The following is a 126,359-nucleotide window of genomic DNA, read 5'->3' on the forward strand; positions in this document are numbered from 1 at the left end:
AATAATAATAAAATTAAATTGAAAAAAACTTAAATTATGGTTTTGTATGTTAAACAGCCATGGACTAAAAAATTCCAAATAAGTGCAGAGTTTGGCAGTGATGTCACTGTCACACCACTAGTACTACCTTTCCTTTTCGTTACGCTTTTCCTATTAACGGTTCCGCATCTACCCAAGTTTTCCCCGCCAAAAATTCAATTCCACGCAACACACCCCCTACACCCGCGCGCACACGAATATTTCCCTTTCCTGCTTTATATTTCTGCTTAACTGCATTCTGTTCCTCTACAGTTTCAATTCTCTTCTTCTCTTTCTCAATCTGAAACTCAAAATGCAGAGACCGGATATTTCATATGATTCTCTTCTCGCCTCCTCCGCCGGCGATAAATCAGCGGCGGCGTCGCTGCTATTCTCTTTCTCCAATCCGTTCCTTCCCCCGACGTCGCCGACCTACGTGAACTCCGACGCCTCCTTCTACTCCTCGCTCTTCCAGAATCACTCCTCGAGCACTACCTCCGACACCGCCTCCTTCGACGGCTGCGACGACGCCGATCGCCGCCTCCAGGACGCCAGCTGCGTCGTCGAGTATCAGCAGCTCTACAACCGGTACACGCTCTGTCTCGCTCAGCTCCACGACTCGATCGAGGAGGCCGACGCGCTCCGCCGAGACAACGAGTCTCTCCGCCTCTCCAATGCGGATCTGACGCACCGCATTGCCTTGCTATTCTCGCGCGATCGCCTCGTATCCGATTTCAACCGCCTGAACGCCGCTTCTCCCTCGGCCGCCGCTCATCTGAGCCTGACTCAGCCTCTCGCTGAACTCAATCGTGTCGAGCGGAGGAGTATTGAGAGAGTCACGCTTCCGAAGAGCATTTCTGTTCGCACTAGCGGTTACCTGAAGATGACTCGACCTGGTCGAGACACAACTAGCGACAAAGTAGTGAGTCAACCCACTCCTGAATTGGTGAGTCGCTCATCAACTTTAATTAATCTTAACTTTTTGATTAGTCGCAATAAATGGCACAGTATATTCAATAGCGTAAAATCGATCGTCTCATATTGGATTTGGATTATCTTAAACCTGGCACATTTTGTGTATACGTTCAATCAATGATTGGTAAGTGTGGATTGGAAGCGAAATTGGTACAAATCACTGCTCTATATGTACATTTTCTATGTTGATATTTGTTGAACATTTTCTTCGCATGTATGCAAAAATCAATAAACGCACAGGTTAATTTAATGTATAACGATGTTCATTGTTTTGAATGAAATAGACTCGTAAGCTGAATCTGATCTAATGCCGAAATCAAAAAATTTCAGCTGTTTTGTGATGTCCTACGGTGTTATTTAACTTTAAATCGGATTGAAGTCATGGTATTTAATTGTGAATGAAAAATAGATTGAAATTGATTAAGGCTCGGAAATTAAGTTAACTCTATCACTATGTGTTGGTGATGTTGTGATTAGCGTGAGCAGCAGAGAGTGTATGTGGGTGGGTCCACAGCAGAAAATGTGGAGGAGCTGGATGTGTACAACCAAGGAATGACGAAAACGGAGCTTTGCAACAAGTGGCAGGAGACGGGTGCCTGTCCGTACGGAAAGAACTGCCAATTCGCGCATGGGATCAACGAGCTGAGACCCGTGATAAGGCACCCGCGCTACAAGACCGAGGTCTGTCGCATGGTGCTTGCCGGAGACGTCTGCCCCTACGGCCACCGCTGCCACTTCCGCCACTCTCTCACCGAGGAGGAGCGCCTCATGGTGGCACCTCCCCGTTGATCAAGGATACGTGGATTGAGATTTTCATGGACGAATGGTGAGAGTTGTCAATAAGTTCTTTATTCTTTTAAATGTTTGTTTTTTGGTTGGTATAGTAGATGTATAGTAGTTGATCGATCGCTTGAAGGAGACATTCTCTGCAAAATGAATGTTGAGTAAAAATTGATAAAGTAGGTGTGGAAGACAGATGATATTGGGCAGTTGTTGATATAAAAGATAGAGAAATTGCATAAATGGTTGTTTTGTTGGCGCAATGTATACCTGGTGTGTGATGGTGATTGCGGCATTATGACACTAGGCTCGTGTATCTGTCGGGGGATTTTGTTATTTAACTCAAAATATTTTTATTCATGACGTACAAGATACACAATTATGCATTGCCCTACACATTGGAGCAGACATTCTATTCTTGGTATATATGGCTTAAATATTGTACAGATTTTAAATGTTTCACTGTTCCGATTTGCTATTATTTCAAGATACTGAAATGTTTATCAATATCTATAACTTAAGTGATTTATCTTTATCATGAAGGATATCATTGTATTAAAAATACTGGATTTAATGGATGTTCAACTGGTGCAAATGTGATAAAATGTGTACTCAATCAAGTTCGAGTTTAATGTAATACTCTCTCCGTCCCCTATTAATTGTTCATTTTCTTTTATTACCATAAATGGTAAATAGGCTCCACATTCCACTAACTCATTTCACTCACATTTTATTATAAAACAAATATATAAAAGTAGGCTCCACACTCCACTAACTTTTCCAATCCACTTTTCTTTACATTTATTAAAATCTGTGTTGAAATCAAAGTGGACAATTATTGGGGAATGAGTATGATCTTTAAAATTTAATGTGGCAAAAACCAATAATTAAAAAATAAAAAGAAATGGGATTGTTGCGTGAAAATTGAAAATGGAGGCAACTATTCCTGTCAAAAAATCCGCCCACACATATATTTTCCAAAGCGTCGCCGGTTTAAAACTTTAAAATGAAAAACATTAGGTTTTTATTTTATTTAAATTTTTTGGGTGCTCTGGTGTTTTGGATTTTAATACTAAATTATTTTTGAAATAGTGAAGGTATCTATACTTTTAAGTTTTAAGTAATGAATAAAAAGTTCTATGTAGGTAAAAATTAAGTTGCATGAACCACAATGTTTAAGGCCCATTTATCGAAAGGCCCTCCGGAAATTGTTTACTAATACTATAGCATTACCAGCTAGCCATAGTGGGCTTCATCTATAAATTTGAAAACTGGATGCGTAAAATTTGTGTATTGATGCTTCTTCCATTTCATTTACCGCAATAGGGTATGTATAGAAACATTTCTGAGTTCTTTTTTGTGAACACCTACTGATTTCATATAATTAATTTTAATTTTTATACTTAAAATAGTCTAATTTCCTAATATATCTAACATATAAAGATCCAAATGCTTAATACACCATTTTGAAAGCATATACAAGTACATACATTGGGGATGTTTGAGTTCGCAAGATTGTATCCATAAATTAAATATGTAGTGTGTTTGGTTCATGAGATTCAATACCATAATTCAATCCTAGATGGATAATGGGATAATTAGTCATAGACTAAAATAATCTCACAACTCTATATCTTAGTACTAATTTATTTAGAAAACCGAACACCACCATTATGCATTGATCGGATGGGAGATTGAATTTTACGTGTTTCGTTTTAGGGAGTCAATATCTCCATTATAAGGGGATTCCTATCAAACATAATAAAAAAGACATGAAATGTGAAATTTGTGATCAACTGGATTTTGAAATTGATTTAAACAAATAATTATTCGATTTCGTTAATTATACTTTCTATTCCAAATGTTATATGAAATATTTCATGACCACTTTCGACGATTTCGTGGGATAATTGTTCTTTTTTCTTGTTAATTGTTAATTGTTAATGGTGATAAGTTTTTTTGTTAGATAGGCTAACATTTATTTTCAATTGTATTCCTTTAATTTTTAATATTTACAGAACTTATATATATACTGGGATTTATCATTACAAATAAAACTACAATTATTTAGCAATATTTTGATAGAACGAGGTTGAAAAATCAAATTCAAAAAGGAAAAGGCAGAAAGGAAGATAGAAAAAAACACGACAATTTTTGTAGCAGGTGAAAGAAAAAACAGATGGATCAAATATGGAAGTGAGTGAAAAAAATTGAATATACTAGTGGTATATTTTTCGTCTTTTAAGGAATGGTTATTTAGGATAGTTTTAAGCATTTATAAAAAACTGTAATTCGTATATTGTGAATTGATAATAAAGCATGAACAAGAATACAAGACGCAAGTAACTGTAAACCACATTAATAACTCTATCAGAATCACTTTTATGATGTGTTGTCAATTTTAAATATTCTTACATATAAAATAATGAAAGTTGTCATCTATACTAAATAACTATATGTTCTTATACATTTAACTAATGTTAATATTTATGGGTCGTTTGGTAGCTGTGTTATTGTGTGTTTGGTAGTTATGTTACCAAACTTAATAGCTTGTGTTTTATATCCGGTCCGCACAAAGCCCACTGAAAATCCTATGTTTCACTCATATTTGTAACTACCCAAAATCTTATGCTCTTTATCATGGAAGCCTAGTTAAATTTAACAAAATACAATTTTACCCATCAAAATTTCTAACCCTAAACCAAAATATGTGTTGGTTTTACTTATGTTGTTTTATTGAAAGACGTCATTTTCCTATTAAATCATGTTATGATTTTTGTTGATGTCAATTTGTTGTTCTCACTTTATTTTCATTGTATTATATTCTAATTATAATTACGTAATACTTGAAGGCAATTGCTTTTTTTTAAACAAAAATATACGATTTTGTTCAATCCACAAACGCTTTAAACTTCAAAAAATTTGAACGTACAAAATTTGGCACTTGATAAAATATTTTCATATAGAATTTGTCCAAAATAATCAGTGCTTATTCATAAAATTAGACCAAAATAATCCATGCTTACAAAAATAGAATACCAAAATAAAATATATTTTTTTTATTTGGTAGAATAAATATATGTTTTTTTATAAGTAAGGAGTTTAGCCTGAAAATATGCTAATTTTTGTAAGGAGGATAGTTTAGTAATTAACTTAAATTAATGAGGATAATTTTGGCAATCATAATTTTAATCATTGCTTGTGACTTATTGTACCAAACACTACAATAAGATAACTCACAATTATCTTAATCTACCAAACACCCAATATATGTAAATTAACTTTTTATATAAAATATATATACATATATTTGTTGGGTAGTGATAAAATACAAACTTATGTATTGTACAAATTCCAAACTATGATGTTGACTATTAAAAATATCAACAGATGGCAAAATAATTGCAACAAAAAATGTTAATACAGTGTCAACACAATATCAACCATTGACATTGTGTTGATATTTTCTGTTGTTATTATTTTATTATCTGTTGACATTTTTCTAATGGTCCAAATTATAATTTGGAGGTTGTAGACATTTGATTACATTCGGATATTTGCTATAATATTCTCGTGTGATAAGTAGTCGAATTGGTCTGACCGATTAACCAATAAATTGATAATTTCGGCGGTTAATTTATTGATTCAGTTTTAAAATATTGATTTAGAGTTTTAGAGTGTTCATGCATGTATCATCATTCATGATTAGTCATATATGTACACAAATGCGACTACACACTTATCGAATTTTAATGACAATCACATCACATTTGCTTCGAATACATATATGCAATAACGAATGACAAATAATTCAAAAAAGTTGTAGACATCAAATGACAAATCCTATTTCATATCTATAGATAAACTTAAAAGTGTGGTGTTAAATTTTATTCCATTCCTTAGATAATGTATGGGGAAAAGGTGGGATATTCTACTCAATAGAATTCATGTCAAAGCAAAGATGACATGGGCATCAATTTATGCACAAGCACAATTCCCAATCTGGACCATTTTCAACTCCAGATATACTAAACAAACCAAAAAAGGCAAATATGAATATAATTTTAATGCTAGTTCATTCTCAAAATTAAGAATATAATTTTAACAAAATATAGTTCATTTTTTTATTCTCGGACAAAAATGATCATGGTGAATACAAACAATCATTTTCCGTTGTTACTGTGCTATATTAAATCGTTATTATCATTGACAATCTAATAATGATAAAAGGACATTGTATCACTAATAATATAGACAACATCATTTTATTTTTCCCAATCATAAAACCTAGCTTCTCGTCATTTTGAAATTAAAGTCGTAGGATACATCTTATTTCTAAATTGTTGACGACATATCTTTTGTAAATTGTTGATGGTAACTGATTTGTAAGTTGATATGGTTTTAATTCCATTGTTCATGCTACTGAATGACACTAGCTTAGCCTATGTCTAATTAACTGAATGAAAGACACCTTTTTATTATGAGGTCTTTTGTATTTATATATATATATATATATATATATATATATATATATATGGGAGTGTTATTCTCCTATTCATCCCTTAGATCCTTTATTCTTCTTAATATGAGCCGTTAGATCTCATTCATCAACGGTCCAGATGATCTGCATTATTACACTATAATGGTGCATTATTAGTCGGTGTGCATTATTCAACTGAAAATCTGCATTATTACACTATAATGGTGCATTATTAGTCGGTGTGCATTATTCAACGGAAAATCTGCATTATTAAATGACACGTTGCACTAATCTAACCGTCGGATGACAAAATCGTGGGGCCGAGATTGAGAAGGAAAAAGGAGAAAATATGTAAAAAAGGAAATGAATACATCCCTATATATATATATTATCTTTTAAATTGCATTTGCATGGCGTTTTTACGATTTATTGCAGCAGAATCATGATTTGTGGACGCATGTGCAAAGATTATATTGCAATAGAGACACATACATGTGCTTGTTATACTCTACCTGAAACACATATGTTTGTAATACTAATACTTATACCTAAGTTACAAAAATAGTGATTTTTGTTGGAAACATATACACCTTCAGGAAAAATCACAAAATTTAAATTTTTTGTTGGAAAAAGTTTATATATGTAGTTTAAAAAAGGTTTTGGGACAAAAGTATCCAAAATTGGTGTATTTATAGGCAAATAATAGAACCCAATCGTGACAAGATTATAGAACTGTGAAATTGAGCTATACCTATACATATTATTTGTCATCAAGTAAATAAATATTGAATTACTTCATGTTAAAAAACCATTAGAAGTAGCTAAAATACGATTATTCAAGAATTAAAGATATTTGTATCATCATACACATGTGAATGAATTGAAGTTATACACTTTATTCTGCAAAATGTTTGAATGTGGTAAGATGAAGATGGATAGAGAATGGAATCAATAAATTGAAAATGAATGTATGGGGTGAAGACATGTGGAAGATGAGTCCCCAAATTGAAGCATCTCTCATTCTTACTTGATAAGGAATATGTACGCTTCTCCCCCCATCACCAAATATTTCTACACTTTTTTTCATTTGCTTCTACTTTTCAACTATAAACACTTATTATTTGCTTAAATTAATAGACTCTGAACGTCCATATGAATGTATCTTTCTATTTTTTTAAAATTTATTCATAACATGCATGGAGCTCTATAAATTGAAAAATATTATTATGCATGATATAAGTAGGTAAGTGATGCAGCCCGAGTTGGTAACGTAGGCGTTTGACGCCAAACTTGCCGAAACTAAAAAATGTCAGAATGGCTGAAATTCGCACACTGCTTGCGAAATATGCTGGGGATTCAAAGACATGCTCACCATGATGTACAATAGAATTTGGCCATCGAACATCGTTTATAGGTGAAAAAGACAATTTATTTCCGGATTTATTTTTAATTTTCTAGTTTTTGTTTTATTTCCTTTTGAGTTCCTAGGATTTTCTAGCGGCTTATAAATAGTGAGTATCTTTGTTTTGAACGCAGATTTTGATTAATTAAAATAGTTTCATTTTAAAGAAAATAGGTTTTCTCTTATTATTTACCAATACATGTCATTCTGCATTAGCAAGTTACGAAAAATTGAAGTGGTGGAATATGTGATGTGGTCTAACATAAAACAAATAAAGGTTCCAGCTCCATCGACATAATGAAGTTGATTCCAAATATACATACTTGAAAGTTTTTATTCTTATTCTTACTGCCCCAAATTTCAAGTATTTTTTATTATATTTCCCGCGCGCCCCACATTCAAAATATTCTTCTCAAATCATCTACGAATTTCATATAACACAAATGAAGGTTTATTCTCCCTTTGCATGAGCTTCATTGATCCTTTCACATCTTCACATACGTAAGCAAAGCTACAATTTTGCACTATAAATACAGGTGCTTCTCCAACATTCTAAATCGTACTACAAACTTGTTTCACTCCCAAATTTCTTCTTCTTCTTCTCTACTTTCATCCTTTCTTCATGCTATTATATACGGTCCAATTTAACAGCTTTACTTATTTATCCCCATTTGATCTTTGAAATATATAAATTATTTGTATAGAATTCATAAATCTGCTATATGTACTATTTTGTGTGTGTAAACATAGGGTGAGGTAGCATAGGTGATGTGTTGACAGAAGAGAGAGAGCACAGATGATGAGAATACAAATAGGTGTATCTCAATCTTTGTGCTCTCTTTTCTTCTGTCATCACATTCTTGCTCTTTACTCTATTATCTCGATTACTTTCTATCAATTATATATACAATCGATGTTTTTTTTTTGCGTGCATGTGTCTGAGAGAGAAGAGATGACTTGTTGACAGAAGATAGAGAGCATAAATGAGGGGATGCATAATGGATGCATCATGCCTTTCGTTTGTGCTCTCTATTCTTCTGTCAGCACCCTCTTCCTCCATCCCAAATTTTATCTTTTTATACTATTGGACTTCAATTTCTAGTGATAAATATGTAGCTAAATGTAGAAAAAAGATGGTCTCCTTTTTGTATATTCTTCTCTATTTCCTCCATGTGTGTTTTTGCATGTTGACACATAGTAATTCCACTCTTAATATTATTATGTACTGCCTAACATACAAAACATATTTGATTACATTATTGGTATTTGTCGTCATTGCTTTTATATGTTAGCTTCTAATTCTATTTATGTATGTGTTTGAGAGAGAGAGACTAAGTGTTGTTGACAGAAGATAGAGAGCACAGATGAGGGGATGCATAATAGATGTATCTCTTTTCGTTTGTGCTCTCTATTCTCCTGTCATATACCTTCTTGTTCCTCTCACCGATCCCTAATTACTGTTTATTTCTGAAACAAATGATATCGGTTCTTCTTGATAAAGGGCTCGGTTTTAGATGAATATACATTTGCATTGCAGGTAACTAATTTCTTCACATGTGTGCGGTCAATGATCTTTGGTATTCATTAAATTGATTCACCGACTTTGCAAAGGTGAAATCCCATTGGCAAAGAAAAAAAAAGCATGCAAAATGGCCTCAAACGCGTCGCATGTCGTGGTTGCGATTTGCGGTCTTTTATATTAGGGATGAGTATGACCTAAGTGAACTAAATATATTCATATAATACCTAAGTATCAAGGCAAAAAAAAATCAATTGTATTGATCAAATGTGACGATGAATTATTGTGACGTGGTTATTTTAAAATGTGGGTGTGGCAAAGTATAGCTGGAATTGAACAAGCTTTTAGATTTCAGATTCAAACAGTAGACACTTCGACTTGACTTACTTGTCAAAGTCAATATATGATAATTGAACATATTTCTTAACTGACTGTTGTTCCTGTCTGTGTGGATGCAACATTAATATTTTACTTCTTACAATTTTCACAACATGCAGATTAGAAATTGAGGTGGTCTAACTTTGTGTGTGAAAAAGTTCATTGGGGAAAACCTGATGATATCATGTGAACAATCAAGCAAGATAAAAGAAATTTAAGTTAATTTCTCTCTTTTCTAGATTAAAATGGAAATATTTTCTTCAAATTATATTTATGTATTCCCTTTTGTGTGTATGATTATAAAGAAGTGGATCGTGGATTTACGATAAAAATCATCGTCCTCTAGGAATCATCAAATCCAAACATGACGCACATAATAACCGCATCACAGTAAAAATCTTAATTTACACGATTTAAATATGATTTTCACTAATCTAAAGGATATATGTAGACTTAAATTTTTTTAGAATTAATTTAAACAATAGTATTATTTTAATGGTATCTCGAACTCAACCCAAAACTATCAACCTATCAGGTACCTAATGGTTCAATCTGATAAGAACGGGAACACAGTAAAGTTTGACCTAAATCTACTAATTTCGTATTATTCGTGTCGAAAATTATCCGCCTATATAAAATATAGAGGGTATATGTTTAGTCCAAAATTAATACCTTCTATTTTATTTTATTCCATTCACCAATTAGTTTGTTTTTATTCTTGATAATATGGTATTATATCACTTTCTTTTTAATACAAATATGATTGGAAATTAATTACCTTCGATTTATTTTTCTTCCATAAATTTATTTCTAAATTTTTTAATGTATGTTGTTTTGGTATTTATATGCTTTCCTAATTAATTCGAATAAATATATGGAATTATAGTTATTAACCATTATTAATTAGTTTGGATATTTTATTTTGTTTTTATAATTAGGATTTTCTTTTAGTTTATTTCTTTCTAAATTAATTCCTTTTAAGTTTTATTTCCTTATATCTTAAAATTAGTCTATATATCAGGGTTTCTTTATTTTCTTTAAATTAGACCTTTTATCTGTAATATTTTGTCTCTTTTGAGTTATTTCTTGAATTTTTAATTTATCGAGATATGACTTATCAGACGAACTTTTACACTTGTTTGTGTCGTTAATTATTTTATCCACAACTTATTAAATTGTTCATTCATCTATTTGTGGCGTTATCCATCCATCCATTTTAAGTCTTCAATCGCATTCTTGGATTGTTTTCTCGTTGTTCAGAAAACAAAAGACGAGAATCGTATCACTTTCACAATTTAATATACTAATATTTTAATTATATTTATCTTGTATTTTACTACATGCAGTATTTATTGATAGTGAACGGATATATACTACTCCTATAATACTATAAAGATTGTCATGAATATTAATAAATGACAGGATAAATTACTGTTATAGCATTGTTAACTCAGTGGATGCGTGGCGAATTGAAATTTTTGTAATTTACTACCATTAAACACAGCCATCAAAAATGAAAATTTTAAGACAATGACGAAAAAAAAATTTACTAGGAAGAAAGAACCGGAGAAGGAAGAGAGTGGTGCTCACAAAAAAAAACCGGAGAAGGAGATTCATTAACATTTGCCCTCCCTTTTACCACAAGATTCTTTGACCATCACCTCCTTCCTCTCCTCCTCCCTCTTCCTCCCTTCTTCCTCATCTCGCTGGATTTCATCTCAATTCATCATTCAACAACCTTTTCCCCCTTCTATTGTATCCATATATCTTCACCTCTCCCCATTCGGTTTCCTCATGATTCACCCGATCTCCCTCCAATCCTTCGATTTCCGAGCAAGAATAGGAAATCTGTAGCTCCGTCGAAATGGGTATCTGCCATTCCACCCCCAAGGAAAGCGCCTCCAGCAGCGCCGCCGCCGCCAAGCCCGCCGCAGAAGCCCACCACGAAAAAGGCAACGCCCCCTGGCCCGTCGCCAAGCTGCGCCCCCACTTCGCGTCGAAGAAGCAGGAGGGGTCCCACCACAAACCCAAGGATAATAATCAGAGGAATAAGCAACAGAAACAGAAGCAGAAGCAATCTCAGCACAATGCGAAGCACAACCCGAGAAGGCAGAATTTGTCGATTCCTTGTGGGAAAAGAACCGAGTTTGGGTACGAGAAGGATTTTAATGAGAGGTATACGATTGGGAAATTGCTGGGGCATGGCCAATTTGGCTATACTTATGTTGCGGTTGATAACCGCAATGGAGATCGTGTTGCTGTCAAGAGAATTGAGAAGAACAAGGTGAAATTTTTGTTGATGCTCAATTGTATTTGTGGTAATGCTTTTGATCAAAATGTGATGGTTTAGTTTTTGCCTGTTGTGATAGTTGGATTAGGTTTTTGACAATGTGCAGTTTTTCAATTGATAATTATGGATTGTCAAGCAATGTACTTGTTTAAATGCGTCTTTAGATATATTTTTCGGCTGTAAAGATCACATCTTTAGAAGACCTTTAAGCTAAGGCCAGGAACTCTCTAAACATGCTTCAAGAACATGGTACTTTTATTTATACGAATGGATAACTCGGTATGTAAAGCTGATCTCGAAATAAAACTGTAGAGTTTAGCTTTTTGTTGGACTTATTGCTTTTGTTAGGATTTGATATTAGTTAATAGTTTGCTTATGTTTATCATGTCAGATGGTTCTTCCAATTGCTGTTGAGGATGTCAAGAGAGAAGTCGAGATATTGAAAGCATTAGACGGTCACGAGAACGTGGTTCAGTTCCATAATGCTTTCGACGATGATTCATATGTATATATAGTGATGGAGTAAGTTTCCGTAGCTTGTTTGTTACTATAACTGTTTTCCTGCTTCAATTTGTTATCACTATATTAATCTGAATTAGTTTTTATTTTTTTGCGGTTGCATATTCAGGTTATGTGAGGGTGGAGAGTTACTAGACCGTATATTATCTAAGTAAGCGCACCGCACCCAAGCTCTAAATTGTTGTTATATGAGTTTATTGAAGTTCTTGGCAAAGCATTATTCTAAGACTCAACCCCGATTCTCTTTAACAGAAAAGATAACCGTTATGCAGAGAAAGATGCAGCAATTGTTGTAAGGCAGATGCTGAAAGTTGCCGCGGAATGCCACTTACATGGTTTGGTACACCGTGATTTGAAGCCCGAGGTATTTGGAAATAGCTTAAGATTGTAACGTACTATGTTGCTTTATTTTCTGATCCGTGCTTCTCCTCAGAACTTCTTGTTTAAGTCGACAAATGAGGATTCATCATTGAAAGCAACAGATTTCGGACTTTCAGACTTCATAAAACCAGGTTAGCAGATTTTATCCTCTGTTTTTTAAACTTCCCTACTTTCTGTTATTGTTTGTTGAATACTTTTACATGCACGAACATGGATGTTTATCTTGTGCCATTCATTCAAATCTCTCATTGTGTTGTAATTTATCTATTTAATTGTTAATGTAGGAAAGAAGTTCCACGACATTGTTGGGAGTGCATATTATGTTGCTCCAGAGGTATTGAAGCGTAGGTCAGGCCCAGAATCAGATGTATGGAGCATTGGTGTAATTACTTACATTTTGCTTTGTGGCCGTCGGCCCTTCTGGGATAAAACTGAGGATGGCATATTTAAGGAGGTTGGATTCCCGTTATCTACATTAAAATAATATACTAAGATTTTCAGTTTCTCACAGCAAAGATTTTCCAATAATTAATTGTAGTATTTGAGTTAAGATGTTTCTTTGTTTGGCTACTCGTAGCATGTCTAGAGATGATTGTGTTATTTAACCTGATGATACATGTGTTTATTGCTTCCTTCGGCATTGGTTTGAACACATGTTTATTTAATGTTTATAGGTTCTCAGAAACAAGCCTGATTTTCGGCGGAAACCATGGCCAAGTATAAGCGATGCTGCTAAAGATTTTGTGAGGAAGTTGCTCGTGAAAGATCCACATGCAAGACTTACTGCAGCCCAAGCTCTATGTATGTATTACTGATTCTTGAGCAAGAAATAAATACTTAATAATGGGATTAGTAGACTCATTCTTCAAACTTGTGTAGCTCATCCATGGGTACGAGAAGGAGGTGAAGCTTCAGATATTCCACTAGACATATCCGTTCTAGCCAACATGCGCCGCTTCGTGACATACAGCAGATTGAAGCAGTTTGCACTTAGGGTAAAAAAAGGAAATTCTACCGATCTTGTGTTTTATCAATCTATCATATCGCTCAAAGTAAACGCCCTTCTGATTAATTTAATACTCCAGGCACTGGCTGGCACAATTGACAAGGAAGAGCTGGCTGATCTACAAGATCAGTTCGATGCAATTGATGTGGATAAAAACGGATCCATCAGTCTCGAGGAAATGCGACAGGTAGGTTTTGACCTCACTGATACTCCGAGGATTTCAAGTACTTCGTTTGATGTTCATTTGTGTGTGTTTATATCATGTGGGATAGGCCTTGGCGAAGGATCTCCCTTGGAAGTTGAAAGAATCGCGCGTACTTGAAATCCTTCAAGCGGTATGTTTAGTCATTTGGCTTGCTTTGTGGCAGTGTTGTGAGTTGGTAGTGATGAATGAATGGCATGTGTTGGATGTGAGCAGATTGATAGTAACACTGATGGACTAGTAGACTTCTCGGAGTTTGTTGCTGCGACCGTTCACGTGAATCAGTTGGAGGAACACAACTCAGAGAAATGGCAGATGAGGTCCAAGGCTGCTTTTGAAAAATTCGACGTTGACAAAGATGGATATATAACACCGGAGGAAATCAAGATGGTTAGTTGATGTTGAAATCAATAAAGTTATGCTATACATTTGTGATTGGGGAGAAATGCTGATCCGTTGCTATGTTTGTCAACAGCACACGGGGCTAAGGGGTTCGATGGACATGCTTCTAGAAGAAGCGGATATCGACAAAGATGGGAAGATCAGCTTGTCAGAATTCCGCAGGCTGTTGAGAACTGCGAGTATGAGCTCGACCAGTGTCACTCCAAGAGGTAATCAGCACCGGAAAAAGATGTATTGACGAACATGGTTTCGGCTTCTGTAACTAAGTTGCAGCATTGTCCTTCTCAACCGTAGTTAATACCAACAGGTGGTTTCTTGCTGTAAATTGTTTGTTGCTGCTGTTGGAGTTGGACCATCTTTCTTACATGTATGTATATACGTATCTATCAATTGGTTATACTTTATTAAATGAAATTCATTTAATTTCTTGTATGCTTTTTTGACATAATTATTTGCTTTTTCTTTTTTTTTTTCTTTCTTTTGGGTTGGTTTAGGGCTGGCTAAATATACTGAAATACTAAAATACTGCACTTATCGTATCGAAAAAATACCGGAAATACCAAATTTGCGGTATACCGAAAGTTGCGGTTCGGTATGATACCTTACCGATAGATTTCGGTAGGTAAAGGTATAGATTTTCCTATAGCGAGGTATACCGCATTTACGATATTTGCCAAAAATTCGAGTCCAAACACACACTCACGCTGAGATGCAAATCAAGTCCACGGTATAGATTTGATTGTGGTGTAGTTTTAATTAATCTTTTGGACATTACTTAAATAGGTGAAATTTTATTTTAAATATTTAGCTACATAGAATTTTTTTGGTATGAAACACAGGTATAACGGTATGCCGGCCATACCTTATTTTTGTATACCGTACTCGGTATGTCATACCTTATTTCGGTATAACGTAAAAGTACGATATATCGCAATATTGTACGGTAATGGTATCGAAAATAATCATAAGGTATAGGTATGACATTTTCTCGTACCGCAATTTACGGTACGATATGCAGTATGACATTCTCGGTGCGGTATACCGTACCGTGTCACCCCTAGGTTGGTTTAAGTATTTATGTCCGCATCATTGTATTTTTAACGGTGGTGTGCGATCCCGTTCTGGGGGGACGTCAGAGGAAGCATAGCGGGACGTACGTCCCCATATCAAGCTTAAGGGGTGGCGTCCCACCAAGTGCCCTATGCCTCCCCGCCAATCACATTGTTCTTTAAGGCCCTGCTCGCGGTGTCATTTTCAACCCCGTTTTAACTTTTAGATAAAAAAAAAGTTGATTTTTAATTGTTAAAAATTAGATTTTATATACTCCTATAAAAGTCTATTTTTGAAAATAAAATGATTTTAATATTTTGCAATGAGTTATATTAAAAGTAGGGTGAGAATTAGTGAAAGTGATATAGTATAAATTTATATTTGTGCTTAAAGCATCCTCAAGGGAGTAAGGAAAATATAAATATACTATAATCATCTATTTACCTTCTTAAAATAGGAAATATACATTTCTAAAAAATAATACAAAGTACTAAATTTTAAAGGAAAATGTATATAAAAAAGGGTAAATTATTTTCTAAAATAAAAAAAATAGTACAAGGTGTATTCCAAAATTAGTGTTTAAGTAATTTTATTTTATTTTATTATTTTGTAGTTATTTATTTTTATCAAAATCACCATTAAAGTGTCGAATCATTTGTCAAATAAGATGGGAGAACAGACAATAATTGCATCTAGGAATCCATTAAACTAGCCCCATCGCCTATCGAATTTTGGTCATCCCTACTTGCGTTAGGCCATCCACAACGCTGTCTCTATACCGTCTCTTAAACCGTCTCTTAACTACTATTTGAGCACTATTTGAGGGCCCCACTGTCCTTTTTTCCTCCATCTCTTAACTAAGAGACGGAGGCTGCAACGCTCCGTCTCTTAACCGTCTCTATACCGTCTCTTAATTACTATTCATTCAATTTAATTTATAATTTTTTTAAAACCCAATTCAATTTAAACAAACACACTTTATTAAAATTAAAACAATATTACAACTTAACATTAAAAAAGCGAAGACATAATTAAAATTCTAAAAAAATAAAATGACATAATTTAATATTCTCCGCCAAAGTTTTCCCAAATGTGCTCAATTAGATCCTCTTGGAGTTGGGTGTGGGCGCTAGAGTCGCGTGTCCTTGCCCGAAAATTCGCTATGTGGAGAAATAGCGGTTTCCGCATGCGGAAACGGCGACGGAAATAGGTATCTCCCCAAATCGGGTTATCGCAGAAGTAGTCGCGTACTAACCGTGCGGCGGCTTCCTCCCGGTTCCGATTGATGTACTTCCGGGAGCGTCGTGGGGGTGGTGCGGCTTCCTCCGCCTCTCGTCGTCGATCTTCTTCGAGTGATTGTTCCATTAATTGGCGCATTTGCTCAAAAGGATCCATTTGTTTGAGTTGATTGAAGATGGAAATTGGAGTGATAGAGAGGATTTGAGAGGAATAGATGTGTGTTTGTGTTTGAAATGAGTATGGAATAGAATTATTTATAGAGTAAAAAAATTAAAAATTTAAAAAATGAAAATAAATATTTAACGGTAATATTACCGTTTGAAAAAAAAAAAATTTTTTTTTTATTAAAAATCGATTTTTTTTAAAAAAAAAATGAATTATTGCGTCATCAGTGACGACGCCCACTCGCGGGCCAGCGAGTGGGCGTCACGCACGCATGGGGACGTGCCACGTGTCTCGGGCGCGTGGCGAGACAGCTCGTCTCGTGTCTCTCCGAGACGAGCTACGCGACGAGCCGGTCGCGAGCTGGAGACGAGATGGCCGCTGCAATGCGTCTCGCGGGGGTCTCGTCTCTCCGAGACGAGACGCGAGCCCGGCGCGAGACGCGTTGTGGATGGTCTTACGAGCTTATTGAGTGCTGCTAACTACACTAAAATTTTACCAGATTAAAATTTTCAACACTTATCCTCAATAGAGAATTATTCAGATCATCCCACATATTTCAAGCTACAACACTAACATCTTAACTTTCACAGTGTCAATGTTAATTGGGCAGATATTCAATATTGAATCACTACTAATTTTCAATCATGGCTCCCTAATTCCCTTTATTTACTGGCCATTTTGCTTTCATTAGTTTACAGAGTATGCATCGTAATGAAATAAATTAAAAGAAAAGAACAACTAAATTATACTCGTAAAATTTTGTTGTGTTTAGCATTTGCGCAAGTTTTGGAGGAGGGAGTGACCCACGATGTAGAGTTGAGTCAAATTTATATTTATTCATATTTTAATTGTTCTATAACGCAGCTAAGATTTCCAGGGGTCCCACCATAATTTTTGTAACACGCTTCTAACTACAAAATAATACTATTAGAATTTGACAAAACAAATGTAAAAGTGTTGAAAATGTTTGTGAATCTTGGCCTCCGCGTTAGGCTCGTGTGACGTGTCTACATATATTCACATTGTATTTTCAACTCATACTCTTCTCTACATAAATCGTAAACCTAACTAGTTAAAACGATATTATAAAATTTTCAAATATTCGCGTTACAAATTTCGTAATCCATTAATTTCCATTTCACCGCTCACATTAATAAACTTTTTAACGGTCTATTCTCTTTCTTTTAACTTATCATAAAAATTTATGCAGTGTGGTTTCATGATCATCCAGAAATATTTATAGGCCTTCATTGCTTGTATTATTGTTTTAATTACAATAATAATGAAAATCGTCACATTTTAGGAATGAATTGCCACTACGAAATAAACACCAAAAGGAGACAGAATAGAGTGTCCTGCATTCTTCAATTTCTCCATGTTGTCACTGTCACCATTCAAACACTTTCAACTCAAATTTTGTTCACACTATGTTAATATTACATCCCATGATCTTCGCTCATAAATATGTGAAACGTCACAGGAGAAGTAATAAAAAAATTAGTAGTACTAATATAATGTTAAGTATTTGAGATGTAAAACAATGTAATGAATCATCAAATTAAGTCATAAATTAATTTATCAAATAAAAAAAACAAGAGGAGGAAGAAAAACGCAATTCAAGTAATTGTAATTTGTAACAAAGACTAATTCCAGTAAAACAAGTTGAGATATTCGGTTTTTATAATTATATAATCCCAAAATGGACTCAACATATCATTTGATTCCCATTAAAAGTGACTGGTCATTCTCCTCCTAATTTATACAAGTAAAAGATGCGACCCAATCTATAGTCAAATCGATCTACCTATTTTCATAAAGAAAACCATAGCTTTTTTTATTGAATTTTTGGAAATATATTAGTAATATATAAAAATCATTTTTTATTTCGGTATCCAGTCAGTCAGTCAGTCAGTCAGCCGGGTCATTGACGAATTCCGGTCCAACTTTCCCATTCAAATTATTCAAATATCTTACTATAATAATCTATATATATATAGAGAGAGAGATATGTTTCCTCGTACCATAATTTACCTGTGTTGAGTCGTTGACACTTTCTAATCTATTCACAAACGCAACACACATTGAAAAAGCTGAGGCGCGTTTGGACTCGGTCTCCTCTCTCAACACACATAAATAAACTCATCACACACGCTCTTCACAAAATCACACAACCAAACAATACCTAACACCATGCTCAAATCATGGAGAAGGCGCTGCCGCCGCAACTCCGGCGCCACGCCGCCGGAGCTCACCATCCCCAACCATTTCCTCTGCCCGATCTCTCTCCACCTCATGAAAGATCCGGTCACATTGTCCACCGGCACCACCTACGACCGCCACAGCATCGAAACCTGGATCGAATCCGGCAACAAAACCTGCCCCGTCACGAATCAAATCCTCAGAGACCTCGAACCAATCCCCAACCACGCCATCCGAAAAATCATCCAGGAATGGTGCGTCGAAAACCGCTCCCGCGGCGTCGATCGGATCCCCACCCCGCGCATCCCGATCACCTCCGCCGAGGTCTCCGAGATGCTATCGAGAATCTCCGACGCCAGCGACGAAAGCAGATGCCGCGAATTCGTCGCGAAAATCAAACAATCGGCGAAGGAAAGCGATAGAAACAAACGATGCTTCGTCGCTAATGGATCCACTAAAATCCTCTCCGCCGCATTTGCAGCGTTTTCGAATTCAGATGAATCCGGCGATGTGTTAGCAGAAATTTTATCGGCGATGATCACCTTAACGCCGGTTCTGGATGAGGAAACGAGCCGCAACCTTTCTTCTGAGCATTCGCTGCGGAAATTGTTGTGGTTTATGAGATTAGGCAGTTTGTCTACGCGGAGAAATGCAGTGTTAACACTGAGATCGATTCTGTCGTTTGAAATTGCTGTCAACATCGAAGGCGTGGTAGAGGCGTTGATCAGGCTGGTCAAAGAGCCGATTTGCTCGACCACGACGAAGGCGTCTCTACTTTCAATTTACTATCTGCTCAAATCAATCGAATATTCTAACGCGATTGCGGTGACTCTGATGGAGATGGGGATGGTGGAGAAGCTTCTCGAAATGGCGGTGGACTCGGATAAAAGCGTTACCGAGAAGGCGCTGGGCGTTTTGGACGGGATGTGCGGCCACGGGGAGGTGAGAGAGAGGGCGAGGGAGAATGCGCTGATGATACCGCTATTGGTGAAGAAGGTGCTGCGAGTTTCGGAGATGGCGACGGAGTTTTCGGTTTCGATTCTGTTGAAGATTGTGAGGGAGGAGGAGAGTGTGGTGGAGGCGCTTCAAGCGGGGGCGTTTCAGAAGCTGTTGCTGGTGTTGCAGATTGGGAGTGATGAGGGGACCAAGGAGAAGGTCACAGAGTTGTTGAAGGTGTTGAATGGGTATAGGAGTAGGATTGAGTGTGTTGAGTCTTCGGATTTCAAGCATCTCAAAAGGCCGTTTTAAATTACGTACAAATTCATTCATTCTATTTATATTGTTACTTCATATTTTTATGATTCATAATCAAAGATTAAATATACACACATGAATAATATAGATTACAGGGTATTCATATGTGATTTATTTTAATATAAGTTTCAAGGGAGAAATGTGTATTGCTTAATGATGGTACATACTAATATCTTATAGCATCTTCAAGTAAGAAAGGTAAAGTAAGAAGATATATTTCTCATTTACCTTCTTTAAAAGGTAATTATACATCTTAAAAAGAGAAAAAATTTCGTGCTCTGGGCATACCATGATTTAAATTACTACCTCCGTCCCTGAAAATTTGTCCCATTTTTCCATTTTCGTCTGTCCCCCAAAATTTGTCTCATTTCACTTTTTACCATTTTTTGTAGTGGACCACATATTCCACTAACTCATTCCTACTCACATTTTATTATAAAATTAACATATAAAAGTAGGACTCACAATCCATTAACTTTTTCAACTCACTTTCCATTATATTTCTTAAAACTCGTGTCGGGTCAAAGTGGGACAAATTTTTGGGGACGGAGGTAGTATTTTCTTTTATTAAAATTATCCCAAAACTTGAAATTTACGTAACTCACTCGATTTAAATGATTTTTTCGCAAAAAATATATCAATTTAAAGGTAATTTTATAAGGATTCTAACGAGATCTCAATTGCATATGCTCCGACGACATCCGAATGCTGGAATTTTGGCCATGTTTGGTTGTCAGGATTCTGTTTGAGAAAGTAATCTAATTCCTTAAATTATAAATTCCTGTGTTTGTTTTGATTTTTTAATCAAACTAAGAAAGTAATAAGAATCCGAGAACAAGGAAAGTTAGTACAACTTTCAAGGATTCTGAATCCTAACTTTTCTTAGGTATTCATTTTCTCAGTTTTATGATTCTTACCTATTTAATGCAATATAGTATATTTATTATTATTATTATTATTATTATTATTATTATTATTATTAACAATGTTTTCGAAATAATTTAAAATTATAAATCATACCCATTTCAGTATAATAAATAACTATAATTAAAATTATCATAATTATAACTATATTATTATAATTTTTATATATAATTGTTATTATTATTATAATTAATAATTTATTAAACAATTAAAATATGATTATATAATATAAATCATATAATATTATTATTATTATTATTATTTTATAAATTAATAATTAATCAATAAAGCTATAGGGAACTTTTGAATTATAAAATTTATTCAATTATAATATTTTAAATATAATAATAATAATATAATTAATTATGATTATTATATATTATGATGAATAATTCAAATTTAAACTATATATCATAATAATAAATATAATTATTATTTGTAATTAATAATTTATTAAAAATTTATATTATTATTTTTTTATAAATAAAAGAATAATTAGTATATTTTTAGTTTGATATTTAAATCAAATATAAAATTTAAAATTTTGATATTTCAAAACACAGGTAAGTAAAGTTATTAAGAATCATATTCCTGGGATTCATTTTCCTAGGAATCATTTTCCTTGCCAACTTTACTTTCCCGTCAACCAAACATGGCCTTGATGATTTTTATTTCAGTTTTCGTGTATGTTGATAAGTAGATTTTTATCAACAAATACATCAAAAAATCTCAATATAATGCATGTAAAATCTCAATATAATGCATGTAAAATCTCAACATAATGCATGTAAAATCTCAATAAAATTGTTTTGATATTTTTGTGTACTTGTGTGGAAATACTCATTTCATTGTGTTAATATTTGTAATAAACTATGTTGATATAAAAAAATACGAAAATTATGATATGATAATAGAATAACGATCTTACCCTTTTATTTTTTTCTACTATTTATTGAAATTCGTAAGATTTAATCTCATCCACTCGTTTTGAAATCTAATGGTGGAAATTTGGTCTTGATTTTGAATTATGATGCTATAAGCAATAGATATAAACACATTAATTACGCTATATTTAATGTACTTATATCTTTCACATTAAATAAAGATTGTGGAGAGAAATTTACATAAGTAATAGTCTTACGAGTATGCATAGTGGAAAGTATTTTTTATTGCTAGCATTGCATTTAGGAGTATTATTTAATGGCATTTTTTTTCTTATTAATGCTAGAACCGTGCACAATTATATATATGTAGAAACATCTCATTCGCCTACTTAGAGTATACACTTATAAATTTATTGTTCAAAACTTCAAGTGTTTTTTGTAATTTGTAAATAGCTTTGTTATAGTCTCGTTGAGATTTACAAGCATATTTAAATTTATTGTTTAATACTTCAAGTCTTTTGTAATTGTTATAAGTTATAAGTTGTAACTTGTAGTCTCGTTGAAATTTATATCAATAAAATTACAATTTTCATCCTTATTGTTTGAATTTTATGTAAGCATATTTTATAGTCAAATAAACACAAAAAAAAGATAAAAAAAAAAAAGAACCACCGAACTGGCCCGGAATCACCGGTTTTCGTCTTAGTCAGCTAATTGTCTAATTGGTACAGGAGGGGCTGTGGGATTTATCAAGTACTCTCTGCCTATGTTTCCCATTCAAAGGGAAACATTTGTTTACGGCACAAATTTTCATGCAATGTCGTTTAGTGTTTGGGACGAGACAAAGGGTTATGTTTTTCTTGAACAATTGAAACACTTCAACTGTTTGGTCTAAAGCTAAATATAGTATGTAATTGTTGTTGTCTTCTTCTAAATATATTTAAATGAACTGTCATTATCTTTATGTCATCTTGTTGAGTACTTTTTTTGCTGCTGCAGCATAACAATGACTAGGAAGGAAATGAAGCTTATTGTGACACCTGAAGACTAACATGATCGGATGACTTAGCTAGTATTGAAACATTACTAAACTTGCAATACAACTTCTTTTCTATATTAAGTCACTTACTTTGGTTTCCAGACTATAGTGTAATGAAAGCAGGTTTTGTATATGTGCTCTCGCACGCCAACTGTTCGACATATTGCTTTTAATAACCAAACTAAAACTTTGGGAGGAAAATAACTCTCTCAATGACCGTTCGTTGCTTAACAGAGGGGTGCATATAGAGGGTTCCAATGTTCAACGTTTATTACAATGATGATGTCGTATTATCGCATATTTCAGTTTGAATTGTCAATTAAAATTTTTTAATAGTTATGGTTTCATCTATTGTTTTAAAATTAATTATGTCATTTTGTGGTGCATATTTGTCTATTTTAAATTTACATCACAAAAGTTGCCAAATCGAAATAACTGAATCAACTTAATCAAACCAAATCGAATAAAGAATGTTAACTGGACTGAATAAATTGAGTTGTTGGTTGACCATTTCAAAATTTAATTGTAGTTCAAATTGAATCAATCGTTACCAAATAGAGTGATTATCACATGTTTTCTTTCTTTGCACAAGCACGCACCATAAATGAAGCAAGGTATACATCCATCATCAAAGGTAGAATATACCATGAGACCAACATTGACCCAACCTTGGCAAAGAAATAGCAAACCAAATGTCCCTTCATCAAAGGCCAATTTTTGAAATATTCTTGTATTTTACCCCTTCTCAAATTCCCAAATTTCCCTAATACAATTTTGGCCCCTTCCATTTATATTCTTGGCGACGACCCCGCCGACAATCCAGTTACTATATATTATATTTGATGGACTAACATCTCGGGGGCAACTTAGGCCCATGACTAAGCTAGGTCAGACCAGGCCCGCGGCATTGGACCATATTCAATACATGCTTATTGTTGTCGTGTGCAAGGAAATGAATGTGATTTATGTTTTTAGTGATGTGGTTTGTTTTCTTTAGAAGTAGCTATTCATCTATTTTAGGGTAGGGCTTCACTCCATTGCACGATTCACCAAAATCCAACTGATCTATTATGCTTTTTAATCCTATAGTGACGCGACAACTTGTTTAATCATTGTATTTTTTGTGTGTAATTGTTATACATATGATTTTATGAAGTAGGTATCATTTTTTAGAATTGGGAGACTTGGAACACGCTTCCATGGAATTGAGTTACTTACGTGTGTTGTCTCACTCTAATTAACACATTTTTTGAAGAAGGTGCTGCGAGTTTCGGAGATTGCGACGGATTTTTCGGTTTCGATTCTGTTGAAGATTGTGAGGGAGAAGGAAAGTGTGGTGGAGGCGCTTCAAGCGAGGGCGTTTCAGAAGCTACTGGTGGTGTTGCAGATTAGGAGCGATGAGGTGACTAAGGAGAAGGTCACGGAATTGTTGAAGGTGTTGAAAGGGTATAGGAGTAAGATTGTGTGTGTTGAGTATTCGGATTTCAAGCATCTCAGAAGGCCATTTTAAATTACGTACAAATTTATTCATTCTATTTATATTGTTACTTCATATTTTTATGAAATCTGATCAAAGATTAAACATACACACACATTTATAATACAGATTACAGAGTATGCATATGATACAGATTACATAGTATGCATATGTGATTTATTTAATATGAGCTTAAGGAGAAATGTGTAACGCATAGGGATGCATGGTTAAATATTTAAACTAGAACAATTAGTTCGGTTTAAAAATCAAACGGTTGGTTTCGAATTTGGAACTGTAACTGCCTTTCAAGGGATGAATCGAATTGGTTCTAGGATTTTTGGAAGAGTAATCAACCGCTAACTGTCGTTTTTGGCCCAAAATCAAAATAATTAAACGGACAGACTGAGAAAATCATGGAAATCGTTGAAAAAAAGACAAAAAATACTCAAATCTATTAGTTTTGAACCAGAATCGGTGGTTGCCATTCAAAACTGAAACTGAAAATTTACTTATTAGTCCGGTTACGATTTCACTTTCATTGAGATCGTAACCGTCGATCCAAAACGAAATGAACGTTCATTGAATTGAACATCCCTATTAATGTCTTTACTACTCAAAGTTACCACTTAATATTTTTTTCAGCCACTTATTAGATCAATAATTCCAGTATTTGATGTTTCACTCGGATTTCATTATCAATTCTTTTGTAGTGTATTGTTTATAATTTTATATCTACAATTTCAGTCTCTAGTGCTTCATTTTAACTTTGGGGTTACTAGTATTTTGTAAGATTCAATACTGATCTAACTAATTTTTATGATTTGTTTTAACATTTAATATATACTCAGTATTTTAAATAATTATGGACTGTTAGTTTTTTAGTAGGTTGTTATTCAAAAATTTTGGTGTAAATTTTTTTAAACTTCAATTTTATATTATAAATAAATATTCATTTTCCTCGTAAAAAATAATTTTAAACATTGTTAAATTCATACTAGTAACTTGTGATGCATAAAATATAGGACATGTGATCCGACTAGATTATTGACCGATCATTGCATGAATGTTTCGTAAATGGGACTAAACCGGTCAATTCAACATTATTAATAGCAATTAGACCTCCATATGGTTTGATTCGATCAAACTATTAGCAGTTCCATTCAACGATCTTATAGAAATTTGACTATTCTTTTCCCCCCTCCAATAATCATTTTTTTTTATCTAATAAAAGTGACAATTAATTTAAAAATATATATTCCTTAATATGATGCAATAAATTATTGATAATTACAAGGCCAACTAAAAAAATGGAGTACAAAATTTAAATGAATTTTTTAAAAAATATATATAGTATGAGAAAATTCTAACCATACATGGAGTAGGAGTAAATGAAATAGATCCTGTGTATGGGTGGGTATATACACATGAATAATAGACTGAAAAAGCCCAAATCCAAAATCGACTGTTGGAATGTGGATACAAATGAGCACAATTTTAAATAAGAAGAATCTCAACTGTATATTGTGTTGAAGGAGTTGGTTAAAACGGTTATCGAATACGGGTTAGGATTGTGTTATTGTGTAAGAGCCATGCAGCTCTTGGATATGTACAACAATGTTTTATATCAATGTAATCAAATGCAAACTCTAAATATTGTACAAACTCTAAACTATGATCTAAACCATTGAAAAATGTCAACAGATTATAAAATAATAGCAACAGAAAATATCAACACAGTGTCAACGGTTGACATTGTGTTGATATTGTATTGACATCAAAATCTTGAAATTTTACACTATGTTGACATTATGTTGACGTTGTGTTGACACTGTGTTGAAAAGTTTGGAGTTTGTACAATATATGAGTTTGCATTTTATCAGTACCCATGTTTTATAATTTTAAATAATAGTGAGGAAAATATAATTTGAATTTTGGTACATATCCCCCATGTCACTTTATATTTTTACAATTTCAATACAAACAATAAGTTACATGTTGCAAATAAATGTAGAACGATTTGAATATTATTTCAGGATGGACGAGAGGAAATTTGGAATGGAAAATTAATAAACAGTAAATGTTAATTTAGGATAATATATTAAAAATGATAAAAGTAAATAACAGTGATAAGTAGGCGACGATAATGCTTATTTGCCTCAAAAAGAGTATATCATTATTCACTCTCTTTCCACGTCGTTGCGATGTAAAGATTCATGGTATCCTTTCCAAATTCCTTTCACAAAATGCTTAGGAAACTGTATGTAGACTATCCACATTCAATTTATACTGTTTTATTTATTCAAAATAAATTCCCTTAAAGCCAACCACCGCATTATTCATCTAAAATTGGATATGCAAATCTGATTTTGCATTCTTAAATAGTTATGGGCTTATGCTATGCTCATAAGTTTTCATTATTAAATACTTCACCCATATAAAAGTAGTATACATAGTACATTTTATTTTTGACTCGCATTATTTTAATTCGGTTATTACATATATCTATTAAATTTTCAAATTACTAGTAAGAAAACACCTTTATTTCTGGAAGGTTCAGATTGGTCATATTTGTCCATACTTTAAATTTTGTTTATACGTAATTAATCTCAGAACCGCATAAATTATAAAGTTGGAATTAGTAGCATAAGTATAAACTGTGGGTTGGGTTGGGACAGGTGGCAAATTTTATGAGGGAGATTTGGACTAATCTAAAATAATATAACAACAGTATTAATTTGTTGTGGCTAATGCTCCAAACTTTAGTTTATGCGGAAAAAGTGAACCTTGCTTTAAGGCAACAACCCTATATGTTCGTAGAAGGAGCACAAGTTTTTGAACGCTTACATGTTTGATTATTTGTGATTGCTTTTTCATGCTACGTGTAAGATTTAAGGAGCCAATTTGGTCCGTTTCTGTCTACATGTTGTGCCATTTTCAAACATCATACATACAATGGTGGATCCAGGTGAGATTGGTGGTTGATAGACCGAACTGTCAATCCATGAGAGCCAAAAAAACTCTATAAATTTGGCTTTTAGAGTCGATAATTCTAGGTTCACTTTTATTCTTTATGTGTCATACATAGCCTACTATTGTTATCCATTATATGCAATAATTTTTATGAACTATTGCATGTAACTATACTTTAGTCAAAGTACAACGAGTGTTGCTTTGTACAGGAGCGGTAGTGGAGGTGTTTCTTTTTCGCACGTGATTTAAGAAAAATTGTGTTAAGCGGGGTAAATGAAGAACAAAGTAGAAAATGAAAAAGGTAGAGAGCTGAAGAGATAATAAAATAAGTGAGAAGAAATTCGTTGACTTTTACTAAAAAGGAAAATGACTCAACTACTATGGAACGTACCAAAATGTCAAAATGAATCTAGTACTATGAAACGGAGGGATTACATATTACTACTACATTAGAAAAAGGTATAGAAAAGGACGACTCATGATTTTTGTAAGGGTATCCACAGTGGCAATAGCCCAGCAATAGCCCAGCCATAGCCCAGCCACAAACTCCTCCTGCCACATCATCAATACTAAAAATACTCCTGCCACATCAGAAATAGCCCAGCCATAGTCCAGCCATATCATAAATAGCCCAGCCACATCAATAGCCACATCACTAAATAACACAATATACGGAATTTAATTTACGAGACATATACGGGAAACATTAATAATACTATTTTACTTTAAAAAAATACAAAAAATTAAAAAAGTACAATAAATTTTAAAAAGTACTAAAATTTTAAAAAAGTACATTAATAATAAAAATTACATTAAAAAAAGTACATTACTTAAAAAAATCACTCGGTGGCTCCCTCGATTCCGTCGTCGCCGTCGCCGTCGCCACCGCCTCCGCCGCCTCCGTCGCCACTGTCACTGCCGCCTCCGCTGCCACCGCCGCTGCCGCCTCCACGCAAATCGTCATTCATGCTCTCGAGCAATGTGAAGAGAAATCTCTTCTCCTGGGGGTCCGTAGCCTCTCGCCATTCGGCTAACGTCTTCACCATCATCTGGCGCGTTTGTTGACGCGCGAAGTACTTGAGATCCTCTGTAGACTGGCGGTCAAAGGGGGATGCCGACTGGACCTCCTGGGAACCCCCGGCGGCCCCCCTCGCCGCCCGTTGCGCCCGCTTTTGCCCAACGGGGCGAGGTCGGCGGCCGAACGAACGAGGGGTGGGGAGCACCTGGTCCCTCTCGGGGAGGTCGTGGGAACCACCGCTGCTGCCGCTGAAATCCCCGGTATAGTTCAATCGTTGCCGTTTCGGCCAGCCAGCATCGACACCTACTCGGAATTTCTCAGAGTCGTTCAGCACAAGATAGCAGTTCCAGTAGGTGAAGTCCTTATACAACCCGGGCTGGGGGAAGGCTTTCTCTGCTATCCTCCTGCAGTCGTCCTCCGTTTGGCCACTACTCTGCATGCGGAGGGCGTTGGCGTACAAACCCGAAAATCGGGAGACGGCAGCCCTGATTCGATTCCACGCCTTCCGGCAATCCTCCCCGTTGTGTGGCCTCCCCTCCGGGCAAAATCGCTGGTAGGCTGCTGCTACCTTGCCCCACATGTTGACGATCCTCTGGTTATTAGAAACAAGAGGATCGTCGCAAACACTCACCCACGCCCTTGACAGGGCAACGTTCTCCTCCTCCGTCCACCTTCTCCGTGCCGTGGGGTCATCCCCACCCGGCTGCGACGACTCCCCGACCTTCTTTCCCTTGCCCTTCTTCTTTGGGGCGCCACTACCCTGCACTGCTCCCCCCGTTTGAACGAGAGTTTCCGGAACTCCGAGACTATCAAACCCCAAATCCGCCAACGAAAATTCATCAAAACCGCTCGGCGTGAACTGCGCATCCGTTGGGGTCGATGTGTGCGACGAAGCAGTGCTGAAATCAAAACTGAAGGGATAGACGTTCCCCCGCGTCACCTGCGTCGCCGGTACTCCCCCCGGCGTCCCCTGCGTCGCCGATCCACCCCCGGGCATCATCTGCATATTGGGTGCCCACCCCGGCATCATCTGCATATTGGGTCCCCAACCCGGCATCGCCGGGAACCCCCCCGGCGGACTCCCTCCGGTCGGCATCCCGGATAGCATCTGCTGCCACGGGTACATGTTGTAGTACCCGGGCATCTGATTCCATCCGCCTCCAACATTAATTGGGGGAGTTTGAGAACCACTCGTCCCTGAACTAGGCTCGTTGTTTAGATCCATTTCTCGGTGTTGATCTTGTATAGAAATTTAGATAGAGAGAGTATTCGTTAATACAAGTGGTGCGAATGAAAATGAAGTGCAAATCGCGTATATATAGTGTCGGGAAAATTTAAAATAAAAATAAAAAAAACCGCTGGGCGATGCGCTGGGCGATCCCGACGCTGCAATGGCGCCGAGCGGATCGCCCAGCGCATCGCCCAGCGCTAGGCGATTTTTAATTCCGAAAAACCGCTCGGCGGTTTTCGGAGGCTGCAATGGTTCGCCTAGCGACCGCCTAGCGCCGGCGCTCGGCTAGGCGGTGCGCTAGGCGCCATTGTGGATAGCCTAAGAAAAACTTTTGATGGAAATCGATACATGAAAGTTGAAACTCATGTTATAGAAAAGAACAGTAGTACATGAAAATTGAAAGAGATGAAAATTAAAAAGGGCTGAAATGGGCTAGAAAAAATTATCACTTATGAGTTATGAACATAGTCAATTAGGAAATAGACATTACAATTGGATTAATGGTTTTAACCACTGCAAACAGTTGGGCCCACATAAGCTACAGGCTACGGCTAAACTTCATTTGGGCCACCATATTATACCTGTGTTTTATTCTTTTTTCCTTTTCCAAATATTCGTATTCAAATAAATCACCATCATAAACAAGACAAATACCATACATTTACAAAGCCCGTAGTACCCATGTTGTTACCTCCAACATCACTGTATAAAAAAATATCTGCCCCCTCCCTCTCTCTCATAATTGACGTTACACTTTCTTTTTTAGTTTGTCTTACATTAGTTTGTCTTACAAAAGCTATCACATTTCATTTTTTTAAAAACAGTCACTCTCACATTAATATAAATATATTATTTTCTTTCTCTACCTAACACGAAATACTACCTCTTCTAAAATTTTGTGTCATTCTCCAACTATGCTATCTATTAAGGGACGAGGGAGTATAAAATAAAAACAAATGAAAAGTAGAATAAGGATGGAAAAATGAGTAACTTCTCCATAAAATTTTACTAGCAACATTAGTCCACTCTCACTAAATATAAATGATGTTTCAACTTTCAAGAATATAGTATAACCTTTTGAGTTGATTTTGTCTATTATTTTACCCAATGTGAAGAAGGGATTTTTATAACCAATAAGTAGGGTCACCCCACCACCCTGCCCCAGTCTTTCACCTATATAAACTGACTAACTTATGTTGCCACCATTAACAATTGAAGTAGATCCCCTAATCCCAACTGATTTCTCATTTTTTCTTCACCTCCTTACCAAAAACTAGCACACCCTACTATTTGAATATCACACTTTCATTGTCTTGTCAATTTCAATTATAGTTTTCTTCAACACAAAATGGCCAGACCACTTCATTTTTCTCTCATCATTCTCATTCTCACATTCACATTCACAATCACAGGTACATATTTGATTCTTAATTTTGTTAATTTTGATGTTGATAACGTTCTAATTGTCTAGTATATTTGACTATAAATGCAGCTCCGATTGCATTATCGGCGACATTCACATTAGTCAATCAATGCACCTACACAGTCTGGCCGGGAATTCTCTCCGGCGCCGGAACTCAACCGCTCTCCACCACCGGATTCTCCCTCAGCTCCGGCGACTCCTTCCCCTTGTCCGTCCCGGCCTCGTGGTCGGGCCGCATTTGGGGAAGGACACTCTGTTCTCAGGATCCGGCCACCGGAAAATTCGCCTGCACCACCGCCGACTGCGGCTCCGGCACCGTGGAGTGCTCCGGCGCCGGGGCGGTGCCGCCCGCCACGCTGGCCGAGTTCACACTCAACGGCGCAGGCGGCCTCGACTTCTACGACGTCAGCCTGGTGGACGGGTACAACCTGCCAATGCTCGTGGTCCCGCAGAGCGGAGGGAACTGCTCGAGCACGGGGTGCGTGGGCGACCTCAACGAGTCGTGCCCGTCTGAGCTGAAGGTGGTTGGCGGCGCCAGCGGAGGGGAATGTGTGGCCTGCAGGAGTGCGTGTGAGGCGTTCGGTGATCCCAAGTATTGCTGCTCAGGTGGGTACAACACGCCCGAAACCTGTGGGCCGACCCAGTATTCGCAGGTGTTTAAGAACGCCTGTCCCCGCGCTTACAGCTATGCTTATGACGATAAAACTAGTACTTTTACGTGTGCTTCTGCCGATTATATTATCACTTTCTGCCCAACTCCTTCCCACAGGTATGGTTTTTTCGGCTATTTACCCTTTATTTGTGTATTTATTTAATACTATCATACTACTTGACACAAATATAAACTTACTCAGCAACTTGTCAAAGTTTATTACTAATAAATCTACATACATAGTTTGTGGGGAAATGCAACTATTAAGTGAGAAATTGCATTGATCTCATCCACATAAGAAAAGTGGCTTTTGAGTGTCACTTTTTGTGCAAATGTTTTGCAACACAAACATTGCCACATGGATTAAAAATGGATACTAACGTAAAGTGACGAATTTGTTGGATGGGTAACATGTGCTATTGTTTATTATAGTACACTACTTAATAGCTAATTAGTATATTAATTAGTTTTTGCATAAATGAACATGGATGGTTCCATGTTTTTGTCGACCCCTACTTAGAAATTCTTCACTTTTGAAAAGTAGTGAACAAAATGTTGGTATCTAAGTTGTGACCATGTGCAATTTCCCAATTACAAGCTCTTTTCATGCCTTCACAATTTTGGGCGGTTATGAATATGTCTCATATGTTGTCATGTGATTTTATATGCTAGTATATTCTTCTAGTAGTTTAATTGGTGTCAAATATAATAGGATACAATCATAATCATTGAAATGGTATTTGCATTTATACTTGTGTGGATGATCTAAGGTAGTATTAAAAATTCAAATGCGAAATAGGGCAGGTAGCTATGATCGGAACTGGGTTTTAACCAAATGTATAATTTTTTATTTGTCTTAAATAAATATTCTTGAAAATAGCGGCACCGTCCAAGATCGTTTGCTTGCGTGTCTTTTCTGCGAATTGATTTTAATAAAGGACCAATTAACCTAATTATATTGTTGGATGATGATTTTTTTACTAATAAATAACGAAATTATTGATGGTGAATTTGCAGCAAGAAAGCAAGTGGAGAGGCAATAGGAGGATTAGGAAACGTTTCATTGGTTTCAAGCAGAGCTCATTTAAGCACGCAAATTTCTTGCAGAATGTTGATTTTTGTGGTGGCTATTTTTCAATTACATTTATGGAGGTGGCAACATTGATTTTGTATTAAATATCGACTCCAATATTCAACATACACCAAAAAATTTAAATTTTTGTAGGAATTGTTTGTGAGTGAGAATTGAGATTGTGTTGCAAATTGGTTGAAGAATCAAGGAAAAAGAGAAGACTGTTTTAAAGAGGTTGAATTGTTCTATGTTGGAAACTTGAGATGTATGCAACTGCCGTTTATTTGCCTGATTTCCATATAACAGATTAATTAATTTGAAACATAGAAATCGTCCGATAAAAAATACTACGCCTAATTAATTTGATTTGCTTTCGTGTATACTTATTAATTAATAGAATTGTTTAAATTTTCCATTACGTGGGTCTTACAATTTGTATCCCTGATTACCTTTCACGCTACAATGACGAAGAATTGTGAGATTTGATAAATAAAAATAAATAAATGGAACACCAATCCATTAATTATTCTATTGTGATGCCACAGTTTAATTTTTATTTCATTTATTTGTCTTAATTCATAAAACTAGGCAATGGAAGGGTCCAAGGAAGGAAATAGAAAACTCAATACCAGAAATATAGTGGCAATGATTAATGTACAGTGGTTTTAAATGGTTTTAATTAATTTTTTTAGTTATTTCGAAGAAGAAAAAAAGAATTATTCTATCCTCTTCCTCGTGAATTATGATACATATGCATATATGAGAATTGTAAATATTGATGAGAAATAATAATATGTATTCAGCTCTTGGATCACGAAAATATAGGATAATGTATCTCTTCTAAATTAATCAATCATCTGAAATTAAATCTCGTCGGGAATAGATATTTTATTGTTTTTTTTCTGTTTAAAACTTGATAATCAATATTTATTGCGAAAAAATGAATTCTCAATAAATCCCAAACCCATATAAATCTGTTCAAAGGCTGTTGGTGAGAGTCTAGCCGCGAGACTTTATTCACATTAATGGATTTCTATAATACTTTGGATTTTATAATACCTTCATCTATCAGATGAAGGCATTAATTATTCAACTTAGACAGTTGTAATTATGATCATTTGAAAGAAACTATAATGCTATTTAATTTTAACGATTCTGTCTCCGTAAAGCTATTATTAAACTATACTACTAATAAAGGGGCATATTTCATACATTTAACAGTAGTTTAGGCCAACCTATCTGCTTACGCCTTCATCTAATTCAAAACCCATAATAGTCCAAACCTAAACACATTAACGTCACTCATTTTTCGAAATATTATACCTCCAAAAATTAATTAATTTATCCAAAAATTTTAAAATTAAATTAGAATATTATAACTTCAGATTAAATTTCATAAAATTACAATTATAACATCATTCTCATTCTATTACTCTTTGCCCGATACTTTACTTTTTGCCTGATTGACTTTCGGCCACTCCATAAACATGAGTAACGTGTTTGCTAGTATTTGAGATTTGGTTAAGTTTATCATACATTATTTCTTTCAAACAAATTTCAACCATTATTCTATAAAAAAAATCAAACATTTACTAATATTGGTAAATAATAACCTTTCAACCTGATATAAACACACGGTCAATTTACTGTTTTAATTGTCACATGATGTTAAGTAGAAAATTAAATAAATAGACTAATAAATAATAATAATAATAATAATAATTATTATTATTATTATTATTATTATTATAATAATAATAATAATAATAATAATAATAATAATAATAATAATAATAATAATAATAATAATAATAAGAAGAAGAAGAAGAAGAAGAAGAATTATAATATACCTTTTAGCAAAAATGATAATATAAAATGAAGCATCATAATCTGCAAGTGGTCATCTTTCTTGTCTAAAATCCATACATGGTTGAAAATAGGCTATGCAGATAATTTTGATTAATGACATCCACTGAATAAATGAGTTGATGACGTACGTGACCAAGAGAGGGGTCCAAATCCAATCTACAAACCATCAAATGAAAAGAGAAAGTTGTAAAATTAATTGTATTAATTAATAGGTGAAAGATAGTGAAAGTGCAAGTGCAAGTGCAAGTGCAAGAGTTAATTAAATAGTTAAGAATTAGTAATATAATTGTACCCTTGAGGTATTTCAATCTTGTTTTAATTCCCCTAGCTCTTCATCTTAAGAAATTGAAGAATATAAACAAAATATTAATGATTTCATTTATTTAAATGTTAAAATATGTGTCTTTCACATTGATATTATTATATTATATGGGAGTAGATAGGATTGCTTGATCATTTTTACATCTAAACACCTATTGGTGAGTTGATATGCCTCTTTCTCGACATATAGAATTAGCTGGTTTAATCTGGTTTTTTACAAATGATGTCATACATTAGTGTCTCTTTCATGTCCATCTTTCACGTCAACACAAATATATGCAAATACACATTTTAAATAATTTAAGTAACCTGATTTTCCATTACACCCAATGGGTGTTTCATCTTTTTTAATAATGCCCTATGCAAAGTCTTAGCTCCAGTGCAATTTGAAGATTCATTTACCAAGATTTATTGCATACAAATCATTCTAAACAAATTATACAAAAATTTAGGGAAAAGGTAACCATATAAAAGTTAAACTCTAAAGATTAATAAAATTTTATTCACGCTCGATTTAATGGAAATGAAAATTTCGTCGGAAAGTTTTTAAGTTTCAAAATGTAAGAATATAATTGAAATTAGCTTAAAATCTTTTGTAGCATAAAATAACATCAGTTTGGGTATAATTTCATAGAGAGATGAGATTTCGAAGCCCAGTAGTTGGATTTGAAATGGGCTGACTAGATACTAATGAAGGCAACTATTTTTTTAATTTATAGAGGTTGGTTGGCCCCAATTTAATTTCGCCCAAAAATACAGAAAATGTAGTAGTACCTTTTAAATTTAATAGTACTACATAAATTGTACTACTTGCAATTGTCATTTTTATTATAGGCATGAGTTTTAAGAAAGATAAAGAAAAGTTGGTTAAAAAAGTTAATGGAAGAGACCCACTTTTTTATATTGATTTTATAATAAAATGGGAGTGAAGTGAGTTAGTAGAATATGAGACCTACTTACCATTTATGGTAAAATAAAGTGTGACAATTATTATAGGATAGACCGAAATGGAAAAGAGTGACAATTATCAGCCATAAATTTGAATTTGCTTAATTATCAGCCATAAATTAGAGTTAGCTTAATTATGAGCCATAAAATCCGTTCAGAATATAATACCTGTGTTAATTTCATTGGGCTTCTTAGTTTTCATGCGGGTAGCAAATCAAAGGTTTGATTTGATTAAGCGTTTTAAATAACTACAATACGACCATATATCAACCTAAAGGAGCGTAATTAATATGAGATGCGTCAGTTTATTATAAGTTATATTTATGACATTACCGTAATAGTGATTAGATTATATTTTAGTATGTAACTAACACAAGTAGGATTAACCGATTAATTTTTACAAACTGTGCATTTAGCAAATAAACAGTTGTTAAAGATGCAAATTATCGAGTTTGAACCAACATAAATCCAGTTTGTGAGTGAGAAATAACAAGAAAATATAAATTTGGATCACATTGCAAGACTCAAGTCTTTCCCTTTCCCCTTTTCCTTTTTTAGTCACACAATTGGTCTCGATTAATTCATCCTTGACCACCATGAATCTCGTCATCAGAAATTCAATATGATCTGCAAGTAAATCACGAATTACAGAAGTGGCATCAGTTCAAATAAAAATTCAGGACTTCAGGCCGAGGATAATTTAATACTAACCTAAACTTGTTCGGTTTTGAGACATCCGTACAGGAGCGAGCTCCTTTGCATAAGAACTAGGCCTGAGTTCACTACCACAATTCGAACAAAAGAGGCTAGTCATCTTGGCTTGAGAATACAGCACAAAATAAATCAGTAGAACATCTGAGGAAGAAGATTCACCGATGCAACTGACGCAAGAAGACTCCCCATTCTATGGCAAGAAGATGAGTTTCAGCGGATTGGAATTAAACTCTGAGAATCCGAGTTAGCTTGTACACCTGCAAGAAATGAAATGGTTCTACATCACAGCTCCAATATCTTGAAGTTTTCTCAGTAATCCCCAAGCTCTGTGTCTCTCTTTGTAGATAGTATTTCTATTGTCTACGCAAAGGGTTGAAGTTGTGAATGCTAAATATTTCGCATCACTAACCTGAGATGTTCTACTTGGAAGCGGCACATCCAAGCAATACCTGGCTAAATCAGTTCTGCAAACCCAAGCAATATGTTAACGTTGTGAGCTGTACGATATAGTAATAGATAGCATCACATAAGGTTCCACAATACATAATTTAAGTTAAATTGATTAGAATGTACTCTATTATGCAAGAATTTGAAATTTTATCATCATAGATGCTAGTCAAAATTATGCTCAGAAATCGAACTAGAAGCCACTGTGATGAAAGGAAGAGATTTGCTAGGAAAATAAAATAAAAGATCAGTCGTTGTTCTAAGATAATGATGGTAAAGATATGTAGTTGAAGAAGCAGATTCACGACATTTTTATGCAAATATGAGTTTAGAGGAAAAGATTGCACTGCCTATATGAACATGTTCAGAAGGAATTTCAGTCTCTTCAAGTTGCTTTCGATCTCTTATTCTTTATATGGGTGTATATAAGATACTCTGTACTAGTATATTTATTTAAGGTGTGTAGAAACAGTTGGTTCATTAATCTTTCAACCAGATTCGAGGTTGCAATATTCTAGAACCAAGTAAAACACTACTTCAGCAACAGATACTGACACAATCAATGACCATCACTCACTTTCTGCTAATGGTTCTTTGAGCATATTGATCTCGATCAATTAATCCTTGACCACCATAAATCTCGTCATCAGAATTCAATATGATCTGCAAGTTAATCATGTATAACAGAAGTGGCATCAATTCAAATGAAAATTCAGGACTTCAGGTTGATGATAATTTAATACTAATATCAAAGCATCACTTACTTGATACTCTCCAGCTTCCTCAACGCCTATACTGTATCTTTCATATGAATTTGTGGGATGAAAGTTGAAGACAAAGACAAATGGGCCGCGTGAATAAGATATCACCTGGGTCAACAATGTTATTCAGTCCCACATGCATTTACAAAAAATTGTCTATCATATGTATGGTAAACGGAGTATACCATTGTTGTATCATTGACGTGGTGAATATTCGGAAGGCCCCTTGAACCTCTTAGAAGTACTCTATCTTTTATGTCCAGTTTCATCATATCCTGAAGTAAAAATTTTGAACATCAAGAAATCTGAAATTCATGTGATGTGTACTGCTTATATCTAATAAATACCAATCTGATTGGATCAACATAAAACTATGAGTGACAATATGGAGCTACAATAAGAAAATAAACAATGTTGGATCAAATCAAGACTATATAACTATATATAAATTCCAACTCACTTTATCAAAGGCAAATAATTTTTTGTGAAGTTCATCCTCCAAAAGCTCCCAACAGCGATAGGCAAGTGAATAGGAAAAACTGTTGCTTGGCATTGGGAACTCAACCCTCTGGAACATAAAAAAATCGTCAATCACTTAAAAATGAATCTCTATATGTGCCAAATTAATGCAATTCACCTTTGGATGCCCAAATTCATTGCCCATGAAATTGAGGTATGCTGAACCACCAATAGTAAATGTAATTAATCGGATCATCTGTAATTCAGGTAACTCACACTAGATTAATACTACATATGGCAAAACAGCTTCAGAGTAACATAGTCTGAAATGAACTAAAGACCAACTAACTATAAGGAAACCATCCTATTGCAAGTACTTTTTAATGAACTAGCCCACAAAAGCCAACAACTATTCTTCATAAGTGTTTTTCTGAAAAACGGCACCATTCTTCAATAAGGCATCTCTTAACCCCAAAGAGTAGAGGTTAAAGTTTAAACACCACAAAAGGTGTTGTGAATGTGGTTATGTATCGAAGCATATAAAAATCTTTTTTACAACTAGTTAAGTTGTTAACAATGGATATTTGAAATAATATTTAAATAATCATTGCATATATCAATACAAGACAAAGGAATAAGAAATAGGTGAATGTAGACTTAGATGGAGGTAGGTGCCTAGGTGGGTCAACATTCATCAGAAAGAGAGGCAGCAAATAGTATAGACATGATATAGTTAGTGGCAGCATGAAGAAACTTCGTTACCTTATGCAACGAACAACCCCTAAGCAAGGTCACTTCTGTGTTAGCGGAACCAAAAAGTATTTCTGCAAAAGAGCGACCCCCTGAAATTGACTGGCAAGCAAGAAAATAAACCACGTTATAACTTTCTGGGGAGACTCTACAGTAAAGAGTTGCGGGGGTGGGGGGGAGAAGGAGAGCGGCCATATTTGGTACACAAATGTAATACTGATCACCTGGTTGTGGTTTTCAGCATACAAAAGCATCTTATCAACACTGCACTTGTCTCCCACCAATGTGCTCACAAGCTAGAAGAAAACATGAGGTAATAGTTGCAGTGAACTAACGTACAACATAAACTGTGTCTAGAGTAAGTAAACTTAAGGTTGTAGAAATAACCTTACTCATATTCCACTCATGATCAGGAACATTCTCAAGGAATGACAACCACAATTCTGATGCAGAGAGATTAACAAAATAATCAAATCCCAAACCACCTTGAGAAGTTGGTTCACAAAGTCCTGGATAAAGTGTGGCCTAAAAAGCAACAAGCCACTAAAAGGGATTAGATCATGAAGCCGTGTACCTTCTATTAAAAGAACATTGCAGCATACATGCATATGAGCATCAGTAATTTTATTATATGGTGTTGTGTTGTGTCAAAACGATATATGTTATGTTTATGTTCGTGCCAGGCATATCCTTATAGTGACGTGTTCATGTTTATCGTGGCATATCGTTAGTGAGTTGGCATGAAGCTGACACGATAACACTAAATATACAACATCAGAAAGACAAAAGAACAAGAGAAAAAAAAAGAATAATCAAGAGTATGATAAAGAATGTATAACAGTTTCTTACATCTTCAGCAATTGTCAGTACATTTGGGTGGAGAAAGTGGAGTATCTCATTAAGTAACATTAGATACAGCAAAGCATCATTATCCACATATTGATTACAATACCTGAAACAGATAAAGGTTAGGTACTGCCAGATGGAAGGTATGCAACAACTAGAAAAGTATCGAGTCATCAGGTTGATAACCAGCAAAATTCAACCAGACCTAGGTGGTCAGCTAACATAGAAAATTAGTTCAGTTGTACTTTAAATAAGCAGAAGGGCAACACATACATAGGTACACTGTCAGTACATTAGCACAGTTTTCAAGTAAGAAAGGAAAGTCAACTGTCAAGCAAAGCTTGATAATGTGTGGGTTCATAACTTGGCATGAAAATTATACTAAGATTTAAGGAATAAAATGTAATGCAATATACCATCACTGCTGAGTGGTGACAACTATATTAAGAGGCATTTAACTGCCGCAAAGTTAAGTTCTTAGAAGCCTTACTCCTCTACATCACCAGTAAAAGTAGCAAATCCATTGTGTGTGTACATCATTGACGAAAGAGAATGGAAATAGAAGCCATCAATCTGGTACTCCACCATCCACCTGGAAAATGTCATAGATCCTGTTAAAACCAAAAGTTGGAAGGAAAAAACAACAGAAGAAATAGTCAGACATTAAAAGTGACCCTACAAGACTTAGGCCTTGCTTGGTATGATGGAATGGAATGAGGGTTGAATGGAATGAAGGTATAAATGAAATAAAGGTAGGAATGGAATTACAATTTCTTTGGACTTCCTTTGCATTTCATTCCATTCTCTCTTCCATTCCATCATACCAAGCATATGAATAGAATGGAAGTAGGAATCACATTTCATTCCATCATACCAAGAAGGGCCTTAGAGTCAAATGTAAGGCAGGTTGTAAAGATTCGGAAAGATAGAGAACATGATGATGAAACACTTAGGAGTTAGGAAGCTTTAAAAACAGTAAAATGCTGTATTTAATTTACCAATTTAAATTTGAAAGAAGGAAATGCAATACATCTTGATCACCATATTTGAACATCCGTGTGCCCCAAAATTTGTGCTGGCCTCTTTTACCTAGAATTTAGAGTAAAAGATGAGTTAGAATCTGGAAGAGCAAAAGTGTTCCATATCACATAACTTGTTTCCTTTGTCTAAAAACCTTTGGCACAGAATCAGAACCCATAACTGCAGATGCAATATTGCCAATTACTTTGAAATGAACCATCGGAACAATTGCATAAGGAGCAATTTGATCATGATTACCAATTCACTACTTACACCATAATCCCTTGCTACATAATTTTTCCTTGTCAGAAAGATAAAAATAAATCAAATCGATGAGTATCTTTAACTCTGTTCCTGCTTGGGACTCTGGAGCATGCAAACAATAAATCTAGGAATTTCACCAAGTAATATCCAAGCAGAAAGGTAGGAAGAACATTAGCATGAAGACAACAAAAGTGATCTCAACCAAGAAACATTTAAAGCTAGAGGGGCTCTAACATTAGTATAAATATCATCTCTCAGAGGATTAATCTGTTTATTTCCAATCTTATAGTGGCTATTACCTACAACTTATATAGCTCACTGCTTGAAATTAATGCTACAAGTAAATCAAAATAATTAGTGTCAAAATATTATTACCAGAATGGAAGTAACAATCATTTGATCCATCATAAAATGATAACCCCACCATTTCATCAGCTGCGGCATAAGAATGAACAATATCTAAAAGGACGAGCAGGCCAAGTCCTACACATTAACAAATAACCATGTAACAATCTAAATCGCGGTGAAACAAATCCATGCATTGCAGCTGAAAGTTGTTCTGAGAATGCTTAAAAGGATTCGGATAAACCTTGTGAATGTATGCCTCTAACGTTAAAGCAGTTAAAATGTTGAATAAAGTACAAGCTAGTGATTGAAGGGTTATCCTACTCAAGCATAACACCGATAAAATACAACAAAAGTATATTAAAAGCCGCAGCAATATTGGAGGTCCTACTGTTGTTCCTAGTGATTGAAGTTTCATCCTACTCAAGCATAACACTGATAAAATACAACAAAAGCCACAGCAATATTGAAGGTCCTACTGGTTGTTCCTAAGAGGAAAAAGATGAAACATGAAGGCAAATGTCCAGCAATTTGTCAAAATGACCTAAAGCTATTCAATTCTAGCATGAATTTAGTATAGTAGAATATCTATCTACATGAAACGAACAAAGTTTCAAATCTAGTTTCAATGTTCTAAAGTTATATGTTATATAATCAATTAAAGAACATTATACTAAGATATCAAAATATTCTATTGATAACAGAATAAAAACAATGGTAAAAATTGATATTGATTGGAAGAAATTTGATATAACCATGAGCTTCATCCACCAACCGCATGAAATCTTCAGGGGTACCGTAGCGGCTGCTAACAGCAAAAAAATTTGTCACCTGCAAAAGTGAAAGGCAGAATAATATCAGAAAAAAAGAGAACGATAGGAGAATCAAAAAACGTAAATAATATATTATACCGATCATACTGTGATACTGAAGCAGACCAAACAATTGAATGGTAGGTTGTCACATGCGTAGATATATGGTTCATAGACGCCAACTAAAAGGATTAATATAAACGTTATATAATTTCTACCACTGTAAAAAGACTAATGTTTACCTGCCTTTCTACTACTTCTCCAAAGACTTTCTTTCAATAGACCAATTTACCCTGACATTCTACCACTCTTCTCCATGTACCTCCAGATATCAAAACTAAATTCCTGTTACTTTAAATGTCAAATCTGAGAAGTGGAAAAAGCAATTCGAGCAGCGTGGATATCCAGTATTACTTTTCCCAAATTGGGTATGCTTAAAATCCAAACATAATTCCCTAGTTCTACATCACAAATTCATTCCTAAATCACCACTGTGTAGAATATTGACTTCCTATTCTCTGCAACCAACCAAGCATTCCGCGGATGAAATTTGCAAGGAAAGAAGTATGTACCTAATATCAACTCTCATCCGAAAACAGTGCCCACCCAAACTAGGAGTGTCAAGTTGAGAAGGAATGATCATTTGTACTCAATTCATTATTAACATTGCTTGATGCAGTGCACTTAGAACTATAGCACCATATCTTAGTGCACTAATGCCTTAGTATTCACTATGATCTTCAGTTTTGTCTCACTTTGTTTCTGTAAGTGCTCAAAGAAGTCTATAATGGTAAAGCGCAACAACGGTCATCAATAGGCTGGGGCTGCATTTTGAATTAAATAATGCTCTTATGCTGCAATTCATCTTTTTTATTGCATTTCACTTACTCTGTATCCAACTGTAAAATAATCCTTGTGCTCAAGAACTCCAATCAATTGAATTGCATTGTAACCAGCTTCCTTTACATGAACTAGGACCTGTATTGAAAATTGATTGGTACTAGGTAATCAGGAGTAAAAGATAAAGTACAATTCAATGAAACAAATGATAAATGTCGGAAACAATAGAGCACTACATTTTCAGTGAACTCATTGAAAGTAGACACTCTAGGCTCCACTCCACTTATTCCAACATGGCATTCATATATTCGCAAAGATTTAGGTTTTGATGGATGTTTATGCTTCCATTTGTAGGCACACTCAGGAGAAGGCTCCCAGTGGACAGCATAAGATTGATTCACATCTGCCTCTGTATGTGATAAACATCAATCAGACTCCAAGTTAATAAAACAGATTGATATAAGAAAATAAATGTAGTAGACAATTTATTTTTAAAAAAAGGCAATAGTAAAGGAGTACAAAACATTGTTAACCAAAATTTAGTATTTGTTGCCTATCAAGTAAAATCATCTGAATTTCCTTCAAGCTGTGTTATCTAGACAGGCCCAGGTGAAGTGAAAACTTGACCTGTCACTCGCATATGGTTTCAAATTATCCTTGTATATAAATGATTTATAATCTAGTCAAAAAAAGCAAAGGCTGTAAAGGAAATGGAGCTTGATCATCTTAAACTTATCAGTTTTATATAGAAAAAAAAAAGAGTATAGCATAGCATGTTCAGGTTCCCTATGATCTAATGTATTGCAAATAATTTCATAAGAAGTCCCCAGACCCCAGTTATAAAGAGCCTCAAACTTGAGCCAATGCATTTTTGAGGAAGTATATTCTATGTACATATCCAAATAATAATAGAAAATGGAAGAAAAATTAGAAAGGCAGGAAGCAACATATAAGTAAAGCAATAAGTGACCTGGAATAACGTAAGTAGCCCATGCAGGAACACGCTCTAAAGGACCCATTGGAGTGTTAAAGTACACCCTGTACTTGCTCCCATGGGGCATCCCAGGTATATACTTTTTTAACCACGCTTTCCTACCTTTTCGTGTTTCCAACCAGTAAGGAATAGGAGGCTTCTTATTTTTAAATTTCTCTCTCCAAGCAAGATCAGTTACAATTTGAAACTCATCGTTTTCGTTATCCTCCTCAATAATCACATCACAAGGTGGTAAGTTGCTTGGTGGATCATCTTTATGTTCCTCTTTCCAGGCCTTATATCTTGTCATCGGATCTGGTATTTCTTCCATTTCCTCTTCTGTTTGTGGCCCATTAGGCCCAAATATTTGCTCGTACAGTTTAGCTGCAAGCTCATAGCGTGATTTTATGAAGCGGTCTTCTCCAGGTTCCCAGTACTCTTCATTTGCTTTTTGAAAAACTTGTTCAACTGTAACACCACTATCACCTTTATCATAGTCATCAATGTAATTATACTGCTGAAAAAATACATCATCTGTTTCTTCTCCATCTCTAAGTTTGTCTTCAAGGATAACAAACCAGTAACCGAAATCATCATGGCCTAAGTAACCTTCCCTGGCACAATCCGTTGTCGGTGACCAACCATTGATATCCCCCACTAGAGAACAATAGCGAGCACCTAAACCCAAAAGGTCCGGCAGTTAATTTACCACAGTTTTATTTGCCAGGCATGAACGGCAGCGCACGCGAACATCATCGATATGTACTTAATTAGATAGCAGGTAACGACTTCAAACATTCAAGACCATACTAGCCCAATATATCCGGCAAGAAAAAGTTGTCAAACCTGGAGCCCAGTCCATGTAATCCACACGATGCTGAACATTCCGATGCATTCCCAACAACTCAAACCTTGAAATCAACAAAGTAGGATAAGATAAAAGTGAAACAAAGAAAAGTTATGAATCTTTTCCTAACGACAACCAATCATCAAATATGCTTTTTTTTCCTCAATAAAGTTCCATGGACAGACAGATAGGCACCAACCCAGAAACCATCTCCTGGAGATCGTAATACTGCTTCAGAAGCTCTTCCTTTAAATCCTTGAACGCTTTATACCTGCGAAAACCATAACCCGACACCAATTGCAGTTGCAGTACGCATCAAAACCCATACACTGATGTGCATAATTAACAATTGAACCAAAGACAGTCTTCAACTTACCTTTCGCGCAGGAACTGTGCGAAGGCTTTATTTGTAATACCGTGTTTGGAGAGGAATCCGGCAGGATCCAAAGCATCTTTTTTGTCGGATACAGGTTTTTTACGCGGTCTTTGAGACTTGTTCCGCGGAGCTTGGGGCTGCTGCTCGGCAGCGAAGCATTTGCATTTGCTCGGCAGGAAGACTCTATTTGAAGTGAGGAGTGGAGAATTGATTGGGATAGAGGAAAATAGAGAAATCATTGTGATTGTGGTGGGAATTTGGGAGATGCGAGTGAGACGAGGAGCTGTCTGCCTCTGCAAGTGGGGTTTGTCAACATTTAGAGCAAACAAATACCATACCTAAACCCTAAACCCTACATTAATTTCATCACCTTGAGAGCAAACAAACGCCGTAGCAACTTTGAAATTTGTCTTTTAATATCGTAAATACAATTGTTTATCTTTAAGTACATCTATACTCAGAGAAATGTGATTAGAAGTGTTAGGGTGGGAAGGCGTGAGAAAAGTTACATATTGGAAAACGGTAATTATTGATTATGTATTGTGGGAAGGAGTGAGAAAATTACATATAACTGTTAGGGAAATCTAATAGAGTAGGCCTTGGCTGAGAAGAAAACATTGAGAGCTGTGGAAATCCAATGGACCAAGTTTTGAACATCTATATATACCAATGCAATTGCTGAAGAACGGAAGATGAAAACGAACACAAAACATGAATACAGACACAAACAGAAAGTTGAAAGCAAATTAAATACCTCTCACCAAATCGAAGCAATTCGACGGCACAACGGAGGCGAGAGAGTGCCGGTGGTCGCAGAGCAAACCGTGCAAGTCCCGCCGTGAAGCAATAGCGGCGGATAACGGGAAAGGAAGACTGCCCGCGGTGTGAGTGTGGCAAAGACAGGAGATTGGCGACGAGAGAGGTGTTGGAAGGGATGCTCTGCAACTGATTTGGCCTTTGGGAATTCGGAATTGGAATGGCGCCGAATGGGAAGTAGTATATTAATCTTATCAGAATTGTAGATAGTAGTGGAGTGTATTACTTTCCAAAAATAATGGGTAGTACACACTGTTACGGCCCGGCCCAGCTTCCCTTCTATTCAGATATGGCCCATTTCTTAACCTTTTTTTTTGTTTGTTTATTCTTTTAATTATTTTCTTGCTCTTTTTTTCTTATATTAAAAAAATCAATAATTATTTCCCATTTATCTGTGATGATTTGAAAATAAAAGAAATAGCTTATCAATATTTTTTAAATGGATTTTTTCATTTTTAGATATTCCGCCTGTATCATTTCGATATGGGATCTTTCATAACGGTGAATTATGGAATACTCAGCTTTAAAAAAAATATGGCAAGAATGTATCACATGTTCATGCAAATGTGATGTCAATAGTTTCATTCCTAAACGAGCACTACATAAAATTAGGGAAGGTTGTTAGTTTAAACTTTCTTTTTAATAATATAGTAGTTGTAGGGGTGAAGTAACATTAACATTTTTTTTATAGTGAAAAACGAACCCCATTTAGTGTATAGAGTGATTTCTTTGAAATTAACTGCACTCGAAAGAAATAAAATTAAAAGAAAATTTTATTCTTTTACAGTTGTTTCATGAAATCATTAATCTTCCACCCCTGATCTTCACAATGGGATGATGCCCAATGAGATTTAAATTCTGTTGTTGGACTATTTTAGCTTAAAGATTTACGTCCACTATAAATCCTGTTGTTCAAAAAAATGAAAATTTTCTTTGTTTTTATTTTAAATGTATGATATATGAATATCTAGGTTATCTAACTATACATATATAAACATATTAAATGTTTAAATTGAGTACTTTTACATGAATTGCATATCTTTCCAAAAATTTATATGCAAAGTCGTAGGTCTAGTGCAAAAAGGATCTTATTTTAAGATTCATTTACCAAAAGTTGATTGAATACAAATCATTCTAAACAAGAGTAACATTTAGGAATAAAAAATAGTAAATAAGCATATAAAAGTTAAACTCTCAAGATCAATAAAATTTGTTCACGCTCAATTTAATGGAATATGAAATTTTCGACCGGAAAGTATAATTAGCATAAAATTACATCTGTTTGGGTATAATTTCATATAGGGTTGAGATCTCTAATCTAAGCATATTAGTTATTTGAAATGGGCTGCTGATGACAAAATTGGTCATCCAATAAATTAATTTGAAATTTGTTTACTCAACATAAAATGAAAATTGGAGGTTAATTGAAACAAGGGATAGAAAATTGAACTATTACTGATATTAAAATTTTCGCAAGCTAAAAGGCCAAACATTAAATGTTTTAGGTGCTCGTAATTAAGAAGCAATTAATGCAACTCCTAACTTTCTGAGTAATTAATATTAGTGAAAATACAATTTCGTGATACTACTGTATAATGAATATGGTTGCTAGATGCCGACTGTTGGAATTAATAGAAGGCGGTTGGCTCCAATTTAATTTCGACCAAAAATACATAAAATGTAGTACCTTTTTAATGTAATACATAAATTGTACTTGAATATATTCTTCTATGGGCGATTTACTTGCATACTCTAAATTTGAGTTTACTTGATTATCAGCAATAAAATTCGTTCAGAATTTATACCTGTTTCGGTCCTAAAATTCATTGGGCTTCTTAGGCCATCCGCATCGCGTCTCGATGTTGTCTCTATCTCGTCTCGGAGAGACGAGACGGCATCGAGACAACGATGCAGCCATCCATCTCGGTCTCGTCTCGGTGGGCATCTCGGCCCGGAGGGTGGGTTGGCGAGACGTCTCGCCACGCGCCAGCGCCACGTGGCAAGCGCTGGCGAGTGGGCGTCGTCATGCTGACGCAATAAATATTTTTTTTAAAATTCGATTTTAATAAAAAAAAATTAAAAAATAAAAATTAAAAAACGGTAATAAAAAAATTATTTAAATTTTTTTATTCTATAAATACCCCTCTTTCATTCTCATTATACACACAAACACACATCTATTCTTCTCAATTCATCTCTCTTTTCTCTCTAATTTTCATCTCACCTCTCCAATTTTCATCTCAAAATGTCCGGCGACGGAAACTCTGGCGGCTCCGGCGGCTATGACTTGAACACGTTTGGCGACTGGGGGGCATGTACAATGTCTTGGGTGTTTCCGGTTCCGGTTCGTCGACGTCGGGCACCCAAGGCTTGTCGACGCCGGCGGCGTACCAACCATCCTATTTTGATGTGGATGCATACTCTCGTCCCTCTGCCCCGATGTATGGGCAATCGCAGGGATTATCCCAAATTAAAGAGGATTTTCCGGATGAACCCAATCCGGAAGGAGGACAAGGCGGTGGAAGCTTCAGGGGTCGCGCATTCGACGCCGTGGAGGAAGAGGAGGAGGCGGCCGAGGAGGAGGAGGATGTAGGTCGTCATCCATACAGCCACAACGACACGATGACTCTGTTCAACGCTTGGGTCAGCGTCTCGTATGATCTCATCGTCCGGAATCAACAAACCCGCAAGTGTTTTTGGAAAAAGGTCACCGACGCCTACAACGAGAACAAGCCAAAGGGGTCCCGCCGCCGCACCATAAAGATGCTCCGCAGCCATTTTGACTGAGTCGACAGAGATGTCAAAAAATTTTGCGGGATCTACAAGAATGAAGCGACGAATTACCAAAGCGGAGCCAGTGGAGCCGACATTCTGAGAGCGGCTATGCGAGTTTTTTTTACGACAACAACAAAGAATTCAAACATGTCGATGTTTGGGAGGCGGTCAAAGCCGTTGAAAGGTGGGCTGGCGGTGTCCAGTTCAGCAAGGGCTCGAGCTCGAAACGCACGAAGCACACGGCGAGTGGCCAATACTCGTCTAGTGAGGGCGGGTCAGGCAACGCCTCACAAGAGGTTGAGGGCACGACCACTGATGCAGGGGGCTCCTCCAGTGGGCGCCGTCGGCCCAATGGACCAAGGCGGCGAAGGGGGTTAAAGGGAGGAGGGTCCGAGGCAAATCAAGCCAGGCGAGCTCTGTCTCGGGCTCGAACACCCTATTGTCCATGTACTTGACCGCCACAATGACTGACACTTCCCGCATGACGCCTCCCCAATATCAAGCCCATCTTGCTGGAATTGAGTATATGACAAGACAAATTGGTATTCCGCCTACAGGTGGCTTGAGTGCACCGCCACCGCCTTCGGTGGATGATTCGCCGGGGGAGTAGTTTTTAAGTGTGTAATTTTTAATTTCTAGTATTTTAAATTATGTCTTTTTATTTATTTTTTTATTTTAATTATGTATTTTTTTTTGTTTTTTTAGGATTTTAAATTGTAATTTTATTTTATTTTATTTAATGAAGTGTGTTTTTATTAATTGAATTTGTTGGAAATAAAAAAAATGAAATTGAATGAATAGTTAAGGGATGAGATGATTAAGAGATAGAGGGATGCAGATGTTGTCTCTTAGTTAAGAGATGAAGTGAAAAGTACAGTGGGGCCAATGAATAGTTAAGAGATGAGACGGTTAAGAGACGGATAAGAAACATGGATGCAGATGACCTTAGTGTAACATTGCACGCCCTATAGAAATTAAGTTGAAAAATAAAGTATATACCATTGCCATGGCCTATAGAAATTAAGTTGAAAAAATAAACTATATTGAGTTTTCATGTCGGTGGCAAATCAAAGTTTAAGACATGATTAAGCCTTTTAAATAACTACAATTCGACCATAGATCAACGTCAAAGGACTTCAAGTAGAGTGTAATTAATACTATGAGGTCAGTCAGTTATTATAAGTTTTGACTTTGGTTTATGAAATATTTTTGCATTAGATCAGAATGGTCATTAATTAAAGATACATATTATATATTATCAAGTTTAAAATTAAAGGATTTATGTTATAAAATTCTAAATGAGCTTGAACAGGCTTTTAATAAATTAAGGTTCAAATTTCTCACAAATTGTCTTAACTCATTTACAACTTACGTTGCTTTTTTCTTTTGAATAGATCATGAGGGAAGAAGACGTCTAAAACAAGGAATAGAATGAAAGGAATTAAAGCGAGACCAAAATTTAGAAAGGTGTTATTAGGTGAAAATTATAACCTGACAAGGAATGACTATATTCCATTGGTTCTCATTTTGATTTTACTCACTGATTTTTCTAATTTTGTTGCAGCAGTTTGAAGATAATATTTTTTTACTAAGACTTAATTTTATATTTCAATGGCCCAATTTAGGTATACGTACAAACACAATTAATAATTTAATGTTTCCACTGAACAGGTAAAGCATGCTCTTGTTTAAAGAGAGAAATATAAAAACAAAAATATAAATTTGAATTACATTGCAAGGCTGAAAGTCTTTCCATTTCCCATTTTTCCTTTTTGGAGCATTATTAGTTACACAATAATACCCTTATCATCAGAATTTTTCCCATATAAAACAAGTCTTCATCTTTTTTAAAGACATTTTCTAAATTAAGATGGTTGAGAGCTTTTCGGAAAGGAATGTTTTTTTTGTAGTGGGTGATACATGAAAAACTTTGGTAAAAGAAGGGACAGCAATCAAAACATTCATATAATTGAGAATGTTAAATGTATATATATTTTTAAAGTATCTATAAATTAGTTCATGTTGTGGACGCTGCAAAGAGAAAAGTAGGATGAAAAAAAGTCTACGATTGGTAGAAACTTTCCTCTCAAGTAATATGTTATTGTAAAAAAAAGAAACACAATTTAGATAAGATTTTGTAAAAAGATACACAATTGAGATAAGACTTAGTTTAGTTCCTTGCTTGAGATCCTAATGTACCGTCAGAAATGTTATGACGCACTATTCTTGTTTAATCCATGTTAATATTAGTTCTTTTATCCAATTAATTGGGTTAATTTATTATTTTACTTGTCATATATTATTTGAGTTATTTTCTTGAATACGAAATTCAAGAATATATTATTTAATAACTCCTATATGTTATGAAAAATAGAGATTCATTTTGATTCTCGTAAAAATAATAATATACTTTTATTTTTAATAACTTGTTTTTCTTCAATGAGGTGGTCCTCATTCCCCACTAACATATTTCAATATTTTTTTTCTTTCTGCTATCTCTTTTCTACTTCGCCAATCATGCTTTAAAAATACATGACACTCAAAATGTCTCCATTTTAATGAGAATAGGAGAGAGAATAAAGATGCAAGAGAAAAGATAGTACGGTAGGACATAAAATAAAGTAAGAAATTTTAAATGTGTCATTTTTTCCCATGAAGTAAAATGAGTTATCAGTAATGTGGGACAACTCAAAATGAAATACAATAGTATGATTCAAGTAACTACAGAAGAGATTGTAATTTTTATTTAGCTTTAATATTTGTATCAAATTGGTTGCTAAATTTTAATTTGTTCAAAGCGGTCACTAAACTTCATAATGGTGCCTCAAGTGGAAAACCCTCGCCTCACGACTAACTCATTACATTTCTAGTTCATTTTGCAAGGAAGGCTTAACATTGTAGATTGATCCGACGTGACTCTCCGTGAAGCACGGATGACCCGTGTCAAAATGACGTCCCGTTCGGCATTTGTCCGTGCGAATTTTGGGCTGGGAATGAGGTCGTGACTTAGCCACCCAACCACCTCTCTCACACTCAACTGACCCACACACATGGCCCATGTTCAACCACCGTTACATTTGTATACAAGTTAAATTACGTAAAAATTTTCCTAACATATTAGGGAATATACAAAATACAAAATGAAGAAAAACATTTAATATACCACAGTCAAACTACGTGAGTTTGTAATTATAAAGTAAAACGACAAAACGATAGACAAGGAAACCCATCACACCTAATACATCAAAACATGCACTATTCCATCCATAAATATAGATATTAAAAATTAACAATGCATAAAATCAAAATACATAAGCGATAAAGAATCCAAAATCGATGAAGATCTCTACGACAAAAGCATAGGTTTTGGCTCTGATACCAATAGAAGGAAATGTTCAATAAGAAACACTCCCGTATCAAAAATTAGTCTTGTACATATCATCAATGTTAGAATTGAAATACATAATTATCATCGATTTTAGAATTGAAATACATAATTAAATCATATCGGTTTAGAGCGAATAATTTGCAAAACAAATAAAATCATAAATAGAATCATTTAGGTGATTAAATTGATGAATTCAATTTATGATTGAATCACATAAATCATGTTAAAGAAGCAATCATGTTAGAATTTATAGTTTTTGTTTAATAAAAGTCGTATTGACACCACATAATATGTCAAATGAGATTAATGATTAAATATGCCATGTAGATTTCAAAGATTGACAGAATGACTCATCGTAAGAAATTGACACGTTATGTGAAGTTGATAATTTTTTTAACCATTTTTAACCTTCCGGAAAAACACCAAATATTGTCCCACCCTACTAATATGCTTGTATTAATAGCACACAGCTAGTATTGATAATGAATTTTGCAGCAGTAGAGTATATCTTTGGTAAAGAAAAAGCAGAGTGAATGTGCGTGTGTGGGATTATATATATATGAACACAACATAAATTGATTAAGATTCCTGTCCCACTCACTCCTCTCCTCTCCTCTCCTCCACTCATCACTACCTCCACTGCTCCTCCGCCGTCGCCGCCACCCTCCTTTAATTCACCCACCCAATTTTGGGGGAGGAGCAGCTCCACCACCACAACCACCCTTCACCAAGCTATTATTAGCCATTCATTTTATTGCTCTCTTCATATCATCCTACAAAATCACAAATTAAATGGCTTCTTCCTTAAATATCCTCTTCATCACTCTCCTCCTCCACCTCTCCCAAGCCAAGGGTAAGCAAACATAGTGTTTAATCATTTAATTTTATGCGGAGTATATTTTTAGTTTCAGAATTAGATAAGAATTGTATGATGATGGTGTGATGATGCAGGTGCAACATTCACATTTGTAAACAAATGCTCCCAAACAATTTGGCCAGCAATTCTAGGAAGTCCGCAGCTCGAAACCACAGGCTTCGAGCTCCAGAAATCCGGTTCGCGCGCCTTCCAGGCGCCAACCGGCTGGTCCGGCCGCTTCTGGGGCCGGACCGGCTGCAATTTCGATGAAACCGGCCACGGCTCCTGCCAAACCGGCGACTGCGGCTCCGGCCAATTGGAGTGCAACGGCGCCGGCGCCACCGCCGCCACGCTCGCCGAATTCACCCTCGGCTCCGGCTCCATGGACTTCTACGACGTCAGCCTCGTCGACGGCTACAATCTCCCGATGCTCGTCGAGCCCGGCGGCGGCGGATCGGGGCAGTGCGCGTCGACCGGCTGCGTGGATGATCTCAACCAGAGGTGCCCGGCGGAGCTGAGGGCGGGGAGCGGCGGCGCCTGCCGGAGCGCGTGCGACGTTTTCAACACGCCGGAGTACTGCTGCAAGGGCGAGTACGGATCGCCGGCGACGTGCAAGCCGTCGGCGTACTCGCAGGCGTTCAAGAGCGCGTGCCCTAAGTCGTACAGCTACGCCTACGACGACGCCACCAGCACCTTCACCTGCACCGCCGCCGATTACGTCATCACCTTCTGCCCCTCCCACCCTAGGTAAAACTCAAATTGAATCCACAAATCCTATAAATTAAACGCAGTTTATGCGGAAATCAAACTCTGAATTTTGTTTCTGCAGCCAAAAATCATCAAAATCGGATGATGCTACCACGGCGGATGATTCCGGGTCGGGTTCGGAGCCCGGATCCGATACGGGGACCGGGGCGGAAACCGGACCCGGGTCGGTGCAGGAGGCTATTTTGGCGGACGGGTCATGGTTGGCGGATTTGGCAACGGGGGACTCGAGTCCTAGTGCCACAGTGAAAGCATTGCTGGCAGTTATTGTTGTACATCTAGCTGTTTCACTTGTACTTTTTCAATTGTAACATTTGTTTTATAGCGTTAGAGATAATAATAATAATAATAATAATAATAATAATAATAATAATAATAATCGGAAAAGGAAAGCTACGATTTATGTCAAATGAAAATTCATGTCATTATAAATAATTCTTAATGTGGAAACGACTCGCCTTTATGTTTCATTTTATCATTTACATTTTACAGACACTTTGTAACATATGCCGTGCATTATTTTTTCTCAGAATGAAAGATAATGTCGGCGCATCAAACCTTGTTAGAGTTTTGACATTTTGTTACTGTTTAAAGTTTAAACAGCGAATAAATAAAAAATTATGTTAAGACATAAAAATTACAACTGATGAAAAAAGATTAAAAACATTGGAAGTACATATAATGGGACATTAAATGCTCGTAGATTTCACAAACAAAAGTTTCAATGTTCACAGTTATGTGTAAGGATCCAATTTGGGCTACTCGAATTTACTCAATTTATTTAGCAAATCAAACATTTCTTAAATAATTTATTTAGTTTTGATGACAATTCTATATTTAAAAATACATGAAACCAAATGTAATCAATAATTGCAAATTGAACGTCCAACTTATCGCACTCACACAAATAATCAAGGATACAAGAATCTTTATTTTACCTTTTCTTTTCCTTTATAGGAAAATGGTAAGAAATAAGAATACCGCAAAAGAAATTTAGAAGCAAAATATCGAGGGGGAAAGGGGGAATTTAATTTTTAACTTTGTGATATCCTTTTATGAGTAGTTGTTTGATTCTAAGAAAATTACTTGTTGGGACCCAACCCAAAGTGTAAACTTTAAGGTAAAATTTGTGTGAAAGCACTTCGAGGGGACACTGAAATAGGTGTTTGTCTCTGCCAAAGTGCCAATCACATTATTGCCTTTTAAAAAAAGATAAACAGAGATTAAAAAAAAAAGAGACGTTATTCTCTATTTTGTCAAATCATTGAGTAAAAATTAGTCCAGTCATTTATCTTATTTATTTTTTCCGTGTACAGAATGAATATTTAATTTAAAAAATTGGAAATTGACTTATGATATTAAGTTTATCTTTATTTAATACTTCATGAAATTTGATATGTAAATATTTTAATAATAAAATGACCAAAAAGGAAGGGAGTAGTCATTTTGCTTTCAGCTGAAAGTGCTCATAGTGAAGTGCGTTCCTATTTTGTTTGGCGTAATAATCATTGCTTTGAAGATAAGCATAGCGATTTTATAATGTAAAGTTTGTCTTTACGTGATTTAATCACGATTTCATCATGATAAAGTTGAAAATGGTTTGACCATAACTATAGGCATTTTATTTTCTTTCATTACACAAACGGTGTTCATTATTCGATTGATTATAAGTATCGATCACGATAAAAAGTTCTACACAACTAAATCTCTAGTAATTAATTTCTAAATAACACAGTCTAACAGTCCTAAACCTAATTAAAAACATCCTAAACAGTAAAGGTATTCATTGGGTAATCGAGTATACTGGATATCCGACCGAGTTGTCTGATACTCGACATATCCAAAATTCTATTATCCAATCCCGTAAAATCAGGTGTTGGGTACTAAATGCAAAACATATATGGATCGGGTACATACGCGCTGATAAACCCAATACTTGATATCCGTTTTTCAACCCCTAGTCCCAGCCCAGTCTAAAAAAACTCACGATTCACATAGTTATTGATCAATTCAAAGACTACCTACTCGTTGGCGAATTGACATGTTGAGAATGATTGTTGCGATGTTGTTGTGTCTTTCTAGATGCATTCAGTGCTAAGTATTCGAGGTTGCCGACAATCCAAGATTGTCAGCAACTGATCTATATGCACGAGACACGATAAAGCTTCACGATATGCTTGGTAGCATTGACTAACAAGCATGGAGATGTGTATCAAAATAGTATGGAGATGCTTTGCAACCTTTTTTGGTCTTTCTGTGTTGCTATCAACATCATTTGGAGGGTTAATTAGTAATTAAGACTGGAGAATACAAAATACACATCGTACCCAAATTATGATTTTAACTCTATTTCTTGGTTAAATAATACATAAATATTAATTTTGTAAACTTTTGCATGGGTCCAAATTTTACTTCATTAGCTAGCTGACCCAATTTTTGAAGTTTGGTGAGCAATCCAAATTTCGAAGCAATGTATAAAAAGCTCTCTCAGAGTGTAGTTTTTATAATGGTATCCATTGTTTATACAGTATTCTCTCCGTTACTCAAGAATATGCACTCTTTCCTTTTTAGTCCATCCTACAAGAATATGCACTTTTTAATTTTGGAAAGTCTTCTCTCTAATGAAGTGGGATCCATTCTCCACTAACAATACTTTATTTATTTTTTCTCTCTACATTTCTCTTAGTTCACCAATTTTACATTAAAACTCGTGCTGACTCCAAAGTGCATATTCTTTAGGGACGGGGGGAGTATTGATCATTGTCAATAATAATAAAATGGACTAAAAGTTATTGTCAGTGTATTATTATTTTTTTGTTAATGTTGAATTTTGGATTCTTAATACCACTTACAGTTAGAAAACTACTGTTGAGAACCTCCCAAATTGTCTTCAGATTTTCCATCAAACTCCAAAGAATCGAGTTATGGTTATGGACCAAACAAATATGGACTCAAATATTCAAAAGGAATAATAATTTTTCTTTTTACAGCTTGACCTAAAAAATGAATAAAATAAAACCACAGTCCATATATAATTCATACATTTACATGCAATGAACCCTTATGTACAAGATGGCTTTATTAACTACTCCCTCCGCCCCACAAGAATATCCACTCTTTTTTTTAATTCGTCTCACAAGAATATGCACTTTCTAATTTTAAAAATCTTCTTCTTTCTAATAAAGTGGGACTCATTCTTTCCTAACAATACTATATTTACTTTTTCTCTCTATCTCTCTCTTACTTTATCAATTTTGCATTAAAACTCGTGTTGAACCCAAAGAAATATCCTAAAATTAGAGTTCGCTTAATTTATAATGAAATTAACAATTTTGAAAACAGTTTTAAATGCCCAAGAATTTTGATTTTCAATTCATACAAGTTGCAATATTTGAATATTTAACCAACTGAATGCAAATATACTAGTAGTAGTATAGATGGAAGTTTCAAGCTCACGCACAAAATGGTCTTAGCAACAGTCTCCAAGGAGTAAAAAAAATCCCAACTTGCTAGAAAAAATCTGTATATCTAAATAAATAAAATCGCAAAGAGAAGCATAAACTTGATCCAAAGGGAATTGCAGTGCCACCTTTTGAAAGCATCTATCGTCTTAGCAGAATCTATCTTATTGTTTCACAGCAATATAAGTATGTGAAAAATGATATCTTTATGAGTATAATGGGTGGGGGAATCTTTTGCATTTTTTAAGTTCCTCAACTCACCCTATTTCTATACACACCTATAAAGAACATAACCAAACAATCCTCCCTTAAACTAACCATTATATCCACTAATACTTTAAATACTTTATTAACAAGTAGATGAATACTGGAGTATATATATTAGTACTACTACAAATCTTTGAATACTCCACTATTTTAGTATAAAAGAAATCATCTGAACCAAATTTCAAGGAATCAGTGTCAAGCTTAGTGCTTTCCTATGTCATAACTTTCACAATGATAGATGGTTCGATCTTGAAATATTCAATGAGAAAGCTTAAGATCAAAGGCTAGGTAGCAGACAAGAAGCGGCAAAAGCAGAACACAAAAAGAAGTTCACCGTGTAATGCTGACCAATAAAGGGTAACAGTGGTCCGGCTCATAGTTGGGCCAGGAGTGATCGCCGTTGATGATACTTTTATGCCGTCTCCATATTTCTGCATCGTAGGCCTCGGTGATAGTGAAGTGCATCCCACTAGCCTCAACTTCCAGCAGAAATTTGTCTAACGAATCATCTCTTTTGGGGCTAAAGAGTAGGGCTTCAGAGGGACCATGCTCTTTAAGCAAGCATCTGATTGTTCGAGCCAGCCCTTTGTGGAATTTCTTGAAAAAAGTGCTGCAAAATGACAAGCTAAAGTCAACACCATGATATTGATATGGTGATAAGAAATTCTCTTGCATGTGCAACTAATGTAGCATAATACATATGATTGGACGATCTTCAGCATAAGGCTCACGAGAAAACTAAGTCATACTATTTCCTAATTTCGAAACATCATGTTATGCATAATTACAAACTATAGATGTGTATGATCACTAGTTCTACACCCACAGGCCACAGATCTATCACAATTTCCTCTGCAAAATAACAAATTTGATCACATTGACATCAGGGAAATTGGGTGTTCTTTATGATTAATTCGTACAATTCAATTACCAGTCACTCGCAACAATGATGTCAAAGGATCCAGAAATATCTGATACATCGTGCTGATCCCAGTGCAGGATCATTGGCTTCACCTTTGTACTGCCGAGTGCAGCAGAGTTGATATTGATGTTATGCTGTATATCTGCTTGTTAAGAACGTTCATTTTACGCAGAACAATTAATGAAACATACAGACCAAAAATATGGGGAATCCAATAACATCAACTTCAACATTTCAATCAAAATAATCCTACAATTGTTAGAAGTGTTCATGCTTAGAGCGTACCGTTTTTAATCCCTTGGTAGCAGCACACACCATTAAGTTTATATACTGCTGCTTATGCATATGCTACCAGAAAAGCTGACCTATACCCTAGCACCAATTGGTATCACTTAGATGCCCAGATTTCTTGCAGGCTTGAAGCCATGATATGTTTCTTGTCATAATTACATCATACAAATTATCACCAAACCAATCAGAGAGGCTTAAAAAAAGTTATTCAGAACTCTATTATTCTGGTTTCCTATCTTAATTTAATGTGCCAAGAGCTTGACAAGTTCATAGCCCATTATTGTGAAAAATGCAGCATAATTGGTCATTATAGCATGCTGCACACTGCTAAATCAAAAGAGTAAAACCAGCCAACAAGTAGATAACATGAAGTGTATTCTAATGCATAAGTTTACTAATTGATTATAACAAGAGGATACAATCAACAACTTGAGGGTTTCCATCTGATATCACCACTTCTAATGCTTCTGCAGCCACAGCAATAACAAAACCAGCTAGGCCGTACCCTGATCCAAGTTCGATAACTCTTTTATTCCTAAGAATATAGAGAATGACTCAGAAATAAATTCAGCAGATATGCATTAGCAGCCAATGAATCAAGGTTGCTAATAAACCTGAAATTATCAAGATGTGACATGCAATAATAAGCAAGTACATCCTCTGAAGGCCACTGACCTGTTAAAGAGAAAAGAATCCATAAATATAAGCGTTCCCCAAAACATGTAGTCATGGTAGCAATGAAGAAGAAAGAGTGGTTTGAGCAGAAAAAATATCATTTCTCAAACCAAGTATAGGAACTACAAAAATAGCTAGTAAACAACTTTGGACAGTTCAAATGTTCAATATAGCTTAAAAGCAATTTCTTTCTCAATTACACATGGATGAGATGCGAAAACATGTCATATGTCCATTTGGTAATTCTTGGCAGAAGTATAATATGTCAATTCCTTTTGCAGCATGACATCTGATTTTGTTCTCACATACTTACTATTCATGAAAAAGAAATCCCAGGGAAAAGAGACGGGTAGCAAAACAGAAGATTATTGGTTCTTGCAGTCCTAATATTGTGTTTCCATATCTAGAAACAGGACCACATGCCCTGACATCTCCAATCTCGGATATGCAAGGCTCATTTCTTCATCAAAATGTCATTAAGTTTTGTCTCAAGGCTCTATAATGAATCATTTCTATGCAATTGATACGCATGTTCTTTAATCATTTCTATGCAATTGATACTCATGTTCTTTCAGTCATATCTTACAGCCTACATGTTATTCCCAAGTCGACCGGAAAATGAACTTATTTAGAGATGTGAACTCTCAGTGGTAAACGTGGCTAGGATTCTACAGCTGTAGAGTCATGCAAGAATTTCCATTGAATCAGCAGGATGAATAATGAATTGAAGACAATATTGCTGGAGAGAGATGTCAGTATATCTGTTCTAGAGTAGCAGCCATATTACATGTCCAACTGAATTGCTGACATTCTAATACAAATAAGTTATATTGAAGCCATTTTAGGAAGATTTCTGGTCATTTTTATTTGTTTCAAATATTTAGAAGTATTGTTGAAGCCAAGCCAATGAAACTGATCAATTTTCGTGATCAATCAACTTTTTCATTAGTAATGCTACCGGATCTAATACTATGATTTTTTTCCTTCATATTTTTAATATTTTAAGATGCATTAAGGGCTTCTCGAAAAACATTTGACAAATTTCGATTTGTCATGCGAAGAGAAAATGCATCTGCAAATTCAAAGATTTTATCATAATTGTCTACCAATCTTCCAGGGTTATATAACATTGTTAGCACTGTATTGAAAATTTTCCAGACACAAACATGTAGAAGTATTTCCAATTTCTGAAAGGCTAGTTGACCTTATGTACCACTTTGCACAAAGAGTACAACTTAATTTGTGTATTACTAACATTAGAGACCAATTTTATGTGTTTCCAAACTATAGAACAAAGTGTTGGTTAGAATTTTGTTTGTTAATCTTTTAAATGTGCCAATTATTCCACCATAATACTTCTAAAATGACACAAGATTATCTATTGTAGATTTTGCACTATGCTAAGTAGCATATAGCCTCCCCACATATAAAGAAGTCCTTTGGGGCATCTAATAAGTAGATAGTTATGAGAAATTGATATTCCTGGGAAACAGCTGAAAAACCAGAGTTATCCGAGGACATTTTGTTTCAAAACCATTGCAATCAATAATCATACTACAGAATGTCAAAGAGAGGTCAAGGCCCACACATCTGTTCCTATCTAGTTCCCACTCCTCTATCAAGTCTTAATTGTTCAGACCAGTAATTATGTGAAAAATTTGAGTCTCTGCCAGATGGTAGCTATCAGAAAGTAGAATTAATCACTCTTTTAGTAACTCAAAGGAAAATCATGCTCTAATTTTATACAGTCCACTAGAAGGTATTGAGCTGAAATTCCTAAACCGGGTTGCCGACCTCTTATGGTGATGGTGCTCTTACCTACTTCCAAGTACAACTAAACATAAACTGACTGAAATGGATTTCCAGTAAATTTTGATGCCCCCACTGCCCCACATTCCCTTCCTATGGAGTCATTCCTCTGCATTACAAATATGACTATTTGCAGAGGACCAAGAGGGTTTGGGTTGAAACTAATTTTGAGTTTGAGCAAAATCAGAATAAACTCCCATCTAACTTCACATCCTAAATAACTTCATCTAACATCCTTCAAAAATCTGATGTCGACGGGGTCAAAAAATAGTACACCAGTTGAGATATTTCTAAAGCCAACTTCACAAGGGCACTTTAAAGAATACTGATCAAGTTCAATATCACTGATTGTCTTGACATGATAAAATTCCGAGGAAATTTAACTGGCAGCCAACAAAATATTTATTTTAGCTGAAATCTGAAGAACTCAAACTCATATAGTTTTCAGAAGACATTGATTGCTCAGGAGGTCAAATTATGCTGAAATAGTCTTAGTCATCATAAATAGGAGTAGATAATAACATGCTACTTACAGACAAGTCCAGTATTATCTATGTTGTATCGATTACAGACTTCAAAGTCATTGAGATCAACGCGATCTTCCCATCTTTGACTGCATACACATGTTGTCACTAGTTACACAACCGCAACAAACCATAATTCAAGCAGCATTTCAACAATACCAGCCTTAAGCCACAGGCCTACAACCAATTGAGCTAACAACTGGACAACTACCGGAATATTAGCATCCCTGACTCACCGTAGAAAAAGCTCAGGAGCATTAGGAAGCGGCAATGTGTAGCGGTAACAAACATCTCTCTTAGACAAAGAATTTGGATCTTCGCCGCCGTCATTCACCACATAGCATGGTATCAGATTGAATCCACTTCTCGTTCGTCGCGATACTTTTTCTAAACTGATATTGTCACTGGAATCACCTGCAAATTCATTGTTAGTAGACAGAAAATCGAGAATTTTCCAACTTTACACGTAATGATTTTGGCGCGTAGAGTGATTCAAAATCATATATGCATAGATAAGCTTACCGGAATTGGATGGACGGCGAAGAAGAGCGCGGCGTAGGATTTGCCAGCGCAAAGACGAGGGCTTCGGCGTTGACTGTGACTGATGAGGCTCCATCAATGGCGTTGCCACGTCAAGCGACGTCGTTCCTTTTGTTCAGTGAAATTGAACTGTAGATCAGAAAACTAATTTCGCCCCTCCAGTTGTTAGATGTTGCAATATTACACCCCCAATATATTTAAAATTTCAAAAAATTCTTATATACATTAATTAAGATTATTTATTTGGGAATTCGTGGCTACTGATTAGTTACTCCGTATGCCATTTATAGTCTGGAAATAATTAATGGAACATGAGTTCAACTTTTATATATTGCTTTTAAAATAAAATGTGACTATGTGAGTATAATAATTAAATAGAAAAAAAATGTGATTTTATATTACAGAGAAGTCCAACTTTTGTTATGCACAAATGAAGGTGAAACTTCACAGTTAATTTCACTAACATGAAAGATGAAATAACTTTATATTAACAAACATACAAAAGTGAAGATATTCTATCAATCACTACTAAAATACAACATATAATATATTAAAAAGTGGAATGAAGGGGGAAAATAAGTTCAAAAGATTGGGCATCCCTCAACAACAATGCCTTTAGCAGTAGGGCAAGAAGCCAGAGGGCATCCATCAGTAACACTTCCCATCCCCAAATACAGATACAGGAACACTCCCATGAAGGCCAATCCTGCATCGAGCGCTCCGGACAGCAAGTAGTTGAGTCAACTCCACCACTCTCGGTAGTATCGGTATGCAACATAGCCCAACAGGAACCCTAAGATGATCCAGCTGTTGTAGTTCACAGCAGTTGCCGGAGGCATATTAATAACCGACACCAGCATCACAGGAACTGAAACTTGCTTAAGCCACTGCTGCCCGGGGAAGGCCTTGATGGCCACCCACACTACAACAGGAGCCACAGCCCCGACAAGGAAAGCCCAGTTGATGGCAGAGTAGAAGCCAAGATTTCCAAATATCCTCTGTGGCCCGATCAATCCCCACACAACAGAGGCGTCATAGAACACATGGTCGCTCGGGCATGTCCATGGACTGCTAGAAGGAAGTACTGTCCGGTCACAGATATTGGGGAATGTGTCCATGAGCCACCATGCTGTTCCTAGATGCACCACTGATGAAATAAGAGTGCCAACTACCTGATCAATCAACATCAAGAATGAGAAAGACTATTATGATAAACATGGCTGATGTTTGGAAGAAAATGAAGTAACCTGGGCCATGAACATCGTTCAAGGTGGTATTTTCATGTAATGTCCGAGTTTGAGGTCTTGAAGAAACACCAACGCTTGTTTCATGCTGATGTAGCCATACACCTTGAAGCACATGTTGGCAACTGGATAACCGGGATACAGAAATCCGATGAGGTATTCTGTGATCACATTCAATCCTGGTATCTGATAACAAATATTTTATCGATTAACATGTGTCTGAAACTTGCAGAATGCAGAGTAACTGCACAGTTTTTTTCTAATCTGGAATAACTAAACAACTACTCGCACCGAAACTGCAACTAATGATAACAATGTACAGATAAAAGGACATCTAAAGCCAACAAACAAGAGGATGCATTTGGTATTGGCAAAAAATATGCAGGATAAAGTGCAAACATATCTAGGGATCAGTTACAGAGTCTCACTTGGTTTGTTGTGGCAGCAATGACTCCAACAGGAAGGGTGAAGAAGAAGGCAAGAGCACACGCTAATAAGACGCCCCACCACGGCAACTGAAGTTGATCGATGTTAAATTGACATAGAAGTAAGGTGACGGCAATGTTTATGAAAAGAATACATAAGAACCACCATTCGGGAACTTTCTTGTAGCTTAGCATAAGCTTGGTGTGTACATCCATTGTCTTCTCCTTGAATGCAGACTTGCTCAGCAGCCACAGATCTCTAAGCACACAAAAGTGGACAGTTTCAGAAATCAACAAAGCAGCAGTTCTAATGACCAACAGCTGCAACTTTTCATGAGCCAACTAATCTAACAGATACATGTTCAGTTTGTCTATTTGCAACGTGACGTAAAAAGCAAACCAAATGGTTTCATATTTTGTTTTACCTCAGGCACGATCCATTGATAACTAGTTCTCTAGTTCGCATCAGTGACAGGAAAATATAAACTTAGAGCAGAACTTGACGAGGTAGCGGCGGAGGAGGCCGGCCCAGCCGAATCCGAGAATCTGCGTGGTGAGAACGACCCCGAGCCAAACCCAAAAGGTCATCTTCCGGCCGTAGAATATCTTGACGGCGCTGACGATGTGGATGGAGTAAGGGTTGGCGGCGCCGGAGTTGGCGAAGATGGTGATGAGGACGTGCTCCTTGACGTTGAAGCGGCCGGGGTTGAGGCTGAACTCGCAGCGGCGGCGAGGAGGTGGCCGAGGGGCACGACGGCGATCTGGACGGAGATGGAGAGGGGCTCGCGGCAGTACCAGAAGAACTGGTTGAGGAAGGAGAGGAGGACGCAGGCGGCAGCGCCGAGAATCCACATCCGGAATGTGACCACGGGGAGGGATGGGTCGTCGGTGGGTGGAACCGTCAGGGCCACCTGCTCCACCGGCGAGTTCTCGCCATCGGAGGCGGATGATGGCTCCCCAACTGCACATAATCAATTAAATTAGGAGTTCAATTAGGAATGCAATCGAAATTAGATGAGGTGAATTACGGAGTGGGGCAGAGATTTCTTCACTCATATCTCACTTTCTAATTGCAACTGCACACGACAGAAGATTGGATACTCAAAGTGCGAGCGAGGTCATCGGAATCGGAATCCATTTTTTCTCACGTGGAATTGAAGGTTTTTGTTTTGGGATGAATCCTACCGATTCATAGGGGTAAATTCCGCGAATGTAAGTCATGAGAGATGATATCCGCCATTTGTACCCGGAAAAAAACATTTACAATGATGGGAAAGACGCGTGAGGCTCTCGCGTCTTTGATAAACCAAACACGCGATAGTCTCTTGCGTGTATACAAAACACGCGTTATCTCATGCGTGTTTTAATTTAACATGCATCAAGCCCATGCGTGTTTGAATGAATGAAAAATCGAAAATATTGCTACTATTTACGTAGGATTGGAAATTGGATTTGGTTATTAAGGCCCATTAACGTAAATACCAATTTAGGCCCAATGGGAGAAAACGCCTAAGAAGCAGCGCTAACGCTCTTATCTTCTCCGGCGACTCTCTTACTCCCTCGTCTTCTTCGGCTAAATTCAAACACGCATGAGCTTGATGCGTGTTTAATTAAAACGCGCATGAGAGTAACACGTGTTTTGTATACACGCAAGAGACTATCGCGTGTTTGGTTTATCAAAGACGCGAGAGCCTCCCCGTAAATGTTTTTTTTTCGGGTACAAATAGCGAATATCATCTCCCATGACGTACATTCGTGGAATTTAGCCCCAATTCACGAGATGCACCTGGACGGGAATTCGGCCGACCAATCATATCAAAAATCTATTTCTTCACACAATTTCATATTTTATGCTTATTTTCAATTTTGTCGTCTATGTATGACTATTTCTAATCAGATCAAATTCTATAATTTCTAGATCTGATTAATGAAGCTAGCTCCATTTGGCCCTATCAATTTACTTTATCTCAAATTTAATAAAATATCTATCGGAAACAAATGTGCATCGGATGGACATAAAGATTGTTACATAAATTTTGCTCAACAAAAATAAATATCTAAAGCTATTTTTAGTTGACTAGTTTGTTATGCGAATTAAATATCGTAAAAGTTACTTGAATAAATATATAACTAATGTTAGTGAAAATACTTTAGTCTTTAATTATCTTTTTTGTAAAGAAAAGAGAGATTCTAACAATTTAAATATAATCTCCATATTTTAAAAATAAAAATTATTTTCATTTTGGTGTTTTTCTTAAAATTAGAAAATTTCTATTTTAGGAAGAATTTTTCTCTAATGAAGTGACTACTAATTTCATTTACTTTTTTTTATCTCTTGTGATAGAAATTGTGAATTAAAATGATATATTATTTTAAAAGTTTTTTATTTTTAAAATGATATAATTTATTGATTTGTGAGAGGCTATAACGTGCCAATATAATTTAGTGATATGGAAAGCAAACAGGCGAAAATTAATTAAATATACCCAGTAAAATACTCCTTTTTATGGGCTTTACGCCCATAGTTTACAAAACATGGGCTTATCGAGATAAGAAAAAAAAAAACTTCGGCGCGTGGAAAAGAGAATACTCTACTCCCTCCTCTCGACTACTACCACGACACATTTCTTAGTCGACATGAAACTTTAGATAAATATTAGATTGGAAAAGAGAATACTCTACTCCCTCCTCCCGACTACTACCATGACATATTTCTTAGTCGGCATAAAAATTTAGATAAATATTAGATTAAGAGAGAAAGAGAATAAAATATTAAAGAATAATGTTTGAGTGTATTAATTGAAGAGGTAAGTTATCAAAAATAGAAATATGTCATTTTTATTGAAAAAATTAAAAAAGAAACTGTATCATTTTAGTTGAGATAGAGGGAATAGTATTTATACAGTATTATTGTTATACGCTCCTTAAATAAATTTGCCCATTGAGACTAAAATTTAGTATTATAATTATGCGTGTTTAACAAAGTTTCCAATATAGTAGTACTAGTATGTACTGTAATTCATAATTCATAATTAGTGTAAAAATGAAGAAGATAATATAACCAAAATGAAGAAGAAAATTATGCAGTACTTGAATCTAGACCGCATATCCATTTTCAACCCAAGCTACATATCCTCCTTCCATATTATACACATGTTTGAACTCCTGCAAAAAAACAAAACAATTTTGTGCTAGAGTTAGAGCATCTCCAATGGTCGGCGTCACCACCGGAGCGCCGATTTTTCGCCCACGCCGGTTTGACGCCGAACCATTGGAACCGGCGTGGGCGAAATCGGCGTCAAAATCGGCGTCGCCATGCCGATTCCCGCGCTGACGCCGGTTCCCACGCCGATCCTCACGGGCGCCATTGTGGCTCCCGGATCGGCGCCAAACCGGCGTCGGATTTAAATATTTTTTTTTTTTTTCGCAAAACACAATATATACGCGCGTTGAACCTCATTTTCATTCGCACCACTTGTTTTAACGAGTACTCTCTCTCTACCTTACTTTCTGTACAAGATCAATAACGAGCAATGGAGAACAACTACGAAGGTACTCCAGTTAATCCCGGGGGATGGTCTCAGACTCCCCCGGCTCCCGGTGTAGGGTCTCAGACGCCCCCGACTCCCGGGGCAGGGTCCCATACTTCCCCGGCTCCTGGGGGAGGTGGTTGGCCTCCAATGAGCGGGTACTACAACGTGTACCCGTGACAGCAGATGATTCCGGGGTGGGCACCCGGCATGCAGCCCCCTATGCAGATGATGCCGGGGTGGGCACCCGGCATGCAGCCACCGGCGCAGCAGATGATGCCACCGGCGCAACATATGATTCCACAGTCGCAGGCGACGCACGAGGGGGACAACGCCTATCGGCCGACTTTTGATTTTTCCACCGGTTCTTCGCACACATCGACCCCAACGGATGCACAGTATTCGGAGACCTTCTCCTTAGCGGACTTGGGTTTTGATATTAACGACGTTTCTGAAACTCTCATTCAAAGCCAGGGAGTAGGGCGGGGTAAGAAGAAGGGCAAGGCGAAGAAGGTCGGCGAGTCGTCGCAGCCCCGCGCCGAAATCCGGGGCCGGAGGAAGTGGACGGACGCGGAGAACGTTGCGGTTGCCAAGGCGTGGGTGAGTGTTTGCGACGATCCTCTCGTTTCAAACAACCAGAGGATCGTCAACTTGTGGGCGAAGATAGCTGCAGCCTACAGGGCATTTTGCCCTGAAGGGAGACCGTGCACCGGGGAGGAGGTCCGGAAGTGCTGGGACCGAATCAGGGCTGGCGTCTCTCGATTTTCGGGTTTGTACGCCAACGCCCTCCGCATGCAGACCAGTGGCCAACAGAGGAAGACTGCAGGAGGATTGCGGAAAGAGCCTACCCCGATCCGGATAAGAAGTACTATGAGTTCACCTACTGGAACTGCTACGTTGTGCTCAACGAGTCGGAGAAATTCCGGGCAGGCGTCGACGCTGGCTGGCCGAAGAGGCAGAGACTGAACTATACCGGAGATTATAGCGGCAGCAGCGGTGGTTCGTCAGACCTCCCCGAGACGGCCCAGGAGGTCCCGACTCCTCGGTCGTTCGGTCGCCGACCTCGCCCGGTTGGGCAAAGGCGGGCGCAGCAGGTTGCGAGGGGGGGCACACCGAGTTCCCAGGATGTCCATTCGGCATCCCCCCTCGGCAGGTCTACCGAGGAGCTCAAATTCTTCGCGCGCCAACAAACGCGCGCTCAAATGGTGAAGACCTTAGCCGACTTCCAAGCGGCGGTGGACCCCGAGGTGAAGGATTTTCTTCGCGTATTGCTCCAGAGCCAGCGTGAAGAACTGGAGGCGATGAGGAGGGACACCGGCGACGGCAGTGAAGAAGCGTTGGGCGACGACGGAGACGAGGACGGCGGCGATGAGTGATTTTGTTTTACTTTTTTAAATTAATGTACTTTTTACTTTTTGTAATTTTTTTAAATTGTTGTACTTTTTTTTAAAAGTAATGTACTTTTTAAATTTTAATATTATTATTCGAATTTTCCGTATTTGTCTCGTAAATTAAATTATGTATGTTGATACAATTGTAAATTAAATTATATAATTGTTATTAGTGATGTGGATAGGTAGTGTGAAGGCTATTTGATGGCTATTTGATGTCCAGTTGATGTGGCAAGCTGATGTGGCAGGAGAATTGTAGTGCTGATGATGTGGCAGTGTGAAGGCTATTTGACGGCTATTTGACGTCCGCCAGCATTGGAGATGCTCTTAGTACTAGTTTGACAATTAAAATAATAAATTACCTGAGATAATTGAATTCTGGAATGAAATTTAAATTCTTTTGTATAAATTATAATCTTGGGAGTTGGGATAGGATAAATAGATAAATAAATAAAACAGGCAAATGAATAAATAAATACTACTACTACTACCAACAATCAATTTGGTTTACCAAAAAATGGCTATGGCAATACTCCTACACAAACTAAAATATTTTGAATGAATCAAATTAGATTTTGAGAAAATGGGACTTACTGCAGTAAGAAGATCAATTGTTGCATACAAGGATCTGACTCCACTTTTGCAACCCTGTTACACCCACATTTTAATCAAATTAGATCATAAATCAGAGACTTGTTCTAGCTAATAAAAAAAGTTCCAAGTATAAGTAATTTGCTTTGATAAGAGACTTACCAAAACGAGATGATCTTCCTTATCAAAATGCGACCGAACTTGATCCAGAAATTTGGGGTTATTCACCATACCTATATAATGTTCCAAATTCCTATCATAACATAAACTAACCAAAAAAGGGAAGACGAATAAACGAAAACTATATACTCCCCGAAAAATAGTTCATTTTTGTTATGCTATCTCTCATATTTTACCAAATTTTCTATTTTTATGAGACGGAAAGGTTGCTACCTTCCGACGTAATTATCTTGTAAGGAATGTTGATGGCGTTCCTCACATGTCCATTCTCGAATTCTTCTTCAGTCCTGTTCTCATTCAACTTAAGTATAACAAATCATATAATATAATTATTATAGACAGAGGATAATAATCTCAATCTCGAATCTCCGAGAGAGATTTAAATTGACCTGACATCAAGATAAGTGTGGCCCTGATCAAGGAGATGTCTTGCTGCGTGGACATCGACATTGCCTCCATCACCACTGCAAATAGCCATGAGAAGAAAAAACACAGTGCACAAAACAGCCTTCACTACACCCATTCTTAAACAACACAATGTTTCGATATACATTTAATCCTGCTCATGCTATATATATCAAGATTCTTAGCATTAAAATCCAATTGCCGTTTGATATTGTGGGCGCCAATTAAGCTCATGGTTTCTTCCTTTTGCTTTCTTAACCGCGTGTTAATTATGAATTAATCCGCATTAAAAATGGAAAATCTAAAGACAAAATGTAGTACTACTATTTTATTTTGTTTTTGTCTAACAAGTAAACAATCAATTAAATTAATGAGATTCTGTTTAAAGCATGTAGGCAGTCTCTTCTAGTTCTATTATAAAAAAAATCCTTTAATTAGCCAAGATCCAATATTAGTAGTATAAAAAAGGGATATTTGCATCTAATGCAATTTTTACGAAGTTTTGGAAAATATATACTTTTGGGGAAAAAAGGTTAAAATAACTGTATTTGGTCCATGAAATCGACTTGGATGCTAGTTTATTGACCCATCGTGCAAATGTGCAATTCTTTAGTAGTAGTAATTAATAATTAGAAATTCGTGGATCAAATTTGGTTTAAATCGGCGATATATTGATGCTCTTTTCAGTTTAAACTCACATATGATTTGATATCCACATGAATTCATCCAGTTTTGTGGAAAATATTGTTCCACTCAAGTTTTTGATGAATCCAAAGGGGAGATGCACTACGAGGATAGGCTTATCACAACGCATTAAAATTTTACAACAAAACAATAACGAGCTAGGTGTGAGGAACCTTATCCAATATCGGCTAAAGGGTGGGCCGTCCAAACTTTAGGAGATTGACTATAGTACATTAATTAAGGCTTTTGATTGACGAGGCGGAGCGGTGGTTCCACGGCGGCCTATTGTGAGCCGCTGCGACAGTCAAAAACATATTTTTTTCCTAATTTATTTTGTGATGACTAGACGGACAAGTTTTTGTGGCTGTGGCGTGACTGTTCAGCCTTATTTTGGAGACTCTGATAGGTCAGGTCATACTTCATGATTTATAGATTTCAGTCAAAAGATTTCAACTATGAGGATCAGAAAAAACAGTAAAGAATCATGAAAGAACGACACAAATGCTTTTGTAGGCAGTTTTTCTAACAAGAGCATATCGATCAAGCTATAAGAAACTCTACATATCGAATACTCATTTCATCCATGAAATTCAAAAGGTATACCATAATTATTTTATTTGGTATCCGTAGTATACAATTTTCTTTTCTAGAAAGGACATCGTATTTTACTTTATATCTCAACCTTACAAAACATCTCTTATTTACCAAAAAAATAACCATTTTTTACATAATTGACACGGTTAGTTCGTTGTATCATATTACCAACTACTCCCTCCATCCATTAAAAATATACACTCTTTCCTTTTTAGTTCGTCCCACAAGAATATGTATTTTATATTTTTAGAAACTATTTTCTCTCTAATAAGGTGAGACTCATTCTTAACTAATAATACTTTAATTAATTTTTCTTTCTACATTTCTCTTACTTTACCAATTTTATGGAGTATTAAAATCTGTGTCGAATCCAAAATACATATTCTTTAGGAACGGATGGAGTAGTATTTTTTAAAACATGTGCATATAAAAAAGGCAATGCTAGTAGTATATTTTTGCGTAGGATGGGAGCGTATAAATGTCCGAAATAGATTCCATGTATGTTGCCGATTAAATAAATACGCTCACAGTCTTCATAAAATGACATCTCATGGCTAAAATAGCTAATATGGGGTAAAGACTAAAGAGTATAATAATAACTACACAATTTTGGGTTATTAATATCGTTTGGAAAAGGCTAAACACAAGTCAGTTGTACTTTAATTGTTTATTTCAATAGATCCTTATACAATTTTTTCATTTTAGTAAATCATTATACTTTTATATTCGATATATTCCAATCCTTATTTGACGGAACTGTTAACTTTTCCGTTATAAAATAACACATCATACATTAATTATTTGAATATATTCCACCTAATATCCTAGTTGGAAAATATAAACATAACTAAATATAAAAAAAGATAAAAACAAAAACAATTTTCTTTTAACAATTTGGAATTCTTTAGTTTTTTTGTTTTTGTTTTTGTTTTTATCTTTTGTTTTTATATTTATGTTATGTTCATATTTTCCGACTAGGATATTAGGTGGAATATATTTAAATAATTAACATATGATGGAAAGGTTAACGGTTCCGTCAAATAAGGATTGAAATATATCGAATATAAAAGTACAAGGATTTACTAAAATGAAAAATTTGTATAAGGACCTACTTAAATAAACAATCAAAGTACAAGGACTTAAAGGATGTGTTTTGCCTTTTGAAAAAATAAAAGCTAATGTGGGGTAAAGACTAATTAAAGAGTAGTAGTATTATTTTTGATAAATTCAGCCATGTATATATGGTACAAAATGTATGATATAACCGTATGAATATAGGACAAATTGCTAAAAAAAATTACAAAACATGATCAATGGACTGTCCTATTCTCTTATAAATATGAAAAAGTAATCACAAAAAAATTTCTTATCATATCACGATCCTTCTCTTTTTCGGCAAATTACGCACTAATGTGGCAGCGATTTAAATTATGTGGATAAAACCTCGTTTCAAGCTCAATTACATTTTTCCCAATATTGTTTTATCCACATGTTTTAAACCGACCTGCTCACATTAACACATGATTCGCTGTAAAATGGAAGGATGGGATAATTGAGATTTGAGAAAAAAATCATCTTTTATGATTTATTTTTCATAAATGTGTGAAACGAACCAAAATTTAACGATGTTTCGTGATATATTTAGTATTTTGTCTTTAAACGATCCAACAAATGGATAAATTTTTTTATTAATGTAACTGAGTAAATCGAAAGATTTCGCGATTCTAATTTCAACATGTCTAATAAGTACATCAAGATCAAAACAGTTAGTCTAAAATCTGTTTAGTACTAATATTAGTAGTTGTGTTTGAGAGGCAAAATCGAAAACGTTGTTTATTGATTTCACACTCATTTCATATCAGTCGAGTTATATTTTCATAATCATTGGCAATTTGCTCATAATATATCAACAATCAAAGGGATTCATAGTTATCACAGATATCATAACTCTAATGCTTTGTCATTGCTTCCAACTTTATAGTTTTATATAGTAATTTGTATCAATCTCACTTACATATTTTAATTTAATAATTTGAAATGCTTATCGCCCTACATATCTTTTGACTTCTCGACATCTAAAGAGGCCACTATCAACATCAGACAAATCCATGGTCAATTTCCCGTTCATTGCTTGTGTTCTAGTTTCATTTGTGATGTTTGCGATGAATGCCAATGGTAGTTGTTGACAATGAAGCGCAACTCAGATAGAAAGAATATTCATCTCTAACTAATAGACCGCGTTGGATTTGAGTCACCTAACAACTTTGATGTATTATTACTATAGAATTAAGGATGTTGTGTAAGAATTGTATGTGTATAATGTATCTTTATTAGATTTTATTAAAAGATAATAATGAATTTTAAATTTATAATGTTCTCGTGCAAAATTGTCCAATTATAGAAAAACTAGTAGTATTAGTAATATACTAGGGATATGGTGGTAAATTAATACAAATTGAGTGGGTTCGAATTAGACCATGCATGATTTTACGACAAAGTCACACCTTCATTAAACTGTCTGATTAAATATGGCCGTCTTAGCAATTAGTGGGAGACTAAGTGAAGAGATTAGAATTGTGAAATCAGCAACCTTTGTACTCATTTAATTATATAATAACACTACTTGCTCCAGGGTTGATATTTAGTTTGTTTATTTTTGTTTTTTGTGGCGTCCAATTTAATTTAATTTAATTAGCACTTAATTTTATTCTATAAACTTTGCTTTAGGCGTGTCTCAAATCTAAACCCAATCTCAGGGCCCTTTTCGAAAATTGAAAATCGATATGTGATGAATGACATGGAGGCGATCAAGTTATTTGAAAGATGTGACATGGAGACGATCAAGTTATTTGAAAGATGTTCATTGTTCATATTCTTTATGGTAAATTGCCAAATGAAACATAAAAGAGGTTAAATTTTGGTCCGTTCCACCCTTTTTAAAATTTGAAAATTAAATCACGAAAGATGAAAATTTTGTAATTATCTCATCAGTCTCAGTTTCGACGAAATATGGGATGATTGGTGGCCGGTTTTAAACAAGCAAGTAGCCAGTAATATAACTATGTTAAGGTGACACTACATGTTTATGTGGTGGATGACGTGTAAAATTCAGCTAGCACATCATCATATAATCCTCTCGAAATGAGGCAGGTGACAATTGCAAAACTTTCCTCTTTCATGATTTAATTTTCATATTTTGAAAAGTATGGGATTGACTAGATTTGACCATCTTTTGTGATTTATTTGAATTCGTCTTATTCAAGTATGAAGTATATGTATATGAGACTCGTACCTAAATACAATGTGCATAAAGTATATGTATGTGAGACTCGTACCTAAATACAATGTGCTAATTGCGAATTATTAATCCAAACATCAAATCAGATTTTGATTCTATTATGAACTTGAGTCTTATTCAGAATACAAGCTGGCCAAAGACAATGATGTCCCACTATATTTATATACATCTCGCAACTTGAAAATGAAAATTAAGTTCTAGTATTATACAGCAGATTTGTGGTGCTCAATTAATTCGAATATAACAAATAACACCATGAAGTATAAACATATGATTTGTACCAATGGATTGAAGACATTATAAAGAAGCTTTTTTGAAATGGGTACTTCTACTATTTAAATAAGTAAATCTTTAATATATAAAACTATAGACTTTTCAATACTCCATTTAATTGTGTTAAGGTTGTGTTTAGGATAGACATGTGTAGATTAAAGAATCTCAATCTTTGGATTCCACTCATGCTTTGGAATCACCTAATTAAACTAGTGGAGTTATGTTAATGGTCCATTTTCTCCATTTGCGTACCAGTTAAAGAAGCCCACTTTTTTTACCCTTTCATTTTCAAATATTTATACTCCTTAATTTCAGAAATAAAATGTACGTCTGCTCAAAACTTGTTACCTAGTGATAAATGATAGTGCACCCGATCACGTACGATTAAATGTCAAATGTTTTTATTAGGACATTATTTTGAAGACCTGGGAGATTTGTAAACATCTATATAAAATTGTGAAATCGGTAATTTTGAATTCATTAATGCTTTGTGATACATACAAACTTCACAAAGTGTTCTTGTCATTTTGTTGTCCATTTATTTTATGTTGAAATTGGCGTCTTCTCCCAATGCTTTCTCGTCTGTTTTAATTAGGTGACTTCTACTTCACTGTCCAGCCACTCTATTTCAAATCTCGCATCAACACCTTCACAACCAAATTAAAGTTGTAACCAATTCGTATTTAAAAGCACTGGAATAATTAAAATTAAGCGGTTTCTAAATATTCAACCAACAATGAAAATATATTATAGTCAACTACTTTAAAATCCTATAATATTAAATAATTAGTCCCCATGAATTGTGAGAGACTAGAATCCTACTAAACCAAGTTATTATGATTCTTAAAACCATGCAAAATACGAGTTTATCGGTGGGCTGCCCAACGCAATGGCATTTGCGAAAAAAAATAGAAGAAGAATATGAGGTAGGTGATGAAGAAGAACAAAGAATATTGAGTAAGATGAAGTGAGAGGAGTGAAGTATATTTATCGAGGGAAGAAATATGAAATGATAATAGATAAATGTGGGAATTATTGGCGTCCTAACATTAAAAATGAATAGAAACATCTTTTAGAATTAATTTGACTTTTTCGCAATACGTGAGATGGCGATTGGTCGAGAGGAGTGAATGGCCGCAAGTGAGGCGGTAGACTCGTCACATGCGCAACTAAGTTTTTACTACACAACGTATTACAACAGTGTAAAATGAACGACACACTATAAGAACAAATTTTCAAGTATGATTGCAATTTGCACATGCTATTATAGTAGTATAAGATCAGTTGTTACGATATTTTTTTTATCATGCCTTATACTGTTACTGATGTACATCATATATATTGAATATCACAATTCAGTTATATGATACGTGGTTTAATTTGGACTTACTAAAAATTGAGTGCTTGTACTTGTTACATGAACAATGAACCCTACGATATGCAATTATGCTCACTACTAGAATAAAGTAAAAGACACTTATCTCAAATCCATATGCTTTAGTAAGCACTACTATCTAGTACTATGTCACTAAGATTTGCTGAGAGATGTGTATATCGTCAGATTTTTAACGAGAATAAATAGTGATACATTTTATTTGTGTTAATGGAATAATGGGAATGAGCTCAATAATCTAATAAAATATTAAATATCTACAATATTATTCCAAAAGTCCAAAACATGAATAGTAGCAATACTGATGGCAGATGGTTAAATGTATAATTATCCTACCGGAAAAGTATGAAGCGAAAAACCCAATTTTTGTTTCCAATAATATTTCTAATAAATAAAATAGGCTGTAACACCTTTTTATAATTATTGAGCTGCCTAGTTTGTTAGCGTAATATGCTCCAAGATTTGAAATTATCCTATAATCTTGACTTATAACCATATATTCCGTCTTCAACTCAACTCTCACTCTCTCCATCACTCTCACTCCAATATTCTTAAGCCAATCATATTCCTTCCATTGCAACAGTCAAACCAGGTAATAAAAAGTGAAAAACTAGGCAGAGAAGAAGAAACACACACCATGACCAGAAATGGCTTGATAATTCATAAAGTGGGAATCCACACTGCTCACAAAACATTATCTTCCATCTCAAATATGCTCTCCCAACTCTACTCTCAATTCCCTTCTCCTAATCCAACAACAAATTGAAACAACCAACCAATCAATGGGCCTTACCCTCTGCAAAACCAACATGGCCGCAGCATCTCCCGACAGCACCAGAACTTTCCAGAGAGATGTCGAAGAAGATGAGTCCCAGTTCGGCTCCACCCTCTGCCTCTCCTCCTCCTACTACAGCGTCTTCGTCGTTCGCCTCGCCATCATGGTATCAATTCATCCGGACTAATTTGCCAATACATAATACATAGTACATGTCTTATCAATTTTTTTTCGGGTTTGTGCAGATAATGCTGGCGATCCTGGTTGGCCTTTTAACTCTACTAACATGGCACATCACCAGAGTCTACACCACCAGATCCCTCAAAACCTTAGCGTACGGCCTCCGCCACGAGCTCCTCCAGCGGCCCCTCCTCCGCATGTGGAACATCCTCAACTCCACCGTCGAGGTCGCCACCACCCAGGTCAAGCTCTCCGAGTCCGTCATCCGCCGCTACAACAAGCCCGCCGCCTCCCAAGCCGACCAAGTCGAGGTGAATCAATCATCACCCCAACATTTCCTCATTTATGTATTAGTACATCTTATGTACTATTCATTGATTCTCAGCAGCTTTACCAAGTGATGAAGGAGTTGACATGGGCCCTCTTCGCCAGCCGGAAAGCCCTCAACTCTATCACTCTCAGCTACCGGAATGGATTCGTGCAGGCCTTCCATCGGAACCATAGAAGCAACAACACATACTACATCTACTCTGATCTCACCAACTACTCAATAGCCACCTCATATTCTGTCAATCTCCTCTCCTCTCACCAAGGCTGGAATGACCAATCCATACACACAAACATGTCTGCAATCTGGTACCGCGAGCCTCTTGACCCCACCACGGGCGATAAGACTGCAAAGGCCGCCCCAATCCCACCAGACGAGTTGATCAACATAGCTGGGATTTCGCAGGTTCCTGATGGGACTGCCTCATGGCATATCGCTGTGAGTAAATACACAGACTCACCTCTGCTCTCAGCAGCATTGCCTGTTTGGGATGCTTCCCATAAAAGCATAGTCGCGGTCGTGGGCGTTACCACTGCTCTGTATAGCGTCGGCCAGTTGATGAAGGAGTTAGTTGAGTTTCATAGTGGGCACATATATCTCACCTCTCAGGAGGGGTGGCTGCTGGCAACCTCCACCAACACGCCTCTGCTGATGAATTCATCGTCCGGGCCTAAGCTTATGATGGCTGTGGATTCTCAGGAGAGTGTGATAAGGTCAGGGGCGGAGTATTTGAGCCGGGCGTATGGGAACAAGCTGCCTCCTAGTCAAGACGTCCATATTGAGAGCGCGAGGCTTGTGAACCGTCTTTATTACATTGACTCGTTTTTCTTGAACTTGAAGAGGCTTCCTATGGTTTGTGTCCTGTTTTTAACTCTGTTTTCTTGAAATTTAGTAGCGTTTGCTGATTTTTGTGGGGGGAAAACGGTTGCAGGTTGGAGTTATCATGATACCGAGGCAATATATAATGGGGAAAGTGGATGAGAAGGCTTTTAAGACTTTGATGATTTTGATATCTGCCTCTGTGTGCATCTTGCTGGTTGGGTGGTTCTGCATCTTCATTTTAACTAACGGCGTCTCCAAGGAGATGAAGCTACGCGCTGCGTTGATAAGCCATCTCGATGCAAGGAGAAGGGCGGAGGCATCAAACAACTACAAGAGTCAGTTTCTAGCAAACATGAGGTGAGCAGCTGAGATCATGTTTGTTGATTGCATTGATAGAATATAACTTAATCAATTTTTTTTGTTGACATAGCCACGAGCTCCGCACGCCTATGGCTGCAGTGATTGGCTTGCTGGATATCCTCATGAGCGACGACTGCCTCAATAATGAACAGCAAGCGATGATCACACAGATTCGCAAGTGCTCCAATGCTTTGCTGAGGCTTCTTAACAACATTTTGGATCTCAGCAAGGTACTGTAACAAAATACTCGTCTTTCAACGTATCAATTTATGTCTTGTAGCAACAATTTTTGAACCAAGATCTCATACTGGCATATGAAATTTTGTGCAGGTTGAGTCAGGTAAACTGATACTAGAAGAAACTGAGTTTGAGTTGGGTAGAGAGCTTGAAGGGCTTACAGATATGTTCTCTGTGCAGCGGATTAACCACAACATAGAGACTGTTCTTGATCTCTCGGGTATGGTCTTAACCGTCTCTCATCTGTCTGCACTACCTCGCCTTGCTTAACATGTAATGATTTATACCGTTGCAGATGATATGCCTAAAGTAGTCCTAGGAGACTCTGGAAGAGTTCTTCAAATTTTTGCAAATTTAATTAGCAATTCCATCAAGTTCACAACCTGTAAGTGAAGAAATACAATCAAACTTCTATTGAGAAAACAGTTTGAGTGGTAATGAATGATCTGTGTTTGTGATAGCTGGATACATCATTTTGCGCGGATGGTGTGAGACTGTAGAAACGGAGAGTAAGAAAAGAGAGTCTTACCTCCATCCAAAGGAGTCATGGTGTGCACAGAAGTTGAAACGAAAACGGGAAGCAGCCCAAGGGAAGATATGCTCCAAGAAAGACAACAAAATGATGCTTTGGTTTGAAGTTGATGACACTGGCTGTGGTAAGAATACATATATTTACATATGAAACGCAACGAAACATTCTAAACTTTCTTGGTTCTCTAATATCAGGAATCGATCCTGACAAATGGGAATCAGTTTTCGAGAGTTTTGAGCAAGCCGATCCCTCAACTACAAGGCTGTAAGCTACTTATCATTTTCAGCAATCCTGTTATTGTTTTAATTTAGGGAATCTCACAAAATCTTCTACTCTCAGGCATGGCGGAACTGGTCTTGGTTTGTGCATCGTCCGAACCTTGGTGAGTGTTACATGGATTCTTGAAAGAAATAACTTCAAGTTGATGAGTTGGCACTGATGATGTTGTAGCTCTTGCTTGGACTTTGATGGTGGTGAAATTTTTGACAGGTGAACAAGATGAATGGAGAAATCAAAGTGGTGAAGAAGAGTGGACCGGGAACTCTGATGCAGCTGTATCTTCTTCTCAACACACCTGCTGAGACGACGAAGCAGCATTACCAGTTAAACTTCAAAGACCACAATCTAACTGTGAGTTTTCAGTTCCCTTTTAAGACAGTATGCTGGTTTTGAAAGCTTTAGAAACTATTAATTATTGAAGCTGAATACAGGTATTGCTTGCACTTAATGGCAGAATGACCAGATTGATCATGACAAAATGGTTGCGCGAAAAAGGAGTTCAAACACATGAAGCGTCTGAATGGAACGAACTCACGTTAAATCTTCAAGATTTCTTCACTAATGACAACTCACAAATGGCAGAGTCAGAAACTCATGAATCAAACTTAGGAAGCAGCATTTTTATCATAATCATCGATGTTGGACTGCTCGACTTGAGCACTGAGCTGTGGAAGCAGCAGCTCAATTTTCTAGAGGAGTACTGCGCTGATAGAGCCAGCTTCGCATGGATCTTGAATCACGACACCTCCAAAGTGGTCAAGGCTGAACTCCGGAAAAGAGGGCATCTGTTGATGGTTAACAAACCTTTATACAAAGCAAAACTAGTCCAGATTATTGAGGCAGTCATCAAAAGAGACAGAAACTTGCACCTACAAACTCCAGTAGCAGATCACGAGTTTCATGAAATCGATTCTCTTCAGTCCCCTTCAGCCAGCTCGGATGAGTCTGAAAAGCTGGACAATGATAGCTGCAATGCGATTAGAGGAAGTGAGTATTTCAGCAGAGGACCTCTGTCTCAAAGCACGCTCAGCAGCTCTTGTGCCGATTACATCCATGTAAACCTAGAAGACGACGTCTCTATCCTCAGTAAAGAACGCTCTTCCACTAAATCATATAATGAAGACAAGGAAGGTGGTGCTGCAAGCTCATGTAAGGCTGTGAACGAGCAGAAAAGGCCTCTTGAGGGCCTCTGCATCCTTCTTGCAGAAGACACGATCGTCCTCCAGAGAGTTGCAACGATCATGCTGGAGAAAATGGGAGCAAGAATCGTTGTTGTAGGAGACGGGATTCAGGCAGTGGATGCTCTAAAAAACAAGAGCCAATCTAATGAACACAGTGATGCAAAAGCATTGCCATATGACTTGATATTGATGGACTGCCAGGTAAGTAAACAATTTATGCATCTTGATTAGTAATAGGATAGGCATTCTCATAGTATTTTTTTGTGATTTTGCAGATGCCAAAAATGGATGGGTATGAAGCAACAAAAGAAATAAGAAGATGGGAATGTGGAAGTGGTTGGCACATTCCAATAGTTGCACTCACAGCTCATGCAATGTCTTCTGATGAAGCCAAATGCCTTGAAGTTGGCATGGACGCGTATCTAACTAAACCCATACACTGCAAGCTTATGGTTTCCACCATTCTTTCCTTAACTAAAGGAACGTGATCCTACTCTTCCAAGAAGAGTCGGACTCGTACGTTTCATCTCATATCATATTCCGACATTATCAATGCAAGTTAACTAAGCCTTGGTGCTTGATTTTGTTTGAAGGATAAGATATACACAGCAGTTGTAGATGGAATAGAGGGCCAAACTGTAAATATATAACTCAAGCTTTTGCATTTTGCTCTTTAATCTTTGTTGAAGTGATTTTAGGAGTTGTACTGATCTTTTACCAAATAACTGAAAACATAAAGCTCTTGCTACACATGTGTATATGGTCTTATAATTGTATTAAGGGGTGACAGATAAAAGTAGGCCATCTCTCATATTCATATCAAATTATTGTCTACATAGAACTGAGCTGATTACATTCCAATGAAAACTCAATGTGAGCAATTAAGTGTATGTTCAAGAAGCTGGTGAACTGAGAGCAAGTTCTATTTCCTCCAAAGATCGGCCCTTGGTTTCCACCACGTTACCACTTACGTACATAACTGCTAGAACACAGACGCTACCAAATCCCAGGTATACTGTACTCAGGCTGAATCTATTCACAACGCTCAAGAAGTACAACCCGATCACGAAATTCGCTATCTGTTACAACCAAGAAACACACAGCTTCAACAACCATGCACTTGTCATCATATTTTTTATCTACACATACTGTTATGCCATAAAAAGAATGCCAAAATTGAAGAACACAGTTCTTAGAATAATTTCTCACCCAATGCGTTCCCAGAGATAATGCCATAGCTTTCGCTCGGATTCTTGAGGCAAATATCTCAGGAAGTAGCAGAGCAGGGACTGGACCAGCGCCAAGAGAGAACGACAGCACATAACTGCACAAAGAAACACGGAAACAAATTTCAGTGACTTCACATACAAAACATTACGTGTTCGAATTGATGTGGTTACAAAAACTTACAGGACAGTGCCAAGTACAGCAAGAGTGCCCGAGTAAGGTGCCAAAGCCTTCCAACTGAAAGTCAGGGAAAGTAGCAGCATAGAAGCACCCTTTGAAAGAAGAAAAACAGAAACACATTACGAGACCAGAATGCAACAAACTTAATGTATTTAGAATAATATAGGATAAAGGGTACTTAATAAAAAAACCAACTATAACTGTTAAGGTATTGCTAGATAATGAATCATACCATTCCGGCAAAACTTGTAATCAAAAGACTCTTCCTTCCTTGTTTATCCATCAACGAGATTGCAACAGTTGAGCCTGGCAAAATGTACACACGCAATACGTAAAACGTCTACATAAAGGCCTTATTCATCAATCGACTAGAAAGTCGAAAATAAAACTAACCTATAACATTTGCAACCCCAACCAGAGCACTGGCAGCAACATCAGATTTAATACCAGCAGTTCGGAATACCGAAGTAGAGTAGTAAACAACAGCATTGATCCCAGCAAACTGCTGAAACAAGAAGAGAGCTGCACCAACACTCACAACTGCAATACGAAATAATATAAATTTCCAGGATACATACAAAACGCTGCAGGAGCAATAATGAAAAAAATAAAGACTACAACAACACAGTCAGTAGCTTAGCCATGGCTAATGTAATGCATGAGAAAAAGAGTGAAGCGTACTACATTGTTGTAGCTTCCAAAAAGAGAAATGTAATCTCAAATCTCATGAAAACTCTTTTAGTTCATATATACCTTTTCGGTAGCGGTTGCTAAAAAGATCGAGCCATCCAGCTTCTGGTTCAGAGGAATCTCGACCTGCTGCATCCAGATCACCCATAACCTCAGTAACTCTTTCCTTCCCAAATAGCCTCTTTATGGACACTTCCGCTTCAGCGATTCTCCCTTGCTTCAGTAGAATGTGCCTCATTTAGCATATATATCATATAAAATCATGCAAGAACCCCACCAAAAGTAAGCAAGGCATCGTTATGAAGTTCATTGTGTAACCTGATAAAGCCATCGAGGACTTTCAGGAGAAAAGGCCATCCCTACTGCCAATAGTACAGATGGAACAAGTGCAATAGTAAACATTGTCCTCCACCTTTTCATAACAGAGACCAAAAGCAGAATGGGATAGAGACGATTAATAGAAATTAAATATTGTTGCAAGAAATTCAGTTACATCACCCAACCAAGCAATATTGCACTGAAGAAGACATGGAAAATTTGCACTGAAGAAGACATGGAAAAACGGACGAGTTTTGTGTTACAGTGTTCAAATATTTTAAAACTGATTAATATAATGAAGAATAGATACATTTCGACTCATCAAAGGAGGGGAGCTAATGACAGTAAACAAGAAATGAAGGTGGTAAAACTAATCCCATTCGGTTATAACTTGGAAATTTGGTGGTTCTCTGGCATATGGCATATTACAATAACCAAATAAAAATCAGAATATTAAAAAATGAGACTGTTTTCTCTATCAGGAGTCTGATATTATCAACTACAAAATACCTGTCCGTAGCATATCTCAGTTATTTAGAACATTTAGCATCACATATATTTTTTATTACAAGAATATATTTGCAAGAAGAAAATACCACAACGGATTCCCTGCCAAAGGCAGTCCAGCCACCAATGCTGCTAGGATCCCAATGCATATGGATAACTGATTGACAGATCCAAGAGTGCCACGAATTTCAGTGGGTGAGATCTGGTTATGAAAGAATGTCAGATGTATGACACAATCATTAGGAAGAGAACATCGAACACTTCATTAAAGACTACCTCGGATATGTAAAGCGGCACAATAGCTGATGATATGCCTATTCCAACTCCGGTAAGCACACGACCAAGTATCATTGTCTCTACACTTTTTGCTATGCCACTGAGATACATGATTAAAGTTTAGATAATAGTACTATATGTTGTAATCTGCGGCAAAAATCAGATGATGGATTCTAGTACAATACAAACCTAAGAAATACCCCTGCTGCAAGTGGAATTACATCCAGCATAAAAGTTTTAGTTCGCCCAATTTTGTCGGCCAGCAAACCTCCAGTAAAAGAACCAACAGTTGCACCAGCAAGCAGTGCGCTAACAACCCAGCCTGTGTCAAATATAGGCAGCATAATAAACATTGACTTCCTAATTAGAAAAGAAGATACAGTTCAGAGTATTCACAAATAGAAACTTTCCTTTGTAGATATACGATCAATATCGTAATGGTTTGATGTAAAATATTCATTGACCATGTTGGAAAATACATTCCCCCCGGTTGGCTTTCCAGGAAATATTAGATGCATCTTATATTTTTCCCATTTCTATAGTCTATACTAACCAAAAAACAAAAAACTAATGGTATGTTCATTTGCACCCACTTTGAATAACTTGCCTTGTAACACTGTGTTCTCAGCAATCCCAAGATCCTTGGAGAGGTACTCTAAAGCTCCATTTACGACCCTGATGCCATGAAATAGGTGTTCGTCATGTCATGCGAAAAAGCAAAGAAAACGTCTTGTGGCCTATAAGAGTACTAGAAATGTACATGATTCACCAAAAACTATTTAAAAAAAGAGTGAAAACAGATATGAAATGCATACCCCAGATGATATCCAAACAGAAAGGCCCCTAAACAAGCAATACCAACATATGGATAGACGTTCCCGGATGATTTCGCTTGGATTTTGGCAGTTTCAAGATCCTCAGGATCATCTTCTGTCAGTCACAAAAATGCTAATAACTCAATCAAGCAGTTGGAAAGTATAAGGAAGCATAAGCATTGCTCACCACAAACTCAACAGTCATTCATCAAACAAAAAGGTGTAGTGAAAATTATGTATACTTATGCCCCCAAGTACCCATGATCACAGAAAAATGAACACAATCACGATTAAAACCGAGGTATCATCCAAAAAGTTAAGAATCAGATTGAAGAAAATACAAACCAGAGGCTTGAGCTCTGAGTGATCTGTTCTTGGCTGATGATCCATTCACACTTTGAACAGTCACACTTCCTGCCATTGAACACTATCGTGAACCTGTTTCTTTTGAAACCGAACGAAAAAGTAGGATCCAAACCGATTTAGCTCTGATTGAAAAAGTGAAAGCCTGCATTTGCACTAGTATAGCCTTCCCCAAAAGTCAACAAACATGATATTTTACACCAAAAAGTCTAAACCGTTTAAATGCAAGCCTTAATTGAGAAATTAAGAGGCGACATTAAATCGATGGATTACCGATCATCAAATGAGATAAACAAAAAATGGAGGCAATATATTTTTTATTGGAAAATGTGGAATACGGACAACCTTTTTTCATAATCTTCTTCACATTCCTTATAATCTACAGACGCCACGTGTCTCAATCTACACACTCGAGGTTTCCACGTCATCAGTAGGCTATCAAGCCAATTTTTTGTTCACAATTAAGTATATTCATCTGACATAGAATTGGTGTATTCAAAGTTCCAATTTTTCATCAAAATCATTCAGCTCCAGCAAGGGTTCAACGGTTTGCCTCCACAATGTATTCGATTCTTGGAATTTTTTGTCTTGCTACTTTTCTGTTTTTATGATTGCGGTGAAAATTTTGCTATTTTGTGGGATTTGAAATGGTTGATTGTGATGAACACTATACAGTCGAAAGCATTGGTTGGCATTAGTTATTCATCTCTTTCTCTAGTCCTTCTTAAAGAAGTACTACGTTCACTGAATTGCATGTCTGAACACAATCAGTGCAGGTGCAATTGGACAAGTGCCAGTTTTTAGACATACATGAACTTCTCATAATCCATATTATGCTTGTTAAATTTGTTTTCTTAATGTTTGGTTCTTTTACTAGCTTTTGGTGATGAAAATAATCTTTACCAACTGCTGCTGTTTTGAACTTCAGCTGTGGATGCCGTGTTCTGCAAAACTAGAGTTTTCATTGTATATTACATAATGTACCTATGCAATTGTTGTGCTACATAGGAGTAGTACATGTTAGAAATAATGGGAAAAAATTCCCAAGCCGTGTACAGGCGGTACTCTAACTATTACAATCGAAAGGAAACTTTGCAAAAAAGAGGAATGAAAATTACAATGGAAATAAAGCAAACCAAATTTATAAGTCGAGTCGAGGAAAACCCTCTTTCCGCAAGACAAATTACGCCCCGGCTAGTGCTCACGGAATGACGTATTACCCCCAAAGATAAAATGACTTCCTCCTAGCGTGTAGAAGCACCTCAAACCCGCTAGGCACCGGCGAACTTGATGGAGTTCCGAGAATCGAGCTATGCAATGCTCCTAGAATGTGAACTAGGATGTAGAGAGCTAGAGAAGAGAGAATGATTGTTGTAGTGTGTACTTCATCTCTCAAACTCACACCTATTTATAGGATAGGAGTGACCACACGAGAGGTCTCGGCATTAAGGTACCTCATTATGCATTTGGGGGTTACCTAAGATGAAAGGCCATAGGTCTTGGCCACATCAAAGGTTTCCCATATTTTCCACATGTTTCTAATAATCCCCCACATTGGTTAGAGCGCTGCAAGCTCAAACCAACACCAGACACAAATGCATGCATGCAGACTCTATGCTCAATTCTCGAGAAACAATATTGCATTTGGAATAGTAGCTTGGGGCTTTGAACTTTCCATAGTCAACACTATCGGGCATACCGGCGGCCTGGTGGACGTGATGCCTTGAACCATTCCTCCTTGGTGTATACCGAGACAATAATATTGACACAATATTATTTACAAACTCATCAGTTCTCACGTTTGTGTCCTTTACTGGCCATGGAACACCACTTTGGATTCATAAGTGATTCACATGTTGAAGCGGCCCACACTTCTTCACTTACATAGGTGATTCTTTTCTAGGTATCCTGCAATAACCACCCCCTCGAGGTTTCCAAGAATCATTAAAAGTCAAAACTTAGCCTCCTACCACATGCAGGTTACAACACTCAATGCTTTCTAAAGAATGGGCGAAGATTAAAAATCTTCCGAGTGTTACAACTAGATTCATATAGCTTCGTTTTCCCATTGAACCAAGCCCATGGGATCTCCAATCGTATGGTTGGGTTACCACTATAATCATCTTTTAAGATGTGGTTTTCAGTCCCATTCCTTTTAGCAATTTATGCATTTGATCACGGTTTTAAACCTTTTGTTAGCGGATCCGCTAAGTTATCAACTGACCTTACATAGTCAACTGTGATAACACCACTTGTGATCAATTGTCTGACGGTATTATGTCGCCGACGAATATGTCGAGACTTACCGTTGTATAAGACACTATGTGCTCTCCCTATAGCTGTTTGGCTATCACAGTATATCACTACTGTCGGCACTGGCTTCTTCCAACATGGAATACATTCTAGGAAATTTCTGAGCCACTCGGCTTCTTCCCCTGCTTTATCCAATGCGATAAACTCAGATTCCATGGTGGATCGAGCTATACACGTTTGTTTCGTCGACTTCCACGAAACAGCACCACCCCCCACAGTGAACACATAACCACTCGTCGAGAACGAGTCTTTTGAATCATAGATCCAATTTGCATCACAGTACCCTTCAAGTACTTGAGGATATCTTGTGTACTGCAGCTCAAAGTTAAGAGTATACTTCAAGTATCTCAAAACCCTACGCAGAGCTTTCTAATGTTCCTTGCTTGGGTTGCTCGTAAATCGGCTCAGCTTATTCACCGTACACGCAAGATTTGGTCGGGTGCAGTTTGTGATGAACATCAAACTCCCTATGATCTTTGCATATTCTTCTTGAGCTATAGGCTCACCCGTGTGCTTACTCAAATGCACGTTGGGTTCCAATGGAGTCTTAGCTGGCTCACAATCGAACGAGTGAAATTTTTTTAGCACTTTCTCAATATAATGAGATTGTGTCAGAGCAATTCCCTCATGATTCTTTTTAATTTTGATTCCGAGAATCACATCAGCTAAACTCATATCTTTCATGTCGAAATTTCTCTTCAACATATTTTTGGTTTCGTTGATAATGACACTATTGCTGCCCGTAATCAACATATCATCTACATAAAGACACACAATAACAAAACCGTTATATGTGTTCTTAATGTAAACACACTTATCGCACTCATTAATAGTGAATCCATTTGCCAACATCACGTTGTCAAATTTTAAATGCCATTGTAATGGTGCTTGCTTCAACCCATATAATGACTTTACCAGTTTGCATACTTTACGCTCTTGCCCAGGCACAACAAACCCTTCGTGTTGTTCCATATATATTTCTTCTTCCAGATCACCGTTCAGAAACGCAGTTTTCACATCCATTTGGTGAATATCGAGATTGTGCAAAGCAGCAATCGCAAGAAGCACCCGAATGGAAGTGATTCTCGTAACAGGTGAATAGGTATAAAAAAAGTCATGCCCTTCTTTCTGCTTAAAGCCTTGGACAACTAGGCGAGCTTTGTACGTATCTATAGTACCATCGGACTTATATTTCCTTTTCAGAATCCACTTGCACCCTAAAGCCTTACAGCCTTCAGGCAAGTCTACTAACACCCAAGTGTTATTTCTCATGATGGATTCAATTTCACTGTTGATAGCTTCTTGCCACCACGCTGCATCTGGGCCAGACAGAGCTTCTGCCAATCTTTGGTTCGTCATCCAACATAAAAGTTATGAAGTCGGGACCAAATGTTTTAGCAACTTTAACTCTTTTACCACGTCTTGGTTCAACATCCTCAAGACTTGACCTCGTCCTTTTTGGAGGATTAGAACTAGTGGATTCATCCATCATTCTTTCACTAGAACGATCCTCTTGCCTCTTGCAAGGGTAAACATTCTCAAAGAATATAGCATTCCTTGACTCAATCGTTGTTCCTTCAGCCACGCCAGGCACAACTGATCTAAGGACTAGGAAACGATAGGCACTACTATTAAGTGCATGGCCAATAAAGATGCAATCGATTGTTTTATGGCCTATTGCAACTTGTTTCGGAGGTGGTACTTCTACCTTCGCTAAACACCCCCACACTTTGAGGTATGAATACGAAGGTTTCTTCCCTTTCCACAACTCATAAGGAGTCACATCCCTATTTTTTAGTGGAATTTTGTTCAGGATATGATTCGCTGTTAACACAGCCTCCCCCCACATGTTCTGGGGTAATCCTGAATTAATCAACAAAGCATTCATCATCTCTTTTAGTGTTCGATTTTTGCGTTCAGCAACACCATTTGATTGAGGAGAATATGGAGCTGTGGTTTGGTGAATTATACCACTTGCATGGCATAATTCTGCAAACAGAGCTACATACTCACCACCTCTATCACTTCGAACACACTTAATTCGACAATTAAGTTGATTTTCGGCTTCATTTTTGAAGTCTTTAAACGCTTCAATTGCCTCATCTTAACTTCTTAATAAGTAAAGGTAACAATACCTTGTGCAATCATCTATAAATGTGATGAAATACTTTTTACCACCTCTTGTTTGCACAAATTTCAAATCACATACGTCTGTATGGATCAATTCAAGAGGTTTTGTGCTTCGCTCTACCGAATGGAACGGCAGTTTAGCCATTTTGGCTTCAACACACACTTCACATCTTTCTTGTGAGTTAAACTTATCTACTTTTAGTAAATTAAGATTTACTAGTCTTTTTATACATTTAGATTTACATGTCCCAATCTATTATGCCATAAATCAGAGCTCTCAAGCAAATAAGAGAACGTGTCATCTTCCTTATTGCTTATTCCTTTTCCACGGTGAATGACCGTAACATTCAGCTCAAAAAGTCCATTCACTAGGTTGCCTTCACCTATGAACTTTCCATACTTGGTCAATAAAACCTTTCCACACTCAAATTCTAGTGAAAATCCATGATTTACTAGAAGTGAGCCTGACACCAAATTATTTCGGATGTCTGGGACATGCAGTACATCCTTAAGGGTAAGAACTTTTCCAGATCCTAATTTTAGGAACACATTACCCACACCAACCACCTTAGAAGAGGCTTGGTTTCCCATACTACTTTTCTACCTCCAACATATTTGTAGGTAGAAAAAACGCTTCTCTCGGAGCACACATGACAAGTGGCACCCGTATCAACAAACCATTCATTTGGATTGTTACCATGGTTCACGTCGGAGACCATTGCGACCACCTCGTGATCATTGTTGTTTATAACAACACGTTCAAATAATTTGCACAATATTGTCTCCACCAATAGTAAATCATTTGTATGAGTTTGAAATTTGTCCTGAACTCTATTTTCCACCCTTGCAATTCCAGAAAAAAAAAACACATTATAAGTCTATGATCATGCTAATTGCAGTTGGGCTTGGTTGGTACTAAGCTCAGGCTTGCTCATTTGGTTTTTACAAGGCCTCAAAGCCTCGAACATGATCTGAGTTTTCGCAATCACGATTTACCTTGGTTCAATTTAGAATTATTGAGCTAGCAAGTGCAAGGTGTATAGCTCATTTATCAATTATCAAGCTAAACAAGCTTAGTATGATCTTGGTCCATAACCCATTAAGCACGTAGCCAGGCTCAAGTTCTAGGCTTGGGTTGTTAAAAGTTCTGTGCTTGCAAATGACCTCAATCTGAGCTCTTTAGCATTAATAACCAAAACCCAACAGTTTATAGAAAATGTTTGGACTGCAGTGATACCAATCTTAATTCTTTATAACAACACCAGCTGGAAACTTTTGTTACTTACTCTCATTTAGGAAGTCTGTGACCATAGTTCCCTATGGCTGGTTCTTGTTATGTCTGCTATGAGGATATATTTTTTCAATTTCAACTTTTGTCTACTTCTTTCTTTTCTCTTCTTTTCCTTCATTGTTTGCTTATCTAATAACAGAGCTTTTCCTCAAGATTATTAGTAACTACTACTTCCCTGTGTTGATAAGATCATCTCTTCATTATATCTTTAATCTAAATTTTGGATTGCCTTATGCTGAAAATCACTAAATTTCTCTAGTCACATCTGAGATTTTTACCATACGATCATTTGTAAATTGCATTAACACAATGATAACGGCTCTTGTTTCACAGGGTGATGATCGTTATGGAGCACTTAGATGGGCGTCGTGAATTTCCCCGGTTTTGCATGAGTCAGTAGTTTCTTAACTGAATCCCCAGCCTGACTGCTTTAGCTATTGATTAAGTCTTAGTTTCTCAATGGGCCTGCTGCCTACATACTGACAAGAGCGGTATGAACTTTGATCCCTGCGGTGCCACTTTTGTTAATCTGAAGTTAGAAAGTTTTAAATGGTTAGTGAACAGGTCGATGCTGCGTTGGAACTAGGTATTGAGGCGACAAGGAGGCTTGTACTGGAGGGATTGATTTACTGGTCGAATAGAAAAAGATTCAATCTTGGGAAGAAATACAAGTTTGATTTGCTTTAGAGATGTTTTGTCCAAGTGTAATGTAGGAGGACAAGATATAAATCATGGTATCAATGTTCAAATCTCAGTCTTTATATTTCTTTGGACTTGTGGGAGTTTGGGAGGTGGCCATTTCCTCAACCCTCAAATATAGCAATGTCTTATTTGGTTCTTGTATACAAATACAAATTAAACACAAGGGGAAGTGATATTTTTTGTACACCCTTCGTCCCACTCAAGATGATCACATTCTTGAGTGGCACGAGATTTTAGGAAGTGTTATATTAGGTAGAATAAAGTGGAGAGGAAAAAGGTTAAACTCACATCGATTATCAATCTCGTAAAAGCAGTCCCTTATTTTTACTAGTATTAAGCGAATTTTACCAGCTGCATACTTTTGTCAAGCATCCCAAATTTAAAATTAAATGAAAGGACATACAATGATCTGAAAATTAGGTGCCATGGAAATTCAGCTTAGACCTCTTTTACTTCAAGAATCATTTCTCCACTATTTTAATTATAGCTAAACTGAAGCACAACCAAAGTTCAATTTAGAACAATTGGTCATAATAAGTTTTATTTAATACTAATTTAATAGGAGAATTGCTTTTACTTTAGCACTTTATGATAGTGAATGTTAATCCCACAGCCCCACTTACCTTTTTGACTTTCCCAGCCAATCAATTTAATTACTTATTTGATCAAAATGACACCCATGTCGGAGAAGTGGGACACTCGTACAAGAATTAATGAATTTTACTATCTTCTTGATTTTTAACTTTTGTTGTTGGGTTGATTTTTGTAGTTCATCCGAGTTTTTAACTTTTATGACATGTTGCATTTCTGTCATTGAACAAATATATAATTCGATTAAATCGTAACAATACATGGTGTACAAGTTTAGTTTTTAGGGAATAATAATATCATGACATCTAGTTTAAATTTAATAGCACAACTACAAAATGTACAAGGAAAATTGCAGGATGAAATTCAAACAAGTGAGTATGAAGGTAGCAATATAGAAAGGTCAAGATTGAACAACTAATTTATTGATCATTCCTTGCAAAATCATTAGAGGCTGCCCCATGTATCCATTCTGATTGCCAATTTTCAAATCCAAACCCACACGATACACAACTTTAAATATCAGACTGAAGTAAAGCTTCTTTCTTTATCGCAATGAGATGATTGACCATAAAATTAGAATCCAATAAACTTTTGTTGGACCCTATATATCAAATTACAATTAACACACACAAATACCATATCGGAAAAGTTAAAATCATATGTGCTTATGAGAAGAAGTATATAACTTAAGTGACCAATCTTTTATCTAATTATTTTTAAAGTAGCTTGGATAAAATACCAGTTTACTAGTATTCATTTACTTGCACCTAATCATTTACACAAGTAAATAATATGATAGTACTACTAGATTGAAGTCTAAAATTGGTCTCATATATTTACTCAAAATACCTTTTTGATCCCTATGTGTTAGTGGTAGTGTATTAGCTTTTGGTTCTAAACAATATATTTGATCCATTAATTCCGTGAAAAATTAACTGTTAAGCGCATTACGACTATAGTAGTAGAGGAAACGAGCATTTAGAGCATCCACAATGGCGCCTAGCGCACAGCCTAGCCGAGCCCCGGCGCTAGGCGGTGCGCTCGGCGAACCATTGCAACCGCCTAGCGGTTTTCCGAAAAAAAAATCGCCTAGCGCTAGGCGATATACGGGCGCTGGGCGATCCGCTCGGCGCCATTGCAGGGTCCGGATCGCCGAGCACATCGCCCAACGGTTTTTTTAATTAATTTTCGAAACACTATATATACGTGCTTTGCACATCATTTTCATTCGCACCACTTGTTTTAACGAGTTTTCTCTCTATCTTAATTTCTTTACAAGAGCAACAACGCGAAATGGAGAACAACAACGAAGGTACTCCAGTGACGAGTGGGTCTCAAACTCCCCCGGTACCCGTGGGAGGTGGATGGGGTCCGATGCCAGGGTACTACAACATGTACTCGTGGCAGGGGATGATGCCCGGGATGGCAGCCGGGGGGAATATGCCCGGGATGGCAGCTGGGGGGAGTATGCCGGCGTGGCAGGGGGTACCGAGGATGCAACCCGGTATGCAGATGATGCCGGGATGGGTGCACGGGATGCAGATGATGCCGGGGGGGACGGCGATGCAGCCCCCGACAGGAGGGGTACCGGCGACGCAGGGGACGCCGGGGGAGGAAAACGTCTATCGCCCCAGTTTTGATTTTTCGACTGCTTCTTCGCACACATCGACCCCAACGGAGGCGCAGTTCACGCAATTTGAGACTTTTTCCTTAGAGGAGTTGGGGTTTGATATTCTCGGAGTTCCGGATACTTCCGTTCAAACGGGGGGAGCAGTGCGGGGTCGTCGCACCCCAAAGAAGAAGGGCAAGGGGAAGAGGGTCGGTGAGTCGTCGCAGCCGGGTGAGGACGACTGCTCGGTACGGAGGAGGTGGACGGATGCGGAGAACGTCGCGCTGTTCAAGGCGTGGGTGAGTGGGACTGAAATAGCAGCAACCTACGAGACATTTTGCCCGGAGGGGAGGCCACGCACCGGGGAGGATTGCCAGAAGGCGTGGGACTGAATCAGGGCTGCGGTCTCCCGATTTTTGGGCTTGTACACCAATGCCCTCCGCATAAAGAGCAGTGGCCAAACGGAGGATGACTGCAGGAGGATAGCGGAGAAAGCCTTCCCCCAGCCCGGGTTGTATAAGGATTTCACCTACTGGAACTGCTTTGTGGTGCTGAACGAATCCGAGAAGTTTCGAGCAGGTGTCGAAGTTGGCTGGCTGAAGAAGCAACGACTGAACTACACCGGTGATTACAGCGGCAGCAGCGGTGGTTCCCACGACCTCCCCGAGACGGCCCAGGTGATCCCCACCCCTCGTTCGTTCGCTCGCCGACCTCGCCCGGCAGGGCAAAAGCGGGCGCAACGGGATGCGAGGGGGGTCGCCGGGGTTCCCAGGAGGTCCAGCCGGCATCCCCCCTTGGCCAGTCCACAGAGGATCTCAAATTCTTCGCGCGTCAACAAACGCGCGCTCAGATGGTCAAGACGTTAGCTGAATGGCGGGCGGCGACGGACCCCGAGGAGAAGAGTTTTCTTCACGCATTGCTCGTGAGCATGCGTGACGATTTGAGTGGAGGCGGCGGCTACGGTGGCGACGGAGGCGGCGACGACGACGACGGAGGCGACGGAGACGAGGAGTGAATTTTTTAAATTAATGTACTTTTTTTTAATTAATGTACTTTTTTTATTTTATTGTACTTTTTTTAATTAATGTACTTTTTAAATTTTAATAGTATTATTAAATTTTCCCATATGTGTCGTAAATTTAATTTCGTATGTTGTGTGATTGTTAATTATTTGTTTTATATAATTTTGAGTGATGTGGTTAGGCTATGGCTGAGCTATTTGTTTGTCTTGATGATGTGGTAGGAGGATTTTTAGGGCTGATGATGTGACAGAAGGAGTTTGTGGCTAGGCTATGACTAGGCTATTGCTGGGCTATTCCTATTGTGGATGCTCTAAGCAGTAATAGATAAATGGAGTATGGTGGTACTATCATAATATCAGGCTTTGGTGGAAAACAATCCAATTATTTCTTTTATTGACATGATGTCATAATACCACATACCACTATATAGTCATATTATGTCAATTAAAAATGTGCAACAATCATCTTATTTGATATTCATAAAGACTCGCATATTTTTATTTTTGAACATAATTCTTATAATCGCAATACTTCTTATATACAAAGAAACAACTTATGGAGTCATGGTCCACAATCCACCATTATAAATTTTCAAGTCATTAATCACCTTTGATGAGATACTTTCCCCACAAATTAAATATTTATCTAACATTTTACAAAATCTAAGTCATTTTTAATGTAGCATACTCTTGCTGAATGATGTCAGTTATATAATACTAGTATATTTGTCTTAAAACATTATTTATTTGTTTTTGTCACAAATATTAATAAATGTCAAATAAGTGTGTAGGTACGTTTAAATGAGACCTGCATAATTATTGGGTTATCATCATGAATTGTAAACGTGGACAAAATGTGTGAATAATGTTGGATTTAAAAAATAAAATAAATTAACATCACGATGGAAAAGTATAAGGAGTAATGGCCAGATAGTAACCAATTTTGGATCAACTAAAATTACAAAATTAACAATGTTTTAATAGGCGAAGCAATTAAATAGTGCTAATGATCATAACCATAAAAATAGGTGATGGTAAAAAAGTAAAACTGTAATTATAGGCATTTCTCATACATCTCATACTATTACACGTCAAATCTCACTTTTGGTATAATAAATTTCTCCAAATATACTCAAATCTAAACCCATTTTTTAGATTTTTTTAAAATACTCTCTCAATCCCATGTTAGGTTTTTTATGAAATAAAATTACTTTTTGACATAACATATACTTAAACATAAGTTTAAGTTTGATATAAATGGTTGAAAGTGACTAATAGATTTAACATTACGTAACCATTAAGTCTGATTTTTACATGCTTAGGTTTTAAATTATTATAAAATAATAAAGAATATATTGATAAAAGTGTATATAATTAAGTACTGTATATTTTTATTTTAATAGCCGCTATTAAAATTTGTTTAAGATATATGAATATTTGGGCACAGTCATAGAAAAAGTCAAAAAGTAATAGACTTATTTTTAATAAAAAAAATAGATTGCATTTGTCCATTTGATATAACTTATAAATAAATATCTGTATAAGGGCATCCACAATGGGACGTCCGATGACATGCCCGATGCGTGCCATCGTCCGCCCCATTTTGGGTGTCCGCCATCGTCCGCATCCGATGCATCGTCCGCGGTTGAAGCGCGGACGATGGCCTATCGTCCGCGCCATCGTCCGCGTCATTGTGGGCTCGGCGGACGATGTGCGCGGACTATAGGCCATCGTCCGCGTCATCGGGTCCCATTGCGGGTTCGGCGGACGATGGTCGCGGACGATGCCACGCGTTTTTGAATTTTTTTTTTATTTAAACCTCGTTTCTCATTCATTTGTTCATACGAACATGATAGTCGAGCATGAAGGTGGGAGCATCACCGAGTAGAACGATGATGACAGTGCATCTAGCTCGTCCAGCATGGCGACCGAGCCCCCCGCTGGAGGATTGTCGTCGGGCTTCGACGAGGTTCTAGCTAGACAGGCCTCAATGCGCAACCAACAAGACCATGCGCAACTCATGAACGACATGATTGAAGAAGTGTGAGCCCGTAACCGCCGTAGTTGAATTTGTGTATTTTTTTAATTCGTATTGTAATGTATTAATTTTTATATATGAAATGAAGTTTTTTTCCAATTTTTTGTTATTTAAATATTCAAATAAAATGCATAGGACGCGCCTTAGGGCGCCCCATTACAGGTGGGGTAGGAGATAAAACTGCTGACGTGTCGCGCCCCACTATAGATGCCCTAACACAAATGCAATCGTAATTAATTAAACTTACTATAATTAAACAACTCCGTTTACAATTATGGAAGGCCCCACATCAATACGAACGTTAAGAGTAACTCTGTAATCACCGCTTCCCTTTCTACCCTTCTCCTTTATAATTAGACCGTTGCAAATGTTCAACACAAAATCTTTTAAAATCAACTAGCTTCATCAAATCATCAAAAAAGCTCCATCTCGATTCTCAAAACCCTTCAACAAATCACGTCAATGGCTGAGATAATCGAATCTCGGCAACCTCATTTCGCCGCGCTCGACCCCCGCTCCCTCCTCCTCTCTCAATTCTCCGATTCCGGAAGCCCACAGCTTCTGCAACTCACAACCGAGAGCTTCGTCATGGAGCGAGGCCCCAGGTTCAAAGAGTACTCCGATCTCAGAGAGAGAAAGCTTAGGATGAAAAACTCCATCGATCGGCCAGAGGAAAATGTCCATAGCCAACCGGTTCTCACCCCGCCCAAAAAGCAGGTCAAATTCAGTTCGAATTTCTCCACCCCGCCGAGGAGGCCGAAGCCGCCCTCTGCTCTGGCACAATCCGTCCCTGATTTCTCATCGACTCTTCGGAAAGAGAACAGGAAGCCGGCTGCTCCGCTGCCGCCTGTGGCGGAGCGGTCTCTGACGCCGCCGGCTGGATTTATGAAGAGCGGGAGCGTTTATGGGAAGTTGGGAGGAGGGAGCAAGTCGGCGAATTCCGCCGAGAAGAGGAGCGGCGGATTGATGGCTAGAAAGAGCTATGCAAGCATGGCCGAATTGAAGGAGGGGCTAGCCGGAAATGCCATCAGTGGAGGAGGGAGAAGCAATAGAGGCGTTGCTAGATCTGTTTTAGGGCATCGGCAGTTTTGATTTGGGGGAAATTTGCATTCATCATATTTTTCGAATTGGGTATTTTTCATCTTCATTTTTTATTCTTTGGCCTTGGATTTCCATTGATTGAGAGTGTGAAATTGTCTCTGTAATTTCAATTTTGTATAGAAACCAAGCTTTTGTTGAAGTGTGATGTTTACAAATTTGCATATCAAACTATACAATAAAGTTGACCTTTTTTGTGAGAATTCATATTTGAAGGTTGAATGATGAATGTGAGAATAATGTAAAATTAATACACATCAGTTTGTTTGTACAATGGTTAAGTTAGGTTTAACTGTTGGAGTTTTCACAATTGCACAACATAATTCCATCTACTTTCTACCATTTGCAAAGATCCATCACAATTTCATCTACTAAAATCTGAACCAAATGTCTGCTAATCTCAACGCCGCTCTCAAAAGCCTCACTCTCGCACTGCGTCCATTCTTCCAAGGAACGGCTCATCTCTCTCTCGATCAGCTCATCGACCCCCAGCCTCGACAGCTCCTCCCACCTCCTAACAACTTCTACAATCTCCAGGATCAGCATCCGGTTGTTCATGCGAAGAGGCAGTTTCCTCGACACCTTGGATTGAAATTCTTGAAATCTTATGCCCAAATACTCGATGGTCGAATGCAGAACAAATGTTTTGAGTTGATTCACCTCCTTGCCATCCTCGACCCCGAGGGAGGAACCGAAGTTCATCCATAGAAGGCTAGCGAGCATGTCCAGTTCATCGAGGAGCAAATGCTTGATCGGGGAGCCTTTTCCTACTGCTGAACACGAAAGTAGCGCCCGATGGAATACCAGCTCAGCATTCAAAAGCACCTCCCTTACTTGGTCGACCCCTTTTCCTTTCAACCCAAAAGTAGATAAGATATCAGAAACATTGTTGTAAATATCAACGACCATCTTTTTTGAATTCCCAACTGCGTCCAACACATCAGGGTTAGGCGACCCTGCAGACACAAGTTGAGGTTAGATAGGAGTTGCAAACACAAACTCATGACTTCGAAAATCAAGCGTAAAAACATGGTCTTGAAGCCCAAAAATCACCTAGACCATCATCTGCACTGCTGGAAGGCAAACTCTCAGTAGAAAAGCAGGTTTCAAGAACAGATTCTGGGCTTAGGTACTCAGTGTCGAGAGGTTGGTCAGAAGACGGGTTCACACCAACGGTGTTGCCCTGAATGAAGGTATAACAAATATAATCATGAGATGACTCTTCAATATTTCATTAAAATCAACTCAAACCGAAACATGCAACTCAACAAATCAGAACCATTCTATGGTTATACTCAGAGGCTAAAAATTCTAAAAGCAACAGTTTCTTCAAGCCATTTCAGCAAAAAAAATGTAGCCAAGTGAGTCTACATACATAGTATTCGACTCACAATCTCAAACACTCCCTCTAACATAGAGTCACAGTTTAGCCAAGTAAACGGACAGGTAGTAAGACATGTCACAGGATGAGCACTAAATTTCTCAGACAAGCAAAGACTACATTAGCAAACAAAACAGATCCTATAATAGATATGGAGATTGATTACGACATGATGGACATCAACAAAGCATTTTAATTTAGGCCAGGTTAATAGGTTTAATGAAGCTACATTGTGTTTTCTAACAAAAAGACGGCATTCAAAGTTACATTCAAGATAATGTGTTGACAATTCAAGCCTAATATATATAGTTGCTACATAATAGAATATTTTTGGCTTACATGTGATGAAACGTTTGAAGATCTTGAGTTAGACAAATGGCTTTGATCACTCAGACCATTTCTCCTATCAGATATAGCTGGTAAATTATCCTGCTGAAATGGAACCTCTGAAGTCAAGGCCGTTATTAGTTCTTGTAGAATCGTAGCAGTGGTCTTTTTAGGTGCATTTCCCGTATCCTCTCCCTGGCAATTCAATTCCTTCAATTTTTGTTCTAGAAGAGCACCAAGTGCATCTCCACTTATAGGCCGCGATTTCTCAAACACTGTCTTTCTAACACATTCTCCTATTTCTGGTTTCTCTCTACCATCACCACTCCTAACCGGCGTTTCGCCAACTTCATGAATTCCAACCTTCTGCTTCACTGATGAATTAAATGTGAAGGAAACCACATTGTGGTTCCCTGTGATACTGGGAAATTTTCTGCCTTGTTGATGCAGCAATCCTACTTGGCCACATTCATGGTCAACCAAGTGAGAGTTAATAATCGGTTTGTTAACTGTATAGCTTGAGCAACCAGAATATTCACCGTCTCGAGAGAGATTGTTCAGCCGCCTCTTTCTCCCAGTAGGTACCGAGTCATTCATCCTATTGGGAATTCTCTTCTCCATTTCAAATCTACCATTCTCAATTGGGGAAGGCACCCGAGACCTGGGACTACAGCTTAAGCTTTGATTTTCTGAAACAGGATTCTTTGTCCCATTCATAACAGTTGTTGATGCCTGGCTACTCCTCAAAGTAACCACATTTGGCCTTAGAGGAACTGTTTCCCTCGCTCGTAACATCTGACTTTGCCTATATGACTTCTGGTTAGGGCTAAGAGGTAAAGGCACACCTCTTGGAGCCTTGCAATGCTGGCCAGCCAAATGCTGTTGAATATGCCCGGCACAGAAAGGACTCCTATACGACGCGAGCTTGCAATGACTTTGAACATCTCCAATAACCGGAGCAGCACCTACAGGGTAGCCATCACGAAACTCTTCTTCCAACTGATGATAAAATGCAACATTAACAGGCTTAATTTGTTCAGATACTTGACAACAAGATCTTACATTATTCGAGAAGGGTGAAGCAAACTCAGTGATGGTAGGTTTACCATTCAAATTATCCGGCAAATAGCCACAATTTTTGCAAGACGATTCCCCCTCTGCAGCAACACTTTCAAAACCATAAGAACCTTCCAAATGGGTTGACAACGATCCATCCACGTCGGTATCTTGTGGAGTGTGTCGCGAGGCATTAGAGTAAGTGAGAACACATTTAGATCTACTTGTCTGCAAACCAGGTTCCAAAATTCTAGTGGCTGCACCAATCAGTTTAGATGGCCTTTTCCTTGGGAGATTTTTTGGAGTTTTCACTTGCGGAGGAAAATTCGGATGATGCTTTTTCGACTTGGATAACACATTCTTGAATGGCAGCTTCTCTGCCCCAAATTTGGTTATTGGTTGCCTCTCACTAACACTTGTCTTTTGAAGTTTCTGAGGCCTTACTTCATGCTTAATCCCAACTTTCTCCACTTTCAAATCTTCCCTTTTATCGACTAACTCTCGTGAAACAACACCAGATGCAGGAGGAGCCTTCGTCTTCGACTTGTCTCTGTGCAACGCCGGCATAGATTCCAACCCCATGAGCCTGGCAACAAGTCCAGGAACATGCATTTCATGGTTTTGCTCATTATCAACAATGGCAGCCCCATTCGACATCTTTGCCGTGGGGAATCCCCCATTGTTTTCATCAGCAATCTATGTTCCATTCACACAATTACAACAGTAAGTGCACCAATTTAACTCTCCATCCACACACCATTAAACAAGAACCACAAGAAAAAAGATCATTAACCAACTACACATACCAAACGAAGCTTCGGCTGCTTCTCATCCCCACCAAATTTCTTTGAAGCTTGTTTGAATCGAACTATATATTACAAAATCAGCAAAAACAGATACAAAAATCAAGTCCAACATTATAAACTTAAATACTCTCAACAGTATGTAATAGGAGCAATTACCTGGTGGCAATAATTTCTTGGAAAAAAGCTTCTTTTTAGCGAATCTACGGTTCCAATCAAAAAGTTGAAAGAAGATACCAACGCATCCACCAGGCCTCTGCGGCTTCTTCTCCACAATAGCCAAACACGCCGCTGTATCATTCATTCCTCCCAAAAAAACATCAAAAACCAAGAAATTGGGGAAATAAAGACCAACACACCTCTCAAAACCAACCCCAATCAAATTCCCTTCCAAAAAAATTCAATCTTTACCAAATCAAAAGAAATCACAAAAGAGAATGGCATTTCCCCCTCCTTCCTTACGGAAAATAGCCAATGTCAGTAAATACGAAACGGAGTGGCAACAAGGCCATGTGGAAAGCTTGAGGTGCTTTGCTTTGACAAGAAAAGCCCCACTAATAAAGAAAGAAATGCCAAAAAATCTTCACATGATGAAGAGGGACTCAGGAAATTCATATGAAGAAACAGAAACTGTGGAAAGAGGGGTCTGAAACTGACAGCAGATGTGCAGAGAGCGAGAAACAGGGAAGGACAACAGCATAATCAGCAGGGAAATTAGAAGAAAATTGAAAATGAGGGGAGGGATTTTGGTTGGGGAGCTGACAAAGCTGTGCTGGTGAAAACGGCTGGTCTCTGGAATCACAGTAGTGTGCGGAGCGGATCAGCTAAGGCATATTCTACAACATTTGCTAAGACACTAATTAAAACATGACACGTGTATACTATTTAAGAAGAAAAAATAACAGTTACTAGTATTTTTTTTGATGGTGTAATCCTTCATTCTCCTGCGCATCTCTCATCTGGTTGAATTCTTTTTCTGCTTTAGCCTTTACTTTTGGTTGCCATTTTATTTATTTCAGATTTTCATTTCATCACCCAATCTGCATTTCCTCTTCTTTGCGTTTTATCACTTCTTCTGTATTGTGGAATATATTTTGTAAAACGTGGTTCAATGACTTGTCTTCCGGCTTTTGATTATCAATAAATTAACTTATTTTAAGGATCAAAAGAAATGAACTCTTGATAGATTTCCCCAGAACTACAGTTACCATACAAAACTCAATGTTTTCAAATAACTGATTTCATTCTATTCAACTTCTATTTATAATCTTCTCCCTCAGAGAGAGAAGGTTGTGTGTGTGTGAGAGAGAGAAAATAAATTAGTATTTTTAATGGCATGAGGAAGAACTTGGTTTCCTCGACATCCTTCAAGTAAAAAAAGCACAGGTAGATAATCTCAAGATATTGGTTGAAGATAGAAAAGATTACACGAGTTGAATTTTAATATTTTTTTCTTCTTACATAGCAGCATACACGTGTCATGTTTTAATTAGTGTCTTAGCAAATGTTGCAGAATATGCATTAGCTGATCCGCTCCGAGTAGTGTGTGACAGTAAGAATAGAGAAGACAAGAGAGGAATCGGAGGATAAGACGGGATATTTGGTGACTGATCGCCCACGCGCATTTTTCAATTCTTTAATTTTTATTTCAACTTTTAAATTGTTAACTTAATTTAAGGAATGAAAAATGGGCTTGAGCTATAGATAAAAATAGAAAAACTAATTTCACGGGATTCAGAAATGGATGTCTGCGTCCGATATACTGAAAATGATAGTAATTGCAAATAAAAACATCCACAATGGTGCCCGTGCCGTGGACGTCCGGCCGGCGTGCCGGAGTTTTACACGGGACGTCCGTCATTGCGCAGCGGTGACGCGTATACGGACGTCCGCTGCGGACACCTGAGTTCTGCGGCGTTCCCGGGACTTTCGTCGCGACGTCCTTGCGGACGTCCGCCATTACGTTGACCCTACAGACGTCCGCGCGGACGAACTGATTATTTTATATTTTTTTTTCGAAAATTCTATAAATACGGCTCGTTGAACTTCATTTCATTCGCACCAGTTGTATTAACGAATATCTCTCTCTCTACGTTTCTTTTATATATCCAGAATGACTGGTAGTGGTAGTGATAGTGGCTTTGGTGCAGGCGGTAGCGATGCGGGTGGTAGTGATGGGGAGTATGATGACATAATGAGGCGAATTCATGCACGTGTGCGGGAGGCAGCGGAGAGGGAGATACAGGCGGCCTTGGCGCCGGTGGTACCTCGACCCATCCATCGTCGATCTATAGTACCCCGGGACCACCTCGTTGCACATCGTCGGTTGTACTTCTCTCCGGAGCCACGATTTGGGGAGAACATGTTCCGGCGACGTTTTAGGAGGCATCGTCCGCTCTTTCTGCGTATCGTGGGTGCTTTAGAGAGTCGATACGGGTATTTCAGGGTGCGGGAGGATGCGGCTGGTAAACCCGGCCACACTCCGATTCAGAAGTGCACTGCCGCAATCAGGCAGCTGGCATACGGAGGCGCGGCTGACATGTTCGATGAATACCTCCACATCGGCGAGACGACTGCCCGCGATTGCCTAAAGTATTTTTGTCATGGCGTTAGGGAGATATTCGGGGATAGGTATCTTCGGAAGCCTACCCCTGAAGATTGTCAGGCTCTGCTGGATATGCACGGGACTCAGCACGGGTTTCCGGGGATGCTAGGCAACATATATTGTATGCATTGGGAGTGGAATAACTGCCCCGCTGCCGGGAAAGGGGTGTACACTACGGGTTTCAAGGGCAAGAATCCCACGATGATCCTTGAAGCGGTAGCTGACTACCGGCTGTGGATTTCACATGCCTATTTTGGAGTAGCCGGGTCGAACAGCGACATCAACGTCCTCCAATCGTCGCCCCTTTTCAACGACCAGTGCATGGGTGTCGGTTCGACCGTCAATTTCATCGCCAACGGCAACCAGCACAACATGGGCTATTATTTGGCTGATGGGATATACCCTATGTGGCCCGTCTTTGTGAAGACGATCAGATGTCCAACAGAAGAAAAGAATGTATATTTTGCGGGTCGTCAGGAGGCAGCGCGCAAGGATGTGGAGCGGGCATTTGGTGTGCTCCAGGCTCGATGTGCAGCAGTGAAGGGTCCATCACGGCTGTGGTATGCTGACAGCATCGCCGATATGATGTACGCATGTATTATCATGCATAACATGATTGTCGAATATGAAGGTCCAGCACTGACGGATTGGGCCAATGATGATGCTGATGCTGCGGGTCCAAGCCACGGCGTGGCCACCGACAATGTACGTATGAGGATACCCCATGACGAGGTCGAGCGAGTCCGTGCATTTGCCGACATGCCCCAGAAACAAACCATATTCGACTCCATAACGATATAATTTGAGAAATATGGAGCGGATGAGTCGTCGTTGATGGAATTTGTATTTATTGAAATGTACTTTTTTTAGTTTTTTTTGTTGAAATGTACCTTTCTTTTTTTTATTTAATGAAATTTTTATTCCGTAATCGTGGCAAAATTTTTATTCTGTAAATTGCTTAATTCCGTAAATTGTTTAATTTGGTGAATTTGTGAATTTTTATTATTGTGGGAAGTCCGTCGAGATGTCTTTGGGGATGTCCGCCACTATGCAGTGGGAAGTCCTTACGACGTGACAGTGCAGTGGGATGTCCTTATGACGTGACATGAGGTGTTTTTTGGATGTACGCAGGGATGTCCGCTCGGACATCCGCACCACTGTAGATGCTCTAAAAGGGGTTATTGCAAAAGTCACGCCAAACAAAAAAATGAATGCATATAAAAAACATCAATTTGGATTCCCCATCCTCCAAATATCTCTAATGAATAAAGGATGTTCACCTCTTTGTAATGCAAAGGATGGACCATTTAGGTGTTGATAATTACATTATCATATTCTCTAGAACAATATCTATAACTATTGATTATATTGAACCATTTATTGACTATATTACATTAGAAACAAAATGTACAATCAGTCATTCATTCAGTTACCATTTATGAGTATTATTTCCAATTTATTTATTATGGTATCTAAAATATAAAATTAGTTTAGAGTTACTCCCTCCGTCAATAATTAAGAATCTCATTTCTTAGCGGCACGGATTTTAAGAAATATTAAAAAAAGTGGGTGGAAAAAAAGTTAGTGGAATAGGAGTCTCATATGTATATAATAATTTTAAATGAAATATGAGTGGAATAAGTTAATGAAAGGTGTATTTATAGTAAAAGTAACATTGGACGGATTAGAGATTTCCTCCTTTAATAACAATCACCGAAGTTCGTCGTTCTGTGTGGGGAATTTTAAGCCAAATTTCATGCATGCGTTTTAGATAATACATGTAAGTCTCACTTAATTACAATTAATATACGCCAATGCCAAAAATTGCCATAGGAAATGTCATGTGAAAAAATGAAAAATATACCTTCATCCCATAATAGAAATCATATTTAATGTGGACACAAATTTTAAGAAATATAATAAAAGTGGGTTGAATAAGCTAATGGATTATGGGTCTCACTTATATATACTACTTCATTCGTCCCTCTGTAGTAAATGGGTTTCTTTTCGGCACGAGATTTAAGAAAAGTTGTGTTAAATGAATAAAGTAAATGAATAATAAAGTAGGAAAGAAAAAAGGTAGAAAGATGAATAGAGAAGAAAAGTTATTGTTTTTTGCCAAAAAAGGAATAAGACTCAACTACAGAGGGGCGGATGAGTATTAGTTTTATAATAACATGTGATTGGAATGAGTTAGTAAATGTGGGGCTTACTTACTATTTATGGTAAAAGTGAAATGTGACATTTATTGTGGGACGGACTAAAATGGTAAAATGTAACTTTTATTGTGAAACATATATAGTAATAATTAAAATTTTTAATTTCAAATATTGTGGAATTAACCAAAATTTAACGTAAAGTCATAAATTAAATTACCCATCGTTTTGTACATGTTCGTGCCACACTTAAAATAAATGCAGGCGGTTGTCGGAAAAATTCGCCATGACATAATAAAAAATAGGGATATTAGCATCTAATATCATGAAACTTTCAAAAAGTTGGGTTTTTCCCACGAACTTTGAAATTGACAAATAATATCACGAACTTTACCTGAGTTTGTTATTTTTCACCAAAGAAAAAATTATGGCTATATTGATGGATTGAAGAACAAATTTCGAGGGTGTGCTTCAAGAAAAATTATTCTCAAATATTGAAAAACTTTTACCTCTCAAAGTTGTTGTCGAGAAATTACGAAAAAAAATTCGTATCATGATATTATTTTCTGAAATTATTTCATTGGTGGGAAATAACAAACTCGAGGTAAAGTTTGTGATATTATTTACCAATTTCAAAGTTCGTGGGAAAAACCCAACTTTTTTAAAGTTCCATAATATTAGTTACCAATATCCCTTAAAAATACTAAAAAGTTATGATTATAACTTTCGAACAAAAGTTATAAAGTTATCAAAAATCAATGCATAATAACATTTAAATACCTATTATTATTTTAATTCAATAGGCTTTTAAAAAAGGAGATGTGGAGTTGTTTTTACCGCTTAATGTCTTAGAAGGAACAAAATTTCTGTAGGCTTTCAAAGTTCTCAATTCGATTTCGTTGTTATTCAATTTCTTTAGAAATATTCATGATAACATAACGTAGGCATATATTAACATAAAAGATTATATATTTCCATGCATCATGCGAATATATATAAAATGCATAATTATAATAAAATTATAATGCACAAAAATTGGGCTCCAATCATTGAAGAAAAAAGGCGATTCCGTCGCCTTGGCGGCCCCCACACTCCGGGTACGCAGTAACCCGTTAAGGGGGAGGTCTTAACCCACTGGCTGCCAGAAACCCATCTCCCAAGACCTCACACTTGTGCCTGAGAGATGGAAGCAACTACACGACAGCAGTGGATTCGAACCCAGGCTCATTGCAGCAAGATCTGCCCCTCCGTTGCCAACTGCGCTACGCCCCTACAGGCATTGGGCCCCAATCATTGATAATTGGGCTCCAATCATTGATATACTAGTACTAAGAGCATCAGCTATAGGACAAAGGGGGCGGACGGACGATTCAGAGTGGGGCGGACGAGGTAGCGGCGGATAGGGGGCGAGGACGGGGCGGTGGGGGATAGGCGTGCCGGTCTATAGTGGGGCGACGGCAGGCGCGCCTTAGCCCCCTCGAATTTTTTTTTTCGAAAATTTCTCCTATAAATGTCACTCCTCCACCCTCCATTTTCACTATTTTCACACACTTTCCCTTCATTCACTATCTACACTTTCACTCTCTAAAATGCACGGTGGAGGCGACGAATCACCGATTAGACGGTGGCGGCGTTTTTTATTTGTTTTTTTTGGACGTTCGTTGTATAATTTTACATTTGCAAATACAACGAATATTCGGTCTCAATTAACTCGTTTCATAATTATTTCAATTCCGTTGATTTAAAAACGAAATGAAAAAATTAAAATATTGGTTATAAAATTTCGGGGCTATTGAAAGTGTCCGCCTATAATGGCGGAAATAAAAAATTGGGGTTGTGAACAAAAAATGGGGCAGGGCTATTGGGGAAGGCCGCCTATAGTAGATGCTCTAAAGTAACTATGGAGAAACCGTACCCCCACATTTCAGATTTTGCGGTTGATTTTGACTAATCAATAAATGCTTCTACATTAATTAGACCGTACTCCAATTTAATTATGCAACTATAAGAGCATCCACTACTCTGTCCCCCTACCGTCCCTTAAACTACTATTTGAGGGCTCCATTATACTTTTTTACTCCATCCCTTAACTAACGGACGGAACCTGCAACGCTCCGTCCCTTAACCGTCCCTCAAATTACTATTCATTCAATTTCATTTTTTATTTTTATTTCCAACCCTATTCAATTAAAACAAACACACTTCATTAAAATTTAAATAACATTACAACATAAAATAAAAATACAACTTAAAATTTAAAAAAATAAAAAAAAAACATAATTAAAATCCTAAAAAATAAAAATGACATAATTTAAAATACAATTTTATAGAGACATCATTGAATGTTTTATGTTTCACTTTCGATGTGGGACAAAATCATTCAAGAATGTCTCTATAAAAGAGAAACAACCAAGAATGAGTTTGTCCCACATCGAAAGTGAGACATAAAAAATTCAAGGATGTCTCTATAAAAGAGAAACAACCAATAATGATTTTGTCTTCTATAAAAGAGAAACAACCAAGAATGATTTTGTCCCACATTGAAAGTGAGACATAAAACATTCAAGGATGTCTCTATAAAAGAGAAACAATCAAGAATGAGTTTGTCCCACATCGAAAGTGAGACATAAAACATTCAAGGATGTCTCTATAAAAGAGAAACAATCAAGAATGATTTTGTCCCACATCAAAAGTGAAACATAAAACATTCAAGGTTTTCTCTATAAAAGAGAAACAACCAAGAATGAGTTTGTCCCGCATCGAAAGTGAAACAAAAAACATTCAAGGATGTCTCTATAAAAGAGAAACAACCAAGAATGAGTTTGTCTCACATTGAAAGTGAGACATAAAACATTCAAGGATGTCTCTATAAAAGAGAAACAACCAAGAATGATTTTGTCCCACATCAAAAGTGAAACATAAAACATTCAAGGTTTTCTTTATAAAAGAGAAACAACCTAGAATGAGTTTATCCCACATCGAAAGTGAAACAAAAAACATTCAAGGATGTCTCTATAAAAGAGAAACAACCAAGAATGAGTTTGTCTCACATCGAAAGTGAAACATAAAACATTCAAGGATGTCTCTATAAAAGAGAAACAACCAAGAATGAGTTTGTCTCACATCGAAAGTGAAACATAAAACATTCAAGGATGTCTCTATAAAAGAGAAACAACCAAGAATGATTTTGTCCCACATCGAAAGTGAAACATAAAACATTCAAGGATGTCTCTATAAAAGAGAAACAACCAAGAATGATTTCATAAATTCACTATTACGAATTTCTTGTATTCATTTATTTGTAAACATTGTTTTTAAATATAAAGACAATTTTTATAAATAAAAATATATTTTTTTAAATTCGATTTTTTTAAAAAAAAATTGATTTATTGCTCCAGCGTGATGGCGTGACAGCCCGTCCCGTGTCTCGCATGCACGGGTCGCGGGACGGGATCGGGACGATGTGCCGCAACGCATCGCGTGAGCGTTCCATCCCTCCGCGACGGAACGCGGGACGGTGGCGCGCCGCGTTGCGGGTGCCCTAAACTATCACACTAACTACATTATGTATACATAACCGGCGAAATAGATTTTGTTGTCGTCGAACAAAAGATACCAAGAACGAAGAAGATAAAATGATATTCATATGCTTTGAATCATAACCCAAGGGAAATAAAAGAGTAGAAAAAGTACAAATGATGCATTCTTTTTCGTTTTCCTATTTCTAGTTTCCATTTTCCATTTTCCATTTTCCTACTCTTTTTATTTACTTAAATCCTTTAAGTTGAGTCATATTTATTTTTAGGATATCATAACCCGATTGAGTCATTTCGTTAAAAAAACATGCAATCATTATTACTTTATTTCGTAGCTTACTTTACTCTCTCTCATTGACGAAATCAATAAGGGCCAAGCCCCCGCTCCTTGGTCGGCGATCGACCATTATTAGTACCCATTAGCAGGGCTGGTTTAAAGAGACGATGGGGCTTTGAATATTTGTTTTTCTACTTTTATTTTTATGAAATTTTCGATAATAATCTGAAATTATTACCGATTACCAATTTACCACTGCCTTTGAAGACTAACTTACCGTTTTTCATATAATAAGGAGACAAATCGCCGATTTTTGAATAATAGGGATAGACTTAAATTTGGGAATCGAATTTTGCAGGTAAATATAGCAAAAAATGGTTGTTTTAAGAGGAAGAAGACGACGTCATAAAAATAATAATTTTATATTAAAAAGGCTAAATTATAAAGGTTGAGTACTAGTTTTCCAAGAAGTGGCGTGTTTAATATTAGTTGTACTAAAATAAGGTGAACCTCGTTTCTAAATTGAATCGAATTCATAGTTTTATTAAATAAATTTAGAATGTTATAGGAAATAAAAAACTAGAATATTAAAATTACTATTTAGAAGGAATAAATTTTAAGAAGTTAACAAATAGAATAGCCAAATTAAGAAAGTTAATAAAATTTATATTTTAATATTATTAATTTTTTGGGACTTGTCGAAAAAGTTACAAATTTTGGTCAAATATTGGTGGCTCATAATTTTAAAATTTTCCATAAACTAAATTTTCTCAATTTTTAATGATCATAAATTATGATGTTAAGCGTAGAAATTCAATGGCGGTATTGTCCTTATTGAATTTCGAATGCACCTTAGATAGTATGTACTTCAATTTTACTAAAATCCTCGTGAAAAAATTGAGATAAATATTAAAATTCATAGCTTATATGACTAATATTCAAAATTACGGGACATATAACCGAATTTAACCAAAGTTCTTACTCCCTCCGTCTCATAATAAGAGCTCTATTTAGCCATTTAGTTCTTCCCACAATAAGAGTCTTATTTCACTTTTACCATAAATGATAAGTAGACCCCACCTTCTACCAATTTATTACATTCACAATTTATTACTGTATACGTGGGACGCATATTCCACTAACTTATTAAACCAACTTTTCTTTACATTTCTTAAAACTCGTGCAATAACCAAATAGGACTCCTATTGTAGGACGAAGAGAGTAATTTTTATTACTATTACTTTCTTAAACTTCAGCACCGGCTTATGTAATTTTCTGGTTCTATCACTACTCTCTCTTTCTTTCTTACTTTTCAATACAATTTCTTAATCTTTGTGTTCAAAAAGTTTTGATATAACCTAATTGGGACGGTGGAAATATTTTTTTTATCCCAGTGTCCACCCACCTTATTATAGATGAGCTGGCGTGAATTTTAGATATTACGTGGAAGTGACGCGGTGGATGAAGAAGGTTTGGGCTAGAGAAATTAATTTTTACTTCTATTTGGATAACAATTGGTTATTGTAATTTGTAATGCTCTTTTTCCAAATGCACAACTCCAGCGTCAACACACGTGTATTTTTCATTTTTTATTCTCAATTAAAATATTCAATAACACTACTATATTTTAATTAATCTCCAATTTGATCTAACGAATTGATTCAATCAAAATCAACAAACTTTTAATAATAAATTTCCAATTAATTAAATAATATACTAAGTTTATGGAATAAATTATGGAATTAGATGGAATTATGAAAGTAGAGTTAGCTGAAGATTTATTAAAAATATGAGTCAGATATATTCATAATTCATGCATTGGTTAGACAAAATTAGATGTTGTGAACTTGTGATTGTGAAGAAACACTATAGAAATTATTGGCAAGATAAATGTCCTATTTTGAAATTGTTTGAATAATCATAAGTATAAAAATAAGATTTAATGTTTATTCAAACACATTCATATAATTCATGCATTGTTGTGAATTTACATATCTTAAAACTCGCGCTCAAATTAAGTAGGACTCATTTAAAAGTCAGTGCATATATTTGAGATTGAAACATTTTTTTTATGCTTTTGGAAACTTACTTAATATGCAATGTTTTATATATTTTCAAAAAAAATTATCTTTTCCTATTTATTCCCGTGATGACTTGAAATCTCTAACTTATTACCTGGAGAAAAAAGTTTTATCAACTGAGTTTCGCTTCATCGACTTCTTTTTGGACTATGTTCATTGTACGGAATGTGTTTGAATAAACATTAAGTCTTATTTTTATAATAAAAAATTAAAGATGATTTATAATAGAAATATCTACAAAGAAATATAATAATATAGGAAAAAGTAGAGAATTCTAGATAAGGGAATAGGATGAAAATTTTGGAACAAATACATACATAGTCTAAATATATGTAGTATATTGTAAATATTTTATAAATATTAAATTTTGCAAACTTAGTTTTGTTTTTAAAAAATTTCAAATTCATGTATTGATAAAATGATGTTAAATTAATTAATTTAGCCATGCATGGGGGTGGATACTAGTTTATGTAAAGCTGGGGTGTTTTACCGTTAATAATAGCCTAACTACAAAATAAATTAATACAACCCCAGGAATTGAAATATACAATAAATCCAACAAGATATACTTCTATTATTGTACGTGGGTGGGTTCATATGAATATATTGAATCCAAAATAATAATAAATATAACAACAGTAGGTTGGTCCTCACTACAATGCAACAAGATGGATCACATGGTCCAATAGAAAAGTGGAGTAAAAAGGCCGATCAAACATCAAAATTAATCACAAAAGCTGAGATATATTATGAAGTGTGTAAGAAAAATTATTAGAGATACTATTATTGCAAACATAATTATATGTAAACATAATTTGTTATTATCAAAATTAAACATGGAAATAAATAAAACTTCATTAATGTTTAACAGCACGGCCGTCTTCAATTGTGGCCGGTTAACTTGATGACGTAAGTATGCAAATAAATGGGTAATTTGATTATCGTGATTAATTATCATATAATTATGTATTTAGAATTAAGTTGTGAGATTATATTAGTTAGAATGTGCGGCTATAATTAATCATTACATATTTAATCTCGAGATATAATCTTGCAAATCGAACAACTCTTAAGATTATAAAGCAATCGGTATAATTTAGGAGAACTATATTGGTATTTGATTTATTATGTATTTCTATTTTATTTTAATAACAATAATTAACTGAGTAGGAAAACACAAGGAAAGCCATTTAGTTTGTAAAAAATTTAAGTAAAAATTGGATCATGCATCTGAGTGTGAGAGTGTGATATCATAAAAAAATTAGAAGACTGGTATTTTAAGCAACAAGTCTAGAATCATATCAGTCAACTCAATTCTGAAACAGGACCATTTATCGGTGTATCAAAAGATGTGGTGTAACCATTCTTGAATTAGGTGTTTTGAGGAAAATTTTTAGCAACACGTAACCGCACAATGTCAATTCATGGAATATAGATATATAAACCGCAGCAACCAAAAGATTTTCTCGAAACAATAAAACCCTCTTTTCTTCGTGTTTTCATTTTCAAATTTCTCAAACTTTACATGTGGTTTGCCACGATAAGTGACGGAGCCATAAATTTTACGGTGGAGGCGCAAACGATCATTAAAATTTGTTGATAATGTTCAGTGCTAATGACACGAAAACAGCTCGGACATGAGAAATGTAAAAAGCCACGCGTGAGAAATGGATGATGAATTTTTTTAGAACATGACACCAATTTTACTAATAATATACGTATGATATATTTATAAGAGCAAAGAGTTATTATTCCAAAATTGTTATAATAAAGGAAATAACACTAAAAGTGATTTTATTAATAGTATCATGTAATATTTTAAAATATTTATAGAGTCAGAGAATTATTTTCTACTCTTAAATTATAAAAACCATTTTTTACAATTATAATTTAAAATAATTTATACAAAATTAAAAGTGAATTTTTTTAATAAAAGTGTCTAATGTAAGAAAATATACTATAAAATATAAATGAATATGAGAAAGTAAAAAAAAAACTAATTTGAGGAGAAAGAAAAGTAAATGAACTACATGCAAATCTTACGCAAATCTTACTAAATGATTCAAAAATGGAAGGATATATAATTAAATATGAAAACTGCTGTTGGAGAGAATCAAACCCAACACCTCACAAACAAATGACCAAAAAAAACCAACTGAGCTCAATTGTTGATATATTAAAAGTTGTATACACATAAATATATAATAATTATGAAAATGGCTGAGGGGCCCCTTGGCCCCACCGTCTTGGGCCCCTCAGCCCCACCGTGGCTCCGACCCCGGCAACAATATAGGTCTCCATGATGCAATTTGATTAGAGTAAACATATTTAGATTTAAATAACAACAAATCTATGCGACCAAATTTTGTACAATAAAAAACAAGTTTATTTTAAAAAAATAGGTTTATTTACGCATTTAATTAAAATATATGGATGTATATATAGTACATGAAAAGTGCATAATATTGTGGTCATATATTTATAATTTGTGTATAATTTTTTTACTTTTTTGAAACTATAAAAGTTATTAGTGCATACTTTAATTCAAATTTTAAAAACAATAGAAAGAAAATTCAAATATAAAAATAAAAAATGAGGTTAAAGGCTAATAAGTCTTTTTAACTTGTCCACTTACTACATTTATTATTTTAATATATAATTAATATATCAAATTATTAATATAACCGTATTTTGGCTGTACAAAATTTGGTTGTTTATCATCGCTCTTTAAATAAACCTATAGTCACTTAGTTGGCTCAATGACTCAATCGCTATAGACATGTCAACACAAAACTTCACGTTGAGGTGTATCTTTCCATATTAAATTGATTTGGATAAATAGGTTTCGACTTCATCATTGTGAGAAGAACAAAATTTATCGAATCTACTCGCCATGTCTCACTCTGCTTGGCCACACTTCTTTCTGCATTTGTCTGTCTTCACCCCACCATGCGTTCTTTTCTCACCCCTTCACGGCTTCACATCTCTTCTTCTCTCCGTCTCTCAACTTCTGAAGTTTGAATATACTCAAAACTTTCTCTATCCTATATTCGTTGTTTCGTTTGTAACACTATGTTACATTGTTTTATGATTGTTTCATATATACTACTCCCTCCGTCCCGCTTTAGCAGTCCCGGTTGATCAATTTCGGGTGTCCCGCTTTAGGAGTCCCGGTTGAACTCGGTGCATAAAAATTGATGTCCACTACATCAATTTATTTATTACATCATTTAAAAGTGGGACCCAACCTCCACTACATCATTTGTTTATTACACACTTAAAAGTAAAAAAGTTGTTTAAAAGTGGGACCCAACCTCCACTATATCATTTATTTATTACACACTTAAATACCCCTTAAAACATGTGCCCGACTCAACCGGGACTGCTAAAGCGGGACGGAGGGAGTATTAAATACTCTCTTAGTCTCATGTAAAGTGAGATAGGAACATTTGTTTTTGGTATATAATGGAGGAGATGATCTGTATTTTAAGTGGTTTTTAATTATTATTTTAATTTAATGTTTTTGCTTCTATTTAAAATCAAATGAGTTTGCTTGAAAAAATATATTGACGGAGAGGGAAAAAAATAGATGTACTATGAAAATGCCATTCGATGTTAATCTATGGGGAAAAATAGACTTTTCGAATTTCCATTGGGGAACATCGGCCCACGCAAAAGAAAATATGACTAACCTTTTTAAGAAACCTTCAAAACTATGGTTATCAGTTTCATTATCGACAAAAGCTTCTAGATGCAAAGAGTCGTTATGATTTCATAATGCGATTAAGTTTCTATAAATGGACTAGTTTGTGACACCCCACATCTCCTAAACACACTTTTTTCTTGTACCAAATAAAGTAGAATTAACTTTTCTCTGACTCTTTCCACCACATAAACCCTTTCTTGATCATCAATGATCACAAAATCTCAATTGTCATCCAAATCCAGATTCGGCATGACTGAGTTAATAACCAATTAAAGATTGCAATTATATAAACCACTGTTAGATTAGATATGAACTAAATGGTATACATTGAAATACTATGAAATAATTAATTGATCACGTATTTAAATATAAATGTATAATGTTGAACATATAGTAAACTATGCAGAGAATGTATCTGACAGAATCAGGAGAAAGCAAAAGCAAACAATATAGAGCAAGATTTAGATGACCAGAATGTGCAAACTACTTATTCCATATTATTATAGTAAAAAATAGAATAAAATTAATAAAAGAGGAGAGAAGAAAATGACAACTCTATAAATTCGTTACCTGTAATTCGGCATCGATTTCTTTAAAGCTGTTTAATTTATGATGTATAAAGCCGGCACAATTATTAATTTTCAACTTTTTTTTTCAGATTTTAATTTTAATTTCAATTTCACACTCATGCATTAATCACAATCTTAATTTAATTAATCACCGTCTAATACAATAAGAAAATGACGGAAGAAGAAACGAAATTAACAGGAATTGATTAAATGATTAAAAACCAATTAATACTTCTTCCTGATCCGATCCTTGCCGCCGCCGGAAAATATGGAGCCGAGGCCGAAGATAGTCGCCGGAGGAACGTTCAGCACCGGACTGAACTTATGAGAGAATTGGCCGTTCTTCTTCAACGGCGGCTTCGAGGAATAGCCAGACATCGGCTGCTGCTGCTGCTGCTTCTGCGATGAATTGCTTTTGAGCAGATTTTGCTTCGAAATCGACGATCGCTTGCCGCTGGCGGTGGATCCGGTGGAATTGCTCCTCGAGAGGAGCGGCAGCGGGCAGAGCGTCCGGCCGTAGCCGCTGCCGCAGTTCAGGCTGGAGCTGCGCTTGAATCGCCAAAATGACTTATGCTTCTCTTCCGATTTCAGCGGCGGCGGCGGTGGAGGGGGGAGAGGAGACGGCGGCGGAGGCGCCGGAGCGAGGCGTTTTTTGATTTGGATGGGGAGGATTTTGCCGTCGAAGAAGAGCTCGTCGGCGGAGGAGGATTCGTGGTCGAAGATCTCGCGGAAGACGCAGAAGTCGAAATCGATGGAGGAGGAGGAGGCGGCGGAGCGAATGTACTGCTCGATCGGAACGACGTCGGATTGAGAGAGATCGTGGGAGAATGAGATGCGTGGGCTGATGCCGGTCGCGCTTGGGCTATCTGGGAAGACTTCAATCGCCATTTTTTCTTTGCTTTTTTCTCTAAATAAACTCGGATATCAAAATATATGAGAAATAGTACAAGCAAAAAATATGTTTAGCAGTTGGGTTTATTGAAAGTGAAATAAAAAGCATTAAACGCCCCAAAAAACGGTCAAAATACAGGAAATTTGAACATAGGTAGAATTAAGTCCAACTGGACTGCTTGCATGGAAGTTTGATTGTTTCTTTGACTATTCTCCTACTATATGTAACATAGTCAATGAAGTGAAGTCGAATTTCAAATACTAAGTTACAAGACTTTAGCAAGCATCTTCAAAGATGGAATGGAGTTGTATAAAATATGGAGTGAGAGAGAGAGAGAGGGGGTGGCTTTTGTGAAAAGCAAATTGATGTTTACAACAAGATGAAATGTGTAATTTGAGAGGGGATGATATATAAAGTGTAATAATGGAGTGCTCATTTCAGTTTGAAGAAGAAGGCAGAAGTCGGTAAGCTCGGCTAGAAAGGAGTTCGGTAAGCTCGGCTAGAAAGGAGTTCGGTAAGCTCGGCTAGAAAGGAGTTCGGTAAGCTCGGCTAGAAGGGAGCTCGGTAAGGAAGCTCGGTAAGGAAGCTCGGTAATGAAGCTCGGCTTTGAGCTGGAATGAGCCGAGAAGAGAGTTCGGTCTTGAGCCGAGAAGGGAGTTCGGTATTGAGCCGAGAAGGAAGAAGCAACCAGTTCGGTCTGAGCCGAGAAGGAAGAAGCAGTTAGTTAGCCGAGGTGTAGCGGTTATTCTTCTTGTTTTCTTGATCCTTGTTGTAGTTAGTTAGTAGCAGTTGCTACTTGTTTGTAGAGCTTTAAATAGCTCATAACCGTGTATGTAGTTAGAGTAGTTTTATCAATAAAGAGTTTTCCAGTTTCTCTCTAAGATTATCATCTTCAATACTCAAAGTGTGAGTGTGTGTGTTTCTGCAGTGTGTGATCTCATACAACAGTGAGTGTGTGTGTGATCTTCTTGAGTGTGTGAAAGCCTTGTGTGCGTAAAACCCAACAAGTGGCGCCGTCTGTGGGAAAGGGATATTGAAGCTGATTTGCAGAGGATCAAACGGTTTCAGAGATGGCAGCAAGGCTTGATGCAGAAAAATTCACAGGCAAGAATGATTATAGCCTGTGGAAGATGAAGATGAAGGCGGTTTTGATTCAATAAGGCTTGGCCGCAGTTCTTGCAAAACCAGAGGAGAAAGGAAAGGCTCCAGTGCTTGATGATAAAGCTCAGGCAAAGATGGAGGAGATGCAGCTCAAGGCACATTCTGCAGTGATTCTGTGCCTTGGAGATAAGGTCTTGAGGGAAGTTCAAGAAGCCAAGACTGCGGTGGAGATCTTGGACAAGTTAGATGAAGTTTACTTGGCCAAATCCTTGGCTAACCGGCTGTATCTCAAGAAGAGGCTGTATGCCTATAGTTTTTCTGGAGATAGGTCCATCATTGAGCAGCTAGAGGAGTTCAACAAGATCATTGATGACCTGGGATCTGTTGATGTCAAGATTTCAGATGAGGATAAGGCCATTCTCACATTGAATGCCTTGCCTAGCTCGTATGACCAGCTAAGTGATGCAATTATCTATGGAAGAGATAAACCTATCACCTATGCAGAAGTCTATTCAGCCTTGATGGCCAAAGAACTCCAGAAGACAGCCAACAGAGGCTCTGCAAGCTCCAATGTTCAAGCTGCAGAGGCCTTGAATGTGAAGAAGTTCAAGAAGCAGAACTTCAAGAAGAAGTTTGAGGGCTCTAAACCCTCAAGTTCTGATGCTCAGAAGGAAACCAGAGCTTGCTATTGGTGCAAGAAACCTGGACATTTGAAGAAAGATTGTCATGCATGGAAGAGAAAGATAGCCTCTGAGGGACACAACCAATCTGATTGTGTGGAGAGTGCTGATCCCCCGGCTCAACTCATGAATATTAGTGACAGTGGGGTCAGTCATAGGTGGATTATGGACTCAGGGTGCAGCTTCCATATGTGCCCAAATAGGAGCTGGTTTCATGACCTTCAAGAAGCAGCCGGCACTGTGGTGCTGGGTAATAATCACATTTGTCAGATCAGAGGAATAGGGAAGGTAAAGCTAAGCCTACAAGATGGCTCTATAAAGATCCTAACTGGGGTGAGGTATATTCCAGAAGTGAAGAGGAATCTCATCTCATTGGGAATGCTGGAGCAGAAAGGGTTCACCATATTGATGAGTCAAGGAAAATTGTTTGTTAAATCTGGAGATGCAGTGATGATGGAGGCTGACAGAGAGCATATTCTCTATTATCTGAAGGCTAAGGCTGTTGATGGAGAAAGCAATGCAGTGTCAGATGATTCCATAATGCTATGGCACAAGAGATTGGGCCACCCAGCTGAAGGAAGCTTGAAAGAACTCATCAAGAAGGGTCTGATCTCTGGAGATTTCAACAAGATGAACCCCTGTGAGCAGTGTATACTTGGAAAGGCTAAGAAGGCACCCTATCCTACAGGTATTCACTCTTCTACAGCCCCTTTAGACTACATACATAGTGATCTTTGGGGGCCTTCACCGGTGTGTTCAATTGGTGGAGGAAAGTATTATCTAGCTATCATTGATGACTATACAAGGAAGTTGTGGGTATATATTCTTAAAGAAAAATCTGAAACACTCACAAAGTTCAAGATATGGTGTAAGGAGGTTGAGCTAGAGAAGGGTAGAAGTGTTAAATGCTTAAGAACAGACAATGGCCTAGAGTTCTTGTCTGCGGAGTTTGATCTGTTTTGTAAAGAGAAGGGTATGAAGAGGCATAGGACTGTTCCTGGTAATCCTCAGCAAAATGGTGTTGTGGAGAGGATGAATAGGACAATCCTAGAGAGGGTGAGGTGCCTACTTCTTGGTTCTGGTTTGAGCAGCAGATTCTGGGGTGAGGCTGTGTATACAGCAGCCTATCTCATCAATAAATGCCCATCTACTGCCCTGAAATCTGAAACTCCTGATTACATGTGGTATGGAGCTCATAGTGACTACTCAAAGTACAAGGTGTTTGGGTGTGTGGCCTATGCTCATGCTAGGCAAAGCAAGCTTGAAGCTAGGGCTCTGAAATGTATTATGTTGGGGTATCAGAGGGGTGTTAAGGGGTATAGGCTCTGGTGTATTGAGCCCGGTAAGCAGAAGGTCTTGGTGAGTAGGGATGTGGTGTTCTTGGAGGATCAGATGCCATACCTGAAAGATAAGCTGGACTCCAGTGAAGATGAGGGTGATTTCTTCAAGGTGGAGCCTGTGGGGGTTGGCCTAGGAGCAGGTGGAGTTATTGACTCAGGGAGTGAGTCTGATTCAGATAAAGAAGAGGCTCCAACTCAGGGCAACCAGGCTGGTGAGTCTATATCAGACTCTATCAGAGACTATCAGCTTGCAAGGGACAGAGTTAGAAGAGAAACAAGGCCACCAACAAAGTTCTCTGATGTTGTGTATTATGCTCTGTGTGCAGCTGAAAGTATTGATGGCGCAGATCCACTCACATATAAAGAAGCTATGCAGAGTAAAGATAGAGAAAGATGGATTGAAGCCATGAATGAGGAAATAGAGTCTTTACTCAAGAACAAAACATGGATTTTGGTGGACAAATCCAAGCTGAGTACAGATGGTAAGGAAAGGAGGCTGGTAAGCTGTAAGTGGTTGTTTAAAAGAAAGATTGAGACCACTGATAAGGATAGAGACAAGTTTGATCATTGCAAGAAGTTGATCAATGTTTGTGCAAGAACTGAGATGAGCCCTCAGGTGGAGAATTGTAATAATGGAGTGCTCATTTCAGTTTGAAGAAGAAGGCAGAAGTCGGTAAGCTCGGCTAGAAAGGAGTTCGGTAAGCTCGGCTTGAAAGGAGTTCGGTAAGCTCGGCTAGAAAGGAGTTCGGTAAGCTCGGCTAGAAGGGAGCTCGGTAAGGAAGCTCGGTAAGGAAGCTCGGCTTTGAGCTGGAATGAGCCGAGAAGAGAGTTCGGTCTTGAGCCGAGAAGGGAGTTCGGTATTGAGCCGAGAAGGAAGAAGCAACCAGTTCGGTCTGAGCCGAGAAGGAAGAAGCAGTTAGTTAGCCGAGGTGTAGCGGTTATTCTTCTTGTTTTCTTGATCCTTGTTGTAGTTAGTTAGTAGCAGTTGCTACTTGTTTGTAGAGCTTTAAATAGCTCATAACCGTGTATGTAGTTAGAGTAGTTTTATCAATAAAGAGTTTTCCAGTTTCTCTCCAAGATTATCATCTTCAATACTCAAAGTGTGAGTGTGTGTGTTTCTGCAGTGTGTGATCTCATACAACAGTGAGTGTGTGTGTGATCTTCTTGAGTGTGTGAAAGCCTTGTGTGCGTAAATCCCAACATAAAGCAAAAGAGAGTTAAAAAGGGAGGCGCAATGGTTTGTCCATGCAGATCTGAACTCCACATTAGTATAATATTTGTCCGCTTTGACTAAACGCTTACCATTGAGAATGGATTGCACTTATATATTGCTTGCACATTTTCTAATTCTGGATGTTTATAGTTATAAAAGTTGTTTTAAGTTGGGTTTTTAAATGGAAGTGTGGCAAATACGACACAAAATAGAGTTGATAGGTGGGGAGGTTTGGGGTGGGGTGTTAAGCAATGTGAAGGGGAAGACATGTTTTTGAAATGGGGCATATACATAATACACACACCACTGAAACATAAATCAAAACACAAATATGTGACAGCATTTGGCACATATATATCTGTCAAGATGCCCACTTCCACAATCTAATTAACTTTATATACACCTAATAATACTTGGGTGCTTTAGTCGGTTGCCACTCACAAAAATACGAAACCCATCAGTCTCAATTCTAATCTATGTATCTCACTTTATTTTATCCCTAGTTAATGTCCTTATATATTCAGGAAATCATCCATTATCCACAAATCTCACAGAAAATGATTCTGTCTCAGATCCCAACTTTAAGGTAGGAATCATTGACAAAATTTAATTTTGTTATGTCCCAATAAGTACAAGACAATGTATGAAGTAAGGCTGTTTCAACTTCAAAATACAAGACATTATAAATTAAATTCGCTTAATTGTGACAAATTTTATACAAGAGTTTTGCACTTGTTGTATAAGTTTTATAAATTGTTTAATCACAACATATTTTAATTATTTGCACTTAATTACAAAATGAAATATATAACCACACAATGGATAATTTACTTGGAAATATTCTAGGTAATCAATATAGGAACAAATCATTTAAAAGATGAAAAAAAGAGTTTCGAATCGTAAGCAAAGGTTAACATGAAGAGTAAAACCGAAGAATTTATCATTTAAGCTAAGTGGAGTATAACTGAACTATTAGCCACAGAGAATAGGCAAGTAAAGTGAGAAGTGTGTAGAGATAGGAAACAATCTCGAAGAGGGAAAATCAATTGACAAGTATTAATTCATGCATGAGGGCCATATATAGTCACTGAGAGAGATATCACCATCAATATTACTATAGCTCAACATTGAAATATGCAAAATAATACAATTGTCTACTCACTATCGAGGAAAAATGAATTGCGTGGTTTTGAAGGATGCATTTAAATTAAAAACAAACACGCAATATAAAAGCACTCAAAATCAATCATTTTATTACTTGTTCTGGTGTAATAATATCATCCCCAATGATAGATCACAAATCGCGCTTTAACTATTGTATTACATTAACTTTTCATACATTACCACAAACATCAAACAACAATTGATCCACGACATAACTTACCTTTTATCTATTTACGATCCCACCACATAATTTTTAAATTCATCTTGATTTTATATTAATCTCTACTTTCATCATAATTACATAATTTTAATAGCTTTGACATTGGTTACTCTCAAATAACAATAATTACATAATTTTGGGGTACCACCGTCCCCCTTGTCCTTAATTGGCTCTGCCAGTGGTGAAAACTTCAACCAATCACAGGAGGTGTGATGTCTTTGGCATCCTTGTTGGCGGATACCTTCATTTATTTTGGAGCACATTTTGTGAATAACCGAATAACTTCAAGTGGTTAGTTCTTCGTACTTGAAAGACTTGTCATGATTCTTATATGGCAACTAGCTAAAAAATATTTATGATTAAAAATAAAAGTGGTCAACAAGCAACACTAATCGACACGCCTCGCGTGCGTTGAGCATGTGACGGTCTGATTCGTCGAGTGGCAGGGGAAAAATTGAGCAAACGGGAACGAACCATGCAGCCGTCTACATGTCCCGTCGCACCCCGTACACAGTACATGTACACCTAGTCTTAAGCTCAAGCTCTACGTCCTTTATGATAGTAGGATTAATTTAATTTGAAGGCACCATGATTTTTGAGGTGACCAAAAGAAGAAGGGTCCATGAAATTCGAGGATATCAATAATTCTACATATATTGAACTTTTTCTTTTCCCCTTCTTTTTTGGGGTTCCCATTTTAGATATCCACATGCCCATGTGAGCAAACACTTAAAAGAGTGACTAATAACATCAATATTGATGTCCCCATCTCCTTTCCTCTTATCCCTATCTATCTTATTTCTTACAATATTTTTTTCATTCACTTACTAATTTAATACTACTTTTATTATCTTGTAAAAGTTAATTTGCGTGTGATTTGCTTCTCATATATATTACCAGGTAGTAATTTATTGCATTTGTGCGTTGAAATTGAATTATTTCAAGCGCACAATTGTTGATTGTGTTTCTCACATGCATCATGCTCCAAATGTAATTGAAATAGAAACTATTAAAAATCATGCAGTTAAAAGTAATGATTTTACATGTCTATTTTTACGACTAAACTATAATAGGTAAGTTTCCTATTAAACGTAGTAATACTCAAAAGTTCTTAGCTTTTTAAATCGCAAGTCTATTTTTACCATTAATTTCACCTATAGTAGGTACGTAACCAATTAAACGTGGTACCAATATACCCAAAAGTGCTTACCTTTTAAAAATGGCAAGAGAATCGGCTATATACGCTGAATGTGCGCGTAATAGCTTTAAAATTAGAATGAATTACAAAAATGTCCATGGACTATGGGTTTATCTCGTCTATAGTTCCTGGACTTTAAAAATATCATCAGACATCATTGGACGAAGCGTTTATCTCGAAATTGGTCCTTTTGCTAATTTTTGATACGAAAAATACCCTTTTGAGGGTTTAGGCAATTTGATCTTTTTACACTTTTAACATTTTAAATTTAATATTATTTCAGTGATGTACTAAATCTGATATTATTTCAAAATTATTATTCTTCTTCACGTTTGTCATCCTTCACTTTGTTTCTTTATTTAAATATTAGATTTAATTTTATAAAATTATATTTTAAATTTAGATTTTTAAATATCAATAAATTTTTATTAATTATTAAAATTATTAAATAACAAAAATTAATAGTTTTAATCAATATTTGATAGTGTCTAATATTTAATCAATAAGGTATGCCGACGTCAACTTAGTTTTAATCAATATTTAATAGTTTTAATCATAAATAGATCATATAACATGATTATTCTGAAATAAATATGCATCGAATGTAAGACTAATATAATTTTCGTTTATTTATTTGAAAACAATCAAAATTTACTAGAAAATTTAAACTAAATACTCCTATATAAAATTTTTAGAAGTATCAAATTTTTAGTGAACTTCATAATATATAATCACAAGCAATTATAACAACGGAACGAAGGCTAAGTAGAATAACTCTTATTTTTCTATCATTATTAATATTATTTTTCTGTACTTCTTCAATTCAACTGAATATTATATTAAATAACAAAAATTAATAGTTTTAATCAATATTTATAGTGTCCATGAATTAATAATTTTAATTGATAAAAAGTTATTGATATTTAAAAATCTAAATTTAAAATTTAATTTTATAAAATTAAATCTAATATTGAAATAAAGAAACAAAGTGAAGGATGACAAAAGGGAAGAAGAATGATAATTTTGAAATAATATCAGATTTAATACATCATTGAAATAATATCATATTTAAAATGTTAAAAATGTAAAAAGACCAAATTGCTCAAACCCTCAAAAGGGTATTTTTTGTATCAAAATATGGCAAAATGACCAATTTCGAGATAAATCCTTAGTTCAGGGATATCTGACGATATTTTTAAAGTTCATGCACTATGAGCAAGATAAACACATAGTCCAGAGACCATTTTTGTAGTTCACTCTTAAAATTAAAACATATTAAAACAAATATAATTATAACACTATCACCCTTTTTTTTATTTGTTATATTGAGAAAAAAAACTATATTTACAAATTACTGCCACATACTAAACCCAAAATATAAGAAGGAACTACAAAAAATTGGAAATAGAGTGTGAGTGTGTAGGCGTAATGATAAAATGATTAATATTCAATTAAAAATCACGAATTCAAATTCACCGTAACTCAACCTTTTAAAGATTTATGTTATTTATCAATAAAGAAAAAAGAAAGAAAAGTCGAAACCATCCAACATT

The 126,359-nt window shown here is 36.6% G+C and overlaps 13 protein-coding genes and 1 pseudogene across 18 annotated transcripts; 7 read left to right on the plus strand and 7 right to left on the minus strand.

The window, feature by feature from the left end:
* The first annotated feature begins 305 nt into the window (after positions 1-305).
* Positions 306-2,167, plus strand: LOC121785963 (zinc finger CCCH domain-containing protein 9-like). Its single transcript, XM_042184456.1, has 2 exons — positions 306-964; positions 1,471-2,167. Exons 1-2 carry the CDS (start codon positions 332-334, stop codon positions 1,780-1,782), a joined length of 945 nt encoding a protein of 314 aa, XP_042040390.1. The 5' UTR covers positions 306-331; the 3' UTR covers positions 1,783-2,167.
* Positions 2,168-11,110: 8,943 nt separating this feature from the next.
* Positions 11,111-14,784, plus strand: LOC121787407 (calcium-dependent protein kinase 28-like). Its single transcript, XM_042186116.1, has 12 exons — positions 11,111-11,836; positions 12,234-12,364; positions 12,471-12,512; positions 12,614-12,725; positions 12,795-12,873; positions 13,027-13,196; positions 13,417-13,543; positions 13,622-13,737; positions 13,828-13,935; positions 14,021-14,083; positions 14,167-14,340; positions 14,426-14,784. The coding sequence occupies exons 1-12, from the start codon at positions 11,417-11,419 to the stop codon at positions 14,588-14,590; spliced, it is 1,707 nt and encodes a 568-aa protein (XP_042042050.1). The 5' UTR covers positions 11,111-11,416; the 3' UTR covers positions 14,591-14,784.
* Positions 14,785-18,824: 4,040 nt separating this feature from the next.
* On the plus strand, positions 18,825-20,358 carry LOC121785944 (U-box domain-containing protein 21-like). Its single transcript, XM_042184434.1, has one exon. The coding sequence runs from the start codon at positions 18,997-18,999 to the stop codon at positions 20,251-20,253; it is 1,257 nt and encodes a 418-aa protein (XP_042040368.1). The 5' UTR covers positions 18,825-18,996; the 3' UTR covers positions 20,254-20,358.
* Positions 20,359-31,029: 10,671 nt separating this feature from the next.
* Positions 31,030-33,206, plus strand: LOC121785728 (thaumatin-like protein 1b). The gene is made up of 3 exons (XM_042184147.1): positions 31,030-31,214; positions 31,295-31,994; positions 32,895-33,206. The coding sequence occupies exons 1-3, from the start codon at positions 31,151-31,153 to the stop codon at positions 33,040-33,042; spliced, it is 912 nt and encodes a 303-aa protein (XP_042040081.1). The 5' UTR covers positions 31,030-31,150; the 3' UTR covers positions 33,043-33,206.
* A 3,292-nt stretch (positions 33,207-36,498) lies between these two features.
* On the minus strand, positions 36,499-46,540 carry LOC121787199 (1,4-alpha-glucan-branching enzyme 3, chloroplastic/amyloplastic-like). Of its 4 annotated transcripts, none has more exons than XM_042185873.1 (24): positions 46,296-46,540; positions 45,542-45,834; positions 45,365-45,436; positions 45,165-45,229; positions 44,316-44,996; positions 43,582-43,754; positions 43,394-43,483; positions 42,449-42,524; positions 41,724-41,831; positions 41,063-41,153; positions 40,555-40,656; positions 40,068-40,170; positions 39,606-39,743; positions 39,443-39,514; positions 39,231-39,320; positions 38,647-38,724; positions 38,470-38,577; positions 38,195-38,284; positions 38,013-38,117; positions 37,826-37,911; positions 37,211-37,265; positions 36,961-37,058; positions 36,799-36,860; positions 36,499-36,714 (listed from the first exon to the last, which is right to left on the minus strand). In XM_042185873.1, the coding sequence occupies exons 2-22, from the start codon at positions 45,778-45,780 to the stop codon at positions 37,026-37,028; spliced, it is 2,655 nt and encodes an 884-aa protein (XP_042041807.1). In that variant the 5' UTR covers positions 45,781-45,834; positions 46,296-46,540; the 3' UTR covers positions 36,499-36,714; positions 36,799-36,860; positions 36,961-37,025. The 4 variants fall into 4 exon arrangements, with proteins under 4 accessions (XP_042041807.1, XP_042041804.1, XP_042041806.1 ...); XM_042185870.1 differs by having other exon boundaries at positions 36,799-36,869; XM_042185872.1 differs by having other exon boundaries at positions 36,799-36,893.
* Positions 46,541-53,043: 6,503 nt separating this feature from the next.
* On the plus strand, positions 53,044-54,591 carry LOC121785918 (thaumatin-like protein 1). The gene is made up of 3 exons (XM_042184401.1): positions 53,044-53,373; positions 53,472-54,123; positions 54,206-54,591. The coding sequence occupies exons 1-3, from the start codon at positions 53,313-53,315 to the stop codon at positions 54,450-54,452; spliced, it is 960 nt and encodes a 319-aa protein (XP_042040335.1). The 5' UTR covers positions 53,044-53,312; the 3' UTR covers positions 54,453-54,591.
* Positions 54,592-57,925: 3,334 nt separating this feature from the next.
* LOC121785914 (calmodulin-lysine N-methyltransferase-like) lies at positions 57,926-62,778 on the minus strand. The gene is made up of 7 exons (XM_042184397.1): positions 62,613-62,778; positions 62,327-62,504; positions 62,100-62,179; positions 59,697-59,757; positions 59,502-59,617; positions 58,801-58,933; positions 57,926-58,479 (listed from the first exon to the last, which is right to left on the minus strand). Exons 1-7 carry the CDS (start codon positions 62,704-62,706, stop codon positions 58,200-58,202), a joined length of 942 nt encoding a protein of 313 aa, XP_042040331.1. The 5' UTR covers positions 62,707-62,778; the 3' UTR covers positions 57,926-58,199.
* A 283-nt stretch (positions 62,779-63,061) lies between these two features.
* LOC121786883 lies at positions 63,062-65,466 on the minus strand (annotated as a pseudogene).
* Positions 65,467-67,395: 1,929 nt separating this feature from the next.
* On the minus strand, positions 67,396-70,514 carry LOC121786884 (thiosulfate sulfurtransferase 16, chloroplastic-like). The gene is made up of 5 exons (XM_042185485.1): positions 70,381-70,514; positions 70,205-70,278; positions 69,974-70,044; positions 69,815-69,868; positions 67,396-67,464 (listed from the first exon to the last, which is right to left on the minus strand). The coding sequence occupies exons 1-5, from the start codon at positions 70,512-70,514 to the stop codon at positions 67,396-67,398; spliced, it is 402 nt and encodes a 133-aa protein (XP_042041419.1).
* Positions 70,515-77,179: 6,665 nt separating this feature from the next.
* LOC121787149 (histidine kinase 1-like) lies at positions 77,180-82,082 on the plus strand. 2 transcript variants are annotated; one of them, XM_042185803.1, is made up of 13 exons: positions 77,180-77,579; positions 77,659-77,904; positions 77,979-78,773; positions 78,853-79,100; positions 79,174-79,333; positions 79,434-79,560; positions 79,636-79,725; positions 79,802-79,996; positions 80,067-80,136; positions 80,212-80,254; positions 80,362-80,502; positions 80,583-81,533; positions 81,608-82,082. In XM_042185803.1, exons 1-13 carry the CDS (start codon positions 77,421-77,423, stop codon positions 81,818-81,820), a joined length of 3,438 nt encoding a protein of 1,145 aa, XP_042041737.1. In that variant the 5' UTR covers positions 77,180-77,420; the 3' UTR covers positions 81,821-82,082. The 2 variants fall into 2 exon arrangements, with proteins under 2 accessions (XP_042041737.1, XP_042041738.1); XM_042185804.1 differs by having other exon boundaries at positions 77,982-78,773.
* Positions 82,083-82,116: 34 nt separating this feature from the next.
* Positions 82,117-86,001, minus strand: LOC121787151 (plastidic glucose transporter 4-like). 2 transcript variants are annotated; one of them, XM_042185806.1, is made up of 13 exons: positions 85,691-86,001; positions 85,346-85,457; positions 85,138-85,205; positions 84,720-84,852; positions 84,531-84,630; positions 84,344-84,456; positions 83,748-83,841; positions 83,493-83,646; positions 83,133-83,279; positions 82,972-83,045; positions 82,743-82,831; positions 82,542-82,656; positions 82,117-82,411 (listed from the first exon to the last, which is right to left on the minus strand). In XM_042185806.1, exons 1-13 carry the CDS (start codon positions 85,764-85,766, stop codon positions 82,226-82,228), a joined length of 1,461 nt encoding a protein of 486 aa, XP_042041740.1. In that variant the 5' UTR covers positions 85,767-86,001; the 3' UTR covers positions 82,117-82,225. The 2 variants fall into 2 exon arrangements, with proteins under 2 accessions (XP_042041740.1, XP_042041739.1); XM_042185805.1 differs by having other exon boundaries at positions 85,346-85,460; positions 85,691-86,000.
* Positions 86,002-97,773: 11,772 nt separating this feature from the next.
* On the plus strand, positions 97,774-98,643 carry LOC121787233. Its single transcript, XM_042185917.1, has one exon. It carries the CDS (start codon positions 97,866-97,868, stop codon positions 98,493-98,495), a length of 630 nt encoding a protein of 209 aa, XP_042041851.1. The 5' UTR covers positions 97,774-97,865; the 3' UTR covers positions 98,496-98,643.
* A 67-nt stretch (positions 98,644-98,710) lies between these two features.
* LOC121787232 lies at positions 98,711-102,936 on the minus strand. The gene is made up of 5 exons (XM_042185916.1): positions 102,228-102,936; positions 102,072-102,133; positions 100,222-101,961; positions 99,555-99,684; positions 98,711-99,457 (listed from the first exon to the last, which is right to left on the minus strand). The coding sequence occupies exons 1-5, from the start codon at positions 102,370-102,372 to the stop codon at positions 98,838-98,840; spliced, it is 2,697 nt and encodes an 898-aa protein (XP_042041850.1). The 5' UTR covers positions 102,373-102,936; the 3' UTR covers positions 98,711-98,837.
* Positions 102,937-117,117: 14,181 nt separating this feature from the next.
* Positions 117,118-118,252, minus strand: LOC121786090. Its single transcript, XM_042184620.1, has one exon. It carries the CDS (start codon positions 117,884-117,886, stop codon positions 117,224-117,226), a length of 663 nt encoding a protein of 220 aa, XP_042040554.1. The 5' UTR covers positions 117,887-118,252; the 3' UTR covers positions 117,118-117,223.
* Positions 118,253-126,359: the final 8,107 nt, after the last annotated feature.

This window comes from Salvia splendens, chromosome 22 (genome assembly GCF_004379255.2).
Source record: "Salvia splendens isolate huo1 chromosome 22, SspV2, whole genome shotgun sequence".
Lineage (NCBI taxonomy): Eukaryota > Viridiplantae > Streptophyta > Magnoliopsida > Lamiales > Lamiaceae > Salvia > Salvia splendens.

Excerpts from the sequence above, each read along its gene's own strand:
- LOC121785963 (XM_042184456.1), top strand. The coding sequence starts at position 332 with ATGCAGAGACCGGATATTTCATATGATTCTCTTCTCGCCTCCTCCGCC. Across the intron at positions 965-1,470 it reads GTCAACCCACTCCTGAATTG|CGTGAGCAGCAGAGAGTGTA; the intron begins GTGAGTCGCTCA and ends TGTTGTGATTAG.
- LOC121787407 (XM_042186116.1), top strand. The coding sequence starts at position 11,417 with ATGGGTATCTGCCATTCCACCCCCAAGGAAAGCGCCTCCAGCAGCGCC. Across the intron at positions 14,084-14,166 it reads TACTTGAAATCCTTCAAGCG|ATTGATAGTAACACTGATGG; the intron begins GTATGTTTAGTC and ends GGATGTGAGCAG. Across the intron at positions 14,341-14,425 it reads CACCGGAGGAAATCAAGATG|CACACGGGGCTAAGGGGTTC; the intron begins GTTAGTTGATGT and ends GTTTGTCAACAG.
- LOC121785944 (XM_042184434.1), top strand. The coding sequence starts at position 18,997 with ATGCTCAAATCATGGAGAAGGCGCTGCCGCCGCAACTCCGGCGCCACG.
- LOC121785728 (XM_042184147.1), top strand. The coding sequence starts at position 31,151 with ATGGCCAGACCACTTCATTTTTCTCTCATCATTCTCATTCTCACATTC. Across the intron at positions 31,215-31,294 it reads ATTCACATTCACAATCACAG|CTCCGATTGCATTATCGGCG; the intron begins GTACATATTTGA and ends CTATAAATGCAG. Across the intron at positions 31,995-32,894 it reads TGCCCAACTCCTTCCCACAG|CAAGAAAGCAAGTGGAGAGG; the intron begins GTATGGTTTTTT and ends GTGAATTTGCAG.
- LOC121787199 (XM_042185871.1), bottom strand. The coding sequence starts at position 45,780 with ATGATTTCTCTATTTTCCTCTATCCCAATCAATTCTCCACTCCTCACT. Across the intron at positions 38,578-38,646 it reads ATGAATTTGGGCATCCAAAG|AGGGTTGAGTTCCCAATGCC; the intron begins GTGAATTGCATT and ends TTTATGTTCCAG. Across the intron at positions 37,059-37,210 it reads TTCCAAGTAGAACATCTCAG|GTGTACAAGCTAACTCGGAT; the intron begins GTTAGTGATGCG and ends CATTTCTTGCAG.
- LOC121785918 (XM_042184401.1), top strand. The coding sequence starts at position 53,313 with ATGGCTTCTTCCTTAAATATCCTCTTCATCACTCTCCTCCTCCACCTC. Across the intron at positions 53,374-53,471 it reads CCACCTCTCCCAAGCCAAGG|GTGCAACATTCACATTTGTA; the intron begins GTAAGCAAACAT and ends GTGATGATGCAG. Across the intron at positions 54,124-54,205 it reads TTCTGCCCCTCCCACCCTAG|CCAAAAATCATCAAAATCGG; the intron begins GTAAAACTCAAA and ends TTGTTTCTGCAG.
- LOC121785914 (XM_042184397.1), bottom strand. The coding sequence starts at position 62,706 with ATGGAGCCTCATCAGTCACAGTCAACGCCGAAGCCCTCGTCTTTGCGC. Across the intron at positions 62,505-62,612 it reads TCGCCGTCCATCCAATTCCG|GTGATTCCAGTGACAATATC; the intron begins GTAAGCTTATCT and ends ATGAATTTGCAG. Across the intron at positions 62,180-62,326 it reads GCTCCTGAGCTTTTTCTACG|TCAAAGATGGGAAGATCGCG; the intron begins GTGAGTCAGGGA and ends ATGTGTATGCAG.
- LOC121786884 (XM_042185485.1), bottom strand. The coding sequence starts at position 70,514 with ATGGGTGTAGTGAAGGCTGTTTTGTGCACTGTGTTTTTTCTTCTCATG. Across the intron at positions 70,279-70,380 it reads CACACTTATCTTGATGTCAG|GACTGAAGAAGAATTCGAGA; the intron begins GTCAATTTAAAT and ends GAATGAGAACAG. Across the intron at positions 70,045-70,204 it reads CAAGATAATTACGTCGGAAG|GTATGGTGAATAACCCCAAA; the intron begins GTAGCAACCTTT and ends AACATTATATAG.
- LOC121787149 (XM_042185803.1), top strand. The coding sequence starts at position 77,421 with ATGGGCCTTACCCTCTGCAAAACCAACATGGCCGCAGCATCTCCCGAC. Across the intron at positions 80,503-80,582 it reads TCAAAGACCACAATCTAACT|GTATTGCTTGCACTTAATGG; the intron begins GTGAGTTTTCAG and ends AGCTGAATACAG. Across the intron at positions 81,534-81,607 it reads TGATATTGATGGACTGCCAG|ATGCCAAAAATGGATGGGTA; the intron begins GTAAGTAAACAA and ends GTGATTTTGCAG.
- LOC121787151 (XM_042185805.1), bottom strand. The coding sequence starts at position 85,766 with ATGGCAGGAAGTGTGACTGTTCAAAGTGTGAATGGATCATCAGCCAAG. Across the intron at positions 83,842-84,343 it reads TTGGCAGGGAATCCGTTGTG|GTGGAGGACAATGTTTACTA; the intron begins GTATTTTCTTCT and ends TGTTATGAAAAG. Across the intron at positions 82,657-82,742 it reads GCTGTACTTGGCACTGTCCT|TTATGTGCTGTCGTTCTCTC; the intron begins GTAAGTTTTTGT and ends TTCTTTGTGCAG.
- LOC121787233 (XM_042185917.1), top strand. The coding sequence starts at position 97,866 with ATGGCTGAGATAATCGAATCTCGGCAACCTCATTTCGCCGCGCTCGAC.
- LOC121787232 (XM_042185916.1), bottom strand. The coding sequence starts at position 102,372 with ATGAATGATACAGCGGCGTGTTTGGCTATTGTGGAGAAGAAGCCGCAG. Across the intron at positions 102,134-102,227 it reads CAAGAAATTATTGCCACCAG|TTCGATTCAAACAAGCTTCA; the intron begins GTAATTGCTCCT and ends TGTAATATATAG. Across the intron at positions 99,685-100,221 it reads CTTCAAACGTTTCATCACAT|GGCAACACCGTTGGTGTGAA; the intron begins GTAAGCCAAAAA and ends ACCTTCATTCAG.
- LOC121786090 (XM_042184620.1), bottom strand. The coding sequence starts at position 117,886 with ATGGCGATTGAAGTCTTCCCAGATAGCCCAAGCGCGACCGGCATCAGC.